This window comes from Carassius carassius, chromosome 48, assembly GCF_963082965.1.
Source record: "Carassius carassius chromosome 48, fCarCar2.1, whole genome shotgun sequence".
Taxonomy (NCBI): Eukaryota; Metazoa; Chordata; class Actinopteri; order Cypriniformes; family Cyprinidae; genus Carassius; species Carassius carassius.
This window is the reverse complement of record NC_081802.1, coordinates 2,062,148-2,206,326: the sequence shown is the minus strand read 5'-3', so window position 1 is coordinate 2,206,326 and position 144,179 is coordinate 2,062,148. Positions and strand designations below refer to the sequence as shown.

The 144,179-nt window shown below is 37.7% G+C and overlaps 7 protein-coding genes and 2 long non-coding RNA genes across 9 annotated transcripts in view; 7 read left to right on the top strand and 2 right to left on the bottom strand.

Annotated features, from left to right (window-relative positions):
• The first annotated feature begins 14,647 nt into the window (after nt 1-14,647).
• LOC132131082 (uncharacterized) lies at nt 14,648-16,394 on the top strand. The gene is made up of 3 exons (XR_009428846.1): nt 14,648-14,839; nt 14,931-14,989; nt 16,275-16,394. It is a non-coding gene; the product is annotated as an uncharacterized LOC132131082 (long non-coding RNA).
• Nucleotides 16,395-29,867: 13,473 nt separating this feature from the next.
• Nucleotides 29,868-40,709, top strand: LOC132131340 (carcinoembryonic antigen-related cell adhesion molecule 5-like). Its single transcript, XM_059543360.1, has 6 exons — nt 29,868-29,951; nt 30,338-30,652; nt 31,055-31,348; nt 31,540-31,857; nt 40,187-40,489; nt 40,579-40,709. Exons 1-6 carry the CDS (start codon nt 29,906-29,908, stop codon nt 40,707-40,709), a joined length of 1,407 nt encoding a protein of 468 aa, XP_059399343.1. The 5' UTR covers nt 29,868-29,905.
• Nucleotides 40,710-66,395: 25,686 nt separating this feature from the next.
• Nucleotides 66,396-67,138, bottom strand: LOC132131993 (uncharacterized). The gene is made up of 3 exons (XR_009428983.1): nt 66,967-67,138; nt 66,679-66,878; nt 66,396-66,560 (listed from the first exon to the last, which is right to left on the bottom strand). It is a non-coding gene; the product is annotated as an uncharacterized LOC132131993 (long non-coding RNA).
• A 19,883-nt stretch (nt 67,139-87,021) lies between these two features.
• On the top strand, nt 87,022-87,883 carry LOC132131213 (natural killer cell receptor 2B4-like). The gene is made up of 2 exons (XM_059543221.1): nt 87,022-87,374; nt 87,464-87,883. Exons 1-2 carry the CDS (start codon nt 87,077-87,079, stop codon nt 87,580-87,582), a joined length of 417 nt encoding a protein of 138 aa, XP_059399204.1. The 5' UTR covers nt 87,022-87,076; the 3' UTR covers nt 87,583-87,883.
• Nucleotides 87,884-88,369: 486 nt separating this feature from the next.
• calr3a (calreticulin 3a) lies at nt 88,370-94,184 on the top strand. Its single transcript, XM_059543220.1, has 9 exons — nt 88,370-88,560; nt 89,426-89,527; nt 89,660-89,863; nt 90,002-90,096; nt 90,180-90,389; nt 90,486-90,599; nt 92,080-92,223; nt 93,444-93,536; nt 93,681-94,184. Exons 1-9 carry the CDS (start codon nt 88,470-88,472, stop codon nt 93,894-93,896), a joined length of 1,269 nt encoding a protein of 422 aa, XP_059399203.1. The 5' UTR covers nt 88,370-88,469; the 3' UTR covers nt 93,897-94,184.
• Nucleotides 94,185-96,437: 2,253 nt separating this feature from the next.
• On the top strand, nt 96,438-109,446 carry LOC132131186 (UV excision repair protein RAD23 homolog B-like). Its single transcript, XM_059543179.1, has 10 exons — nt 96,438-96,788; nt 98,049-98,130; nt 98,939-99,018; nt 100,959-101,278; nt 101,370-101,416; nt 101,502-101,629; nt 102,897-103,008; nt 104,199-104,356; nt 104,430-104,570; nt 107,658-109,446. Exons 1-10 carry the CDS (start codon nt 96,720-96,722, stop codon nt 107,769-107,771), a joined length of 1,251 nt encoding a protein of 416 aa, XP_059399162.1. The 5' UTR covers nt 96,438-96,719; the 3' UTR covers nt 107,772-109,446.
• A 989-nt stretch (nt 109,447-110,435) lies between these two features.
• LOC132131803 (kelch-like protein 23) lies at nt 110,436-113,266 on the top strand. The gene is made up of 3 exons (XM_059543924.1): nt 110,436-111,387; nt 111,716-112,124; nt 112,582-113,266. The coding sequence occupies exons 1-3, from the start codon at nt 110,436-110,438 to the stop codon at nt 112,886-112,888; spliced, it is 1,668 nt and encodes a 555-aa protein (XP_059399907.1). The 3' UTR covers nt 112,889-113,266.
• A 638-nt stretch (nt 113,267-113,904) lies between these two features.
• Nucleotides 113,905-122,710, bottom strand: cers4a (ceramide synthase 4a). The gene is made up of 11 exons (XM_059543759.1): nt 122,350-122,710; nt 121,056-121,235; nt 119,210-119,327; nt 117,386-117,504; nt 117,239-117,296; nt 116,195-116,245; nt 115,848-115,940; nt 115,636-115,764; nt 114,579-114,685; nt 114,317-114,473; nt 113,905-114,241 (listed from the first exon to the last, which is right to left on the bottom strand). Exons 1-11 carry the CDS (start codon nt 122,355-122,357, stop codon nt 114,050-114,052), a joined length of 1,212 nt encoding a protein of 403 aa, XP_059399742.1. The 5' UTR covers nt 122,358-122,710; the 3' UTR covers nt 113,905-114,049.
• A 13,685-nt stretch (nt 122,711-136,395) lies between these two features.
• Nucleotides 136,396-144,179, top strand: part of LOC132131868 (fibrillin-2-like) — an 85,777-nt gene continuing 77,993 nt past the window's right edge. Inside the window, exons 1-2 of the mRNA XM_059543998.1 lie at nt 136,396-136,471; nt 138,149-138,443. Of these exons, the coding sequence (XP_059399981.1) occupies nt 138,268-138,443 (176 nt within the window). The 5' untranslated portion in view covers nt 136,396-136,471; nt 138,149-138,267. The remainder of the gene's footprint in view (nt 136,472-138,148; nt 138,444-144,179) is intronic.

The window sequence follows — 144,179 nt, the reverse complement described above, 5'->3', positions numbered from 1 at the left end:
TCACAAGTTCATCAAACAACCGCAGTAAGAATATTTCATCAAGCACGGTGAGTAATGGCTTCTCCCGTCATTGTTACTTGCACCTCTTGCCACATGTACAGTTTATCTATCTCTGTCGCTGATGAGGGATTCACATGTGATAAATGCAGGGAAATAGTTAGACTGACAGAGAAGATTTCAAAATTAGAGACACGCATCCAAACTTTAATTAAGGACAGTAAGAATGTTAGGGCTCTAGATACGGCTTTGGATGCGTCTAGCTCAGGGATTCCTGTACATTGTTCTGTTCCGGAAACAGAGCCCCAGCAGCAGGGCAACTGGGTGACGGTGAGGCAGCGTAGTCGTGGGTCAAAACACCGCTCTTTTGTTCCGATCAAAACATTAAACAGGTTCTCCCCACTCAGTGATGCACCCACTGAGAAACCTGATGAAAGTGCTCTAGTTATTGGTGATTCTATTGTACGGAACGTGAATATAGAGACACCAGCCACCATAGTCAAATGTTTACCGGGAGCCAGAGCGCCTGACATCTTGGCAAATTTAAAAGTGCTGGCTAATGCTAAACGTAAATACAGTAAGATTGTTATTCATGCCGGCGCTAATGATGTTCGACTTCACCAGTCGGAGATCACTAAAAATAACATTAAAGAGGTGTGTGAACTTGCAAGCACGATGTCAGACACTGTAATATGCTCTGGTCCCCTCCCTGCTTACCGTGGTGATGAGATGCATAGCAGATTGTCATCACTCAATGGCTGGATGTCTAAGTGGTGCCCACAGAATAACATAGGTTTCATAGACAATTGGACAAGCTTTTGGGGCAGACCTGACCTGTTTAAAAGAGATGGTCTTCATCCCTCCTGGGGTGGCGCCACTCTTCTCTCTAGAAATATGGCAAATAGTCTTAGTGTTTATACTTGACTAACCGGGGCCCAGGTCAGGAAGCAGACAGACTGGCTAAACCGACCGTTCTGCTAGCTGCCTCCCGTCACAGAGGTCAGTTAATTCTCAGCACATAGAGACTTTTTCACCTAGATATCACACTATAGAGACTGTGTCTGTTCCCCGAACTAGAAAAAACAAAAAATGTCCAAACCAAGTTAAGATTAACAATTTAATTGAGGTTCAACAAATAAAAAACAGAAGCAATATGGATAAACAAATGATAAAGCTTGGCTTATTGAATATCAGATCCCTTTCTACGAAAACACTTTTTGTAAATAATATGATCACTGATCATAATATAGATGTACTCTGTTTGACAGAAACCTGGCTAAAACCTGATGATTACATTATTTTAAATGAGTCCACCCCCCAAGATTACTGTTATAAACATGAGCCACGTCTAAAAGGCAAAGGTGGAGGTGTTGCTTCAATTTATAACAACGTTTTCAGGATTTCTCAGAGGGCAGGCTACAAGTATAACTCGTTTGAAGTAATGGTACTTCATATAACATTATCCAAAGAAACAAATGTTAATGATAAATCCCCTGTTATGTTTGTACTGGCTACTGTATACAGGCCACCAGGGCACCATACAGACTTTATTACAGAGTTTGGTAATTTTACATCCGAGTTAGTTCTGGCTGCAGATAAAGTTTTAATAGTTGGTGATTTTAATATCCATGTTGATAATGAAAACGATGCATTGGGATCAGCATTTATAGACATTCTGAACTCTATTGGTGTTAGACAACACGTTTCAGGACCTACTCATTGTCGAAATCATACTCTAGATTTAATACTGTCACATGGAATTGATGTTGATGGTGTTGAAATTATTCAGCTAAGTGATGATATCTCAGATCATTATTTAGTTCTTTGCAAAATTCATATAGCCAAAATTGTAAATTCTACTTCTTGTTACAAGTATGGAAGAACCATCACTTCTAACACAAAAGACTGCTTTTTAAGTTATCTTCCTGATGTATCCAAATTCCTTAGCATATCCAAAACCTCAGAACAACTTGATGATGTAACAGAAACTATGGACTCTCTCTTTTCTAGCACTTTAAATAAAGTTGCTCCTTTACGCTTAAGGAAGGTTAAGGAAAACAGTTTGACACCATGGTATAATGAGCATACTCGCACCCTAAAGAGAGAAGCCCGAAAAATGGAGCGCAGCTGGAGGAAAAAAAAACTAGAGGTATTTCGTATTGCTTGGCGGGAAAGTAACATATCCTACAGAAAAGCATTAAAAACTGCTAGATCCGATTACTTTTCTTCTCTTTTAGAAGAAAACGAACATAACCCCAGGTATTTATTCAATACAGTGGCTAAATTAACGAAAAATAAAGCCTCAACAAGTGTTGACATTTCCCAACACCACAGCAGTAATGACTTTAAGAACTACTTTACCTCTAAAATCGATACTATTAGAGATAAAATTGCAACCATTCAGCCGTCAGCTACAGTATCACATCAGACAGTGCACTATAGACCCCCTGAGGAACAGTTCCACTCATTCTCTACCATAGGAGAGGAAGAATTGTATAAACTTGTTAAATCATCTAAACCAACAACATGTATGTTAGACCCTATACCATCTAAGCTCCTAAAAGAGGTGCTTCCAGAAGTCATAGATCCTCTTCTGACTATTATTAATTCCTCATTGTCATTAGGATATGTCCCCAAAACCTTCAAACTGGCTGTTATTAAGCCTCTCATCAAAAAACCACAACTTGACCCCAAAGAACTGGTTAATTATAGACCAATCTCGAATCTCCCTTTTCTGTCCAAGATACTAGAAAAGGTGGTATCCACACAATTATATTCCTTCTTAGAGAAAAATGGTATATGTGAGGATTTCCAGTCAGGATTTAGACCGTATCATAGTACTGAGACTGCTCTCCTTAGAGTTACAAATGATCTGCTCTTATCATCTGATCGTGGGTGTATCTCTCTATTAGTTTTATTGGATCTTAGTGCTGCGTTTGACACAATTGACCACAACATTCTTTTGCATAGACTTGAACACTTTGTTGGCATCAGTGGAAGTGCATTAGCATGGTTTAAATCGTACTTATATGACCGCCATCAGTTCGTAGCAGTGAATGAAGATGTATCCTATCGATCACAAGTGCAGTATGGAGTACCTCAAGGCTCAGTACTAGGGCCGCTACTCTTCACGCTTTATATGTTACCCTTGGGAGATATCATCAGGAAACATGGTGTTAGCTTTCACTGTTATGCTGATGATACTCAGCTCTATATTTCTTTGCAGCCCGGTGAAACACACCAATTTGAAAAACTAATGGATTGCATAGTCGATATAAAAAACTGGATGACGAGTAATTTCATACTGCTAAATTCTGAAAAAACAGAGGTGTTTATTATAGGACCTAAAAACTCTGCTTGTAATAACCTAGAACATTGTCTAAGACTTGATGGTTGCTCTGTCAATTCTTCGTCATCAGTTAGGAACCTAGGTGTGTTATTTGATCGCAATCTTTCCTTAGAAAGCCACGTTTCTAGCATTTGTAAAACTGCATTTTTCCATCTCAAAAATATATCTAAATTACGGCCTATGCTCTCAATGTCAAATGCAGAAATGTTAATCCATGCATTTATGACCTCAAGGTTAGACTATTGTAATGCTTTATTGGGTGGTTGTTCTGCACGCTTAGTAAACAAACTACAGCTAGTCCAAAATGCAGCAGCAAGAGTTCTTACTAGAACCAGGAAGTATGACCATATTAGCCCGGTCCTGTCAACACTGCACTGGTTCCCTATCAAGCATCGCATAGATTTTAAAATATTGCTTATTACTTATAAAGCCCTGAATGGTTTAGCACCTCAGTATTTGAATGAGCTCCTTTTACATTATAATCCTCTACGTCCGCTACATTCTCAAAACTCAGGCAATTTGATAATACCTAGAATATCAAAATCAACTGCAGGCGGCAGATCCTTTTCCTATTTGGCGCCCAAACTCTGGAATAACCTACCTAACATTGTTTGGGAGGCAGACACACTCTTGCAGTTTAAATCTAGATTAAAGACCCATCTCTTTAACCTGGCATACACATAACATACTAATATGCTTTTATTATCCAAATCCGTTAAAGGATTTTTAGGCTGCATTAATTAGGTAAACCGGAACCGGAAACACTTCCCATAACACCCTATGTACTTGCTACATCATTAGAAGAATGGCATCTACGCTAATATTTGTCTGTTTCTCTCTTGTTCCGAGGTCACCGTGGCCACCAGATCCAGTCTGTGTCCAGATCAGAGGGTCACTGCAGTCACCCGGATCCAGTACGTATCCAGACCAGATGCTGGATCAGCACCTAGAAAGGACCTCTACATCCCTGAAAGACAGTGGAGACCAGGACAACTAGAGCCCCAGATACAGATACCTTGTCTCAGAGGAGCACCAGGACAAGACCACAGGAAACAGATGATTCTTCTGCACAATCTGACTTTGCTGCAGCCTGGAATTGAACTACTGGTTTCGTCTGGTCAGAGGAGAACTGGCCCCCCAACTGAGCCTGGTTTCTCCCAAGGTTTTTTTCTCCATTCTGTCACCGAATTTCGTCACCGGTGTTGTCGCCTCTGGCTTGCTTAGTTGGGGACACTTCATCTACAGCGATATCGTTGACTTGATTGCAAATAAATGCACAGACACTATTTAACTGAACAGAGATGACATAACTGAATCCAATGATGAACTGCCTTTTACTATAATTTTTGCATTATTGACACTGTTTTCCTAATGAATGTTGTTCAGTTGCTTTGACGCAATGTATTTTGTTTAAAGCGCTATATAAATAAAGGTGACACTGACACTGAAATGCTGGCAGTGGAGAACGCACTGACGCACTTTTGTCCCCGAATCAAGGGCCGCCACGTCTTAGTCCGTTCGGACAACATGTCTGTGGTGTCCTACATAAATCGCCAGGGCGGTCTCGGGTCCCAAACCTGTACAGGCTGACGGAACGCCTCCTGGTTTGGGCTCAGCGCAACTTGCGCTCGCTGAGGGCAGTTCATGTGCCTGGGCTATAGAATCTGGGTCCAGACAGGCTGTCCAGAAACAACATTCCCACGGGCGAATGGTCTCTACACCCGCAAACAGTCCGGCTGTTGTGGGAGAGATTTGGCAGGGCAGAGGTGGACCTCTTCACGTCCCACGAAAACGCTCACTGCCCTGCGTTCTTTTCCAAGAACGAAATCGCGCTGTCACGGAGATGGCCGTGCTGCCCGCTTTATGCTTTCCCTCCCGTCTCCCTCCTTCCGCAGGTGATAGAGCGGGTGAGAGAAACGAGATGTTCAATACTGCTTGTAGCACCTTTTTGGAAGAACCAACCATGGTTCCCAGATTTGATGCAGTTAGCAGACATCGCCCCGTGGCCAGTGCCGTTGAGGAGGGACCTCCTCTCGCAGGCCAGGGGCTCGATTTGGCGACCTCAACCGGAGTTGTGGTCCCTCAATGTGTGGGCGCTCAACGGTTACCCGCTGATCTCTCAGTGGGAGTGCTAAATACCATCACTCAGGCTAGAGCTCCGTCGACATGATGGCTGTATGCCTCGAAGTGGTCGGTGTTCTCCAGCTGGTGCACAGCTCGGGGATGTTCACATCTTAGTTGTGAGGTGACGGAGGTTCTCTCCTTCCTACAGGAGCTGTTGGATAAGGGCAGAGCCCCATCCACGCTCAAAGTTTATTTGGCGGCCATCGCAGCGTTTTCTGAAACAGCGCTCGGTCACTCAATAGGAAGGAACGATTTGGTCATCCGCTTCCTTAGAGGAGCTAGGAGGCTGAATCCTCCCAGACCTCCGTCAGTCCCTATATGGGACCTCGCGGCGGTTTTGGAGGCCATGAAGGGTCCCCCTTTTGAGCCTATCCAATCGATTAGCCTCCAGCATCTGTCGTTCAAGACAGTATTCTTGTTGGCTCTCGCTTCAGTGAAGCGTGTGGGTGACCTGCACACGCTCTCAGTGAGCCAGTCGTGCTTGGAGTTTGGGCCTATTGACTCAAGGGTCATACTCAAACCTAGGCACAGTTATGTGCCGAAGTCCCTCAACACGCCGTTTCGGGCTCAGGTTATTGCCCTGTCTGCCCTGTCGGTGTCAGGAGAGGATGGAGACTCGAGTCTTCTTTGCCCTGTTGGGGTTTTAAGAGCTTATGTGTCTCGCTCCGCTGTCTTTCGACAGACCGAGCAGCTGTTTGTCTCGTTCAGTGGACGTTCCAAGGGAATGGCTGTTTCGAGACAGACTCTATCCAGATGGATAGTTGACGCTATAGCGTTAGCTTACGCTTCCAGGGGCCTTCAGTGCCCACTGGGCGTCAGAGCACACTCCACAAGGGGCGTCGCCTCGTCGTGGGCGTGGTCTACTGGGATCTCCTTGCAGGCTATATGTATGGCGGCAGGTTGGGCAAGCAAGCAAGGCTGCTGTCGGTATAGTCGAATCAGGGCCCTGATGGGAATTCTGAGTTCGTGAGCATTATTCGCTGCCGACTGTTATATGGGCAGTATTGTGTAAGACCTGCATTGCCACATTGGTCAGGCCTTGCCTCGACTGTGTGATGTCATATTGCCGCATCTACGGGTGCTGCTAGATATGGGACGGAGGGCTCCCCCCCGCCTCCTGTCCTGGACTCTCTGTGAGTCCCTCGGGTGACTGTGCACTGTAAATCCTGGGCGTTGCTTCAGGTTTATTGGTGTGTGATCCCTGCGCGCACAGCGTTTTACATGGGGTTCCCGTAGCGTCTTAGCTAAGACGCAGTACGAGAGAACTCTCGTAAGAGAACGTACTCGGTTACCAGAGGTGGGTAGTAACGAGTTACATTTACTTCGTTACATTTACTTGAGTAATTTTTTGGGGTAACGAATACTTTTCGGAGTATATTTAAAGATGGGTACTTTATACTCTTACTTGAGTAAATTTTTTGGGGAAAATCTGTACTTTTACTTCGTTACTGTGGGCGACGCTCCTCTCGTTACTTTATCTTAATGCAATAAATGTTATAATGCTTCAGTTTATTCCAAACGCGCCGTCTACTTTTCTCTGGGCAATGAGCGATGCCCAATCGCAAATGATTCATTCTTTTGAGTCAATACTGTTCAAAGGCTTGATCAAACCAATTGGCAAACGAGTGAATTGGTTCATGAATCAGTTTGAATGAGTCGTTCAGTTCCCTGCCGCACGCGCTGAGCATCTGAAGTGGTTCACTCGGAGTTGTAACGTTTAAGAACAGAAAGAGCGTTGAAAACGTGGCTGGAACTGCACTGAATTGAAATCTGCAAAGGTTATTATTTGCTAGCGATGGAGATCCTTATTAGATGAACACCGCATGTGCTGTCTACTGTTTAACAGGTAATAACTTGGGCTACATTCGATTACAGTACACGATACCACTGTGACATTAGTTTGTTGTATGTGTGTGGCTTATAACAGAGGGGAGTCAAGTTGAATGAAGCTTCCAAAAGACAAAAAATAGCCGATTAAGATTTTATTAATTTTAATACAATCACACTGGTGCAAGTCAGCTGCTAAATTCAGATCTGTGATTGCTTGCTGGCGCTGAGCCAGAGATAGATGCGTTTATACAGCGCTGCGCATTATAACCAATCACACATGATTCTTTGGGGCTTATTAAAGCATTGGCCAATCAGAGGCGTTCAGATGAGTCATCGCTAAAATGCCGGTGCTTCCTTCACTCGCTCACTGACTGAATACCTCTTTCTGGCAAATTCTCTCATCAGAAACAACAAAGTGCAGATGTGTGTACGAATCTTTAATTAAGATATTGATTTCACAGTGTTAACAGTTTCAGTGATTTTAATGGGAGTTTCTGAGAGTGATTGAAATCTAGACTGTCAGTGAAAATTACCTTTAATAATGTAAATGTTATTTGCTCTCTTTCTGAACAATGAAAGATTAGTAGCAATATTTAAATCACATTAACTTTCAATGTTAAATTCACATTTAATATAAAGTCAGTCGTATTAAAAATATGTTATGGCATGATACCTATATCTGTTACTTAAGTAAACAGACAAGCTTTTATAATAAATTACATAAATTGGAGTAAAGGATGATGAAATATATACATTTATACACACACACATACATTACATACATTTTATCTGTATATCTAAATAAAAATAGGCTCAGTATATATGACCCAAAGTAACTAGTAACTAACTACTTGAGTAGATTTTTTATCCGATACTCTTTTACTCTTACTCAAGTAACTATTCAAGACTAGTACTTTTACTTTTACTTGAGTAAATATTTCTAGAAGTACTTTTACTTTTACTTGAGTACAGTTTTTGGGTACTCTACCCACCTCTGTCGGTTACTAACGTAACCTCGGTTCTCTCTAGAAGAGGGAACGAGTACTGCGTTCTCTGCCGTGCATACGATTCACTCTGGTTCGCTTCGGTGATTAAATAAATCAGGTGAGTCAGACTTTTCGAGCTCCTTTTCGAGCGATGCGCCCTTATTGGTCTGATGTTGCATCAGCCTGCGCTCGATAGGCTGTGCAGTTGCCGCAGAGCAGCCAATGAGCGAGCGAGCCGTCTCGCCTATGGCTGTGTACTGCTGCAAATGCGCTTTACAAAAATTCAAAATTAAGGATAATTTTTTGCTTCAGTATTTCGTGAAAAGAGACTTTTCCCATAGCGTCTTAGCTAAGACGCAGTACTCGTTCCCTCTTCTAGAGAGCATTTTCATGACATTTTTATCCTCCCCAACAATGCAATGTTATTAAACATCTTGAGAAATAAATTAAGATGAATTAAGCATTAAACACTGACTGATAAAACAGACCATTAATTACTGTTACATTTAATCTATTCTCTCATGTTTTCAGCTCGTCTGTCTGTTCCTGTCATCAGCAGAGACTCTTCACAATGTTCTTCATCATCCTCATCATCCTCAGAGCAGAATTGTTCATTGTTGTGTTTAGTGGTGAATGTGGGTCATGTGACTCTCTCCTGGTACAAAGGAAACAGTTTATTGTCCAGCATCAGTGTGTCTGATCCTTGCATTAGTCTCTCTCTACCTCTGGAGGTGGAATATCAGGATAAAAACAGCTACAGCTGTGTGCTCAACAATCCCATCAGCAACCAGACTCAACATCTGGACATCACTCAGCTCTGTCACACATCTGCAGGTACAGCAGCGCTGATATTAGTTGATGTCGGCGCTGATATTAATGTTTATTGACTGATCTGATCTCAGTTTGGTGTTTTTATTCCTCAGACTCTGTCCACTGCTGTGGTTCTACTGAAGCTGTGATCCGATTGGTCCTCTCTGCTCTGGTGGGCGTGGCTACTGTCCTTCTTCTGGTTTATGACATCAGATCCAGAAGAGCTGAACTAGAGGTGTGTTTGACTAGAAGTAGCGATGCAGAGACCGATGAGCGATCGAAGAGTGAACCGAAAGCATAAGAAGCCGTCTGCTCACTGCGACTCTCTCGGTACTTTGATGTCAAATCAAATAAAACACATCTAAGATCACGCACAGATCCACAGCTACATGAGTGATGAGGTAATTTCTCACAAAATACTGCATATATAAATATTTGTGAGATTAATTTATAGCTTTATTCTTTTGCAATCTAAAGCAGAACCCTGAACTTTCAAAGGTTCTTCTCGCATTTTTGTAATAATAAATATTTGATGATTATTTGAGCTTACACGGTCTATAGTGTCAAACTAAAATATAGACTATTGTTTGTATTTCCCTCAGATAGACTGCTGTTCAACATTTAGTTTGGATTATTTACTATATCTAGGTTTGTTTGATCATGTGATCTGTGTAATCATGCGGTTCCTTTATTAAGATGACTCCTGCGTTAGATTTGAAGCAGAGCTGCGCAGACGCATCGGTGTATGACATCAAAGTAAAAGTAAAAGAAAAAGTAAGTCATTGCATCACTGCAGCTGCTGTTAGAAGTCCCGGTTGCTATAGAAACAGTCAGCATTCGGAGACATGTTTGCTATTTGAGCAAAATAAACAACATTTATGACACAGTTGTTGTCAGATTTCATTGGTGATTTCAATTATGCAATTGCATCGTAAGCTTGGCGAACAGTTTTGGAGTGTTTGATGTAAAAGTAGAGATATAAAGATATAGAAGCTGTACTTCCCAGAGAGACGTTTCAAAGATGGCCGCCGAGTGAAATGACTTGTCTAAAGGGACTTTGACTTTAGACGAGAGTTACGGCTGCAGAGAGCAGAGGAGTGAAATAAGTGGCTCCCACTTTATATTAAGTGTCCATAATACTTGTAAACTTACACAATAACTAGATGTGTACACACTGCTACATCGTATCTACAGATGTAATGATTGTGTAACTACACTTACGTAACAACCCACTGAATGTTATGTGTAAGTATAAATGTGTAACAGGACATTGGTAACAACACTTTTTGGTAAAGAAAGTGTTACACTTTATATTAGCTTTATCATGTAATTACTCTGACGTTACACAGCAGTGGTCAGTAAGTTAGGCTTTACATATACATTGTGGTTGTTGTCCAGAATGTTACTCTTTATATTAAGTGGACAGTTCAGTTCCTGAGAAGTTAGTTACCTTGTAAGTACACTGGTATTACAGTCCAACTCCAACTCCTCCCACTTTACACATCACTAGCATCTCACCCCCTGGATCAAATGGCTCCAATTACTCTTATACATATTGTTGTTACGAAATGTAGTTATATATTTCCTGTTACACATTTGTACTTACGCAAACCATTCGGTGGTCTGTTACATGTGTGTAGTTACAGAAGTATTACAGCTGTAAATACTATGTACCAGTGTGTACTTACACTGTGTTACGTACTACACACACATAGTTACTGTGTAAGTACAGATATTAGGGACACAATATAAAGTGGGACCCATATTTATTCCTTGGACTCTTTATAATCCATTTTCACTTTAGCCTAATACAAACATGTATTTTAGAATTTTTTAGAAATCACTTATGCCAACAATCACATATTTCACACACAGATAGCACTGTCATAGTGTTTGGGAATATTCATGCATAATTGAAACACATAATCACGTGAAATCAGATAAAAATTATTAGTTTTAGAAGAGAAAGCAACATCACGGCTGTCTGAATCAGTGAGCAGTAAACTGTGTCGTCAGCGAGTGATATCAGAGCATCAGACTGAACTCGGACACATTTCTAACCAGCATGCATCTCACAGTGATCTCCGGTGATGAGTTCTGTGCAGATTGTGCTCATCTCAAATGTTGTTAGCTTGGCAGTGACAAAGGTCAGCGTTTGACCCTTTTTTCAGTAAAGTATTGCTCTTATCTCACACCTGATGATTTCTTTTTTAGTAGAGTGTGAAGACTTTCTTTAAGTGTTCTACCTTTTGATATGCTTTTTTTTTTACGCAGCTAGAGTTATGGTGAGTTCCTGACTATTCCTCAGATACGTAAAACACATTTATAAAGACTTTATTACTGCTGTCCATTTGTCATCTGTATTTGCTTGTCTTTATCAATAAAGTTTCTCACTCTGAGCTTCAAGAGTCTCTGCATGTTTTATTACACTTATTATTATGTATTAACAATATCACAAGGATACACATAAACAATAGAACAAGAACAAGTGAGGAATACGGTAAAAACTAATAAATACATAATTACGTGAAATTAAAACAAAATAAATAAATATTATAAAAGTTACCACTTATTCTTGATATTTTCCTATAAGACTGGATATTTTTTTTATCTTTTGCTGTTTAGTAAAAGTAAATCAGAAGTGAATATTTTATGATTGGGTTCAAAGTTAAGGCATCATGTTTTGTGAATGTGGTATTTTCCATCACACTAATAAAGTTAAGGACATCCTTAAGAGAACCTTAACTACAGAATGGTTACATCGATGAAACAATACAAGAAGTAAAGATGGCCTGAAGGTTAGAGATTTGGCTTGTAACCCAGAGGTTGTGGGTTCGAGTCTCAGGTCCAGCAGTGATTGTAGGTGGATGGAGTGAATGAACAGCACTCTTTACCACCCTAAACACCACGACTGAGGTGAGACCCTTGAGCACCGAACCCCCACTGCTCCTGGTGTGTGTGTGTGTGTGTGTGTGTGTGTTCACGTTCTCTGCTGTGTGTGTGCAGACTGGTGAAATGCAGAGCACAAGTTCCATACTTGGCCACACAGCACATACTTTTCTTTCCTATTTTATTATTAACCACATCAACTCTGGGGACCCACCGGTGGGTCCAATATTGCATATGCCTAATTCTCAAAAAATCAAAATAACGGCTGAAGTGGTTAAACAAAAAATAGTTTGTCACTGTCCATACCTTTTTTTATTTTTAAATTAACATATTTAACTTCTCTAACCTCTGATCATGTTATTGTCAGTTTTTTTCGGCTGTAAACGACAAGACTGGCCTGAAGAGGAAGCTGTGGTCTACTGGAGCTAAAAGTGTTCGCGGTGTTCAGAAAGTGTGAAATGATCATGAGAAAAGAGAGATGCACGGTCACGCACATCAACACAGAAAATATACTACGTAATACATGACTACGTATATGTGACCCTGGAGCACAAAACTTAATTATCACTATAATTGATATGAAGAATGGAATATTGACATATTAATGAGTAAAGTACAGTGCCTTGTAATGAGTTATTGATATATACAATTGACCTATTTTTCATCTTCAATAATTTTAATGTAACTGTCATATGAGATATATATATTAATCATATACCTGATTAATTATTAAAATTCCCTATATATCATTTGAGTTATTATAATGTACAACCCAGTGCGGCTACAAGATCAAACACTGCTTTAAGACACTCGCACCTTCTCTAGACTCTGATCATCTTATGATTCAGTTTATTTCTGTTGAAAACAACAAACCTGACCCGAAGAGGAAGCTGTGCTCTGCTGGAGCTAAAAGTGACAAAATTAACATGTTGTGAAATCAGCTAAAAAGAGCTGGATGTTCACACGGTTTAACACTTCTAGTTGTGCAGTTATTTCAGCTGACAGTAGAGTTTCTCATGACTTTACTACAGATCCGTCTCTCATCAGCTCATCTGTCATTTTATTACTGAACCAGTTCTGAAGAGTTTGTCTTCATATTTGTGGACTGAAACTGTTGAAGATGTTTGACAGATTCTGCTTCTGTTTGTGTTTGTGGCGTCTGGTTGGTGAGTTTGAAATGTGTTTTTATGAATTCAGTTTTTCTTCAGGTTCAGTGAAATGTCCTTTATATAAATGACTGAAGCTCAAACAGCAGCAGCTTTAGTTTCAGTGTGACGTGATTCTCATCTGCAGTAAAAGTGTTTTCTGTGTATGATGCGTGGAGCTCAAATGATTGTTTTGGATGTTATTGATTTCAAATGTAAATTTAAACAGTTTACTTTAGTAAATCAAAAGCACTTTTTTAAAGTCTTAATATTTTCTTTATGTTCTTCAGGTGTGTTTGGTGATACAGATGTAGTGAAGATGGTGACGGAAGGAGATTCAGTCTCTCTAGAATCTGGTGTTTCTGAACTAAAGGCACATGATCTGATAACATGGACATTTGGACGTCCAGAGACTCGTATAGCTTTATTTGATAAAGACACTGGAAGCTTCTCTACACCTGAGGAGAGATTCAGAGACAGACTGAAGCTGGATCATCAGACTGGATCTCTGACCATCACTAACACCAGAAGCACAGACTCTGGACTTTATAATGTAACCATCAAAGGCACGAACCCGAGCACAAACAGATTCAGAGTTACTGTCTATGGTGAGTCACAACTACTGAGTCATTTGTGCTGCAAGATGCATGAAAAATTATTTGATCACTCTTCTCTTCTTTTATTTTCTTAAACATCTTTAAAAACATTTATTCAGATACAATAAAAAAAAAGAAAAGACAAAATGTTTTTGACATCACGTCATCTTCAGTGTGAGATAAAGTATTTTTTCCACTTCCTGTATTGTTTCATAGCCGTCATTCAGCTGTGTGTGTCTTGTAGAGGTGTATACAGTGACGCTGTGAGTAATGGATCACACATCACTGAAGAAGCACGCAGGTTTATATCTGACCTCTAGACGACCAAACATTTACAGAGAGTTACTTTCAGAATTTTAACATGTTAAAGAAACAAAAGTTAATCACAGAAATTAATAAGTAAAAAACAAACAGCAGCAGCATTAGTTTCTGTTGTGATGTGATTCTCGTCTGAAGTAACAGTGTTTTTATTATCATCCTCAACAATGTAATGTTATTAAATATTAATCTGTTATAAATCTTGAGAAATAAATTAAGATGAATTTTGCATTAAACACTGACTGATGAAACAGACCATGAATTACTGTTACATTTAATCTATTCTCTCATGTTTTCAGCTCGTCTGCCTGTTCCTGTCATCAGCAGAAACTGTTCTTCATCATCCTCATCATCCTCACAGCAGAATTGTTCACTGCTGTGTTCAGTGGTGAATGTGAGTCATGTGACTCTCTCCTGGTACAAAGGAAACAGTTTATTGTCCAGCATCAGTGTGTCTGATCTCAGCATCAGTCTCTCTCTACCTCTGGAGGTGGAATATCAGGATAAAAACAGCTACAGCTGTGTGCTCAACAATCCCATCAGCAACCAGACTCAACATCTGGACATCACTCAGCTCTGTCACACATGTGCAGGTACAGCAGAGCTGATGTCTATCTTTTGTTGTAGATCAGACTGACTTATTCATTCACACTAATGACTGTCTGTGTTTAGCTGTGTCAACAGCACACTCAGGATCTCTGCTAATAGTGCTGATCTCTGCTGTTGCTGCTGGATCTCTGGTGATTGTAGCTGTGATTGTGTTGTTTTGTATCTGCAGGAAACGCAGAGACGCAGGTCAAGTGAATCTACAGCTCACACATCTGTAAAAATAATAGTGAATCACCAATATTCTTCATGTTTTGACTGAACGTGTCTGTCATTACAGTTCATGAAGACGAGACTCCAGCTGCTGCATTACTCTACAAACACACGGGACTAATGAGAGTAAGAGTCTTACATTTATAACCATTCAGAAATGTTATATATCACATAACAATAGTATATGTGACCCTGGAGCACAAAAGCAGTCTTGAGTCTCTGGGGTATGTTTGTAGCACTAGCCAAAAAAACATTGTATGGGTCAAAATGATAAATTTTTCTTTGATGCCAAAAATCATTAGGATATTAAGTAAAGATCACCTTCTGTAAAGATATTTAGAAAATGTCCTACTGTTAATATAGCAAAACGTAATTTTTGATGAGTAATATGCATTGCTAAGAATTCATTTGGACAACTTTAAAGATGATTTTCTCAATATTGTGATTTCTTTGCACCCTCAGATTCCAGATTTTCGAATAGTTGTATAATATTACAGTTATCATCCATAAAACAGCTGCTACTTTTGATTCCTCAACCGCTACTGATATGAAATCTAACAATCCAATAATTCCCAGATTTATTTTCTTAATTTGTTAGTAACATTTTAGAAGAACTTTATGTGGAAGAAACAAAATTTAAAGTGTTGTTTAAAGTCGTTTAGTGTTCTGTGTCTAAAGAATTAAGACCAGATCTTGCCAGTCCTCCTCACAAAGATCATTTTAGATACATTTTGTGACTGATGCTATACGTAAGTCTATTAATTTCATAAAAACTAATTATACAACAATCACAAACATGACTTTTCTAAATAAAATAACTTTATACACTTTAGTTATGTACTGGAGGAAGTATGATGAGGAAATACAGTGCCTTGAATAGGCTACATTTAAGTAAATATAATATGTGATAAAATGAAATTTAAAATATACACTAACAGTTTTGGGCGCTATTGTGAATGATTTTAGGTTATGTTGGCAGTGGGAACGTTCGTGATGGTGACAGAGACGTCACAGTTTTACTGTGTGTTTATTTTTCAATAGGATCAAAGAAAATAAGATTGAAATTACCTTGAATATTGATTAGTTAGGCTACAAGCCCCACTCACTTTTGCCCAGGCATGACCAAAAATATAATTCTGCCTACGCCTCTGATTCATACTGTAAAGAACAACTTTTTTTTTTTTTTTTTTGCCGTCATGAAGTAATAACTTATTCAGAAAGTACCAACTCCAGAGAGTCAGTGATTTTTACACATTACACACAAACACAAAACACTCATTCAGTGCAATAAACACAGACTTGTATCCCATAATATTCACTGATTCTGTAATACTCCATTTGACGCCTCTCATATGCATTGTATTTGTTTATTTAATATGAATAATCTTATCCATTTGCGTTTGTCTTACAGGAATCAGACGTGACGGAGGTGATTTACACGTGTTTCATTACAGAACACTCTCCCTGATTCTGTCTCCTCACAAATCATGTATTGATCACAAGAACTGTATCTGGCTTTTGCACTCTTACTGTTTCAAATAGAATTGGATTTGTTTTGTCATTAATATTTCCTCTTCTTTTTTTTTTATTGGAGACGGTTCCCTAAAATGTCAAGTGTATGTTTTTCTAACCATTGTTACACTTAATATGTGATGTGATGTGATTCTGCTATTATAATTATTCTGTATTCTGCTTATCATAACTTAAAACATTGATTTGAGCTTCTGCACTGCTCATTTTCTCCAGAAGAAAAGACCAAGGACCACTTACATGATTCAGCTTGAGTTTCAAAAGAGATCTTTTACTCAGATTCACTAAGAGAAACATTTCTCTATCATTTCTCATCACATTTACAGGGTTCTCTGTGTTCTCAATGACATTAACTTATGAAATGACTTGTTGGAATACAAGCAAACATCATAAATGTGCAATCATAAACACAAATCACAAACCTGATTCCCTCTTTTTTGTTTTGTTTTTAGTCCAAATGGACTCTGTGGTCTTTCCTTTTGTTTTCTCTTAATCATCATCAGTGCATCTGGATTGATCTGTAAGTGGAGAAACTGCTCAATGTTTGTGTGTGTGTGTGTGTGTGTGTGTGTGTGCGTGCATGTGTGTGTTTGTCAGTAGTTTGTGTGTGAAGCATTTCCTGATTTTTTTTGATCTGCTATTATGAACCCCACAAACTTCTGTTTCACACAAAACATCTTTACAGTTTATATGGCTTGTCATTGTTTTAGTGTGTGCTCTCTGGTCTTTGTTAACACATTCAACATCCAAAAGTGCATTAATCTTTGGCATGTTACATTCATTTAGTTGACTATTGCTGTGTGCTGTATTAACAAAAACATAAATGGCATTACTAAACACACTAACAATGACACGTGAATGCGATTCATCTAATGAGCGTGATATAACATAGCTTGTCACTGATCTATGGCTGGTTTATTAAATGCATCTGAATAATTTCCACCTGAAAGCATGTGCAGGAGATTTACCGGTACTATTAATCACAGAACCGGCTTTACTGACGAGACACATGTGATTTATCGTGCAGACCTTGTTTGTTGATCACAAAGTACAAAGTAGATGAGGAAAACTAGGATGGCGGGTGTATTCAAAGCACTGCCATTACTGTGTAGAGTGCATGGAATGGTGCACTGTGATTGGTTGTTACTGTATACAGTCTGTGGAATGGTGCCCTGTGATTGGTTGTTACTGTATACAGTCTGTGGAATGGTGCGCTGTGATTGGTTGAGCGGATATATCACATTCTGCAAAAAAGGGAGACTGGCGTTTGTAACGGTTTAGAAAATAAGGCAGTAAACATGACTTAATAGCATCAAATTAAAATGACTTTTCAATACCGACCAGATACAATACAGATTTTGCTAGATTTTTTTTTTTAATGGTGTTTATCGCATTTTGGAACCAAACTCTTCATTTGAACCCTGCTGTAAAGTTTTGCTTACAACAAATGCATGTCATAAGGCTGCAGTTTCATACACCTATCTACTTTATACATTTGACATGACACTTTCCAAAAAGACTTCCATTCTGTTCAAGTTATGCATTTTATCTGTTCATGCATTCCTTGAGAATTGAACCCATGACCTTGGTGTTGCTAGAACCATGTGCTGTTGAGATTACTCTGACATTTCTTCAATGGATTATTCCAAAGAGCAATTATTTCAATTGTTATCATTGAACTCTCTCGTTTGTATTTTCTTTTTGCCTGGGATGTATAAAAATTTAAACTGTCCAGCCAGGTGTTAAGCCAGCATTTCCATGTGTTAAGGGTGATTTCAGTCAGTTGACTGAGGAAACTGATGTACTGTGTGTCAGACTTTGTGTGTCTTTGCTCATAACTGTATTTTGTTAATTTTCTAGATCTGAGATGGGTGCAGGTGAGCAGTGCTGATAAAGCCTTAAAAGTGATTAAACTGGGCAAAAGGAACCAAAGCATCTCCAGCACTAAACTCAATCTTCTCTCCAGCAGGAGGTACACTCTGGAACTTCACCTTTATCTGTTTTATTGCAGTGGGTGCTATATGCATGCTATTCTGACTTCATGTCCTCTTTGTCTAATTTCTAGCCACAGTATTTTCCCTGTCCGGATCCTGATAAAGAAATGACTGATTCCTCTCAGGATCTTCCCACATCTTCCACCTTCAGGATCCAGACAGAGAAAATAGTCAGAATAACATGCATACAACACCAACTGCAAAAAGATGGATACATGTGGAGTTACAGAATTAGTGTAGTGTACCTCCTGCTGGAGAGAAGATTGAGTTTAGTTCTGGAGATGCTCTGGTTCCTTTAGCCCAGTTTCATCACTTTTAAGACTTCATCAGCACTGGTCACCTGCACCCATCTCAGATCTAGAAAATGAACAGACTCAGACACAAAAGACACAGCACATCAGTTTCCTCAGTCAACTGGCTGGAGAACACCATTCTGGATGATGAGGAAGAGGAGGAAGAGACTGCTGCTCGATAAGGAGGTTTGAGGTGAGATCTGGCACCCTACACTATAAGTCACTTGGTAATCTTAGTTTTTGTTTTATACATCCATAACTTTAAGTACACAATGTCCAGAAATTTTTTTTATCTTTTTCCTGTTTTTGACGGAAGTCTCTTATGCTCACAAAGGCCATATTTATTGATCAATCCTGTTAAATACGGTAATATTTTTACAATATTAAAATGTAAAGTCATTTTCATCTTTAATTGTTTCTGTGCAGTTGTGCTGGTTGATGATTTTTGTGGAAACTGATGCTTTCTTTGAATGGAAAGTTGAAAAATACTGTATTTGAATGGAAATTTTTTGTAACATTAGAAGTGCATAAGTGTATGATTATATTAAACTTACTGGCCCAAACTTTTGAAAAATACTGCAACAAATACAGTATTTATATTTGATTTGTGCCTCCATGTAACTAAATTCACATTTTTGGTTACCTGAATTATTATTATTTTTTTTACAGTGCTGTGTTGGCAAGAAATTCTATTACATAAAAAAAAACCTTTGGCTCTTTGTTATATGATATGAAGCAGATGTTGCCCATGAATTCCCTTTTTAAGGTCAATTATTAGGTTTATGATGCAGACTGAATCATTTAAAATGATAGAATAGAAAACCAACTGGAGCATTTTACTGAGATTTGTAAGTTAAATATTTTGAAAAAGGGAACGTGAGTTCTTGTACAGTATTCCAAGTAGAGTTTAGAGTAGAGTTACTACTACACCTGTGTGACTGTAAATATCTCTGAGTTTTGTTACCATTCTGTGCTCATCTGCTATTTCCACAACTTAATTGAGCCACCCTTTCAAACCCGATGAGGTTTTCTTTCACGTCATCACGTTTATGTTGGCTATTGTGTTTAGCCGTTTCATCCGCAACCATTAAAGTATTAGATTTCTACAGCAACTCATTTGGTGCACATCATTAGGTTTGTTCAAGAGGTTTTCTTATGAGAGGGTCTGGATTACTTACTATTGGAGAAAGCATAACGGCTAATTTGTATCACGTGTGCCTTAATAACCAATCACATTACAGCCTTGACGTCATTTAACTGCAGTCAGATTTGTGCAACAATAAATTGCTGTATATGGATACCATAGGAATGAATGAGAAATCCGTAAACAGAATCCCACCTGTCGCAAAAAGTCAGTGACTTCATGGTAATCTCTAAGGAATAATAATCCAAAAGTATTGTTTAGTGTAAAACATGTTGAAGATTAGCAGATAGGCTGTCGATTCATTAAATGATAAGCTGTTTTCTCTAAAAAGCTGTTTGTTCAGCATTGTGGGGCCTCTCCTCCAATGACAACGGCGTCTTGGTCTACTTTCCCATGTACTGGCAAACCGGAAGCACAAACAAATTGAAATCTTTGTCAAAAACATGTTTATTGCATGAATTTCAGGTGAGAAGAAAAAAAATGAGGTACTGTTTTACTTGCATCCACCGCTAAGTGTCAATGCAACCTACAAATGAGAGACCGTTTACTTCGCTTTCTTGGGTTGTCACTTTTGTGAAAAAAAATCCTGTTTGATTTGAGTGACAAGTGTTCATTGAATCGATTGTAAAATCAATTTTGCATGTCTAAATAAGTTTTATATGGCAAATAACACCAAATATAGGTAAATCCACGGACAACAGGCAGGAGGAATGCAAAGATTCAATATTTCTGATGATTTATTGGCGTGAAGTTACGTGCACAATGACAAACAGGAGTGCAACATTTTCGAAAAACAATAAGCAGAGTGGACTGCCATAATGCAAAACATTAACTGCAGGCTTCAACATGGCTGTGTTTACGATTAAATTTAAATAACAACAAATCGCATAGGCGATTTTCTAGGGCTGTCAAAAAAATTGTTTTTTCGAATATTCGTCGAATTTAAAATAAAAATCCACATTCGAATGCAAAAACGTCGAAGTATACTTGAGCTTTATCAGTGGCGCATGAGATGCGATGACGACGTATGTGGCATTGCATTATAAGGTTATGTTAGCCTATCCAGTTGAAGCCACTACAAAAAAAAAAAAAAAAAAAAGAGAGAGAGAGCGAGAAGATCAACGTGGAGAAGATCTTGTTTACATCAAAACTTAAACCAAGCCGTTCACATAGAACGCATATTTCACGCATTTTCCGGAGGGACACCGTTGGACTCGCGTCTCGCACAAGAGAGCCGCATGTTTAGAAAGACATGTAAAATTAATGTATTAATTTAATTTTCTAAAAATATATCTCGAGACTTTATGTTGGGTTTTTGTTCCCCATCCCACTGCATCTCATGTTTTTGAATGAAAAAATATATTCTGTGTGACTGGTTTTCCGCCCTTTTTATTTATTTAACAATGCATGCATGCATGACGCTGTTTTGTTTATAGTTCTTTAAGCAACTTAATTAATAATAATTGGTTCATAAACATTATTTTAAATATTGTTGTTTTTTCACAGTCATGTATTCTAATGCTTTGAATAAACGTGCAGTAATATTTTGCTCGATGCACGATCTTGAGGCCTCAGAAGAGAGGCAAATAGCTTTTCTTCACCCTAACTGAAATTATGCATTTTAAATTCGAATACAATTCGAATTTTGATCATATTTAAGTAAAAAAATTCGAATTTAGTTTTTCAGCTATTTTGACAGCCCTAGGCGATTCTAGCCCGAATCTGTATGAGACTGAATACCGGCTGAATTCATATTTCTGTTGTAAAAAGAGAAACATTGTGCAGAAGTATTATTTGCTGTTATGCTTGTGTCCTGGCTCACTAAAGGGTGCCCAAGCTGCAGTTGCTCTGTGACGCCTGTTCAAAAAAAAGAAGAAAAAAAAAGCGCTCCGAGAGAAGGTCGTTAAAATCTATTTCCTATTTTCGCTTTCGAAACTTGTGTTGGTTGATTCGTGCTTGATTCGTGCAATAGATTTTTCGAACATAAAGTGACAGTCGACACGGTCACGGATTTAGACTAGATGGGAGAAGGGATGGGAAAAGATCTAGGCACAGTTTTTCCTGAACTTCGTGCCAAGTTAAAGCGGTGTCGAGCTGTTTTAATGATTTTTTTTTAGATGTATTATGGTGCCCGAACCCGTATGACTTTGAACAGAGACCGGGAACATTTTGTTTACTGCAGCCGCAGTCATAGAATAGAATAGAATAGAATAGAAGAATACCTAGCGCGAACCGTTGACTCTGACAATGAATGAGAGTATGAGATGAAGCACAGGCCACAGTGTGACATCCGTTAACCAATAGTGTAAACATAGATTTCTTTTTATTAAAGAAGATAGCCTTCGTTTGTATGTAGGCCTAGGCAATTTATATATTCACAATACTTAAATATAATTAATAGTATTTTATTGCTTTTGTATTAGTTGTTTGAAGAGTAAAAAAAAATTGGTCGGTCTTAACGCAAATTTACAATCGGCAAGTCGGTCGGACTAAAAGCAAAAAAAAACTGAGTCGGTGCTAAATTGACAGGGTCAGTCGGGTTACAACAAACAAGAATATCTTTAAGGATGGCCTAAATGAGATTTCGGCTCGATTTCTCACGTTTTGTTTGTGGTTTACAATCGGTATATAGTTTAGATTTTAAATTTGCACACGTGGGTGACATTAAATTAGCTCCTTCATTCAAAGCCCCCAAGCGAATGTTTCCTTCTACCATCAGAAATGCTTCAACTTTGGGACTCTTTTCAAAAAGCTGATTAAGACACATTTGTGTAAGGTTTTTAATTAACTGTTTTGTTCTTGTTGTTTTTGTTTTAATTGTTGCCCTTTGGTTTAAAAAAAAGCACATTACAGATTAAATGCATTGTTATTATGACAGTCCTGCTGACAGCTACAAGAACCAAATCAGCCCATTGCTGAAGATATGGTGCTGTATTTCCACGCTCAGGAGAGTTCTAACAGTTCAGACATTGCGTAAATCAGAGGTAAAAAAAAAACAATATAAATTAAAGCTTTAGCCTAAGTTCTGCCAGGAAGACTCAATTACTTCGTCACTAATTACCTTCATCATTATCCAATCAAGTCGTTATACTTCGGTATAAAAGATCAGTACTTACACATGTTTCAGTTCGCAGATGCCGACGCGATAACAACCGCAGATGCCGACACGATTGTTCCTTGCTCAAGCTGTCGCGTTTATTGATTTACTTGCTATAGTTAAGTTTGTGTCTTGCAAACTATCACAAGTTTGACGTTCCTCTCAAGATGCACACGGGATCGTTGGCATTGCTCAGTGTCGCGTTGACTACCTGGGTCATTCGTGTCGGATGATATACAGGCTTTTGGCTTTTCTCGGCAGAGGATGTGAAACATTGGCGGAGTTCCGTGTGCTTTCCAGGGTTGCCAGGTTTTCTCAAAACCGCCAATTACTACTAAAAACTAGCCCAATCGCGTTCAAAAGTGGTTCCCAGTAGAATTCACATTCTAGGGGCTAAATATGACATTATTGGGGTCACCTCAAACCCTGGACAGGAAAAGCAACTCGCAGCAACAACAACAAAAAAACCCCCCGGTCATTGCAACGCCGGTGCTTTCCGAAATGTCGCGTCAGCGCTGCTTGGGTCTCAATCAACAAATATTTCATCTGTACGCTCACGTGAACCTGCACGAATGAAGTCTCTCTGGACCAGCAGACAGAATCAAGGCTGCCGGTCTCTTTCGGCATCTCGCCTCCATCACTTCATCAGTCTACAGCATTATAAGTATCAATTTGTTCTATGCACTTGTGGCGCTTGGGCATTAATTTTTCTCTGCAAGGTTTTATACTCCCACGTTCAAGATAAAGCACTGGGCGTTCCGTGCTTGTTTATCTATCAGACTCACACTGCATAATTAAGATGTTGATCATATTGCATGCAATGTTTTGAACACTTTCGTAATGAGGCATTTTAAGGCTCGTAATAAAGCTACAATCTTTTATACTGATCAAGATTGTTGTTCGCATTATTAATTTCTGTAAAAAAATATGCTTTGTCTAGCACACTTAAGATATTTGTTGTCTTAATCCTATGCTTTAATCTTTGTTTATTCAGTCATTGTTCATTTGCGTCTATTCCTGAATGCTTCGTACTGAAATGGGATTCTATGGCTGCAGATGCAGAGAACCGTTGCTCTCACCTCATCTTTACACGGCTTACTCTTGGACTGGAACTATTATGAACACTGGATTCATCAAGCTGACGTATATATGGACCCTTTCATTTGAGTTGTAGGTAAGATTCGGCTCAATGCTCAGCAGGCATCTTAAAGTCCACGTGACACGTAAGTTGCTGCTGACTTTATTTCAGAGTAGTGACATATCTCCAGTTTTAACCGAATATTAATTAGCGGCATTAGTTTTGTTTGCGCTCCTGGTCTCCGTCTCACTCCTAGCAAACTAACGGCTGGAGGGGTGTGCTTAAGGATGACAACAATGATTAATTGTATACATCAAGATTATAGTCTTGATAATCAAAACAGTTTGGGTTGATCTAGCACAGAACTAAAACTTTAATGAAATATTTCCCCCAATTATAAAATGATTTTATCATTAGCTAGCTCCACACTGGAGAGCTGCTTTATAACAAGAAATCAAGTTATAATTCTAGTGACACTGACAATGTATTTTCATGTTTAATATCGAAAAGCTATCTGTTGCATAAAGGACTGTTATATAAATAAACGTGACTGGACTTTTCTTTACTGGAGTGCCTGGAGAACCTCAGAGTTCGTGCAAACATCCACATCGCTGTAATCAAATGTGTTCTTAAGAGCTGCTTTTATGTCGCGGTCAGTTTTTGTTGTGTTTATGCATTTATTGAGAGGAAGGCGTGCCGTGCAGTATATATTTACATATTCATCAAAGGTTCGGATCGGCTCGGTTTCCTCAAACTGAAGTGCTATCTTCTTTTGAATTGAATCAGGAGAGTGTATTACAATCTAGTGCTACAGCGCCACACTGGTCAAACTGCATTATTGCAGGCTTTCACATTAGGCAGATACGACATCAAACCACTAACGTTACTAAAAACGTTTGCCGACAATTTTTTTTTATCGTCGATGTTGTCGAAAATGTCGACTAATTGTTTCAGCCCTAGTGTATATATATATATATATACTAAAGTCAATACGTTACAGAGAGTTGTGCGCTTTCACATCTCCCAACCGCTCAAAATCATCTATTAACGGTGCTATAAACCGATTACACAATACTAGACTGCAAAACAAAAGCACCCCAAAACAGAAACTCTAAGAGAAATTAAAGACTTTTACTTAACACAAGAAAAACTTTAGATTTTCTTACCTGACTGGTACCTCTTGCTCTCCTCCGTGCCGTCATCAAATGCGTTGTAAATCGGCACTTCCGTGTTTTCACTTCCGGGGCCGTTTCCCACTGTTGCCCACCGGGGCCGTTTTCCACTGTGGCCCGCCGGGGCCATTCCCACTGTGGGGTGCCTATCGTGGCCCCTATCACTGCTCTGGCCTATCGTGGCCCCTATCACTGCTCTGGCCTATCGTGGCCCCTATCACTGCTCTGGCCTATCGTGGCCCCTATCACTGCTCTGGCCTATCGTGGCCCCTATCACTGCTCTGGCCTATCGTGGCCCCTATCACTGCTCTGGCCTATCGTGGCCCCTATCACTGCTCTGGCCTATCGTGGCCCCTATCACTGCTCTGGCCTATCGTGGCCCCTATCACTGCTCTGGCCTATCGTGGCCCCTATCACTGCTCTGGCCTGTCGTGGCCCCTATCACTGCTCTGGCCTGTCGTGGCCCCTATCACTGCTCTGGCCTGTCGTGGCCCCTATCACTGCTCTGGCCTGTCGTGGCCCCTATCACTGCTCTGGCCTATCGTGGCCCCTATCACTGCTCTGGCCTATCGTGGCCCCTATCACTGCTCTGGCCTATCGTGGCCCCTATCACTGCTCTGGCCTATCGTGGCCCCTATCACTGCTCTGGCCTATCGTGGCCCCTATCACTGCTCTGGCCTGTCGTGGCCCCTATCACTGCTCTGGCCTGTCGTGGCCCCTATCACTGCTCTGGCCTATGGTGGCCCCTCTCCTCTACTCTGGCCTTTCGTGGCCCATCTCCTCTACTCTATAAGCTAAATCCTTTTAAGTTATAATCTGATATAAAAACGTGCCGCTCTTTATTTTACCTAATGGAGCACCCCTTTCCAAGGCTTGTTTTAGAACACACTTAACCACTGTTATCAAAAGCTGCAGTCTATCCTCCTCTCTCTATACCGGCCATTCATTCAGAATTGGGGCAGCTACTACAGCAGCTGAACGAGGAATCTCTACGTCAGCTATTAAGATCATAGGCAGATGGTCTTCCTCAGTATTTGAATCATACATCAGACCTGATTCAAAAAAAAAAAAAAATTCTCGAAGCTCCGCAAGCTCTCCAGTAACAAATCAGGTAAATATTCATTCAATGATTGGTGGTGGTGTTACTGGCGGTATATTTATATAAAAAAAATAATAATAAAAAAAAAAAATTATATCCGTATGGTCTATCAAGGCCTGTATATGTCTGGCCTATTGTGGCTATTCCTGCATGATCTATTGAGGTTGCTTATGTTTGGCTAATGTGGCTAATTCTAAAATAAATAAAAAATATTCAATTAAATATCGGCATATGAGGTTTAATCTAACATTTATCATACTGATTGTTAACTTTCTTTATATCTTCCAGGAACCTTAGGATTCACAACCGGTGTGTATACCTCCATCTACTTATTTTGGGGGAAAGGCTGGCCCCGTCCGGTGGTTTTACAATCCACCTATTTTTGGGGGTCGGCTGCGCCCCTGCCTTCGTCTTCAGGCAGGAAATGCTGGTCCGCTACCCTCGGATTACGAACTATGGACGGGGCCTTCCGCCAAAGAAATTTATAATAATGCTTGCTGAGTTGTCAATAAATGTATGCTTCATACATTTTATCTCCCGAGTCTTTCTGGTAGAAATGAAAGCTTTAGCCTAAGTTCCTGCCAGGAAGACTCAATTACTTCGTCACTAATTACCTTCATCATTATCCAATCACGTCTTTATACTTCGGTATAAGAGATCGGTACTTACACGTTTCAGTTCGCAGATGCCGACGCGATAGCAACCTCCACCCTCCCCACCACCACCAGGATGGTCCTGTCCTTACCTTCCAGGGGGGTCGGCTGCGCCCCTGCCTTCGTCTTCAGGCAGGAAATGCTGGTCCCCTACCCTCGGATTACGAACTATGGACGGGGCCTTTCCCCAAATAAATTTATAATAATGTCAATAAATGTATGCTTTCGTACATTTTATCTCCCGAGTCTTTCTGGTAGAAATACTGTTCAGTTTCTTGCACAGACTGATCATTTTGTGTCTTTACACATCAATGTATCGTCACTAGCCACAGGGTTTAATTTTTTTGTTAGTGTATTTTTTATTTTTTTTTTGTTTTATCCGTGATTCCCATCCACTTACATTATAAGAGTGATAGACTGCAACAGTTTGAGATAAAAATCTCAGTCTGTGTTCTACTGAAGAAACAAAGTCACCTAGATCTTGGATGCCCTTGGGGTAAGCAGATAAACATCAACTTTTCATTTTTGGGTGAACTATCCCTTTAAAACATTGATTTGAGCTCTGCTCAGTTTCTCCAGAAGAAAAGACCAAGGTACACTTAGATGATTCAACTTGAGTTTCAAAAGCTATATTTTTTATATCAACTGAGATATTCTCAATGACATTAACTTATGAAATGAGTTGTTGCAACACAAGCAAACCTCATAAAAGTGCAATCATAAACACAAATCACAAATGTGATTTCCCCTTTTTTTTCTTTTTTTTTTTTAATCGACTCTGTGATATCCTTTCCTTTTTGTTTTATTTTAATCATCATCAGTAAATCTGGATTGATCAGTAGGTGAAGAAACTGCTCAATGATTGTGGTCTGTGTGTACGTGTGTGTGTGTGTGTGTGTGTGTGTGTGTGTGCCTGTAGTTTGTGTGTGAAGCATTTCTTGAATTTTTCATTTTTTTCCTGCTTTAATGAGTTTTCACACAGGGACAGAATTCATTTGAAAATGTAAGATCAGCAGAAGTTTGTTGATCTTTGTGATGTTAATTAAAGGAGACAGACATATCAAGAGAAACTGAGGTCGAGGAAGGATTCAGTCAGATACATAAATATCACACTTCAGTCATGAGGGTTTTCAGACATTTTAACCTGCACTATCATGAGCTTTTCAGTGAACTGATGAAGAAAATGTTCCTCAAATCAGTTCAGTTTGGTTCTGTTTGTGTTTCTGGCGTCTGGATGGTGAGTTTGAGATGTGTTTTTATGATTTCAGTTGCAACTGTTCTTCAGGTATGTTTGGTGATGAAGTGAAGTCAGTGAACGAGGGAGATTCAGTCACTCTCAAATTTGACATTACTGAAATACATGATGATCTGTTTCAGTGGGGGTTTGGAAATGAAACTTTATTAGTTAAAATCAATGAACTGTTTATTCAGCATTGTCTTCTCTTCCGGGTCTGTTGTGAGCGTGACAGTATACCATACACACACTTTCAATGGTGGGACAGAAAGTCAAGAGATTGAAGTTGCGTTGTGCAGAAGACTAGAGTTTATGGTTATGGCTATTCCTCTTCTAAAGGGGCGATCACACTGCACTTTTCATTCCATTCACTTCCATTCATATGCATTTGAATGTTTCAGACTGGAAACACAAGCTCATGCGAAAAAGTTCAAGTTTGGTGAACTCTTCAAAAAGAAATTCAAAAAGTAAGGAAGAGCTAATTTTAGCCCTAGTGCACTTTCCTATTTTGTAAAATAAAATAAAAAAGCTGCATTGTTTACAGTGTCAATGGAAACAGAAGGTATATTTGAATGCGGAATGCATTTTATCATTTTTTATTGCTTAGTGTGTATATATTTCTATATATATATATATATATATAGAGAGAGAGAGAGAGAGAGAAAGAGAGAACACTATAATAAATATAATAATATTCAGCCTGAGTGACATTTCTAGCTGGATGAATAACCATCACCTTCAGCTTAACCTTACGAAGACAGAACTCCTGGTGATTCCAGCTAACCCATTGCTTCATCACAACTTCTCTACACGGAAGTGCAATTTGCAACTACGTTGCAGTATGGACTTTCTTTCTAAATGCTGTATTGCAATATGATTTATCTTATCATAAGAGAAATAATGCTATGCAGTTTGGTTTAGAAATAGTTATTTGCTTGGCCTACACTTTTAAGATGTTGTAACGGGTTAAGATTAAAACTAGAGATGGATTAATTTGCTTTAATGAAAGAAAAACAGCAGAAATTACTTTATGTGAATGTGTTCTAAGAGAGGTTGCTACGAAAGTGAAATATCATACTTCCTGTATCCATAGCAACCTGTCTATGAGTGTGTGTATGCGGGTGTGTGAGTGTGTTCACCGCAAAAAATCATGAAAAAAGGATGTGTTGTTTTTGTGAATATATAATGTTATGGTTTGAACACATTCATTGCCGAAATTCGGCTGAAGACTTTATGCTATTTACTTTTAGTTATTATTTTCTTATGAGTTATTGTTTGAATAAAGCGAAACCATTTCATATGGTGATGTGTTTAACATCTTTTAAACAAGTCTCTGAGTAATTTATTAAGAGTAAAGATATTATTTTATTTTGTTCCTGATCCTGTATTATGAACTGGACTCTGGTGGGAAGAAGTAAAGAAATCTCTCCTGCATCTGATTAATAACAGAGGTAAGAGCAATAGATATTATCTTCTCTAGTCTCTGACCATGTCATGATTCAGTTTATTTCTGTTTAAACTAACACCATTGACCAACAGGAAGTTGTGGGAGACTAGAGCTAAACGCAACAAAGAAAGTGTGACTAAATAAGGAAGAATTGAGCTGGAGGACGCGGTTTAACACTTCTAGTTGTGCGGTTATTTCAGCTGACAGTAGAGTTTCTCGTGACTTTACTACAGATCAGTCTGTCATCAGCTCATCTGTCTGAAGAGTTTGTCTTCATATTTGTGGACTGAAACCGTTGAAGATGTTTGACAGATTCTGGTTCTGTTTGTGTTTCTGGCGTCTGGTTGGTGAGTTTAAATTATTTTTTATGGCTTCAGTTGCTACTGTTCTGGTAGCATGTAATAAAACACTGGATAATTTAGTTTGAGAGGTTTAATATTCACTATTATTGTCATATAGAAATAAGTGCACTGTGGTTTTACAGTGAGATCAAGTTTGAATTCAGATCTAAATTCAGGTCTATTATGAAATGATAAAATAAAATAAATATGAAGCTTAAATACCCAACAGTGTTAGTTTGACATTAAAGATTAAAATAAAAGTGTGACCAAAAGTGATGTCTGGAGGAAATTGGTTTGAGGAATTGTTTTTAATGACTCTACAAGTTTGATTAAACCAACAATAATTTGAGGAAAGTATTATATATCTTTTAAAACAAATCTCTGTTCTTCAGGTGTGTTTGGGGAAATGAAGTACGTGAAAATCGGACATTCAGTCACTCTAAACTCTGGTCTTTCTGAAATGATGGATGAGGATCTGATTCAGTGGAGATCTGAAAACAGATTAATAGCTGAAATCAATGTGACGGCTGGCAGATTCTCTGTATATGAGGATGTTCATAAAGGGATATTCAGAGACAGACTGAAGCTGGATGATAAAACTGGATCTCTGACCATCACTAACATCACAACTGAACATGCTGGAGTTTATAGATTATATACAGTAGAGACCAACACTGTGATCGAGAGTTTCCTGCTCCGTGTCTATGGTGGGTTAAATTATTGTTTCAGCTGTTTTATATTTATATCTCACGACCATTGCATAAGTATTTTACGAAGTGGCTAATTCGTACGAATTTGTAAAACCTCACACTGGGGTTTAGAAAAATCTAGAAAAAGTAAGTCATTCGTACAAATTCAAATGAATTATGTAACTCGTAAAACATGTACGAATTGCCGTGAGATCAGGCTGGATGTTTCTGATTCTGATGATCCTTACAGAATCAGCAAAAAGATACAGTTATTAATCCAAACACCATTTCTGTTCTTTTATGATGTCATTCATTTCAAATTTAAACTTCAAACTATTTACTTTAGTAAACCATTAAATAACACTCTCAATCTGTGATGAACCCTGTTTCTGTTTGTTCTCTGTGTGTTTGGTGATACAGATGAAATATCAGTGAAGGAGGGAGATTCAGTCACTCTGAACTCTGATCTTACTGAAATAGATTATGATCGGATTCAGTGGGAGTTTGAAAACAGTTTAATAGCTGAAATCAATGTGACGGCCGGCAGATTCTCTGTAAATGATGATGCTCTTGACGGGAGATTCAGAGACAGACTGAAGCTGGACGATCAAACTGGATCTCTGATCATCACTAACATCACAACTGAACATGCTGGACGTTATGAACTCGTGATCGACCGTATGAGGAAATCGTTCTTTCTCAATGCTGTCAATGGTGAATTAAATATTTGTTACACCTTTTTTATTTTATCACCAGATACAATATTATTTTTTGTCTGTTCTTTTGTTTTAAATTATTATTTAAAAATTACATTCTAAACTAATTTCTTACATAAACAGTTATAAAGTATTTTAACTTGTGACAAACCCTCTTTCTGTTTGTTCTCTGTGTGTTTGGTGATACAGAAGAAATATCAGTGAAGAAGGGAGATTCAGTCACTCTGAACTCTGATCGTATTGAAATAATGAATGGTGTTTTGATAGAGTGGAGGTTTGGAGCTGAATTAACTTTATTAGCTGAGATCAGTAAAAGGGGTGATGGATTCTCTGTATATAAGGATGTTCTTGATGAGAGATTCAGAGACAGACTGAAGCTGGACAATCAAACTGGATCTCTGACCATCACTAACATCACAACTGAACATGCTGGACGTTATTTACATATAAGACCAAAACATTTGAATCTAAACCAGTCATTAAAAGCTTTCCGTGTTTCTGTCTATGGTGAGTAGAGATTATGTGTCCTGTTCTTCAAATATTCTTGATATTAATGTTTATTGACTGATCTGATCTCAGTTTGGTGTTTTTATTCCTCAGACTCTGTCCACTGCTGTGGTTCTACTGAAGCTGTGATCCGATTGGTCCTCTCTGCTCTGGTGGGCGTGGCTACTGTCCTTCTTCTGGTTTATGACATCAGAAGAACTGAACAAAATCAAGCACAGATTCACACATCAAGTGCATGTTCTTGACAGGAATTGAAATCTGAAGGAGTAAGGAGTAACTTTAAAACTTCTTCAAGTGTGTTTTGTGTGGTTTGTCATATTAATATAGATAACTAAAAGTTGCTTTGCTTGTAATATTCATTATATTAGGCTTTCCTTTTTTAATATAAACTTCAAATTTGATTCAGGGTTTAAGGGCTTTTAAAATGTAATTGTCTAATAATGTTTTTATTGTACAGATGCAGTTTAAAAGCTTGTTGTTTATATTTCTCTCAGTTAAGACTCTGATCTCACTGTACTATTCATTTGTCTTCTGTATTTGCTTGTCTTTATCAATCAAGTTTTCTCACTCAGAGCTTCAAGAGTCTGTTTATGTTTTGTAGCATTTATAATATCGACCGCCGTCTGGAGGAATACAGAAGTTCAGAGCGCAGTGTGATGATATCAAGTGATTGTGAATGTTACTCTAGGAAGACACTAGATGACACTGTGTTAAGTGAATATATGTTGGATACATGGCAATTAAGAAAGAAGAAAAGACAAACTGATGTTGTGTTGATAAGATGAATAAAGACAGAGTTTTATTTCCTATTTGGGTTTAAGCATATGCTTTAAGACCAACTGTTTTTTCCTCCCAAGGCATTGTTAGATGCCAGTGTTTCCTGTCATAGCTGTGGAAATATTTGATTTTAAAAACAGTATCATAGCTATCAAACGATCAGAATTGAATCAGAATCAGATCTCAAAGTAAATGATAAATGATTATAATCTTAATTTAAGAGATGGAGGCTTTTGAAAGTCTGCCAATAATCAGTGTTGAGTTCAACTGTAAGCTTAACCCTGCCTGCTTTACATTTTTGAATAATGAATAACAGTTGAAAATATTTTACATTTCGAAATGTAATAAAATGGAATCTGTTACATTACTTTAATAAACCATTTGAAATAGTTACACTACTTATTACATTTTAAACAGAGTAACCTGTAAACTGCAAATCAATGGTGAAATAATTGTCAAAGATTCATGTATTCACTTACAGTGTCCACTCCCTTGTGTGTATATTTATTTTCACCTTATGCTGTTGGATTTATAATTAGACATTAGAAAATCACTATTAAGACATTTTTTTAAATACTTTGTCAAAGTCCAGCACTGATTTGTCTTGAAGTATGAAGAGTATGAAGAGTTTAATTTTCTGCAATATGTGAGTTGAGCAGCCCTCATTTTAATGCATTAACGGTCTACAACAATAATGATCTGATAAGACCAAATGAATGAATAGTAATAATAATAATGATGATGATAAAAAAAATGAATGTGTTATTTTCTTTTCTTTAAGTAGGCATGAAATGATTCAACGTTTATCAGAATTAAAAGTTAAATCGGTCACTGCAGCTTTTTTGAAGAGCAAATTTAGTTTGGAAGGATGAAATAATAGTAGACTACATTTCAACCAGTTATTTTATCGGTTATTAAATCAGATACAGAGATTTAGAGTAAAATGACATTAATTTGAATGCATTAGTGAGATGCAGATGCCTGTGCAGCGTATCTCTATAGTGAAGCTGTGGATTTTGACTACTTCAAAACACAAAGAAATTTTGGCTATAACTTTTCTGTTTCTAAGCATTTTTATTGACAAATCATGGGGCAGCGTTGACAATATTTTTGTTTTTGTGTGTGTGAGTGATCCGTTATGTGTCTGTACGTGTGTGTGTGTGTGTGTGTGTGCGTGTGTGCAGTACAATCCTTGTAGGCAGAACTAGTTTAGAACGGCCGTAGTTACAGCATTAATTGTGCCAGTGATTGAGTGTTAATGGAGCACCCTGAGAGCAAGGGAAATCCAGAATCCGATCTTCAGTCAAAATCACGCTGTTCCGATCTCAATGCACTTTGATCCCATATGCTGCTTTGGGGTGGCAAAGCTCATTTTTAGGTGCCACTGCATTTACCTCTGAACCCGTATTACAATTCTTTGATCCAACAAAGAAAACCAAAGAGTCCACAGATGCCTCCAAGAATGGTCTAGGCCATGACTTACTCTGAGTGTCGATATGCACAAATTGAGAAAGAGTGCTTGGAATTAGTCTTCGGCCTGGAGAAATTTCATAACTGTGTATATGGCCTTCCTACCTTACCTCAGAAACTGATCATCGTCCATTAATTGTAATAATAAAGAATCTGAATGAAATGATACCAAGAGTTCAAAGACTGATGATGAAATGTCAGAGATACGATTTCAATTTGGTGTACATGCCTTGCAAATACTTAGTGTTTGCAGATACCCTCTCATGAGCACCCACAAGAAATAATGAGAGTACAACAGAAGGAGTTGTTGAGATTCATGTGAGAATGGTGCACACTGAGTTTCCTGTGTCAGATGAAAAGTCAAAGCAAATAGCTGAAGAAACCAAAAAAGATGCTGAGTTGTCATGGACAACATACTGGAAGGCCGACGAGTTCATCTCCAAGATTTCAGGACATCAGAGGTGATCTGTGTGTGGTGGATGGAATCCTTCTGAAACAAAACAGAATCATCATTCCTCAAAGCTTGAGACAAGACATGCTTCATACTGTAGGATTCACAAAGGTCATCTCGTGTAGAAAATGCAAGAGGAGAGTGAGAGAAATGGTCTTTTGGCCTCGAATAAACAAAGACATCGAAAAAAGATGGTGAAACCGTGTGACACGTCAATAATTTAGAAAAAAATCTACATTTTAGATCTATAAACCATGTATAATTATAATCACTTTTTGCGAGACATGGTATACCACAGACTGTCATCAGTGACTGGCCCAAGCTTCAGCAGCAAGGAGTGAAAAGAGTTTTCAGTGCAATATGACTTCAAGCATGTCAAGCAGAGCGGCAAAGCATCTACAGCCATTGGTGAGGAATGATGTTGTCAGAATGTCATAGCATTTGAGGAGAATGACTTACAGTCATAAAAACAACTGTAATTGTTCATCTAGGTGTTAGCTATAATGCACAATTGAATTGAATGTTTGAAATTTATTAAAATAAACTTTAAATCATATGTAAGTTATGCTACTTTTTCACATGGGCTCAAAGCAAATTTGAAGCTCAATAGCATTTGAGGAGAAAGGCTTGCAGTCATAAAATAATTGTAATGTGTTCATTTAGGTGTCAGCTACAATGCACACTTTATACATTTTTAATATATATTAAAATAAATTATAAATCATTTAGGAAAATCAAGGCTCGTTTATCACTTTCAGGCACATTCCTGTGAAAGTTTTTTCAGGTTCCCTTATGAAAATTACCTATGGTTTTAACAATAAGACCACAAATCATTGTTCTTGTAGCCATGGTAACTGCAAATTAACCATGGTTCTGTTACATAAAATAATAATTTACAAAGTAGTATAAATATACTGTAATATTTTTGTTGTTGCTATAAAAACAGACCTAAGTCATCAATAGCCTTTAAAATGACTTAAAATGCATTATAAAAAAAAACAATGAGGCAATAATGATTGGTTAATAATAACACTGTTAAAATACATAATGTAGGCAAAAACAAAATAAACAATTTATGTACATTTTATTAGAAATGCCTGCAAAGAGAGCCAAATGACATGTGATTGCTGCTTTTACACTTACAGGATGATCAGATCCTTGTTTAGGCTACTGACCAAACATTTAATTCAAATATTCACTTAATCTTTCATATTTGGCCACCTTTTTGCTATAGATGACACAGCCTTTATAATTTCTTCAACAAAAAAATGTGCATATCACAACCCTTACCAAAATAAACCATGGTTTTATCATAGTAAAACAGCTTAATTTCCTTTTGCATGATTTCTGAATGCTTGGGACTATAAAATTAATTACAGTCATAATAAAGTTATAGCCGTAGGTAAATGTCGAGAGCTACAATTGTAACTTGTAAATAATACAATTTATTCATTTAACTTATTTTATTTGATTAAAGTTCTATTTTCACCCCTATAGTAGTTTTTTTTTTTCATCATCAAATTTGAGGAAGGGGGGCACAACAATACAATTCTGCTTAGGGCACCCATTTGGCCAGCAGTGGCCCTGCTGGTGAGACTTCTTGGCCAGGCTGGAGGTGTTTGTGGTCCAGGACAGGTCCTCCGAGATGGTTAACTTGAAGCTGGAGACACGTTCAACAACCATCCCATTAATGTGGATGGGGTCATGCGTGCTTCCTTTCTTCTTCCTAAAGTCCCCAATGAGCTCCTTTGTCTTATTGGTGTCAAGGGGCAGGTTATTGTCAGTGCACCATGTGACCAGGTGCTGTACCTCTTCCCTGTAGGCAGTCTCATCGTTATCACTGATGAGGCCAATCACTGTGGTGTCATCTGCAAACTTAATGATGGAGTTGGATCCATGCATAGGCTTGCAGTCGTGGGTGTAAAGGGAGTAAAGGAATGGGCTCAGCACACAGCCCTGTGGTACACCAGTGTTGGGTGTGATGGTGGTGTAGTGGGTGTGGCCTGGCCTAACATGCTGAGACCTGTTGGTCAGAAAGCCCATAATCCAATAGCAGAGGGAGGTGTTAATGTCCAGGTCTCCAAGTTTTGTGGTCAGCTTGGAGAGAATGACGGTCTTAAATGCTGCACTGAAGTTAACAAACAATATCCTAACATACGTGTTGTTATTGTCCAGGTGTGTGAGTGCAGAGTGTAGCACTGTGCATACTGCATCCTCTGTGATCCTATTTTTGCGTTAGGCAAATTGGTGTGGGTCCAGTGTGGGTGGGAGGCAGTCTTTGAGGTGTGCTAGGACCAGTCGCTCAAAGCGCTTCACAATGATGTGTGTGAGTGCTACGGGGCAATAGTCATTCAGGCACATTGGGGAGGAGTGTTTCGGCACTGGCACAATAGATGTGGACTTGAAACATGTTGGCACAGTTGCTTGGGTGAGGGACAGGTTGAAAATGTCTGTGAAGACTACTGCAAGCTGCTCTACACATGTCCTAAGCACACGTCCAGGAATGCCGTCCGGGCCAGCAGCCTTGTGTGCGTTGATCCGGCTCAATGCAGTGTGGACATCTGTGGAGGTGAGTTTGAGAGGTTGGTGGTCTGCTGAGTGTGTAATTTTGGTGGCCGTCTCCTTGCTGTAGCTGTTGAAGTGAGCATAAAAGTCCTTTAGCTCGTTAAGGATGGAGATCTCCGTGACCATTGGAGTGGAGTTGCTTGACTTGTAGTCAATGATGTTCTGGATGCCCTGCCACATGCGTCAGGAGCCACAGGCAGCCTAAGAAAAACATAATGTTGAAATCTGTCCTGAAGTAAGGAGTCTGCTCCAGTTGACCATACTTTGATGGTCCTCACTGATGGCTTCACACGGTTGATGAGGGGTGAATACTTAGGAGTGAGAAACAAAGAAAGATGATCAGACTGTCTGAGGGGGGTCGCGATGTAAGCTCCATCAATGTTTGTGTAAACATGATCCAAAGTTTTGTCTCCTCTGGTGTGGCAGGAAACATAGGTTTGGAAACTCTAGGTTAGCTGAGCAGTGTCTCCACACAATGACAGTGTTCGTACGCCAAGCTTTGTTGACATAAATGCACAATCCACCACCTCTTGTCTTGCCGGAGTCATCTGCTGTTCTATCTGCCCGGAACATGTAGCATCCGGCTAGCTTAATAGCATTATCGGGTACGTCACTGTGAAGCCATGTTTCTGCGAAAACCATGACATTGCAGTCCAAAAGTCTCTTACTGTGGGTGATGCGAAGTCGTAACTCATCAATTTTGTTCACCAGTGAGCGCACATTGGCAAGGAAAATGCTGGGTAAAGAGAGACGGAGTGGTGTTAGCTTTAGCTTAGCTCTTAGACCTCCGCGCTTCCCCGGCCTTTGTTTACGATCTCGACGCCACTTACGAGCATTTCCGCCCACCCGGGTAGAGTGCGTAGCCTTGGGTGTTCTGGTGATCTCAGGGATGTGTCGAAGATTGGTGATAAAACTGTTGGAAAAGTCCTCACCGATATCCAAAAGCTCCTGTTGGGTGTAGGATGTTAAAGCAAAGCTGTTCAGTATGAACAGACCCGAGATGATTAGGAATAATACTGCAAAACTGCAAAAACTGGAGAGATGCTGAGCCTCGTGTGTTCGCGCCGCCATCTTGGTCAACAAAAAATTAAATATATGAAAGAATCAAACTCTCTCGTTTGCCTGAGGCTCTGCATTATATGTAATAGTGTTAATATTATTCAAATTATTGTCCGATCATTTTGATTAATTAAACCCCAATATATTGGTTATTAATTTTGTGGCACCTCATATGCTTTTAACTTGCATTTTATTCAACATAAAGAACTGGTTTCAGCTAAAAATGCTCTACTGAAGAACAAAAAGTCTGAGAGGCCTGAGAGTAAATTACCAGCAAATTTTTATTTTTGGGTGAACGCTCCCTTCAAATGGAAAAGAAGTGGTTTTACAAGTGCCAAAAATGTGGCTTTCTGAAGAAAAATCACTATCAAAGAGCATCTCTGATAGCACTTCTATATTTTGGTAGCAAATCTACTCGTCTCAGTTTTTTTTTTTCAGAATAAAAAACCAAGCTAAACCGTATGTTTTCTTTAATTTATACTGATTATTTTGCTGTAACAACACAGACAAACATTATTAATGTAATTCACTGGACTTCGAGTCAAAATTGGTCCTGTGAGAATTTTTCTCTTTTGTTTTATCAGTGCAAACATTAGTGACATTGGTTTGATCTGTCAGTCGATTAACAGCTTCTGCTGGATGTTTTGGTTGCTGTCTGTGTGTGTGTGTGTGTGTGTGTGTGCAGTTTGTGTGTGAAGTGTTTCTTCATTTTCTCTCCTGCAGATATGACCCTCATAATCTTCTCGACACAAAACATATTTACGATGAAATTAGGTGAATTCATCAGTGGTCAATTACAATTCAGAGCTTGCAATGCTAAATAACATGATACAGATATATAATACAATATTTCACCGTTTTAAAAGTTTTGCACACAATGACAGAATTCATTTGAAAATGTAAGAGCAGAAGCTTGTTGATTTTCGTGATGATAAAGGAGACGGACGTGTGAGCGGAAACTATCTGACGTTTGGGGAGGATTCAACCAGATAAGTATCACAGTTCAGTTGTTTCAGATCAATCTTGAGTGTTTTCAGATATTTTAAGGGTTGCTGTCATGGGGTTTTTATTTGAGAAGATGTCTCTGAAATTAGTTTGGTTCTGTTTGTGTTTCTGGCGTCTGGATGGTGAGTTTGAAATGAGTTTTTATGATTTCAGTTGCTTCTGTTCTGGTAGCATGTAACAAAATACTAGTTAAATTAGTCAAAGAGGATAAACATTCACTGATATTGTCATACAGATATAATTAAAGTGTGATTTAACTCAGATCTCAGATCTGAACTGAATCTTAAATACTCAAGAGCATTATTTTCAGTGTGCCATTGCTCAAAGAAAGTCTTTCTTTTTTATTTAGTTATTGATCTATATGAAATGTTTTAAGTACTTTTCCATACATTCCAAATATGTTTGTAGTTTTGATGAATATTTTTCACTTCACATTCAAATTAATAAATGTTAGTGAAACTTCATTAAACCAACATCACGTGACTTGAACTTTAATCTGTGGAAAAACTCTGTTCTTCAGGTGTGTTTGGTGATGAAGTGAAGTCAGTGAGCGAGGGAGATTCAGTCACTCTCAACTTTGATCTTAGTGAAATACATGATGAAGATCAGTTTCAGTGGGGGTTTGGAAATGAAACTTTATTAGTTGAAATCAATGAACAGACCGATAGATTCTCTGTAAATGATGATGTTCTTGACGGGAGATTCAGAGACAGACTGAAGCTGGACAATCAAACTGGATCTCTGATCATCACTAACATCACAACTGAACATGCTGGACGTTATTTACTACTGAAATGTGGAGCAAACCCATCGTCAAAAGCATTCAGAGTTTCTGTCTATGGTGAGTAGAGATCATTTTTGCCCCTTTACTCTTCTTGTTAACAATGTACATATTCATTATTGAATCGTTTTATAGTTTCAGATGACAGACTAAAACACTAACAACACTGAACCAAAATTAAGATATTTCATATATTTATCTTCATTCTCACATGTTTTCAGCTCGTCTGCCTGTTCCTGTCATCAGCAGTAACTCTTCACAATGTTCTTCATCCTCATCATCATCCTCAGAGCAGAATTGTTCATTGGTGTGTTCAGTGGTGAATGTGGGTCATGTGACTCTCTCCTGGTACAAAGGAAACAGTTTATTGTCCAGCATCAGTGTGTCTGATCTCAGCATCAGTCTCTCTCTACCTCTGGAGGTGGAATATCAGGATAAAAACAGCTACAGCTGTGTGCTCAACAATCCCATCAGCAACCAGACTCAACATCTGGACATCACTCAGCTCTGTCACACATCTGCAGGTACAGCAGAGATGATATTAGTTGATGTCGGCGCTGATATTAATGTTTATTGACTGATCTGATCTCAGTTTGGTGTTTTTATTCCTCAGACTCTGTCCACTGCTGTGGTTCTACTGAAGCTGTGATCCGATTGGTCCTCTCTGCTCTGGTGGGCGTGGCTACTGTCATTTTTCTGGTTTATGATATCAGATCCAGAAGAGCTGAACAAGATCAAACATAAACAACAAACAACTGATTTTGCATGTATAGAAATATTTGTGTGTTTTATTAATTTGCATATTCATCTTTTTCAGGAAGTATTGAAATCTAAAGCAGAAAGCTGAACTTTAAAGGCTCTTGAAGTGTTTTCTGTTCATAATAAAAAAAAAAATCCTTTATTGTTTATATTTCCCTCCTATACATAAAATGAATGAATAAAGATCTCTCTTTACAGCTGCTGTCTATTTGTCATCTGTATTTGCTTGCCTTTATCAATAAAGTTCTTATTCACTCTGAGCTTCAAGTCTCTGCATGTTTTATTACAGTAATTATGTTGAGGGCTTCCTGGAGGATAACTCCTCCTCTGACAGGCAAAGATTAAGTCTTTAGATCTCTGTAGTCTGATTTGTGTCTGTGTTTCATCAGTGGCTCAGTCTGAATCAGTATGTTATCAGGGGTGATCGGCTCAGTTTCCTCTGACTCCACTAGTTCTCTCTGATTGCTTTGCTGTTCAGCTGGAAGTAATTTGCATTGGCACCAAAGTCTTTCTTTACAAACGAGGTACTACTTTTCTACTAAGCTACTTGCTATAGCTCAATAAACTCCCCACTGGAATGGTTTCAGGACAAGCACGGCGGATACATCTCGAGCCACATTTTGAGCATTTATTTAGTACACATAACTTACACAGCTAGTTATATGTGATGTTTAGCTCGTCAGTTAGCTAATCAGTTAGATCGCTAGGTTGTAAATGAAAACACAAAAACAAACATCAGAATGAACTAATGAAATTACACAATCATGAGATATAATTTTTTTTATCTGAATTGCTAGCAATGGCAGTTTACAGACACTCACTGGCAAGAATACCAGTCCTGATCAACAACAGAATGAAAATGAACTACTAAAGGCGGCGCCTGTGCAGTCACTAAATACGCATATACAGATACACAATCTGGTGAATAGGAACAATAATAAAACAAAATAATAAATAATAAATCTGTAACCAAGTAAGATTATGACATATATGAAATATATCATAAACATGCCTGAATTTAGAATAAGATGGTAAATATCCACTTATTTCTTCAACCCAAGAACATAAAAATAACAGCTATCACTTGTAATGTACATACGTCAACAGTAGTGACACCCGCTGGAAAGTTATACATTTATACCGTGAACACAGCATTGATCTTTTTGGACATATTAGTGTCTGTATCTTGGGAGAATGGAGTTGCAGTTTGCTGATCTTTTCTTTTCTTGCCAGAATTTTGCTTTCAAGCTGTGAATCCCTTGCATTTTTATACTCAGAATAACAGCTGTAATAACCAACTACAACTAATACAAACTCTAATGTTGGTAAGAGCTTGTTCATATTGAATTATATTGAGTGTTAGTCCTCCACAAAACTGCATGTAGTCTCGGATCATGTGTATCTTAAGCCCTGTTCGCACGGATTAGTAGTATCTGGGGGACCTTGTGTGATTTTGAAATTACTGGTGTTTATAAATTACAAACATGGCCGATTTGCACGGGATTAAGATCACAGACAACCTCCGCAATTATTACAAATGACTGGAGGTACCGAGGCGGCCCACAGACTCTCTGATCTCCACCAAGGCAAGCTTTCAGTTTCTGACTACATGATACAATTTCGCACCCTGGCTGCCGAGTGCGACTGGAACGAGGAGGTGCAGTGGGACAGATTCCTGCATGGGCTGGCTGACCGTGTCCAATGTGAAATTTACACCTTGAAACTTCCCAAAAATTTGAATGGGCTGATGGAGTTAGCGTTACGGGTCGACTCGAGGTTGGAACAGCAATCTCAATTGGAACAGTGCTCCCAAGCCAGAAGACAAGTCGAGCCATTGGGCCTTCTAGCCAAAGACACAGTCAGCCCATCCAGCGATCCCGAGCCCATGCAGGTGGGTAGAGCTCGGCTTTCCCGGGAGGAGAGAGAGCGTTGACGAACTGAGGGACTATGTCTTTATATGTCTTTCTTTTGAATATTTGGTCATGCCTTTCGGGCTGTCCTACTCCCCTGCTGTCTTCCAAGCACTAGTAAATGACATGTTGAAAGACATGGTAGATCAGTTCATTTTTGTCTACCTGGATGACATACTGATATTTTCTTCTCTCCAGGAACACGTTCGGCACGTCAGACTAGTGCTCCAGAGGTTGCGAGCGAATGGGCTTTTTGTCAAGGTGGAGAAATGCATTTTTCACGCACAGTCAGTTCCATTTTTGGGGTACATTGTGTTGTCCGAGGGAGTGCGCATGGACCCCAACAAGGTTAAGGCTGTGGTGGATTGGCCAAGCCCAGATTCCCGCAAGGCCCTGCAGAGGTTTCTGGGGTTCCCAATTTTTATAGACATTTCATTCGTAATTTCAGCCAACTAGCCGCGCCTCTGACAGCATTGACCTCCCCGAGAACGACGTTCCGGTGGTCTGGTGTAGCCGAATCTACATTTTCCAAACTGAAGAGCTGCTTTGTTTCAGCTCCCATTCTTGTGGCCCCTGATCCATCAAGTCACTTCGTGGTGGAGGTGGATGCGTCAGAGGTGGGGGTATGTGCAGTTCTCTCCCAGTGCTCTTCTTCGGACGACAAAATGAATCCAATGCGCGTTTTATTCCCATCGCTTATCACCAGCCGAACGCAATTACAACATTGGCAACAGGGAATTGTTGGCGGTCACGCTTGCATTGGAAGAATGGCGTCACTGGTTAGAAGGCGTCGGGGGGTTCCTTTTATAGTATGGACCAATCATAAGAATCTGGAATACATCAGATCGGCTAAAAGACTCAATTCTAGGCAGACTCGGTGGGCCCTTTTTTTCGGACATTTAGTTTTTTTTCTGTTGTACCACCCGGGTTAGAACACCAAACCCGATGCTTTATCACATGTTTTTGACTGTTCTGAACGCCCGTCTACTCCTGAGTGTATTTTTCCTGAGAGACTAGTCATCTCCACACTCAGTTGGGAGATCGAATTAAAGGTCATGATAGCCTTAGAAGGGGTAACGACTATTCTAAGTCCACCGGGTCAATTATTTGTGCCTGAGTGAGTTTGATCCGACGTTATTAGATGGGGCCATGGTTCCAATGTAGCTTGTCATCCAGGAGTTAATAGAACTAAGTTTTTGGTTAAGCAACGGTTCTGGTGGCCTGGTATGGCTTGCAACATCCGGGAGTTTGTTTTGGCGTGTTCGGTTTGTGCCATGGGTAAGAATTCCAATCGCTCCCCAGATGGGTTACTCCAGCCGCTGTCTGTTCCTTCGAGACCCTGGTAACATATCGCTCTAGATTTTATTACCGCCCTCCCAGGGCAAGACGGTCGTTTTGCGGTGGCTGTCGTAGATCACGTCTTTCGTTTACATGGCCTTCGAATGGACGTGGTCTCCGAATAGGGGCCCCAATTTGTATCCAAATTTTGGCGATAATTTTGTAAATTAGTAGGGGGTTTGGTTAGTCTGTCCTCGGGTTTCCATCCCCAGAGCAATGACCAAACCGAGCGGGTCAACCAGGATCTTGAGAGAGTGTTGCGATGTTTAGTCTCTAAGAACCCTTTCTCCTGGAGTCAGCAAATTTCTTGGGTTGAGTACGCAGATAACTTGTTGCCAGTGTTACCAGCCACCAATTTTTCCCAGTCTAGAATCCGAGGTCGCAGGCCCCTCCGCTCACGCCTTTGTCCATAGGTGTCATCACACATGGAGCAGAGCCCACGAGACTCTGCTCCAGGTGGGAAGACGCACCAAGGCCCAAGCCGATCGCCACCGGTCTAAGCCTTCTGTATACATCGTGGGTAAAAAATGTGGCTTTCATCCAAGAACATTCCTCTGCATTCCGTGAGTAATAAACTGGCTCCCAAATTTATTGGTCCATTCACTGTCACCAAAATCATTAGTCCGGTGACGGTCCGCCTCAAACTACCTCCTGCGTACAGGAGGGTTCACCCCGCATTCCATGTCTCCAAATTGAAACCTATTTTTCACTCCCATATTAACCCACCTGTCCCAGTTCAGCCCCCCCACCCCCGCCGCATCTCGTAGATGGGTAGCCTACTTATACGGTCAATCGTATTCTGGACTCGAGGCGGAGGGGACGCGGATTTCAGTACTTGGTGGACTGGGATGGTTACGGTCCGGAGGAGAGAAGTTGGGTTCCTGCTAGGGACATACTGGACCTCTCCCTTATTGATGATTACAATCTACAGGTAGGTCCTCCTGGAAGCTCCAGGAGGTGCTCCTAGGGGGAGGGGTACTGTCACGGTTCATGAATTCACTGTCTCAACTTTTCTGTGCGTGCGGTTGTGTTGGAGGCGTGGTTACTGATTACCCATCACTCTGATCACCACAACCTGCTGCACTCATTACCGGGGCTATATTAACCTGTCTCTCACCCAGCCATGTTGCCTGCCTCAGAGCCCGTCTTCACTAGTCTGTGCTTTGTCCAGCGAAACTGACATTATCTTTTCACGAGTGCCTGAGTATAATAAACCTCTGTCATTTAACTCGCTATTGGATTCTTTGCCTTCTTTCCACCCCAGATGTAACAAATAGTCCACTGATGAAGTTGAAAGTTAGGTCCGACATGACCTGAGCCCGACAGATTTCGGCCCGAGCCCGACAAGTACATTTTGATTGACAGCCATTATCAATATCAATGCCAATATTAGCCTATATACTCTGTCTACATTATGCATTTAAGAATCAAATAATATTTAGTTATAATTTGAGGAAAATGATTGAATCCACTGTAGATGGTTTCAGCGTGTTGCAGGGTTCTCTGATGGTGCATCCAGCAACATTACTGGCTCATAATTCTCATTATAAACATGGTCAAAACTTTTAACACTTTGCTTTAGTTGCTGGTGTAACTAAAACGTAATCGCCAGAGGCAAGCCTCCATTTCACCTACTCAGCATCCATTTTCGGATCTTTTTCTCGCTAATCGAAATGAAATCACATGACTGCTCATTAACCTCGCAAACCGAAGTGCAAGCCCGAGCCTAGACAAGAGACCGTGTAAAATTATATAATTCAAGCCCAAACCTGTTCAGGCAAAGATATTCAGCTCTTCTCAAAGATATGATTGATGTATGACTGAAACCAAGAAGCACTGTTAACAATGTCAAAGGGCACCACAAGAACATTCATTGTGCCCTGTACAGGTAGAGAAAGCTGTCTTCCATCCATCTCCCTCTTTGATGTGGATGAGATTGTATGCTATTTGGAGATCAACTTCCTCCTTGATATATTTCTACTTAGCTTCAGATTCTGGTAGTGATGAAGTGAAGACACGGCCCTTGGGAGGTGTTGTACATGGTAGGAGATCAATATACAAGTTGCACAGATACCTCAGAAGGAGACGAAGAAGTGCTTGCAACAGCATGACTGATGCAACAGGAATCTCTCTAGTAAGGCGATGAGATTGAATGAGGTTGTCAATTTGAATAGCCAGTTCAATCAATTGGTTAAGAAATCTTCCCTCGTCCCTGAACACCAGTTTGGATTGAAGTTCAAGACTAAGTCCTTTGAGGAAAAGCAGTTTTAGCATGCTTTCACAGGCAATCCATAAGAGAGAGATAGTCCAAGGTAATGCACAGTGGTATTCCAGATGTGTGTGTGTGTGTGTGTGTGTGTGTAGACCAGATTGTAGTTCAAAACTCAAGTGAGAGTGCCCTCTGGTGGTGAGCAAGAGGAACAGCGAGAGTCTCCTTCATGACAATATTAGGGCTTTAGTTTGGAGAAAGTTCTAAAAATGTTCTTCAGGCATGAGTGATGTTGGGAGATTCATTCAATTTTCATTTATTTGTAAAGAGTTTTTCACAATATATTTAGTTGCAAAGCAGCTTTGGAGAGGATGCTTGTTTATCCATTAAAGTTAAGAATAAAGTTTTATCAGAGAGATTCCAAATAATATCAATGTAGATGCAGGTAATCATGCAATTAGTTCATGACAGCAGAAATGATGAACAAGATTAAGGCAATGATTACATGTTATGGTCATAATGATTAAAATTTGTCAGTTTTGCATACTGATTCAGAGTTGGCATCCTCTGATGTCTTCATAAGAGGCTGGATCTTGAATAATATCTAGTTACATGGCGCATGTCCACAGAAGAAATCCCCCATTTCTTTTATGGCATCCACTTCAAACATTAAATTGCACATGATAACTTTCATTAACTCTACAATAAGTAAATTCACTTCAGCAGCTCATTACTCTTCAACAGTGATGTTAGAGATACCGCAAATCTAGAAGTTCAAAGACAGAACTGTAAATATGGCTTATTTCTCTGATGCATACATTTTAAATGATTACATTTTCTGTTCAAAAATACAATTTTTTTTTAAAGAAATAAAACAGGATTTTTACAAGCAACTGCAAGCATTACTGAGCTCTCTTGATTGTAATATCAGTACTAAACCGAAAATGTTTAACTTATAAATATATCTGCTTTAATCAAATGCATTTAATTTAATTGATATTTTATATAAAAAAGTGCTATATTTTTAACTTTAACTATTTTTTTTCTATTAGCAAAGTCTTTTGAAAGAGTTCAAATGGTTCTTAATAAATTGATATAATGTAAAGGTGGTCTTGCTGATCTTTTTGTGTGTGTTGTAGTAAGATTTTGTCGTAGCACAGTGTGATTGGGTGGGGTAGGATTAATGGCAATGAATAGTTTTTTCTTTTCAATTAAAGTAAAACTGAACATAAATATATATAGGAGCCTGAGAAAATAACCATAACAACCACAAACCTAGAACTTTTTAGCATGTTTATTTGCTTATTTAATTGCTTTATAATTATTGTTATTATTATTATTATTAAGGAGTAGATCTTACAATTTCTGAGCATTTTCTGCTGCTGTCAGTGTTTTTTTTTGGAAGTTGCATTAAAAAAATGCTATTAGCTCAAAAAGCTGTTTGACCTAATTCTGGCACAAATCTTCGACAGTAATTGATGCCTCCTATTCCGAATCTTGGAAACATGCATTGTATACGATGAAAGTGAAACCCAAAAAAAAAACACAATGCATAAGAAAGCGATTGCATTCTTTTGCGAAGTTCAACAAATGTACGCGATCACAGATTGCAAACTTAACTCACTCAGCCCAAACAACCCCCCACGTTAAACTGAAATAAAAACCCGTCATATAAGATTTTGCCCGTTTTACCCATTTAAGTCATTCATCTCACAATATTAACAAGCTTGTCATGTAGGCTATACTTTTTTTGTACTTCGTTTGGGCACCACAAACGGTCACTGTGGCCTCAAAGCTTACCCATCACCTACTCTGGCTCGATTGCTATTCCTGAGGTAATGAATAATGAAACCTGAAGAATCTGAAGCTAGTTGGAAAAGAGACCATTTTTCATTTTAATTTAGTTTAACTTGATGTACTAAAACAACTAAAACTGACAAATATATATAAAAATAATGTAATAAAATAAATCTACTAAAAAAAATAAATCAAAAAAAAAAATCAAAAAAAAAATCACAAAAACACAAAATGAAATTACTTAAAAATATCTGAAATTAAAATAAAAAAAAGGAAAATATACAAATATATAATAGTATTTCAATTATATTTTTGAATCTCACAGTATCACAGTTTAAAACTCACTGAAGTAACATTTTTATCTTATGAGAACTTCACAGGAGACATTTGAAAATAACACCATCGAACAGGATCTACAGGAATCTGAAGCCTGGTCCTTAAAGTGACACTTCAGAGTGTAAAAAGCGCTGCAAAAAGCAATCACACATTCGCCCAGTGGTCACAAACACCAGCACTGTGCAGTTATTTCAGCCGACAGTAGAGTTTCTCATGTCTTTACTACAGATCAGTCTCTCATCAGCTCATCTGTCATTTTATTACTGAACCAGATCTGAAGAGTTTGTCTTCATATTTGTGAACTCAAACCATTGAGGATGTTTGACAGATTTTTGTTCTTTTTGTGTTTGTGGCGTCTGGTTGGTGAGTTTAATTTTTTATGGCTTCTGTTGCTTCTGTTCTGAAACCATGTAATAAATGGCTGATTCAATTTAGAGATTTATACATATAGCTGAACTATTATTTCACTGTGAGAGCACATTTGAATTCAGGTCTGTTTTAGGTTTTAGGAACTGATGAAAATATATATGAAAGTGAAATATCTAACAGCATTAGTTTTAAGGGTTAGTTCATCGAAAAATGAAAATTATGTCATTAATAACCAGTGTTGTGCTTGTTACTAAGAAATAGTAACTAGTTACAGTTACTAGTTACTTAATTAAAAAAGTAACTCAATTACTTTGTTGATTACTTACACCAAAAAGTAATGCATTACTGTTAAAAGTAACTTTTTGGTTATTTTTTAAAGAGCTTTCTTTAATGTCCCCATTAATGCGCTTTTATGCGTTATGGTCTATACCAACACAAAGTAAAACAGAAAGTAATTTTGAAACACTATTTTGATTAAGTCAGACCAGCACAAACTGAATATTGTATATCACAATGATTTCTGAAATAAATAACAAAACACCTGAATAATATATTCAGAATCAAAAACTAAAGTGGCTTCTGCATCATAAAAGCTGTTGTGTTGAGCCCTTAAAAATGTTCTTTTCACAGCTTAAGTATGAAAACTATCAACAATGGACAACATAACACAAAACATTTTGAAATAAATAAATGAAAGCAATCTGAATTATTCAGAATCAATTTCGAGAAACATACATACGTGTGTGTGTGTGTGTATATATATATATATATATATATATATATATATATATATATATATAAGGGCTGGACGATTAATCGAAAAATAATCAAAACCGAAATTCATAAAACTTCACCCTTAAAAGCATACTAGCGCGTGTGTAGCCACATGACTCTGCTCCGTCCAGTCAGTGGCATAAAAGCAAAACACGGAGGTGAACGCCGGTTCAACACATAGTGATGGTGCGTGAGCGGTGAGCCTTGCGTCTTCACTAAACTTTGTCAGTTGTATTTGTTTTATGGTTTGGACATTCAAGTGATTAGATGAACGGATGTGTATTCTTATATCGAGCTTCCATGTTCGCGCAGCTGCATTGTGGCACGAACACTCATATAAACAGGAGCTATGAAGATCGCGCGAACAGAGGAAGACAGAAACTAGTTGTTAGCGCTGTCCTGTGATTTATCACTAAAGCTCCAGAATATACTCCAGAATGTTATGAAGAGTGATCAGATGAATTGCATAGTCCTTCTTTGCCATGAAAATTAACTTAATCCCCAAAAAACCTTTCCACTGCATTTCATTGCTGTCATTAAAAGACCTGCTGAGATCATTTCAGTAATCGTCTTGTTAACTCAGGTGAGAATGTTGACGAGCACATGGCTGGAGATCATTATGTCAGGCTGATTGGGTTAGAATGGCAGACTTGACATGTTAAAAGGAGGGTGATGCTTGAAATCATTGTTCTTCCATTGTTAACCATGGTGACCTGCAAAGAAACGCGTGCAGCCATCATTGCGTTGCATAAAAATGGCTTCACAGGCAAGGATATTGTGGCTACTAGGATTGCACCTTAATCAACAAGTTATAGGATCATCAAGAACTTCAAGGAAAGAGGTTCAATTCTTGTAAAGAAGGCTTCAGGGCGTCCAAGAAAGTCCAGCAAGTGCCAGGATGGTCTCCTAAAGAGGATTGAGCTGCGGGATCGGAGTGCCACCAGTGCAGAGCTTGCTCAGGAATGGCAGCAGGCAGGTGTGAGCGCATCTGCACGCACAGTGAGGACAAGACTTCTGGAAGATGGCCTGGTGTCAAGAAGGGCAGCAAAGAAGCCACTTCTCTCCAAAAAAACATCAGGGACAGATTGATCTTCTGCAGAAAGTATAGTGAATGGACTGCTGAGGACTGGGGCAAAGACATATTCTCAGATGAAGCCCCTTTCCGATTGTTTGGGGCATCTGGAAAAAGGCTTGTCCGGAGAAGAAAAGGTGAGCGCTACCATCAGTCCTGTGTCATGCCAACAGTAAAGCATCCTGACACCATTCATGTGTGGGGTTGCTTCTCATCCAAGGGAGTGGGCTCACTCACAATTCTGCCCAAAAACACACCCATTAATAAAGAATGGTACCAAAACACCCTCCAACAGCAACTTCTTCCAACAATCCAACAACAGTTTGGTGAAGAACAATGCATTTTCCAGCACGATGGAGCACCGTGCCATAAGGCAAAAGTGATAACTAAGTGGCTCGGGGACCAGAATGTTGAAATTTTGGGTCCATGGCCTGGAAACTCCCCAGATCTTAATCCCATTGAGAACTTGTGGTCAATCCTCAAGAGGCGGGTGGACAAACAAAAACCCACTAATTCTGACAAACTCCAAGAAGTGATTATGAAAGAATGGGTTGCTATCAGTTAGGATTTGGCCCAGAAGGTGATTGAGAGCATGCCCAGTCGAATTGCAGAGGTCCTGAAAAAGAAGGGCCAACACTGCAAATACTGACTCTTTGCATAAATGTCATGTAATTGTCGATAAAAGCCTTTGAAACGTATGAAGTGCTTGTAATTATATTTCAGTACATCACAGAAACAACTGAAACAAAGATCTAAAAGCAGTTTAGCAGCAAACTTTTTGAAAACTAATATTTATGTAATTCTCAAAACTTTGGGCCACGACTGTATGTGTGCAGCCCACATGAAGCACAAGCGCGTGCACAGAGAGCAGCGGTCGGCGGACACGCTGCGGGTCCCGGTTTGAGTCCGTTCTCAGACTGTTCGGTGTATTTTAACTGTAGAAAAGATTGTTCCGAGTCAAAACTACGATACAGAAAACTACATCAGTATATCATCATAAACGCAGCCGTTTTTGTCTTACGTGAACGTAAACAGATGACAAAGAAAACACAAATGTACAGTATTTTTGCTTAAAAAGACAACAGCCTAATAAATGCGCTGCCTGTCACTGCCTACTGGCTTAAATGTACTCAAAAATACTCATATGCCCTCTAGTGTCACAAACACAAATTACAATGAGATGGCTCCAACACATACATACATACACACACATATATATAAATGCTGTTTAAAAATGAAATCTATGTTATCATGCTAAGGAGCTGACTGAAAGCCGGCGACTCCACAGTAGAGACAGGCTGCATGTTTTCAACAATGTTTCACCTGAATGAGAAAACATACAGAGAATCACTTAAGACACTTTGCTGTAGACCCATTCCACATAATAATATTCATTAAAACTGTATGTTAACACGTAGGAGCTTGCTGCATGAATCCGTGAGTAGGCTACAGTTTACAAATCCACGGGAACGGATTGCGAAAGTGTGCGCGCAGATTATGAATTCGTGGGTACAGATTCAAAAACTGAGGGTAGGGTTTACAAAATCTGAGCGCACGGATTGGAAATTCGTGGGCTAGGATAGGACATTAGAACCAGAAAGACACAGCTTACATTTGACTAAAAGGTTTTTGTCTTTATGCTCAACTAAAGTGAAATACTTGACATACTTGAATAAACGGAAACACGCCCACAGTGCTTACACTGTGTTTACAGTGGTTGGCATCCACCAATCCTACAATGCGTCGCTGCTGCAAACAGGTTAGGCTGCACTTCAGTCAAAATTAATAAATATTTTAAAAAGCAATGGACAATGCACCATATGGTAACGGTAACGGAGTTAATTTATTTAAAAATTAATGCATTACAGTATTAGTTACTGTCAAAAGTAACTGCGTTACAGTAAGGCATTACGCGTTACTGCCCAACACTGTTAATAACTCACTCGCATGTCGTTCCAAACCAGTAAGACCTCCATTTATCTTCAGAACACAGTTTAAGATATTTTAGGTTTAGTCCGAGAGCTCTCAGTCCCTCCATTGAAGCTGTGTGTACGGTCTACTGTCCATGTCCAGAAAGGTAAGAAAAACATCATCAAAGTAGTCCATGTGACATCAGAGGGTCAGTTAGAATTTGTTGAAGCATCGAAAATACACTTTGGTCCAAAAATAGCAAAAACTACGACTTTATTCAGCATTGTCTTCTCTTCCGTGTCTGTTGTGAGAGAGTTCAAAACAAAGCAGTTTGTGATATCCGGTTCGAGAACGAATCATTCGCTGTAACCGGATCTTTTTAAACCAGTTCACCAAATCGAACTGAATCGTTTTGAACGGTTCGCGTCTCCACAATCCACAAATGACTTAAGGTGTTAACTTTTTTAATGTGACTGACTCTCCCTCTGAGTTAAAACAAACCAATATCCCGGAGTAATTCATTTACTCAAACAGTACACTGACTGAACTGCTGTGAAGAGAGAACTGAAGATGAACACTGAGCCGAGCCAGATAATGAACAAATCACTGACTCATTCACGAGTCAAGAACCGGTTGCATCGGTTTTCGGATCACCAGTAGTTATTCCGGACAGTTCGATTCAATAAACCGGTTGAAGAAAACGGTTCATCGGTTCATTTGCGCTTGACTTAATAACTCAATTGGCCTTGATTCAAGACTTCGGTTTACCTGGGCTCATAACATTAGCACAGGATCAGTTCAGAATCAATCACCAAAAGAATCAGTTCGGTTCAGACGCTCTGTGTGTCAGTCTGCTTCACGCTGAATCACACATGCGCAGTATCATCAGCTCCTCGGTTCTCGAATCGGACGCGTCTGACAGAAACGGTTCTTGACTCGTGAACGAGTCATTATCCGGCTCGGCTCGGTGTTCATCTTCAGTTCTCTCTTCACAGCAGTTCAGTCAGTGTACTGTTTGAGTAAATGAATTTCTCCGGGATATTGGTTTGTTTTAACTCAGAGGGAGTGTCAGCCACATTAAAAAAGTTAACACCTTAAGTCATTTGTGGATTAATGCGTATTGGAGACGCGAACAGTTTAAAACGATTCAGTTCGATTTGGTGAACTGGTTCAAAAAGATCCGGTTACAGCGAATGATTCGTTCTCAAACCGGATATCACAAACTGCTTTGTTTTGAACTGTCTTACAACAGACACGGAAGAGAAGACAATGCTGAATAACGTCGTATTTTTTTGCTATTTTTGGACCAAAATGTATTTTTGATTCTTCAACAAATTCTAACTGACCCTCTGATGTCACATGGACTACTTTGATGATGTTTTTCTTCCTTTCTGGACATGGACAGTATACCGTACACACAGCTTCAATGGAGGGACTGAGAGCTCTCGGACTAAATCTAAAATATCTTAAACTGTGTTCCCAAGATAAACGGAGGTCTTACGGGTTTGGAACGACATGAGGGTGAGTTATTAATGACATTTCAGTGAACTAACCCTTTAAGTTAGATTCTTTAATCTCTGTGTAACTGTGTTTTCTGTGTGTTTTGTTAAACAGAAGTGGATGATGTGTCAGTGAAGAATGGAGATTCTGTCACTCTACACAATGAGCTTGCAAAAATTATGTATATTAAATTGATTCGGTGGAGTTTTGAACATAGACATGTAATAGCTGAGATCAATGTAACGGCCGACAGATTCTCAGTATATGAGGATGTTCTTGATGAGAGATTCAGAGACAGACTGAAGCTGAACGATCAAACTGGATCTCTGACCATCACTAACATCACAACTGAGCATACTGGACGTTATGAACTATTGATGAACTGTTTAACTAAGGTTTTCCGTCTCCATCTCAGTGTCTATGGTAAATATCAGTTTCACCTGTTTTATGTTTTAATGTAAAGACAAAATTATTAATCCACACACAATTTTTCTTGCTTTCTGTCTGTTCTTTTGTCACATGATTTTATTCATTTGAACTCACTCTGTGTGTTTGGTGATACAGAAGAAATATCAGTGAAGAAGGGAGATTCAATCACTCTGAACTCTGATCTTACTGGAATAATGAATTATTATTGGATTTGGTGGATGTATATGATTGAAGACAGTTTAATAGTTGAAATCTATAAACCAACCAACAGTTTCTCTGTATATGATGATGTTCTTGACGGGAGATTCAGAGACAGACTGAAGCTGGACAAACAAACAGGATCTCTGACCATCACAGACATCACAACTGAACATGCTGGACGTTATTATCTACAGACCAATATTATGAGCAAGAGTTTCAATCTCACTGTCTGTGGTCAGTTAAATATTTGTTTCACTTCATTTACTTCATCTTTATGTTTATATTTTAATAAGCACAAAGACGCAATTATTAATGCTTTTGTTGTGTAATGTTATTCAGTTTTAAACTTAAAACTATTAACTTTAGTAAACCATCAAATTCTTTTTATACGTGTCGAACGCTGTTTCTGTTTGTTCTCTGTGTGTCTGCTGATACAGGACAGAAGTCAGTGTCAGTGATAGAGGGAGAGTCCGTCTCTCTAAACTCTGGTCGTACTGAAATAATGGACGATGATGTGATTCGATGGATGTTTGGAAGTGAAAACACTTTAATAGCTGAAATCAATAAACAGACTGGCAGCATGACTGTAAATGATGATGTTCTTGACGGGAGATTCAGAGACAGACTGAAGCTGGACGATAAAACTGGATCTCTGACCATCACTAACATCACAACCACAGACTCTGATGATTATCGACTACAGAGCAAATTAATGGAGATGCTTTTCCGTCTCAGTGTCTATGGTGATTTAAATATCAGTTGTAACTGTTTTATATTATAATGATGAATGATGCATTTATTCATCCACACAACATTTTCTGTCTGTTCTGTTGTTTTATTATATTATTATTATTCTCTTGAAAATTAAACTGCAAACTGTTTGCTTTAGTAAACCATCAAGTTATTTAAAATTCTTAATGTGTGACAATCCCTGTTTCGGCTTTTTCTCTGTGTGTTTGTTGATACAGATGTACTGAAGCCAGTGTCAGTGAACGAGGGAGATTCAGTCACTCTAGACTCTGATCTTACTGAAATAGATTATGATGATCTGATTCAGTGCATGTTTGGAAATGAAAACACTTTAATAGCTGAAATCGTTAAACAGAGGGACAGATTGCAGCATTAAAGTTAGTCTGAAGAAGTGTCTTATCATGGCTAATTAGTTAAAATGACTAATTAGACTAATTTTATATTTATAGAATCCATTTTTTTATTTTGTAAAACACATTTGAGCAGTCTTGGTTCCTCTCAGTGTTTCTTCCTCTTCTACTTGTTTTCAGCTGATAAATTCATCCCATATTCTCTCATATTTGCAGCTCGTCTGCCTGTTCCTGTCATCAGCAGAAACTGTTCTTCATCCTCATCCTCACAGCAGAATTGTTCATTGCTGTGTTCAGTGGTGAATGTGGGTCATGTGACTCTCTCCTGGTACAAAGGAAACAGTTTATTGTCCAGCATCAGCGTGTCTGATCTCAGCATCAGTCTCTCTCTACCTCTGGAGGTGGAATATCAGGATAAAAACAGCTACAGCTGTGTGCTCAACAATCCCATCAGCAACCAGACTCAACATCTGGACATCACTCAGCTCTGTCACACATCTGCAGGTACAGCAGCGCTGATATTAGTTGATGTCGGCGCTGATATTAATGTTTATTGACTGATCTGATCTCAGTTTGGTGTTTTTATTCCTCAGACTCTGTCCACTGCTGTGGTTCTACTGAAGCTGTGATCCGATTGGTCCTCTCTGCTCTGGTGGGCGTGGCTACTGTCATTCTTCTGGTTTATGACATCAGATCCAGAAGAGCTGAATAAGATCAAGCACAGATTCACACATCAGGTACATGACTGATGATGCAATTTCTCACAAAATATTTCATGTATAAATATTTGTGAAATTTATCCATTTATGGCTTTGCATGTTAATTTTTTTAGGATGTATTGCATTATTATTACTGATGATTACTTGAGCTTACACTCTCTTTCAGTGTATTTTTTAAAATCCAATTTGAAAAGCTTTTTTGTTTATATTTCTCTCATTTGCGACACAGAACTCTCTTTTTTACTTCTATATATTTGTCATCTGTATTTGCTTGCCTTTATCAATAAAGTTCTTATTCATTCTGAGCTTCAAGAATCTCTCTATGTTTTATTATATTTATTATGTTGAGCGCCTGTGTTTAATAGTCTCAGCAGTGCATCACATAAAGCTTTACATTATTAAAGCATTGTAAAATATGTAAAAGTCTACAATTTGGTAAGCTCATTAGATTTTATAAAAGTTTTTTTTTTTTTTTATCCACAATAAACAAACAACTAGCACCTCATTTAAATCTCTCTAGTCTGATTTGTGTCATTGGCTGTGTTCGAAATCGCATACTAACATATTGCCTACTGCCCAGTATACAGTATATACTGCTTACTATTTTTTAAAGAATAGTGTGTTAAACAGTATACAATAAGCAACAAAATGTTTCAGAGTAGTATGCTACAGTGCTGACAATGACAAAACATGACAAAAACAGTATGTAATAACATATTGGGACCTATTTTAATGATCTAAATGCAACGTGTATAGATAATTGTGTGTCATCTGCAAAACAATTAAAAGAAACACCATGTTTCCTTAAAAAAAGAACCCAACGGAAGCATGTAAAAAGAAAATAGTACAGGACCTAAAATAGACCCCTGAGGGACACCAAACTTGAGGGGAGCAGAAGAAAATTCTCCAAGACTAACTGAAAAACTTTTGACAGATAAGAGAAACTACTGTATTTCCGTGCATTTCCTTTAATCCCGCCACAATGTTCTAGATGGGGAAAATAAGGATATTATGGTCAACAGTGTCAAATGCGGCACTCATATCTTGTTATCACTCTGACTGCAACTCTGTCTATTTCTGTACAGCTGGATCAGGTTTCTTAAAAATGCATCATAATCAGGGCCGGCTCTAGGTTATTTGGTGCCCAAGGCGAGAGAACACCCCACCCCCCCACCCCACCCCCAGGGGGGAAAAGAAACTCCTCAGTTATTCCATAGTTATTCCTTTTTCATTTTAAATGTTAACACAACAACTCTTTAAAAGCAACAACCTGAAGGATACAGTAGAAAACAATAGAGAAGCATTAAGATCTCACCTCAAGAAAAAGCAGTTAGTGTTTTCATTTTATTACGTGTTTTCATTTACCCCATCATAGCGCTCATAGCGCTAAAACCAGCTGTCAGATGTTTTCGCGCCACTCCCGGTTGCTGAGCAGCTGAGTTTGACAGCTTCCTGTCAGAGTGACTCAGCCGTTTTTTAGGATTGTAAATCTAAATGGTCAAATCTAAATGGACAAGTAAAAGAAATGGACAAATACAAGCAGTGTGTGGACAGTGCACAGTAAAAGTGTACAGCGTGTGCGCAGCTTTCATAATACGATACATACATTTAATTAATTCTGCAATTTTGCGCCCCGTCCAGCAGATGTGTTGCCTGTCGGCAAAGCCGGCCCTGATCACAATACACATTTAACCACATTGTATCTACACACTCATAAGGGTAGCAACCACTTTATGCCTACTTTATTAAATCCATGTATGATGAGTGCTTAACAGACTTCTTAATATACCAGTTGTAGTGGCGATCGTACCACAAAAAAAAACATTTGAGGGAATTTGAAGTCGTCTCCAACGCGTAATGGTGCAAGTTATCAGGTCTGCCACGGCACTCGATTAACACTTTATTTTATGAGGAGTAGAATTACTTACAAACACTGCTGCTTGTATTACTGATGTTATTGAGCTCATATGCAAGCAACATTAAACATGGTGCTAGTAGCTGAACATGACAAACATCCACACCTGCATGCATGCACGGTTGAAAAACTATGTGGCTTCTCCTGATCGTAATTCCCCTGGCTACTGGTTCACCTGTGTCTTACTCATATAGCCTCCACAACCATAATGCCCTTCCTATGCCCCCTAGTGTGCAGGTGGAAGAACGTCACCCCCATGCAACTTACCACCAACAAAAAACATAACACATATAAAAATTGGCTACAACACCAGTGAAACATCAGTCAATGCAAAACAAAACAAATATCTTTGTTGCGCTTATAATCACATTGTTACCAACCTAGTTCTCATCTGTGCCCCTGCCCCTCCACCTGCCTCTCTTCCTGAGCTACAGCCTGTTTCTGTCACCTCAGCTGACAAAATAACACATTGATGCATATCAAATGAACAGTGAGGGAAAGCATGTATGTTTAATTAGATCCTGGTGTTTTTTTTTTAAGCTGCTATCCTGACTCGGTTCACCAACAAATTAGCCTAATTGATAAACAAATTTTTTTCCCTTGCTATATTAATAAGGTTAATGTGTTTCAGACTTCTACTTTTTGTATTAGGTTCATGATTCATATTTTATATATGGCCTAAACCAAGCCCCATAGCATAACCCTTTTGGAAACCTGTGCAAAAGGTCATGCTGTTCTCAAGACAAATAGAGCCTGGCTGTCCAGCATGGTCTTTTTCTTGTGAAAGTGGTTGACCAAGATGGTCTTGCTTGGTTTGGTGTGAGTAGGCCTGTGTCTGTGAATGCAAACACTGTTATGGAGAAGTATTGTTTCTGCTTTTTTATTTTTATATTTAACACTTCACTGATGTAAAAGCCATATAAAATTGTGATATATATAAATAATGTATTCATTTCTTTTGCTTCCTTTTTTAAAAGTAGAATTTAAAAGTTTAATATTTTGTTATGATTATATTATTAATCAATGTTATCTGAAGTGTTGAATAGCAAAGAAAAACATTCAAACTGGTAAAATATGAATCAACTTATTTATGAGACAAAACATCAGTTATTTGGTTTGTTTGATCTTATAAAAAGATTCTTATTCTTCATAGAACAGCTGGCAACTGCATAATTCAGTGATGCATTTCACACACACAGTGTTTTGCACATAAAAATGTCAAAATGATCAAATCAGTTAAAATCAGCGTTCCCTCAATGTACTAAAACATGCACACGATTACTATAGCGCTCCCTCAATTTACTATTGCATTCCCTCGATTTATAAACTGATTTAGCAAATCGAGCGAACGCAATAGTAAACTCTTAGAAGAAAAGGTTCTATATAGAACCTTAAAAGGTTCTATCAGGCTCTACGTACTTGGAAACCCTAAAAGGTTCTATATAGAACCCTTTTTAAGGGTTCAATCAACCAGGAAAAAGGTTTTATATGGAACCTTTTAGGGGTTCATTCATGATTATTTCTTTTGTCCTTTCCGGATTAAATATTTCATATAATTGAAAAACATCAAGACCCTAAAATGTAAAAATGTAATTCACATAAAAAAGTCACCCATGAATACTAAAAAAAAGACACACCCAAAGTGCATAGAACTAGTCATTTATTTATATTAACTTATATTAAAAAGAATTACTATTACTGAAAGAATGCTACTGTAATTTCAAATATTCAAGGCTTTAAATGTACAAATCAACCTTAAAACACCAACCATTTAAAAAATCTCATAAATAATGAAAATAGAGTTTCACCTACATCTACATATTACAAAATAAGTCCAATATAAAATTACATTAATATATCACTAATAAATAATGCAAATATACAGATTCATCTAAATTCCCATCAGGGTTAGAACAACATCAAGTACCTCAAAACTACAAATCCATATTGATATAACTCACAATGGTAATATACAGATATAGAAGTTTAGATACAACCCGAATTCCGGAAAAGTTGGGACGTTTTTTAAATTTTAATAAAATGAAAACTAAAAGACTTTCAAATCACATGAGCCAATATTTTATTCACAATAGAACATAGATAACATAGAAAATGTTTAAACTGAGAAAGTTTACAATTTTATGCACAAAATGAGCTCATTTCAATTTTGATTTCTGCTACAGGTCTCAAAATAGTTGGGACGGGGCATGTTTACCATGGTGTAGCATCTCCTTTTCTTTTCAAAACAGTTTGAAGACGTCTGGGCATTGAGGCTATGAGTTGCTGGAGTTTTGCTGTTGGAATTTGGTCCCATTCTTGCCTTATATAGATTTCCAGCTGCAGAAGAGTTCGTGGTCGTCTTTGACGTATTTTTCGTTTAATGATGCGCCAAATGTTCTCTATAGGTGAAAGATCTGGACTGCAGGCAGGCCAGGTTAGCACCCGGACTCTTCTACGACGAAGTCATGCTGTTGTTATAGCTGCAGTATGTGGTTTTGCATTGTCCTGCTGAAATAAACAAGGCCTTCCCTGAAATAGACGTTGTTTGGAGGGAAGCATATGTTGCTCTAAAACCTTTATATACCTTTCAGCATTCACAGAGCCTTCCAAAACATGCAAGCTGCCCATACCGTATGCACTTATGCACCCCCATACCATCAGAGATGCTGGCTTTTGAACTGAACGCTGATAACATGCTGGAAGGTCTCCCTCCTCTTTAGCCCGGAGGACACGGCATCCGTGATTTCCAACAAGAATGTCAAATTTGGACTCGTCTGACCATAAAACACTATTTCACTTTGAAATAGTCCATTTTAAATGAGCCTTGGCCCACAGGACACGACGACGCTTCTGGACCATGTTCACATATGGCTTCCTTTTTGCATGATAGAGCTTTAATTGGCATCTGCTGATGGCACGGCGGATTGTGTTTACAGACAGTGGTTTCTGAAAGTATTCCTGGGCCCATTTAGTAATGTCATTGACACAATCATGCCGATGAGTGATGCAGTGTCGTCTGAGAGCCCGAAGACCACGGGCATCCAATAAAGGTCTCCGGCCTTGTCCCTTACGCACAGAGATTTCTCCAGTTTCTCTGAATCTTTTGATGATGTTATGCACTGTAGATGATGAGATTTGCAAAGCCTTTGCAATTTGACGTTGAGGAACATTGTTTTTAAAGTTTTCCACAATTTTTTTACGCAGTCTTTCACAGATTGGAGAGCATCTGCCCATCTTTACTTCTGAGAGACTCTGCTTCTCTAAGACAAAGCTTTTATAGCTAATCATGTTACAGACCTGATATCAATTAACTTAATTAATCACTAGATGTTCTCCCAGCTGAATCTTTTCAAAACTGCTTGCTTTTTTAGCCATTTGTTGCCCCCGTGCCAACTTTTTTGAGACCTGTAGCAGGCATTAAATTTTAAATGAGCTAATTAAGTGGATAAAAGTGTAAAATTTCTCAGCTTAAACATTTGCTACGTTATCTATGTTCTATTGTGAATAAAATATTGGCTCATGTGATTTGAAATTCCTTTAGTTTTCATTTTATTAAAATTTAAAAAACGTCCCAACTTTTCCGGAATTCGGGTTGTAATTAAAGCATTCATTCACCCCCCCAAAAAAAATTCTGTCACCATTTCCTTTACTTTGTTGTTCCAAACCCACATGAATTATTTTCATGGATGTCAAGAATAATCAAAAACTTGCTTTGGCCATATGTCTCATACTGCAGATTGTATGGCTGTTCTGTTCTGTTCTGTAGGGCTGTTCTTCATTACCATTTGAGTGTGCGATCAAAAACTAGTTTAGAGCACTATCTGCAGTTAAAAACTAAGCTTAGGATCAGAAAACACAAAATTTAACAGTTTGCAACAAGCACAACTTACCGATGTAAGGCAACTTGTGACACTGTCGCGGTTCAGGCTCTTTCGTGTTTTAGTGTAAATCCGCTGTAGAAACATTGACAACTTAATTACTAATGGGTTTAAAGCTTATAAAAAGTAAATTACTTTTTTAAAAAATGTATGTAAAAATTCGTTTTTTCAAATGTAGGCGCACCGTATGCACGCTTATAAAGGAAGCGATGCGCGCTAATTTTTCTAGAATCATTTGAGTCAGTTTGGGGATTGCGAATCATTTGAATCAGTTCGGTAGTTCAGAGCGGGTTCGAGAATCATTTGAGTCAGTTCGGGAGCTCAAAGCGGGTTTGCGAATCATTTGAGTCAGTTTGGGAGTTTGGAGCATGAATCATTTGAGTCAGTTCGGAGTGCGGAGCTGGTTCGTGAATCATTTGAGTCAATTTGGAAGTTTGGAACAGGTTGCCGAATCATTTGAGTCAGTTTGGGTTTCGCGAATCATTTGAGTCAGTTTGGGTATCGCAAATCATTTGAGTCAGTTTGGGAGTTCAAAGCGGGTTCGCGAATCATTTGAGTCAGTTTGGGGATCGCAAATCATTTGAATCAGTTCGGGCGTTCGGAGCGGGTTCGCGAATCATTTGAGTCAGTTTGGGAGTTCAAAGCGGAATCGCGAATCATTTGAGTCAGTTTGGGGATCGCGAATCATTTGAATCAGTTCGGGAGTTCAAAGCGGGTTCGCGAATCATTTGAGTCAGTTCGGGAGTTCAAAGCAGAATCGCGAATCATTTGAGTCAGTTTGGGGATCGCGAATCATTTGAATCAGTTCGGGAGTTCGGGGCGGGATCGCGAATCATTTGAATCAGTTCGGGAGTTCAAAGCGGGTTTGCGAATCATTTGAGTCAGTTCGGGAGTTCAAAGCGGGTTCGCGAATCATTTGAGTCAGTTTGGGGATCGCGAATCATTTGAATCAGTTCGGGAGTTCAAAGCGGGTTCGCGAATCATTTGAGTCAGTTCGGGAGTTCATAGCGGGTTCAAGAATCATTTGAGTCAGTTCGGGAGTTCAAAGCGGGTTCGCGAATCATTTGAGTCAGTTTGGGGATCGCGAATCATTTGGATCAGTTCGGAAGTTCAAAGCGGGTTCGCGAATCATTTGAGTCAGTTCGGGAGTTCACAGCGGGTTCGCGATTCATTTGAGTCAGTTGGCGAACACAAAGACATGACATATCAAAACTAACATTGTCCAGACAGAACAGAAACTGTATGTTTTCTGTGAATAAAGATGGTAAGATTAGCAGTGCTGCATTTTTCTCCAGATCTGCAATATCTGTTTACACAAAAACAACAAAACAGGTTATTGGTACACATTCTATTTTAGCGGTGATGGTGTTTTTGGAAACCCTGTAAATTTGAACAAATAACAACATCTAAATAATAACATTATTATTTTGTTTATTTTTTTATTCAATTATTAATATATAAAGACTGAAATATTACTGTAATTACTTAGTCAAATAAAATATTTATATAATTTATTTTACACTTCACTTTCAAACATGAATCATTAATTAGGCCTAGAATGTGAGCAGAGCAGCATCCAAAATCAAAGTACTTCTGCTGAGATTCTGAAGTTTGCTTACAATGGACACTTTACTACTCCATGAGAACACCGGAGAGGATTTATGAATGGCAGTGAAGCAATGCAACTGAGGTTGTAAAAAATTAAATGCAAACTGTCTCAGTTCACATTACTTTAATCTCCGATCTCTGTGTGCAAGTGTTTTGTTTGCATGTATGTCATTGCAGCAGCACATTAAACTTTAATTGTAATTAAACTGACTGGAACTACCTGTGAATCAAATTATTTTAATGCACACCTTTTAGCCAATCAGAATCAAATATTCAGACAAACCATGGTATAAATAGATTTATTAGAGTAACCATTCAACAAACCAAGCAACTAATGGTTGTGTTAAGGAAAAAAAGAACACTTTTTGTGTTTGTGTCAATTTGTTAAAGTAAACAGTAGTGTTCCTGTAGCTCAATTGGTAGAGCATTGTGCTATCAAGTGTAAGGTTGGGGGTTCGATTCCCCAGGAACACATGATAGGTAAAAAAATGATAGCCTGAATGCACTATAAGTCTCGTCTGCTAAATGCATAAAATTAACAGAGGTGGGTAGAGTACCCAAAAACTGTACTCAAGTAAAAGTAAAAGTACTTATAGAAATATTTACTCAAGTACAAGTACTAGTCTGAATAGTTACTTGAGTAAGAGTAAAAGAGTATCGGATAAAAAATCTACTCAAGTAGTTAGTTACTTTGGGTCATATATACTGAGCCTATTTTTATTTAGATATATAGATAAAATGTATGTGCGTGTATAAATATATATATTTCATCAGCCTTTACTCAAGTCTGCAATGTCACATAATCCTTTAGATATCATTCCAATATGTTGATTTACTATCAATGATGTTCTTTTTATCATAATCCTAAACAAAATGTCACAGGTTCCAAAAAAATATTAAGCAGCAAAACTGTTTCCAGCACTGGTAATAAATCAATATATTAGAATTATATTTTGAAGGATCATAACTCTGAAAACTGGAGTAACAGCTGATGAAAATTCGGATTTGCATCACAAAATAAATTATATTTTAAAGTATGTATTATATATGTATAAATAACCTCTGACACAGAGAAGAGAGAAAACTCCTCACATGACCGATAAGTTACAGAACATCTGTCTGTTTACTTAAATAAGAGATATAGGTGTCATGCCATAACATTTTAATACGACTGACTTTATATTAAATGTGAATTTAACATTGAAAGTCAATGTGATATAAAAACAGCTACTAATCTTTCATTGTTCATAAAGAGAGACATTTACATTATCAAAAATCATTTTCACTGAGAGTCTAGAGTTCAATCACTCTCAGAAACTCCCATTAAAATCACTGAAACTGTTAACACTGTGAAATCAATATCTTAATTAAAGATTCGTACACACATCTGCACTTTGTTGTTTCTGACGAGAGAATTTGCCAGAAAGAGGTCTCCAGTCAGTGAGCGAGTGAAGGAAGCACCGGGATTTTAGTGATGACTCATCGGAACACCTCTGATTGGCCAATGCTTTAATAAGCCCCAAAGAATCATGTGTGATTGGTTATAATGCGCAGCGCTGTAAAAACACATCTATCTCTGGCTCAGCGCCAGCAAGCGATCACAGATCTGAATTTAGCAGCTGATGATATGACTTGCTGAACGTACTCGCACCGGTGTGATTGTATTAATATTAATAAAATATAATCTGCTATTTTTTGTCTTTTGGAAGCTGCATTCAACTTGACTCCCCTCTGTTATAAGCCACACGTACAACAAACTAATGTCACAGTGGTATCGTGTACTGTAATCGAATGTAGCCTAAGTTATTACCTGTTAAACAGTAGACAGCGCACGTGGTGTTCATCTAATAAGGATCTCCATCGCTAGCAAATAGACTTTGCAGATTTGCTTTCAGTTCAATGGAGTTTCATAGCCACGTTTTCAACGCTGCTGATGTTAAACGTTACAACTCCGAGTGAACCACTTCAGACGCTCAGCGCGTGCAGCAGGGAACTGAACGAATCATTCAAACTGATTCATGAACCAATTCACTCGTTTGCCAATTGGTTTGATCAAGCCTTTGAACAGAGTTGACTCAAAAGAATGAATCATTCGCGAATGGGCATCGCTCATTGTCCAGAGAAAAGCAGACGGCGCGTTTGGAATAAACTGAAGCATTTATAACATTTATTGCATTAAGATAAAGTAACGAGAGGAGCGTCGCCCACAGTAACGAAGTAAAAGTAAAAAAATGTACTCAAGTAAAAGTACCCAACTTTAAATATACTCAAAAAAGTATTAGTTACCCAAAAAATTTACTCAAGTAAATGTAAAGAAGTAAATGTAACTCATTAATACCCACCTCTTAAATTTAATTTAATTTCATTTAACTTGAAGAGCAGTCTCTAGCTTAAGATGAAGGTCCTTCCCAAACCGTATCTTCACTTCATGCAGCAGCTACCAAAAAAAGAAAGAAAATTCATTAAAACAATTTTGACTTTTTATTCATACAAAAAAATTTTTTTAAATGCAGTGTAAATACTAAACTCAGAGGAAACAACACTAAAAACAAATACTCACAAGATGTGGAAACCGAAGAAATGGGGACATGTCCATGACCTCATGTTGATTTTGTCATTAAATCAACTCTTTTAAAAAGAGCGCATCTCATTAGATTTTTGATATGTTGATGGAGTCAGGTTGTCTTTTACATAGTTCAGCATTTATCACAGTAATGTGCTCCTGAAAACTTAATTGATCTTCTCCAATATTTTCCAGGTTTAATATAATCTGAATAAAAGTAGTAAATAACAAAATTCATATCCTATATCTACAATCTCCTAGCATTACTGGTCAATAACCAAGCAATTTTAAGACATTTTAGTGAAGAAGGATAAAACAGACAAACCTCCTGGGACTGGGTGGAAAGCGGATTATCAGTACACAGGAGTACTGGAAAGTTTGCAGTCTTGCATCTTTTTTTTCTAAGCTTAGGATCAGAAAACACAAAATGTAACAGTTTGCAACAAGCACAACAAAACTTACCGATGTAAGGCAACTTGTGACACTGTCGCGGTTCAGGCTCTTTCGTGTTTTAGTGTAAATCCGCTGTAGAAACATTGACAACTTAATTACTAATGGGTTTAAAGCTTATAAAAAGTAAATTACTTTAAAAAGATGTATTTCTCTGACTTACCACAACAATATTTCCGTCAGACCATCAATTTAAATCAGCAGACGGGGATCAATCTCTTCTCGACCGTTGGAATTCAAAAACGTGCAGTGCACTCGCGAGACAGCGCTGCGTGAATATGCTCGCGCAAATGCAAACAAATTGTTTACTTTGTAAAATTAATGAAAATAATGAGTTTATTACTTCTTTCTGTTTATGTTTGTAGTTCAACCATAGACTGTATAAAAACATGGACGTAGTGTCCGTGACGTCACCCGTAGACTCCTGAAGTGTGTTTTTGAAGCCTAAAGTGTGTAGAGCAGGCCGTCGCCATAGAGGTATTGATAAAGACCATTCTCCCGGTTCAGTATCTTTTGATGTTACTAAATCTTATGTTGGTAAAATTTGGTTTTCATCATACCTCAAGAGTAATAATAGAGCTATTCGTACTCTTTTCCAAAAAGAAATTGTTACTGTGCCTTATATCTTGTCTCGCTGGGCCTCCTCATTAAATGGAAATTGTATTTACTGGAGGAAAGTGTGGTTATTACCACAAAGGTATCATCTTAGAAATAAGATTAAAGAAATTTCTTATAAACTTATTCACAGATTTTATCCAGCAAGTCATTACTTACAAAAATTTAAAAAAGGTATAAATGTAAATTGTACTTTTTGTAATGAATATGAGGAAACTGCCTTGCACTTATTTTGGCACTGTGCATATTCAGTTACACTAAGGGGTAAGGTCCAAAAGTTTATTAGGGAGAATATTCAGTGTTTAAAATATTTTTCTCTCTTATGGGAAAATATACTTTTTGGTTTAACTGACTATCCTGACGAAAAAGAACAGTGCTTTTATTTAATTAATTTACTTATTCTGTTGACCAAATTTCACATACATAAATGTAAATTTAGCAATAAAAAAACCCAATTTTATGGTTTTGTTAACTGAAATATGTATTTATATTGACAGTATCAGAGACTCTGTGAACAAAAAAGCTGTAAGAACTTTGAAAACTTGTAAATTTTACAATTGGTTTATTTGATTTTATAAATGCGTGTATAATACTTTCCTCCCCCTGGCAATTGTTTTGTTTGTTGTAATTTGTATTTCCATCTTTTTCTGTTTCTTTTTTAACTTTTTTGTTTCTTGATAACATGTTTGTATGTTATAATTTTTTCGAAAAAAAAAAAAAAAAAAAAAAAAAAAAAAAAAGCAGGCCGTCGCCATCTTGGCAGCCCGTCACCGCGCGACTCTCCCGGACAATCAAAAATGGGCAAAAAGGCGGGAGCTAGTTGCTGAAGCCACACCCACCCAGCACCACGGCAGTGTCAGCAGCGGCAATCCACCTGTCACTCAAGTGGCTAAGCCCTTAATTATGCAGAACTTTAAGTCTTAATATAATTTAAACGGATGAGTTATAAAAAAATTCACCCCCCTCACAGTTGTCATGAAGGGCAAAATTAGCTATTTAGACCAAAAACATTTTTTGAACCAGGCTGTAAACATGTTTTTTCCTGCTGTAAAGTTGGGCATTTTAACATGGGGAGTCTATGGAACTGACTCCCTTTTGCAGCCAGCCTCAAGCGGCCAGTCCATGAATTGCAGTTTTAGTCACTTCCTTATTGGCCTCACGAGAGAGAGCGGGAGGTTGGCGCTCGTGTTCAACAGATAAAAAAATTTAATCCATAAAGCAAAACTGTTAAGTTGTGGTACATAATTTCACATAAATGACAAAGAATGAAATTAAAGAGCAGCAAACAAGGCTATAAGTAAGGGGCCGTTCACATATCGCGTCTTTTGCGCTCTCAAGTTTGTTATTTCAAATGTAGGCGCACTGTATGCGCGCTCATTTGTCCAGAATCATTTGAGTCAGTGCGGGGATCGCGAATCATTTGATTCAGTTTGGGAGTTCGGAGCGTGAATCATTTTAGTCAGTTCGGGAGTTCGGAGATGGTTCGCGAATCATTGGAGTCAGTTCGGGAGTTCAAAGCGGGTTCGCGAATCATTTGAGTCAGTTTGGGAGTTCGGAGCGTGAATAGTTTGAGTCAGTTCGGGAGTTCGGAGATGGTTCGCGAATCATTTGAGTCAGTTTGTCAGTTTGGTGCATGTTGGTGAATCATTTGAGTCAATTTGGGGTTCGCGGATCATTTGAGTCAGTTTGGGAGTTCAAAGCGGGTTTGGGAATCATTTGAATCAGTTCGGGAATTCAAAGCGGGTTCGCGAATCATTTGAATCAGTTTGCGGATCGCAAATCATTTGAATCAGTTCGGGAGTTCGGAGCGGGTTCGCGAATCATTTGAGTCAGTTCGGGGGTTCAAAGCATAGACATATAAATACTTATATGTCTCACAATACTTATATGTCTATGGTTCAAAGCGGGTTCGCGAATCATTTGAGTCAGTTTGGGGCTCACGAATCATTTGAATCAGTTCGGGAGTTCGGAGCGGGTAGGCGAATCATTTGAGTCATCTGTCTGTTTACTTAAGTAAGAGATATAGGTGTCATGCCATAACATATTTTTAATACGACTGACTTTATATTAAAATAATATATAAAATAATATATGTGTTTTGTGTAGTTTCTATAATAATATATATGAATTTGCTTTGTATTATTCATTATATCAGGCTTTCTTTTTTTTCTTTTTTTATATAAACGTCATATTTGATTCAGGGTTTAAGGGCTTTTAAAATGTAATTTTCTAATAATATTTTTATTGTACAGATGCAGTTTAAAAGCTTGTTGTTTACATTTTTCTCAGATAAGACTCTGATCTCACTGTACTATTCATTTGTCTTCTGTATTTGCTTGCCTTTATCAAAAAAGTTTTCTCACTCAGAGCTTCAAGAGTCTGTTTATGTCTGGAGGAATACAGAAGTTCAGAGCGCAGCATCTACAGTCCTACCTTATCAAAACATTATTTTTAGTGCTGGGCAACGATTTTTTTTTAATGTTATTAATCTCATTATTGTATGTGACCAATTGCAATTAATCGCATGGTAATTCACAAAACTAATAATGCATTAAAAAGTAGTGTATTGTGAAAAAAAAATTATTTTAAAAGTAAGCCTAATGCCATATGAGCAAAAGTGTAATTTGGTTTGCAAACACTTTAAACAAATACGGTGCTGTTACATAGTAGCAGTTAAAATATTTATTGCAGCCTAAATAAATGTATAACATTAATTAAATTAAATTAAATATAAAACAAGCTATTTGTCACCGCCAGGACATTAAAGTTTTTATTGAAAATATTTTATAGTTTGTTATAGAAAAACAAGTTATGCTTGTATCATGCTGGAGTGCAGATCTCCTGATACGTGCTGCATGATTGCATGAATATTTCTGAGCGGCAAAAGCGATAGATCTGTCAAGCATTAAATTGTGAGAGGGACTTGTGTTAACGTGTCCCATATGAGTCAAAATAATAAACCACAAAGTAAAGAAAACACTGCACTCCACTGTGCTGTGCAAGGGCTTCTCCACTGTCAGAAACTTCCTATTTCCAACTTATACAGTCATTATTATGAGCTTGTTGCATTCTTTTCTGTTAAAAATAACAGTGGACATTGGTTTGTGAATGTTGATGCTTAGCCTAAATAATTTGATCTGGAGCATCCCCTCCTGTGACCCCTGATTGTCTATTTATGTATTCAGAGCCAGTGAGCAACAGACTTTCATAACAATAATAAAAAATGTGTTTAAAGCGCGATAAAATAATTGTCGGTGTTAATCAATTCATATTTGAACGCTATAATAATGCTAACTTGCCCAACCCTAATTATTTTTAATATTTTTTTTGTAAATGTTTACATAATTAAGTTTCTTTTTATACTGATAAAAAGTTTTGTTTTTGTTATTATGAAAACCATGTACGTACACATGTACATCTAAAAAGTTTTTTTATTACAGTACTGAATAAACACTGAACAAAGTTATAAAAGCAACACTTTTGTTTTTGCCCCCATTATTCATGAGCTGAACTCAAAGATCTAAGACTTTTTCTATGTACACAAAAGGCCTATTTCTCTCAAATATTGTTTACAAATCTGTCTAAATCTGTGTTCGTGAGCACTTCTCCTTTGCCAAGATAATCCATCCACCTCACAGGTGTGACATATCAAGATGCTGATTAGACAGCATGATTATTTCAAAGATGTTTTTTTCCCTTGTTAAAAAAAAAAAATCCCTACAACATGGCATCGTATCAAGAAATATCTGCCTCCACACAAAACCATTGAAACTGACTGAAAACTATGTAGTATACATGCCAGATCAGTATGTGGCGCTGTAATTTTGCCACAGAGATACGGATGGCCACTGCGTTTTCACCATCCAAAAACGCAGAATCCGTGTGGACAGGGCCTAAAATGTGCAGTAACAGCATGTGTTGTTACACAGTCATTAGCTCCAATGATCAAACTCTTACATAGCGAATACAAAATCATGAAATGTCAGCCTTCTAGGTACTGGTGAAACTTTCTATCAGTGAAAACAACCACAAATGCTTCCTTATCAATCTGGGCATATTCGTTCCGTGGTAGTCATTATTCTGGAGGTGAAGCAAATAGGCTTTTCCTGGCCATCACGCTCCAAGTGAAACAATGAAGCCCCAACCACATAGGACAAGGCATCACAAACCACTGCCAGGGGTTTCTTTTCATCGTTATGCATCAGCACGTTATCCGTTTACAGCAAATGTTTCGCCTGAATGTATGCCATCTCATAATTTGCTCCCCACTGTCAAGTAGCATACTGGTCAAGGAGGTGATGCAGGGGCTCCAGGTCAAAGGTTTTGTTAGGAGGAAAGTAATTGTAAAAGTTAAGAAGCCTAAAGAGTGGCTGGAGCTTTGTCTTGTTCCGTGGAGGTAGGGCCTTTTTGAAAAACCTCACTTGGGTAGCGGCAAAAATGGTTTTCGCAAACCAGCTTCAGCAAAGCATTTCAGTACAGCCCTTAGACATGCATTGTGTTCCTCCATGGTTTTACCTGAAATTACACAAAAATAAACTAGGAAATTAGGATGTCATCCTGGTATGGCTAGACACCTGGGATTCCTGCAAGCAGGGTGTCCATAAATCTTTGAAATATTGAAACGGTTGTTGACACTCCAAACTGCAATCTGTGGTGAGAGTTAATAGTCAGTAAGTCGGCTGGTTTGTCATCCAACGGAAGCTGCTGATAATCAAGTTATATTCACTTGTAGCTGCAACTTTGTGTGCTTATGAATGCGTTTACATAAGTCACAGCAGAGGGCTGTGTTGGGGTTTTTGCACCACAAACACTAAGCAGCACAGAACGTATCTTTGCGACATCCTTAACTCGAGCATTCATCAAACTCTTCGAAACGGCTGAGCACAGTCATGAGTATTTCATTCACTTTTACAGATTCTTTATTGATTTATCTGCACACAGTCTCTTCGAATCTGCTCATCGCCAGTCTAGTATACTTGAATGACAGGAGGAGGCTGTTGTAATCTGTGAACATTAACTGAATTATTTGCAATGCAGAACAGAACATACATCTTCAACCAGCATTTAGAACAGTTCCCCTCTGTATTCTGAGTCAAAATTGGTCCTGCTATGTTTTTTCATCTTTACTGTATTTGTTCAAACATCAGTGTGTCTGGTTTTAATCTATCAGGGGATAAACAGCTTCTGCTGGATGTTTACGGTTTCTGTGTGTGTGTAGTTTTTATGTGAAGCATTTCTTAATTTCCTCTCCTGAAAATATGAACCTCATAATCTTCTTCTCGACACAAAACATCTTTACGATGAAATGAAGTGAATTCATCAACAGTCAATTACGAGTCAGAGCTTACAACGCTTAATAACACGATACAGATAAATAATACAATATTTCACACTTTTATTAGTTTTCACACAGGGACAGAATTCATTTGAAACTGTAAGATCAGCAGAAGCTTGTTGATTTTCGTGATGATAAAGGAGACGGACGTGTGAGCGGAAACTATCTGACGTTTGGGGAGGATTCAACCAGATAAGTATCACAGTTCAGTCGTGTTCAGTTCAGTGTTTTCAGATATTTTAAGGGTTGCTGTCATGGGGTTTTTATTTGAGAAGATGTCTCTGAAATTAGTTTGGTTCTGTTTGTGTTTCTGGCGTCTGGATGGTGAGTTTGAAATGAGTTTTTATGATTTCAGTTGCTTCTGTTCTGGTAGCATGTAACAAAATACTAGTTAAATTAGTCAAAGAGGATAAACATTCACTGATATTCTCATACAGAAATAATTAAACTGTGATTTAACTGTGACATCAAGATTGAACTCAGATCTGAACTGATACTCAAAAGAATTCGTTTCAGTGTGCCATTGCTCTTATTTGTGGTGCAAGTTTTTCCTTTTTATTTAGTTATTGATCTATATGAAATAATTTAACTACTTTTCCATTCATTCCAGATGTTTTTTTTTTTTTTTGCGGAATATTATTCACTTCACATTCAAATTAATAAATGCTTGTGAGACCTCATTAAACCAACATCAAGTGACTTGAACTTTAATATGTAAAAAACTGTTCTTCAGGTGTGTTTGGTGTTGAAATGAAGTCAGTGAACAAGGGGGATTCAGTCACTCTCAACTCTGATCTTACTGAAATAATGGATGATGATCTGGTTCAGTGGAATTATGGACCTGTAAAAACTTTAATAGCTGGAATCTATAAACCGACCAACAGATTCACTGTATTTGATGATGCTCTTGACGGGAGATTCAGAGGCAGACTGAAGCTGGACGATCAAACTGGATCTCTGATCATCACTAACATCACAACTGAACACGCTGGAAATTATCAACTAGAGACCAAATTTAAGAGGATTTCTTTCTTTCTCACTGTCTATGGTCAGTTAAAAAAAAAGTTTATTTATGAAAACATTTAAATTAATTATTATTATTACTATTATTTTTTTTACATTTACAGGTTTGTATTTTATCTTCTATATCAGATTGTTTTTTTAAATGCTCTTGTTTTTGAATACCTTTGATCATATGGTTCTTCTCGATCTTTCTTTCATTGTCACTGCACGTTAAAATATCACACTCTTGACAAACTGTGCATCAGTAAAAAGGTTAAAGACTCTAGCTTCGATATTTGACCACTGTTTTGGAAAAACATATTGTTGCAGTGACAGTAGTTTAGTAATTTATGTTGTGCAAAATAATAAATCCTCATGTGTCATATTTGGTATAGAAATTCTATCTATATATAGATATTTTTACACATGTTTACTTCACATTTCTTCAGACAGAATCATAATTTCTATTATTTTCCACTGATTTACAAGATCTGATGAAAATTGCCATGGCCTCGATGTGCTGCCTTCACGTGCTATCAGTAAAATAAAATTGCAAATATGAGTTTCCTAAATGGAAATTAGATGTGAACGCCTCTATAATTATATTTATTATGGGGAAATTCAGAAATAATTTTGATACCAGAGTTTTCAAGTTGGGTGGGTCATAATCTTTAAACAGGGTGGAGGGGACAACCATCAGTGCTGTTCTCACAACAACTAGATTAGATTAGATTCAACTTTATTGTCAAGTCCAGTCCAGTCAAGTCACCTTTATTTATATAGCGCTTTAAACAAAAAAGACTGTGTCAAAGCAACTGAACTACATTCATTAGGAAAACAGTGTCAATAATGCAAAATGACAGTTAAAGGCAGTTCATCATTGAATTCAGTTATGTCATCTCTGTTCAGTTAAATAGTATCTGTGCAATAATTCGCAATCAAGTCAATGATATCGCTCTAAATGAAGTGACCCCAACTAAGCAAGCCAGAGGCGACAGCGGTGACAGAATGGAGAAAAAAAACCTTGGGAGAAACCAGGCTCAGTTGGGGGGCCAGTTCTCCTCTGACCAGACGAAACCAGTAGTTCAATTCCAGGTTGCAGCAAAGTCAGATTGTGCAGAAGAATCATCTGTTTCCTGTGGTCTTGTCCTGGTGGTCCTCTGAGACAAGGTCTTTACAGGGGATCTGTATCTGGGGCTCTAGTTGTCCTGGTCTCCGCTGTCTTTCAGGGCAGTAGAGGTCCTTTCTAGGTGCTGATCCAGCATCTGGTCTGGATACGTACTGGATCCGGGTGACTGCAGTGACCCTCTGATCTGGATACAGACTGGATCTGGTGGCCACGGTGACCTCGGAACAAGAGAGAAACAGACAAATATTAGCGTAGATGCCATTCTTCTAATGATGTAGCAAGTACATTATGTTATGGGAATTGTTTCCGGTTCCGGTTTACCTAATTAATGCAGCCTAAAAATCCTTTAACGGATTTGGATAATAAAAGCATATTAGTATGTTATGTGTATGCCAGGTTAAAGAGATGGGTCTTTAATCTAGATTTAAACTGCAAGAGTGTGTCTGCCTCCCGAACAATGTTAGGTAGGAGTTTAGGCGCTAAATAGGAAAAGGATCTGCTTGATTTTGATATTCTAGGTATTATCAAATTGCCTGAGTTTTGAGAACGCCGCGGATGTGGAGGACTATAATGTAACAACATCTTGTTCAAATACTAAGGTGCTAAACCATTTAGGGCTTTATAAGTAATAAGAAAGATTTTAAAATCTATACGATTTTTGATAGGGAGCCAGTGCAGTGTTGACAGAAAAGAGCATACTTCATCGTTCTGGTAAGAACTCTTGCTGCTGCATTTTGGACTAACTGGAGTTGGTTTATTAAGCGTGCAGAACAACCACCCAATAAAGCATTACAATAATCTAACCTTGAGGTCAAAAAACACATGGATTAACATTTATGCAATTGACATTGAAAGCATAGGCCATAATTTCTATATATTTTTGAGATGGAAAAATTTAGTTTTACAAATGCTAGAAACGTGGCTTTCTAAGGAAAGATTGCGATCAAATAACACACCTAGGTTCCTAACTGATGACGAAGAATTGACAGAGCAACCATCAAGTCTTAGACAGTGTTCTAGGTTATTACAAGCAGAGTTTTTAGGTCCTATAATTAACGCCTCTGTTTTTTCAGAATTTAGCAGTAAGAAATGACTTGCCATCCAGTTTTTATATCGACTATGCAATCCATTTGTTTTTCAAATTAGTATGTTTCACCGGGCCGCGAAGAAATATAGAGCTGAGTATCATCAGCATAACAGTGAAAGCTAACACCATGTTTCCTGATGATATCTCCCAAGGGTAACATATAAAGTGTGAAGAGTGATGGCCCTAGCACTGAGCCTTGAGGTACTGCATACTGCACTTGTGATCGATATGATACCTCTTCATTCACTGATGAAACCACGATCAGATGATAAGAGCAGATCATTTGTAACTCTAAGGAGAGCAGTCTCAATACTATGATACGGTCTAAATCCTGACTGAAAATCCTCACAGATAAAATTTTTCTCTAAGAAGGAATATAATTGTGAGGATACTACCTTTTCTAGTATCTTGGACAGAAAAGGGAGATTCTAGTTCTTTGGGGTCAAGTTGTGGTTTTTAGATGAGAGGCTTAATAACAGCCAGTTTGAAGGTTTTGGGGACATATCCTAATGACAATGAGGAATTAATAATAGTCAGAAGAGGATCTATTACTTCTGGAAGCACCTCTTTTAGGAGCTTAGATGGAATAGGGTCTAACATACATTGTTGTTTGTTTAGATGATTTAACAAGTTTATACAATTCTTCCACTCCTATGGTAGAGAATGAGTGGAACTGTTCCTCAGGGGATCTATAGTGCACTGTCTGATGCAATACTGTAGCTGACGGCTGAATGGTTACAATATTATGTCTAATAGTATCAATTTTAGAAGTAAAGTAGTTCATACAGTCATTACTGCTGTTAATTTAGCCACTGTATTGAATAAATACCTGGGGTTATGTTTTTTTTCTTCTAAAAGATATGAAAAGTAATCAGATCTAGCAGGTTTTAATGCTTTTCTGTAGGATATTATATCATAGTGTGAGACTGTTTTCCTTAACCTTCCTTAAGCGTAAAGGAGCAACTGTATTTAAAATGCTAGAAAAGAGAGAGTCCATAGTTCCCTTTCGAGGGAACTTCGAACGGCATCCTCTAGGGGCCGCTTTGGGGAACACCTCATCGTGACCTGTGTCTGAAGCATACATTGAAAAAACACCAAATTGTTAGCCGGCGACAGCCTCCGACGTCACTACCGGCATGACTATAAATAAGCACCGGGAGAGCACGTCATTATCTTCTTCCTCTTCACTGACTGTTTTGTTTGAAGCGTGCATCTGAAAGAACCGGTAAGGGCGATCTTTCTCTGTTTATCATGGCGACAACTAGCAAGCGTTTAAACGATGTGTGCATCTGTGTTGCCGTTATTTGACACCCGCGATCTTTGCGTCATTTGTTTGGGTGAAGAGCACGCACGCGATGTCTTTGAGGAGGCAATCTGCATGCATTGTGAGCGTTTTTTCAATGGAAATGTTATATCTTGGATGTATGGATGTTATATCTTTAACACTTTCTGATACTGAGGTTAGTGCTCTGCTGGGTTGTTACCCAGTAAAAGCAGGAGATATTTGAGGATGGTGAAAAAGGTGAGGCTGAGCCTTCTCAATTCTCCTGCCCTGCGTATGTAGAGCTGTTAGAGGTTATTGAGCGAAAATTACCTTTTGACCATAACCCTCCAGCTCAGGTGAGCCTTTTATTTCTGCATGATCTCCATACAGAGATTAAAAAGAAATGAAAGATGCCGTTTTCTTCTCGCATCCATCGGTTTCGGCATGAAAGTAATCTGCCGACATCGAGGTGATGCGCGAAAGCGGCTATGAGGGAATGCCCCCTGTAAAAAGAGCAAATTTTTTTAAAAATAATTTATAAATTTTTATCTGTGAAATTTTTTTCTTTCTGCAGGGGAAACATCCTCTCTTAATCTCCCTTCTTGCCATTTAAGCCCCTTCAGAAAATCATCTCGCTTAAATGGCAAGGCATACGCAGTAGCAGGTCAGGCTGTGGCTTTATTACACACAATGCTGGTGCTTCAAGCATATTAGACTGATCTTCTAAGAGACCTGGATAGAGGCAGGGGCCTTTTTCTGATCAGGTAGCTGAGCTGCGCCGCACCACGGATCTCTCTCCGTGCTACCAAGCAGGCCGCCTCTGCCATGGGCAGGACCATCGGGAGGAAAGAAAATGCTTTTTTCTCGATGCTCAGGTTTTCGCCTTCTGAGCTTTTCGGTATTTCCATTGAGACGGCGATTTGAGAAGTTCAGGGAGACGAAGGCGCTTTCTCTGCTGCTTTCAGATCCTTCGTTCCACGAAGGTCCAGGTCTGAGCCCGAACAACATAGGGGTCCTGGTCTGTCTCGATCTGAGGATCAAAGATGGGCACAGAAGGCTAGTGTCGCAACTCGCGCTCCTCCCCCACCTGCGGGAAGGGGTTAGAGGAATCGTGGGTCACGAGGAGGTAAGCAGAACCTAAGGGGTATGATCTACAACCCCAATTCCGGAAAAGTTGGGACATTTTTTAAATTTTAATAAAATGAAAACTAAAAGACTTTCAAATCACATGAGCCAATATTTTATTCACAATAGAACATAGATAACATAGCAAATGTTTAAACTGAGAAAGTTTACAATTTTATGCACAAAATGAGCTCATTTCAATTTTGATTTCTGCTACAGGTCTCAAAATAGTTGGGACGGGGCATGTTTACCATGGTGTAGCATCTCCTTTTCTTTTCAAAACAGTTTGAAGACGTCTGGGCATTGAGGCTATGAGTTGCTGGAGTTTTGCTGTTGGAATTTGGTCCCATTCTTGCCTTATATAGATTTCCAGCTGCTGAAGAGTTTGTGGTCGTCTTTGACGTATTTTTCGTTTAATGATGCGCCAAATGTTCTCTATAGGTGAAAGATCTGGACTGCAGGCAGGCCAGGTTAGCACCCGGACTCTTCTACGACGAAGCCATGCTGTTGTTATAGCTGCAGTATATGGTTTTGCATTGTCCTGCTGAAATAAACAAGGCCTTCCCTGAAATAGACGTTGTTTGGAGGGAAGCATATGTTGGTCTAAAACCTTTTATATACCTTTCAGCATTCACAGAGCCTTCCAAAACATGCAAGCTGCCCATACCGTATGCACTTTTGCACCCCTATACCATCAGAGATTCTGGCTTTTGAACTGAACGCTGATAACATGCTGGAAGGTCTCCCTCCTCTTTAGCCCGGAGGACACGGCGTCTGTGATTTCCAACAAGAATGTCAAATTTGGACTTGTCTGACCATAAAACACTATTCCACTTTGAAATAGTCCATTTTAAATGAGCCTTGGCACACAGGACACGACGGCGCTTCTGGACCATGTTCACATATGGCTTCCTTTTTGCATGATAGAGCTTTAGTTAGCATCTGCTGATGGCACGGCGGATTGTGTTTACCGACAGTGGTTTCTGAAAGTATTCCTGGGCCCATTTAGTAATGTCATTGACACAATCATGCCGATGAGTGATGCAGTGTTGTCTGAGAACCCGAAGACCACGGGCATCCAATAAAGGTTTCCGGCCTTGTCCCTTACGCACAGAGATTTCTCCAGTTTCTCTGAATCTTTTGATGATGTTATGCACTGTAGATGATGAGATTTGCAAAGCCTTTGCAATTTGACGTTGAGGAACATTGTTTTTAAAGTTTTCCACAATTTTTTTACGCAGTCTTTTGACAGATTGGAGAGCCTCTGCCCATCTTTACTTCTGAGAGACTCTGCTTCTCTAAGACAAAGCTTTTATAGCTAATCATGTTACAGAACTGATATCAATTAACTTAATTAATCACTAGATGTTCTCCCAGCTGAATCTTTTCAAAACGGTTTGCTTTTTTAGCCATTTATTGCCCCCGTGCCAACTTTTTTGAGACCTGTAGCAGGCATTCAATTTTAAATGAGCTAATTAAGTGGATAAAAGTGTAAAATTTCTCAGTTTAAACATTTGCTACGTTATCTATGTTATCTATGTATCTATGGCTCATGTGATTTGAAATTCCTTTAGTTTTCATTTTATTAAAATTTAAAAAACGTCCCAACTTTTCCGGAATTCGGGTTGTAGATGAGGCAATGTTCTCGTCCGAATCAGAGTGATACCGAGGTATCTACTCGTTCCCTTTGGGGATTTTTAACCCTCTGAAGTCCAAGAGGTTATCAGGAAAAAATAGCCTCATAACACTTACATGCGTTAATCGACTTCAGAAGGTTAACTTCTGCTTTTATCCTCCCCTTCCTAATTCCCCTGTAACCACCAGCTCTCCACCTGATCGAGGTTAGGTGGAAACCTCTCGCATAACAGTCTCCTATGCTGGACCTATAATGTTTTTATGGTTCTATATTCATAGCAACCACCTGACTGATGGTCCAGACTAAAAGGAGGCGCCCCTTGAGCGGAGCTCCAGCGCAGGAAGGTGGGTGAGTAAATGTAACCCTCTCTGTATATACTTATGTGTATTTAATTGCTGGTGGTTACGTGTCTACTAATAAACTCTGTGAGTTTCCTTTTGCAGTGCTCAGTTACAGTGTTTACTAAACACTCGCCAGCACCAGCCATCCGGCTTCATGTTCCGGTATTAGGCGGCTGAGATCACAGATTTCTGATGGAGCCTCCTTGATCATCAATCCTGGCACAGCACTGCAGGGATTTTCATGGATGTCCGGCCAGGTCACCCCGAAGGGTCTCCAGGTCCCTTAGGGGTGCTGTCGCATCTAGCGGGAAGTGGAGGTGGCAGTTACAGAAGTCTTCTTGTATATGCTGCCTCAGGTGATGCTCCCCTCGCCCGAGGTTTGTAAAATTGAGCTTGCCTCTCCCTTGAGATTCAGCACCTCTGCGATGCTTAGGAACATTTAAGTACACACGCTAAGCTTTGTGTACTTTCTCAAAACCACATGGTGGTCAGTGTGCACGTGAACACTTTGCACATTTTCTAAAAATCCACAAGTGGTAAGTTTGCACACAAGACTCTGCAAACTTTCTGAAATCTTGTACGATAAGGGTTACGCGCTCCATTTTGTTCCCTTTCTTGAGATGATTAGACCTTGGTTCCTTGGGCTCCATTCAGCCAGTGTGTATTTGTTCATACACCTCAAGCATTGCTTCCCTCAACATGAGGGGCTATTTGGGTGATTCTCGTGGTAACTTAGCAGCGCTCCCCTTTTTCCAAAAAAGGGTCGCCTAAGAGCGCGCTACTCTGAGCTCGGAGTTCTCCTCTCATATGAGACTGAGTTCTCGGTTTCTTTCCCCAGAGCGCTCCAGTATTGTTTCCATAGATCGAGTTGATGACTCTCAAACATACTGTTTTGAGATGCAACATTCCATCTATGAGCTGCTCTATCAGAGTGCCACGAGAGCCCCTCCTTAGAACAGTATTTGAAAATCCATGCTATGGTAAGTGTGCACTTGAAGTCTTTGCACACTTTCTGAAATCCACAATGTGGTAAGTTCGCACGCTAGTATTCTGCGTTCTTTCTAAAATCCTATATGGTGAGGGCTTCGCGCGGTTGATTCGTGCCCTTTTTTGAGTTGGTAAAAGCCCCGTTCATCTTGGGCGCCACTCCACATATGTATCCTCGGATACCTATCTAAACAGGGTGTTGCTACTAGAGAACTGTCGAGACAGCTCTTTCAGCAAGCTTATGCGTAAGCCAGCGGTAGCCCCTGTGTGACAGGCAAGACTTGGTAGAAATGCTAGGTTATTAGCCATATCCCTTTAAAGGAATCTTTCCTGATTCCAAGCCTTCAGCTCTACCCTGGGCCGAGGCCCTAACAATTAAGTTGGGTATGTAGCTTAGGCCTTTTGGCCGTAAGGTGTACTGTCACAGACAGCCGTCTAACATCCCAGGGGCAACTTCCATGGAAATGGTAGAGTTGGTACTTAGTGCTCGCCATGATTCTGGCCTGCACCCCCCTCAGCATGGCGGCGTGGGTATACTGGCCCCTAGAGGATGCAGTTCGAAGTTCCATCGAAAGGGAACTGTCTCAGCTTACGTATGTAACCATAGTTCCCTGAATAGGGAATGAGACACTGCGTCCTCTAGCTCCCTGCCATGCTGCGGACGCAAGCTTCAGACGAATAAGATAATGACGTGCTCTCCCGGTGCTTGTAACCTGAGACAGTTTTTGTTACATCATCAAGTTGTTCTGATATTTTGGATATGCTAAGGAATTGGGATACATCAGGAAGATTACTTACAAAGCAGTCTTTTGTGGTAGAAGTGATGGTTCTACCATACTTGTAACAAGAAGCAGAATTTACAGTTTTAGCTATAAGAAGCACATGTAAGGTACAAGGCAACAAAATGCAGTAGCATCTAACCAGAAGTGCGATAAGCAGTAAGTACAGGATATACAGTGTCTACAGTATGTTACAACTACTGTACAGGTGCATTTCAATAAATTAGAATGTCGTGGAAAAGTTTATTTATTGTTAATTGTGATGTTTTTGGCTCACATTTAACAATAAAACACAAATTCACTATCTCAACAAATTATAATATGGTGACATGCCAATCAGCTAATCAACTCAAAACACCTGCAAAGGTTTTCTAAACCTTCAAAATGGTCTCTCAGTTTGGTTCAGTAGGCTACACAAAGAAACGTCAGAGGCGTCTTACCTGGGCTAAGGAGAAGAAGAACTAGACTGTTGTCCAGTAGTCCAAAGTCCTCTTCTCAGTTGAGAGCAAGTTTTTTATTTCATTTGGAAACCAAGGTCCTAGAGTCTAGAGGAAAGGTGGAGAAGCTCATAACCCAAGTTGCTTGAAGTCCAGTGTTAGGTTTTCACAGTCTGTGATGATTTGGGGTGCAATGTCATCTGCTGGTGTTGGTCCATTGTGTTTTTTTGAAAACCAAAGTCACTGCACCTGTTTACCAAGACATTTTGGAGCACTTCATGCTTCCTTCTGCTGACCAGCTTTTTGAAGATGCTGATTTCATTTTCCAGCAGGATTTGGCACCTGCCCACACTGCCAAATGCACCACAAATTGGTTAAATGACCATGGTGTTGGTGGGCTTGACCGGCCAGCAAACTCACCAGACCTGAACCCCATAGAGAAACTATGGGCTATTGTCAAGAGGAAAATAAGAAACAAGTGACCAAACAATGCAGATGAGCTGAAGGCCACTGTCAACGAAACCTAGGCTTCCATACCACATCAGCAGTGCCACAAACTGATCACCTCCATGCCACGCCGAATTGAGGCAGTAATAAATCAAAAGGAGACACTACCAAGTATTGAGCACATGTACAGTAAATGAACATACTTTCCAGAAGGCCAGCAATTCATGAAAAAAAATGGGGGGTGGGGGGGTCTTATGAAGTATTCTAATTTGTCATGATAGTGAATTGGTGGGTTTTTGTTAAATGAAATGCATCACAATTAAAATAGCTAAAGACTTAAACTTCTTCAGTCTGTGTGCATTGAATTTATTTAATACATGGTTTCACAATTTGAGTTGAATTACTGAAATTAACTTTTCTATGACATTTTAATTTATTGAGATGCACCTGTATATGCACCTTTGTCTTGTCGCTAAAGTAGTGTATTCATAAAGTAGATAGGAACGATCATTTGAAGCATATTGTATGTTTTATAAATTCAAGAATTTGTCAGCACAGTAAATGTTTATGATAGGATGCTATGTTTTGTTCTTTCCAACGTTAAAGCACTTGAATACAACATGCTTGTAATCACGACTTCAAAAGTGGGAAAAATACATTTCTGATAGCAAAACTGAAGGCAGCATTACTCTTCCATGCTCGCGCTTTGACTCAGAGGATCCCTGATTCGACAATCGTTGTGTCAGTCATAAATGTGCATTATATCCCGCCCTCATCTCATCCTTTGATGCACTTCTGCTCTTCTACTTCTCTAAAAACACACATGACATGGTCTCACAAAATGTTTAATAAAACACACAGTTTTAGAGATAATGTCCTTGGATTTGAAATAAAGCATGAGTAGACTTGTGGCTTTAGCTTCATTGTGTTTCTAAAAACATTTACCACAGCAACATAATTTTTTATGCATTTAAAGGGATAGTTCACCCAAAAATGAAAACTGTCATTAATGACTCACCCTCATGTCGTTTCAAATCCGTAAGACCTCCATTCATCTTCGTGACACAGCTTAAGATATTTTATATTTAGTCCGAGAACTTTCTGTCCCTCCATTGAAAACCTATGTATGGTCTACTGTCCATGTCCAGAAAGGTAATAAAAACATCATCAAAGTAGTCCATGTGACATCAGAGGGTCAGTAAGAATTTGTTGAAGCATCGAAAATACATTTTGGTCCAAAAATAACAAAAACTACGACTTTATTCAGCATTGTCTTCTCTTCTGTGTCTGTTGTGAGAGAGTTCAAAACAAAGCGGTTTGTGATATCCGGTTCACGAACGAATCATTTGATTTAACCGGTTCTTCTTGAACCAGTTCACCAAATCGAACTGAATCGTTTGAAACTGTTCGCATCTCCAATACGCATTAATCCACAAATGTCTTAAACTGTGAACTTTTTTAACATAGCTGACACTCCCTCTGAGTTAAAACAAACCAATATCCCGGAGTAATTCATTTACTCAAACAGTACACTGACTGAACTGCTGTGAAGAGAGAACTGAAGATGAACACCGAGCCGAGCCAGATAACGAACAAAAGATTGACTCGTTCTCGAGTCAAGAACCGGTTGCATCGGTTTTCAGATCGCCAGTAGTGATGGGAAGTTCGGTACTTTCGGACAGTTCGATTCAATAAACCGGTTGAAGAAAACGGTTCACCGGTTCTTTTGAGCTCGATGTAATGACATCATTTGCGATGATTGGCCTTGATTCAAGCCTTCGGTTTACCTGGGCTCATAACATTAGCACAGAATCAGTTCAAAATCAATCACCAAAAGAATCAGTTCGGTTCAGACGCTCTGTGTGTCAGTCTGCTTCACGCTGGATCACACATGCGCAGTATCATCAGCTCCTCGGTTCTCGAATTGGACGTGTCTGACAGAAACGGTTCTTGACTCGAGAGTGTATTTTTGATGCTTTAACAAATTCTAACTGACCCTCTGATGTCACATGGACTACTTTGATGATGTTTTTATTACCTTTCTGAACATGGACAGTATACCGTACATAGGTTTTCAATGGAGGGACTGAGAGATCTCTGACTAAATCTAAAATATCTTAAACTGTGTTCTGAAGATGAACGGAGGTCTCACGGGTTTGGAACGACATGAGGGTGAGTTATTAATGACATAATTTTCATTTTTGGGTGAACTATCCCTTTAAATATATTTATATATTCTTAATATTTTGGTTTTTATGTTTGAGCTTACATATCTCTATTATCTGAACAGTCTGATTAATCCTAATTCTTGAAGAGTAATCTTTGTAGTGTCAGTTTTGTGAACATATGTTGATCATGTATCTAGTCAGAAAGACTCATGAGCAGCAATCTTTTTATTTGGGTTATGTCACTTGTGTCTCCATGCTACAACCCGAATTCCGGAAAAGTTGGGACGTTTTTTAAATTTTAATAAAATGAAAACTAAAAGACTTTCAAATCACATGAGCCAATATTTTATTCACAATAGAACATAGATAACATAGCAAATGTTTAAACTGAGAAAGTTTACAATTTTATGCACAAAATGAGCTCATTTCAATTTTGATTTCTGCTACAGGTCTCAAAATAGTTGGGACGGGGCATGTTTACCATGGTGTAGCATCTCCTTTTCTTTTCAAAACAGTTTGAAGACGTCTGGGCATTGAGGCTATGAGTTGCTGGAGTTTTGCTGTTGGAATTTGGTCCCATTCAGCCTTATGTAGATTTCCAGCTGCTGAAGAGTTCGTGGTCGTCTTTGACGTATTTTTCTTTAATGATGCGCCAAATGTTCTCTATTGGTGAAAGATCTGGACTGCAGGCAGGCCAGGTTAGCACCCGGACTCTTCTACGACGAAGCCATGCTGTTGTTATAGCTGCAGTATATGGTTTTGCATTGTCCTGCTGAAATAAACAAGGCCTTCCCTGAAATAGACGTTGTTTGGAGGGAAGCATATGTTGCTCTAAAACCTTTATATACCTTTCAGCATTCACAGAGCCTTCCAAAACATGCAAGCTGCCCATACCGTATGCACTTATGCACCCCATACCATCAGAGATGCTGGCTTTTGAACTGAACGCTGATAACATGCTGGAAGGTCTCCCTCCTCTTTAGCCCGGAGGACACGGCGTCTGTGATTTCCAACAAGAATGTCAAATTTGGACTCGTCTGACCATAAAACACTATTCCACTTTGAAATAGTCCATTTTAAATGAGCCTTGGCCCACAGGACACGACGGCGCTTCTGGACCATGTTCACATATGGCTTCCTTTTTGCATGATAGAGCTTTAGTTGGCATCTGCTGATGGCACGGCGGATTGTGTTTACCGACAGTGGTTTCTGAAAGTATTCCTGGGCCCATTTATTAATGTCATTGACACAATCATGCCGATGAGTGATGCAGTGTTGTCTGAGAGCCCGAAGACCACGGGCATCCAATAAAGGTCTCCGGCCTTGTCCCTTACGCACAGAGATTTCTCCAGTTTCTCTGAATCTTTTGATGATGTTATGCACTGTAGATGATGAGATTTGCAAAGCCTTTGCAATTTGACGTTGAGGAACATTGTTTTTAAAGTTTTCCACAAATTTTTTACGCAGTCTTTCACAGATTGAAGAGCCTCTGCCCATCTTTACTTCTGAGAGACTCTGCTTCTCTAAGACAAAGCTTTTATAGCTAATCATGTTACAGACCTGATATCAATTAACTTAATTAATCACTAGATGTTCTCCCAGCTGAATCTTTTCAAAACTGCTTGCTTTTTTAGCCATTTGTTGCCCCCGTGCCAACTTTTTTGAGACCTGTAGCAGGCATTAAATTTTAAATGAGCTAATTAAGTGGATAAAAGTGTAAAATTTCTCAGTTTAAACATTTGCTACGTTATCTATGTTCTATTGTGAATAAAATATTGGCTCATGTGATTTGAAATTCCTTTAGTTTTCATTTTATTAAAATTTCAAAAACGTCACAACTTTTCCAGAATTCGGGTTGTAAAAATGGGGGGTGAAAGCAAAGGGGATATCTTCATTCACCCTCATTTTTCTTTATTCTTTCATGTTTTCAGCTCGTCTGCCTGTTCCTGTCATCAGCAGAAACTGTTCTTCATCCTCATCCTCAGAGCAGAATTGTTCATTGGTGTGTTCAGTGGTGAATGTGGGTCATGTGACTCTCTCCTGGTACAAAGGAAACAGTTTATTGTCCAGCATCAGTGTGTCTGATCTCAGCATTAGTCTCTCTCTACCTCTGGAGGTGGAATATCAGGATAAAAACAGCTACAGCTGTGTGCTCAACAATCCCATCAGCAACCAGACTCAACATCTGGACATCACTCAGCTCTGTCACACATCTGCAGGTACAGCAGCGCTGATATTAGTTGATGACGGCGCTGATATTAATGTTTATTGACTGATCTGATCTCAGTTTGGTGTTTTTATTCCTCAGACTCTGTCCACTGCTGTGGTTCTACTGAAGCTGTGATCCGATTGGTCCTCTCTGCTCTGGTGGGCGTGGCTACTGTCATTTTTCTGGTTTATGACATCAGATCCAGAAGAGCTGAATAAGATCAAGCACAGATTCACACATCAGGTGCATGATTAATGAAAAAATTTCTCACCATATACAGTATAAATATTAGTGAGATTAATTAAATTATGCCTTTATATGTTCATACTTTACTGTTGCTGTCAATATGGCATCTGTATTTGCTTGTCTTTATTAATAATAAAGTTTTCTTTCTCTGAGGTTCAAGAGTCTCTCCATATTTTATTACATTCACTGTAACAAACTCCTGTAAAAATTACAGCAATACTTTACAGCAGCTGGATGTTTTCCTAATATTACAGCATATTGCTGTAAACTACAATGCTGTGTAATTCATTTATTCATCTTAATTTATTTTAAATGGCTTTATATAACAATCTGCTGCATTGATGCAAATAAAAATCACTTTCCTCGCATTAGATTTAGTATGACAATGATTTTTCCTATCATTATTCTTTTTTTTATGTTATTCAAATTTGACTCAGGGCTTTAAAGGATTATAAAAAAATACCTGTTGTATCCACCTCATTTTAACCAATTTGAAAAACTAGATATTATTTTCCTCTGATATTTGATATTGCTGGTATTTCCTGTCTCTTGATGACTACAATATTCATTAGTTTTTGCATTCGCACCATTGTCAATAAAAAACATTTAATGTTTATTTTTCTTGTTTACTGTCTCACACACTTCCTTCGCGGTCAAGTCACCTACTTCGCAGAAGCTCCGCCCACGGCGCTGACTCCTCACTCGTGGTCTCCTCTGATTGGCTGCGAGTCCAGCCAATGGTTCTCAGCCATCTGTGCAGGAACACAACCGGGCCATATTTCACGGACTGCCTCACCTCGAGCGCAATTCATTATAAATCGGGATCTTCATCTATTAAAGGTCCTTTAACAGTGCAGAGATGCGGATCGCTGCGGTAGTGTGTTTCATATCTGCACTGACTTTGATTGCACATGCAGATGTGTATTTTAAAGAACAATTTCTGGACGGAGGTAAATAGCACTTCTTCGGTCGATAATGACATCAAATACATTGTCACTGTTATGCTGAGATGAAAGTGTTTCTTGAAAATGACAAAATAATGTCTTTAATATCTTTTAAACGTGTATTGAGCAAGTTTACTTTCATGCAATTCTGTGATCAGAGCTTGTTGTATGTCACTTTCATTTACTGTATTTGCATACTAAAACGTGTTATAAGATTTACAAGTCATGCTAAGAATACACTATTTGTGAAAATGATTCAATTTTTTTTTCTAAATGCGTATTTACTTAATGCGTGATTATGGCAAACGGGAAATATTGATGAATTCAAAATGTGTTAGGTTTTGGTTTCAGTTCACTTTTTTTTATACTACTAAACAGTTTTTGTCGTGTAAAAGCAAATTTAATATTTAAAACACTAGTTTCGTATCATTTGTTTTAAACTTACAATTGATTGTATAATTTAAATGTACCAATATGTTACAGCCTGGAAATACTTTCGAGTTATGGCTGAAACAATATATAACCAATATAAAAAAATACGCCTACTATTTTGTTTGAACACACACACACACACACACACACACATACATATATATATATTATTACATATAAATGTGTGTATATATATATATATATATATATATATATATGTTGGAAATATGGCTAAAAATAATGCAAATTTAAACGAAAAGCATTCTAATAAAAGTAGAGATTATTTAAAAATAGTTTTCTATTCACTGTAATAGGTAATTGTTGCTAGATGACTGCAAAACATCATTTAAAAATAAGAAGGAATAAGCACCCACAATTGAATGTTCCAATATCCAAAATTGATATGATGGTTTTTAACAGCTAAACTTCATCTTTCCAGATGGTTGGAAAAGCCGATGGGTCGAATCCAAACACAAATCCGACTACGGCCAATGGAAACTGACCTCAGGGAAATTCTATGGCGATGCCGAGCTTGATAAAGGTCAGAGGTCACGGCGTCTTTCACCAGCACTCAATTGCTTATGCAAATGTCTACATCTGAAAAGCAAATAAGTACAAGTCGATGTGAGATGACTTTTAAAAGAAAATGCAATGGTTTTTTTTCCCCTTCAAGGTTTGCAGACAAGTCAAGACGCCCGGTTTTATGCTCTGTCCAGTCGCTTTGACTCGTTTAGTAATGAGGGTAAAACGGTTGTCGTCCAGTTCACTGTGAAACATGAGCAGAAGATCGACTGCGGCGGTGGGTATGTGAAAATATTTCCCGCCGACTTGGACCAGACCGAAATGCACGGCGATTCACAGTACTACATCATGTTCGGTAAGTTACAGTTGGTGGCTTTAAAATGTGCACAAAGTCGCTTTCTTCAACCAAGAAAGCCAGTAAAACATCAACCGCATTGACACAATGCAACGTGAAATACACTATCTTTCACTTTCATTGTGAACTTCCTTGTAGGACCCGACATTTGTGGCTACAGTACCAAGAAAGTTCACGTCATTTTCAACTACAAAGGACAGAACCACTTAATCAAGAAGGACATCAAATGCAAAGTATGTTTTTTTAATTAAATTAAAATTATCTCGAGATTCAATTGCAGCCGTTGCAATTCAGTTCTTCCGCTTGTGCTCATCAGGACGATGAACTCACGCATGTGTATACGCTAATCTTGCGGCCAGACCAGACGTATGAAGTGAAAATTGACAACGAAAAAGTGGAGTCAGGTTCTCTGGAGGAAGATTGGGATTTCCTTCCTCCAAAAAAGATCAAGGATCCAGAGGCCAAGAAGCCAGAGGATTGGGATGACCGGGCGAAAATTGACGATCCTGATGATACGAAACCTGAGGTAAATTTTCAATCGACAAAGCTGTAGTGTGTAGAAATCTTTGATATTTAAAAAAGTTGTTCTTAGACATGAATCCAATGGTGCTTTTATGTTTAGGATTGGGACAAACCTGAGAACATTCCCGACCCTGATGCCAAGAAACCAGACGATTGGGATGAAGACATGGACGGAGAATGGGAACCTGCCATGATCCCGAACCCTGAGTACAAGGTACAAAATATCAGTCCTCACGTAGAAGATCCTAATATTTTAAGATCTACCAAACATGAAGCCATAAAGTGCTTCAAAGTGGTTGGATTGTTTTAGTGGACTAGTTTGATGGTTTTAGACTTAAGAACATTTTAGATTGGTTTTTTCTGCAGGATAGGCTGCCAGAAGAAGGTTTTGGTTTCAATACCATGTAAGTTTGGAATTTACAGGTGTTTTTGAAAGCGAGTAATGTTATCTCATTATCAGAGATGTTCTCAAGTAGAAGATCAAAATACAGTAAGATCTACCAGCCATAAAGTGCTTTGGAGTAATCAGATTGGTCTAGTTTGATAGTTTTAGTCCAGTTTTGGGCAAATGGGAGACCATCTAAAAACAACTTTATACTGGCCTTTTCTGCATAGTAGGCTGCCAGAAGAAGGTTTTGGTTTCAATACGAAGTAGATTTGGACTTTCCAGGAGTTTTTGAAAGCTAGTAATGTTTATCCTCACATTATCAGAGATGTTCTCAAGTAGAATATCCAAACATTAAGTGCTTCGGAGTGGTCGGATTGATGGTTTTAGACCAGTTTTGGGCACTTGGGAGACTATCTAAAACCACTTTAGACTGACCTCTTTTCCAGGATAGACTGCCAGAAGAAGGTTTAGGGTCAAATACCAAATAGGTTTGGACTTTCCAAGTGTTTTTGAAAGTGAGTAATGTTATCGGAGATGTTCTCAAGTAGAAGATCCTAATAATAAGATCTACCAAACATAAAGCTGAAAAGTGCTACATATTGCTGGGCTTGGTCTAGCTTGATGGTCTCCCAAGTGCCCAAAACTGACCTAAAACCAATTAAAAACACTTTAGAGTAGTCTTTTATGCAGGGTAATCTGCCAGAAAGTTTATAATCAATACCAAGTAAGTTAGGATTTTATGAGAGTTTTTGAGAGCGATTAATGCTACCACTGTATTATCAGAGTTGTTTTCATGTAAGAGACCTACCAAACATATAGCCATTAAGTGCTTCAGAGTAGTCCGAATGGTCTAGTTTGATGGTTTTAGACTTAAGACCACTTTAAAGTGGCATTTTCTGCAGGATATGCTGCCAGAAGGAGGTTTCATTTTCAATACCAAGTAGGTTTGGACTTTCCAAGTGTTTTTGAAAGCGAGTAATGTTATCATCTCATTATCAGACATGTTCTCAAGTAGAAGATCCAAATACATAAAGATCTACCAAACATAAAGCCATAAAGTTCTTCAAACTGGTCCGATTGGTCTAGTTTTGGATCTTGGGAGACTAGCTAAAACCACTTCAGACTGGTTTCATTCACAAATAGGTTTGGGCCTTTTAGGAGTTATTGAGAGAGATTAATACTCAAGGTTGTTTCACATGGGCCATTTCTACTGTTTTCAAAACCAACTGATCTTTTCAATCAGAGTGATTGTTCATTATGCAGGAACCAGCTTTATCAACCAGCTAACAAAGTTCTGTTTATGTAGGGTGAGTGGAAACCAAAACAGATTGACAACCCCAACTACAAAGGCACCTGGATTCACCCTGAAATCGACAACCCTGAATACACCCCAGACGACACCATTTACAAATTTGACAACATTGGCATTCTGGGACTGGATCTTTGGCAGGTATGGCTTAGATTGGCGTACCGTTAAATTAACATTGTAATTAAATGTCATTTGTAGGTTTTAAAAACTATTTGGTTAGGTTATATCTGGTGAAATTAACCAGTCCATCAGGATTACATGATTATTTTTTGTCATTTTTGTGTGTAATCTTTGCAGTCAAAATGACTTTAGATTTTTGTGGTGGAAATTTCCAGAACTTTGTGGAACATTTACCATATTAGGGTATGATGTTAATTGTACAATAGTCATACATTGTAGAGAAAAAAAAATGCAGAAAGCCTGCTTATTTTTGTGTTTTACCAAGTTCTTACAATATAATTATTTTCTTCTTTTTGTGGTAGGGATGTAACGATTCACTCAACTCACGATTCACGTGTTTTTCTTTTTGTTTGTTTTTTTTTGCTGGACAAAATGCTGCACATTTCTTTGGGTAAATGAAATGACGCTATAATAATATAGCACTTGCATATCATTGCTCTTTTGTTGGTTCTGATCACTTCTATTGTCCACATTTGTAAGTCACTTTGGATAAAAGCATCTGCTAAATAACCAAATTTAAATATAATGTAAATAACAAAACTAACTTAATTTTAAAACAAGGCACAAATCAAATAATACATATAAAATAAATCTGTTCATATAAACAAAATTAAGGCTTTGTGTGCTCTTTGCATTTAACATTAGAGGCAACCACTCCATTTCAATCATGATTCAAATAAAGATGCCGCTTACATGCAACTTGAGCAGTTTTTAATCTAATCTATCTTTGGAAATCTTTCGAAATTTGATGCAAAAACAGAATGGTTTGACTTAAATTTTGTAAAACTATACATAAAAAAATATCTGCATGAGATGCAGATTTACTCTCTCCCTTCAGGTGGCGCTTAAAGTATTTCCTTGGTTACTGCTGTAAACAAAGCAGCGCTTCAGTTATAAACTTTAATATATATTATACAGAGGCTAAATTAAAATAAAAAATACCATTTAAACTTTTCTATGGACAATAAATTCCCCTAAGACGAACATTCATATAAAATCCTACCCCTAATTGAATCGCGATTTCGTTTTGCATCTCAAAAGATTTGAATTGTCAGATTTTGATATCTTTTTTTTTTTTTTTATTATTATTATTTTTTGGTTAAAGGCCGATTTATGCATAATTGCACAATTTTGTTGATTTTTACGTTGTGTTTAGCGATCTGTTGAACTTTTTCTTACAGGTGAAATCTGGAACGATCTTTGATAACTTCCTGATCACTGATAATGTTGAGGAAGCTGAAAAATTTGGTACAGAAACGTGGGGTGCAACAAAGGTAAAAATGTCTGGAGTGTCACGACTGACAACATATTAGTATTAATAAATTACATTTATTAGATATCTGTGATCAGTTCTTCCATTTGTTTCCACAACATTATTATTTAATTATAAATGCTGATGCCACGATGTTATGTATCAGGGACCAGAAAAGAAAATGAAGGACCAGCAGGAAGAGGAAGAACGGAAGAAGCGTGAAGAGGAGGAAAAGAGCAAGAAGGATGATGATAATGAGGAAGATGAAGAGGAGGAAGATGATGAAAATGAGCCAGAGGAGGAAGAGCACACAGAAGAACCTTCTGAGGAGGAGGAGGAAGAGGAGGGTGAGGATGATAAGATCCCTAAAGATGAGTTGTGAAGAGGAGTTCCCTTCTGAATGAGCAGATCTGCTGCGTTTCTGACGTCTTTTTCTTTGTGGTGTGAATTTTTGGCCCCGCCCCTTTCTAGTCACATGTTGCATCCCTAAACTCTGATTTCTTTCGTTTTTGCTGCTAGATGCCCCTCAAAATGTTCATAGTATGGCCCGATAAACTATAGATTAATTAATGTTTGGGTTTTCTGTTCTGTCTTGAGTCGCGCAAGGGGAAAATTCGAATGCATCATTTGTTGGATTTGCACTTTTTTAAAATAAATGATTTATTTTTAACTGCTCGTCCGTCTCGTTTTTCATCGATGTTAAATTGTCCTCATTTTTGGTTCAAAATAAATGTTTACTTATTCGTTTTTTTATTAATATTTTAAATTAGATATTTTTATTTTAACTTTTGTTAACTATAATAAATATAGAATTGTCCTACTGCAAGTTTAACTTTTTTATCTGTAAAACCTTTTGTATTGTAAACGCACATAATATTGTATTTTGATTTAAGAAAGACACCACACATAATATTGTATTTGATTTATTAAGAAAGACACCACACAGGTCATTGTTTTAAGCATTTATTAAGAAAACATTTATGGCATATATTAATAAGAGTATAGCTAGGACTGAAACATGTATTAGTAAGAGCTTTAAAGAAAGAAGGACATTACCGTAGAATGCTGTGTGAAGGAGAACTCAAAGAAAGAAAATCCCGGAGGAGAAATATCTGAAAATAGAAGAGCTTCTTAGGGAATTTCCAGACCTCATGACATCCCCAGACATTGGAATCCACCTGCTGTCTATAAGGGACTGAAGTGCAATGAGGAAAGCAGATGCTGATTCTGTGGAACAGCTTTTCTGGAGCCGACGGCTGTCATTGATGCCTCTAAACAACTTTGATTGCAAATTATATGCTTTTGTTTTTATATAAGTGTTTTGTTTGTAATGTATTTAACCTATATAATATCAAAAAAAAAATTATAGCTAAGAAGCTCGCCTGTCAGAAGACTGATTCTAGATTTGAGCACAACAGACCACAGAGGAGTCTTCGGTGATCCATTTTGTAAGTATGAAAATTCAAATGCTTTTGTACTAGGACAGGTTTGAAATGATGTACTTAACCTGATAATAATAAGGTAGAATGTGTAGGAAATTTAGCACCATAAAACAATATTTTATATATATATATATATATATATATATATAAATTTAATTTATTTGAGAACATGACAAAAATCCCATTAAAAAAAATAAAAACACAATAAAATAAAGTTTTAAAATATTATAAAATTAAAATAAACAACAATGTAAAAAAATAATAATAAACGAGACAATTGTATCACACGTCATTAGGGCTGTTCGAATCTGAATTTTTTGGAATAGAGTCCGATTCTGATTCCCGGTTTCTGAAATCGAATCCAAGAATCGATTCCTCACTGTTGTTTTCGATTCTTTTTTTTTTTTTTTTTTTAATTGAAGGAACCTAATCTCACCATGACTGCAGGATAAATGTCGTAAAAAGTATCCTTCTCATAATATGAAGCTTTATTTGTAGAAAATTACAATACATGTTTATTTTGTTTGCTTTGCCTGTGAAATTGGCAGGGACATGAGTTAAATTTATGCATTTAGCAGACGCTAAGCGACTTGCACTGCATTCAGGCTATCAATTTTTACCTATCGTGTTCCCGGGGAATCGAACCCCCAACCTTGCGCTTGATAGCGTAATGCTCTACAAATTGAGCTACAGGAACACTTATATATGTTTATAGCATGAATTGAACAAGACATGAAATGTCCAAAATAAATGTGGACAGTTCAGCTGAATGATTAAGTTTACTTTGATTATATATGCTTTGCACAAAACTAACAAACTTTACACTGAAACAAAATAACCAGAAAATTATCAATAACTGATAGAGCACGTTTATCGGTCAATCAGATGCGCTCTCGGCCACTGATCTATACTGATCTATTACCATTGTCTGAATGTTTGAAAAAAAAAAAAGGTTTTTAGATGGAAATAATATTAAGTAATTAAAACTAATCGGACTTCTGATCACTTTTAGCGAGCATTGGGGGAGGCGAATTGTTAAAAATAAAATAATATTTTATCTTTTGTTATTGTGGCGAGCATAAGGGAGGTGGCATCCTAAAATTAAGATGATCTCAGTACCGACTCGTTTTCTTTCCGTTTATTTTCGTGAATTTAAATGTTACCAACCTTGATGCCGTATTCCGATTGATAAGATGTTATGTTGAACTGATAAAAGGCTCTTAATGAGGAGTAGATTCACTTTTGGAATCGACTCTCGATTCCCAACGCCTCAGAATCGATTCTTTTTGGAATCGACTCACAGCCCTATTTGTTCAAACACACGCACACAAAACACATTCTTCTGATTTACGATAATCAATTAATTGTTCTCACTACTTGAGTCAATTAAATTAAGACTTTTGTCGAAAATGGTGTAAATGTTTTTCAAAACAAACATGTATATAAAAATGATAATTCTATGGAAACATAGAATTGCTTTTTTGGTGGTCTCCATCAGTTTGTCACTGACAGTAAAGCTAGTTCTGAGGAAAGCTCGAGAAACTTTTGTTGCTTTGGTATTTTACCTCATATAATGCGAGTCGGATCATAAGACTCTCAGGGGTCACTGTACGTCCATGTGTCCATGTGTCTTGTCCAATTCAGCAAGTAGATGGCGTCTTCCCTTACCACAGGCGCCTCATCCTTCCAGAAGATAGCTGAGTCACATCTCCACGCGCGCTCACCAAGGACACTTGCGAGGCTGTATTTCGCGCTCAAACACAATGCTGACGATCACTCTGAAGACCCTCCAGCAGCAGACGTTCAAAGTGGAGATAGATGAGGAGCTGACGGTGAGTGTGCGTGTCTGTGCCCGTGTAAACATGGCAGGGCGTGGGCACAACGCGCTGGGAAACGCCGCGGCCTCCAGCGGCCGCTGTTTGTGGAACGCGCGCGCGGACAGTCGCTGTCATTGTATAATATTGCATTATAACAGGTGACGTCACAGAGCCGCACATTCCAACAGTTGTTGATTTGAAAATAACGGTCGTGTGATTCACTTTAACGGTCTGTTTACACTCTGGTCTTGTGGCAAGCCGTGTTAACACATATTCGTTTAAACTAATTAGTGTTACTTATTACTTTTATTAATTACACTAATAGTGATTAGTACATGCTGTCTATTTCACTGATATTGACTATTAATTATATACTAGAAGGCTATAGTTAGTCACTAAGGCTTATTCATTAGACACTAGTCTACTTGTCACTATTCCACTATTGACTTGTATTGCGTAAAAAATTGCTAATTTTTGCCACTAAATTATGGGGGTTTGTTAACTATACACTACCAAGTTATTTCTTGTACCTTTTCTAGTTTTACTATTTATTCAAACCAAATATGTATGTTATTCCAGTAGTTACTAGTGTCTATCCCAGCTTTACTAATTTATAATCAATAAATACTAGTATTTATAAATGAAACATTGGTGTGTATGCCAACTGTGACTAGTAGAATTTATTTCCTCAGAGGGCTTTTTCTCATCTTTTTTTTAAATTATAAATAGTAAGAATGGGCACTTCGGTCTTTCAGTAAATCTTACTAATTAAAAATGCTACTGACACTTGGAATACACCGTGTATTTGCTAGTTATTAATATTATTTTTTTCTATGAATGAATATTTAAACAGCTTGCCATGTTTCTTATTTTCCTAGAATGACAATGCATTACTGATATAGATTGTATTTATGTTAGGAACTATTATTATTTAAAACTTTTTGTGCAGTCAGATTCATGTGTCTTGGTTATTTAAATGGATAGTGTCTATAAATGGGTTATTTTGTAATGAGTATTTTAATTCATTTAGGATTTGTTAAAAGAAGTTTAGTTCAGATAATGCAATATCATTCTGACTGTGTTTGAGCAAAGCAATAAGATGAAATGACTTCATAATTCAAAATGTGCCCATATGAATCCATTTGAATCTATTTCTCTTGAAGATAGTTTGGGAAGCACATGACCATTAGTTGCCTGCTTTCATAATCATACAGTTTATGAGTTTTATTTTGTCCTTGAAATGTTTCTGATTAAATTCTGTCCTTGTAAATACAGGTAAAAGCTCTTAAAGAGAAGATAGAGGAAGAAAAGGGGCAAGATGCTTTTCCAGCTGTCGGTCAAAAACTAATCTATTCAGGTCTGTATATGTTTCATGTTTTTGTTTATGTTTATTGTTCTATGTTTCTTCTGACATTTTTTTTATTTCTGCCATTCCAAAGCTCAGGGGTAAACATACCTATTAAGCTCACCAAAATCTACATTGAGAAATTTTTAGTGCACAAGATACTGGTTTCAGTACAATAAGTTAAAATAAAAATATCTCTCACACAATTATATTTAATTTTTGTTCTCTTAAAGCTTACTCCTGTTCTCAATAAGCTCATGTTTTATTAAAACATTCTTGTTGATTTTAAACAACCTTTTTAAAGAATAATTATAAAATGTCAATCACGAAAATGAACAACTATTATTGACATTATCTACGAAATTATACTTGTTCTTATTGATGCCACACTGAAGCTCTGTGATTTTCATAGAAGTGCACCAATAATATGAAGTCTTTAAATATTACAGCAGTGTAAAACCACAGGACAGCAATAAACTGTAAATGTATAATATTATGGCTAAAAAAATACAAGCCAGTAATGTCTGTGAAGTAGTATATTGGCATAGCACACAATCTTATACAGCTAGTCAGCTAACTGTGTTCTATAACATCTGCGCTGTAATAACAAACACATCAATTGGTTAAAACATCAAGTAGGATAATACATTTTTTTATATATTTTTTTATAATCTGAGCTCAAAATGGTAGTGAACCTAATAGATACGTTTACCTATATAATTACTGTCAAATTAAACTTTTTGCATGCACCATATCCTTCTTTGGTTTTAAAAAGATGCTTTTTGATTTATAAAAGTTAGTTTTTCTCTGTAAAACACAGGCAAAATTTTGAATGACGATATACCTCTAAAAGAATACAAGATAGATGAAAAGAACTTTGTCGTGGTGATGGTTACAAAGGTAAGGCTGTTTCCTTTTCCTCACGATTCTCTCATTGCCTTCTTCAGAAGCTGATTTATGCAAGTTTCAATCACACTAATGCCCTTAAAAAATATTGTCCTTCCATAAATTTTCTTTCAAATTTTGGGATGTCACATTAATAACGCTGGATGGGAATGCCAAGATGTGCATAAAATCTTAAAATGCACTTAAAACAATAAAAAAAATTTTTTGAGGTGGATAATTTTTTTAATCTGATAAGAAAATGTTTGCATAAACATCTTTGGAATCTGATTTAAGGGGTGTATACACTAAAAACTAAACTTTTTAACGCGTTTTGAACATTCATTTGGGGGCCTGAGTATGCAAATTTACGGAATCATCTCTGTGTAAATTCCAAAAATGATCATTTATGAAAACGGTGACTTGCATTTGAATTACATGTTCAATGTATGTTTAGGCATGCATATGTGTGCAGGTGTGTTTCTTTACTAAGTGACACTGCCAACTATTGGCCTGGTATGCATATTACTGTGTATTATAAAACGAATAGTTCCAGTCCTTGATTCCGTTTTATTCTGTAAACCTTATTACGTATATGGAATAACCTTTTTATAAAAGCAATAAGCGCCATTAAGCCGTGGTTTACAGTGAATTCATAACAGCTAAGCTAAACGTCGTGCCTAACAACGGCCCTTAGCTGTTATAAATTCACTGTAAACCACGACTTCTTAAGGTTATTTCTTTATTAAGTCGTTTTAGAGGATCTACGTATGTAAACAAGAATCGTTTTGACAATCGTTGTTGTGTAAACATACCCTTAATTAATAAATTCCACGATATGCAACAAAAAACTGATTTGGTTTCCCAGGAAGTGATGTTTTTGTTCTCTCAAACACGTTTCTTTATTCACATACAGTACAGACCAAAAGTTTTTACACACCTTCTCATTCAAAGAGTTTTCTTTATTTTCATGACTATGAAAATTGTAGATTCACACAGAAGGCATCAAAACTATGAATTAACACATGTGGAATTATATACATAACAAAAAAGTGTGAAACAACTGAAAATATGTCATATTGTAGGTTCTTCAAAGTAGCCACCTTTTGCTTTGATTACTGCTTTGCACACTCTTGGCATTCTCTTGATGAGCTTCAAGAGGTAGTCACCTGAAATGGTCTTCCAACAGTCTTGAAGGAGTTCCCCGAGAGATGCTTAGCACTTGTTGGCCCTTTTGCCTTCTGTCTGCGGTCCAGCTCACCCCTAAACCATCTGGATTGGGTTCAGGTCCGGTGACTGTGGAGGCCAGGTCATCTGGCGCAGCACCCCATCACTCTCCTTCTTGGTCAAATAGCCCTTGATGCCTTCAGTGTGACTCGACAATTTTCATAGTCATGAAAATAAAGAAAACTCTTTGAATGAGAAGGTGTGTCCAAACTTTTGGTCTGTAGTGTATGTTAGGGCTGGGAAAGTAAATCCATGCATCATGTTTCGTGGATCGATTCTGAGATTATCAGAATGCTTCGTGATTCTCGCTCGAATCGTTTCTGAGGTTAGTTTTTAACAGCAGATGTTACTAGTTATTAACCACACACTCAAAAATGCTCATGAAGAAGAGCACGTGTGCATTTGATTGAGCAATGTAAGCGGTTAAATGTACTTACACTTCGGTTTTTATGATGCAAGATTATGTAAATTAATGTTAATCTAAAGCACGCAGGAAGCTGTTAAAAACTAAGCTCAGAACCGGCTTATTTCCGATTATCTCGGAATCGATCCTGAATTATTTCTCTATTCGCGATGCATCGATTCATTGTCCCAATCCTAAAAAAAAAATGTGTGTGCAAAATTTCAATATTTCACACAAGTTTTATTTGCAACTTTGGATCGAAAACAGAGTTAAAGTTCATTGGCAGGTTTCTATACTTCTCTGTGCAGTTGTGTTTCTCTTTCTACAGCCCAAATCTGCAGCACCACCACAGGCTCCTGCTCCCGCACCAGCAGCTGCCACTACAGTTAGCGCAACCATCGCCGAAACCCCTGCACATCCACCCTCAACTCCTGCTTCCTCCATAGTGCCTGTATCGACCCCTCCTTCAGCTCCTGTAGAATCAGCAGAGTCAGCAGATCTGCCCGTGACACCCGTCACAGCGCCTCCTGCTGCCTCGGAGGATGCTGCAGAAAGGCCTGAGCCATTTAGTGGCACTCCCACTCCGATTTCAGAAGAAGAGAACCAGGCAGCGCAAGAAGGGCAGGCCGTCGCCCAATCAGAGGCTAGGTATGGCCACGCCCACAAACAAAACCATGCCCAAAAAACAGAATTGCTTAACGAATAGAAAAACACTCAATTTGTTGTGTACTTTGTTCAGCATTACAGATGAGTTGGGTCTTTTAGAAGCAGCTGCGTCCATATTAGGTACATTTGGTTAACGGTTTTGTTGTAAACCATGTAAAAGAGAGAAGAACTTGATGTTAACATTTGTCACTTTGCGTTTCTTTAGTTACAGGTCAAGCGTATGAGAATTTGGTGACGGAAATCATGTTGATGGGTTATGAGAGAGAACAGGTGATCGCCGCCTTGCGAGCAAGTTTCAACAATCCAGACAGAGCCGTGGAGTACCTGCTTATGGTGAGAGTTAGTAATGTACTTACTATAGTAAAGCTGCAGATGTTTTATTCACAGAAAATACCGGGAGAACTAATATAACTAGTCTTGGTCGAAGTCAGCATGAAGTGAAATTTTTAACCCATTTTGTTTCATAATGTGACGCATAATTTCTGAGTGATACAGGACCAGGGACTTTTATTGATATTTGCACATTGCAACTCTTTAATGTTTAATGTTTTGTTTGGTAAAATAGCTTATTATAATTGCATCCATTTAAATCATCAAAAAATTTACATAAACATATGCAAATAATTAATGTGTTTTATGTGTGTGTGTGTTTGCTTATTTTTCTCTAATGGTATAAATAACAACAATAGTAATGATAATTATGATGATTGATATTTATACTAATACAAAAATAAATTGTTATATATATATATATATATATATAACTATATATATATATAACTATATATATATATATATATAACTATATATATATATAACTATATATATATATATATATATAACTATATATATATATATAACTATATATATATATATAACTATATATATATATATATATATAACTATAACTATATATATATATATATAACTATAACTATATATATATATATAACTATAACTATATATAACTATATAACTATAACTATATATATATATATAACTATATATATAGTTATATATATATATATATAGTTATATATATATATATATATATAGTTATATATATATATATATATATAGTTATATATATATATATATATATAGTTATATATATATATATATATATATAGTTATATATATATATATATATATAGTTATATATATATATATATATATAGTTATATATATATATAGTTATATATATATATATATATATATATATATATATATATATATATATACCGGCTGTAGACGGTAATGTTTTCTATAGGTTCATTTCTCTCGGTTCATGTCAAATTAATTTTGATAAATAAGTCGCACCTGACTATAAGTCGCAGGACCAGCCAAACTATGAAAAAAGTGCGACTTATAGTCAGGAAAATACTGTATTTATTATTATAACTATAATTATTAATTAAATCTAAATTGATGGTAATTACAATTTTAATTAACAGAAATGTATAACTTTTTTTTTTTATAAAATATATTGCACCAATTAATTGCTTTCCTAATTAATGTGTATTAATAAAGAAGAAAGGACCTGGAATAGTACCTGGTTTAAACCACACAATTGATCAGTCTGTTAATGTCCAATGCTCAGGGTATTCCCACAGAATCAGAGCAGCCTCCACAAGAAGTAGTGCAGCCCCCACCAGCGTCGAACCCCACCCCTCCAGAACCACAGCGACCTCAACCACCGCCCGCCACCACCGGTGAGTGACCATGTGTTCACCACGTGTGGAAATAGACGCCCATTTACCCTGCAGCTGCCACATTCTTGCTAATTCATTGAAACATTATTTCGGCAGCACAGCTGATTGAGGAGTCTTGAATATTTAAGCTAAGGGGTGCCGCTGGCATTCTGTACATTAGGCCAGTGAGGAAGCAAAGAGGTCAATATCTCTATAAAGCATGCCCCCAAATTAGCATTAATTTGATTTTTAAATGGTTCGAAACACTGGTTAAACTGTTTATTACTTCTTGAAATTTGGTGGGGTTTTCTCATTTTGTGTTATGAATGTGCGTGCAAAGTCTCAACACATAGATGTGTTTTGGAAAGGCTGTACACATTTTGGTGGTGTTGGGGTCCTATTGACCCTCATTGGTTTTTCCATGCAATTCAACAAAAATAAAAAAAACAGCAGAGTTGGGTGAAAAACAGAAAACCTTTTATTGTAGCTTGTCAAAGACTAAAATATAAGATACATGAAAACTTTTTTATATTTATTAATTGGTGGCTAAAACAAAAAGGAAGTGTGAGAAACCCATTTTACCCTCAGAAGGGTTTGAGAAACAGACTGAAAAAAAAGAATTTATACATAAAAAAAATAAATAATACAAATTACAAAACACAACCAAATTATTGAAACTAAAATTTAATGAACTTTTTTTTTTTTTGAGTTTTGACGAATTTCCTGGAAACCATAGACAGCATAAACAGACTAATAATAGTAAAAAAACAAAACAACAAAATTACTAAAACTTTGACCTAAAGTAAAAATGGACATCTACGGTAGTTTATCAATGATGTTAAAATAACACTGCCAAAGTTATTATTAATATAAAAAAATGTAAATATAAAAAAAAAATAAACTGGTATTCGAATTGTTTACAAATATATATTAATTAGGACTATTTAAATTAATATTTTGATATATATTAAATTGTTAACATTAATACTATATGCATAATTAATATATTTATTATGTTGGTATTTGGCCAAATTTTGTGAGGATCAACACCAACAGCATAAACAAAAAGTAAACACTTCGAAAACGTTGGCATTATTTTTACTTTCTCATTTGGAGGCACAGAAAATGGTTTTCTTTTCTCTCTCCCTCGATGTCGGTGTAGCACTGTCCCGGGGCAGACTCCTCTACAGCTCTTTCTGTTCTGTGAACAGGTGTGGAGTCGGGAGCACCGCAGACCTCTGCAAACCCGCTGGAGTTCCTCAGGAGCCAGCCACAGTTCCAGCAAATGCGTCAGATCATCCAGCAGAACCCCGCACTCCTGCCAGCGCTCCTGCAGCAGTTGGGACGTGACAACCCTCAGCTCCTGCAGGTGGGTGGAGCTCAGCACTGGGCCGCTGCGGTCAGACGCGCGCCACTGAACGTGCCTTTATTATTCTGTGCAGCAAATCACGCAGCATCAGGAGCGGTTCGTGCAGATGTTGAACGAGCCACAAGCAGGAGAGGCTGGAGCCGCTGAAGCTCCCAGCGCACCACAGACCAACTACATCCAGGTCACGCCGCAGGAGAAGGAGGCCATCGAGAGGGTACGCTAACAATGCTGTTTCTAATGTAAAATTTAGTTGTACTAGTTATACATTTGGTCAGGCTAGAATCACAGAAATTACAAAAAAAAATATTGAATAATTTTTCAGTTAATGTTAAGCAAATTTTTAAAGCTCCAAATGTGTTAAAGTAAAATAAAATACTAATAAACTTATCTACTTTTACTTAAGTTAGCATGAAATGACATTTACAATCAATTTTATTTTACAATTTGACATAATTCAAAGTAAACAGTATATATATATATATATATATATATATAGGCAATAGTAAATTATTTTATATAAATAAAATAAACTATAAAAAAAGATTTATTTAAATTAACATTTCTTTTTTTTTTGTTCTACTTGAAATACTGTAGTAAAATAATAAAAACTAAATAAGCAACCTAATCAATAAAAAGTAATAAAAATATATTGACGTATTTTAAAAATGGAAAAAGTATTACTAAAACTTTAACAGAAAGTAAAAATCAATGTAAAAAAAATGTTTCAACTATAATATAAAAATCTAAAACAACTCATTCAAAATATGAACTATAATAGTATATCTATGATAAAATAACAAAAAAATTACACTGCCAGTATTAAACATGGACGTAGTGTCCGTGACGTCACCCGTAGTCTCCTGAAGTGTGTTTTTGAAGCCTAAAGTGTGTAGAGCGGGCCGTCGCCATCTTGGCAGCGTGTCACCGCGCGACTCTCCCGGACAATCAAAAATGGGCAAAAAGGCGGGAGCTAGTTGCTGAAGCCACACCCACCTAGCACGACGGCAGTGTCAGCAGCGGCAATCCACCTGTCACTCAAGTGGCTAAGCCCTTAATTATGCAGAACTTTAAGTCTTAATATAATTTAAACGGATGAGTTATAAAAAAATTCACCCCCCTCACAGTTGTCATGAAGGGCACAATTAGCTATTTAGACCAAAATCATTTTTTTGAACCAGGGTGTAAACATGTTTTTTCCTGCTGTAAAGTTGGGCATTTTAACATGGGGAGTCTATGGAACTGACTCCCTTTTGCAGCCAGCCTCAAGCGGCCAGTCCATGAATTGCAGTTTTAGTCACTTCCTTATTGGCCTCACGAGAGAGAGCGGGAGGTTGGCGCTCGGTATATACACACCAGAATCGTGCCTGACGCGGCGCTGACGTGCTGCTGCTACTGTAGGTGACATAGTGGGAGACCGCCGAGGCACCAACAGAACAGGATCTTGTCTTCACGACAACAATATCTATACTTCATGTTGAGCATAAATATAAAGCCTACTGATAAAGGACACCGTCAACAGTATTGACTGTGTTTGACAGGTGCAATATGCCAGTGTGTCACCGGCCTAATGTTTTCAAAAGGCATCATGCGAGTGTGAACATCACTACAACTAGGAAAAAAATTATTGTAATTCAAACGCAGCTCCCGTCTGCATTTAAACAGACCTTTGCTCTTAATTCAGATCGGTCTGTTGAACTGTTGATGCTGCACTTTACACTTTGGAAAAGTTATATATATATTTTTTAAATATGAGCAAGCTGGGATTGGTAATGCTGCACTGTAATCATAGTTATTTATTTATATTTTTAATTATATTTTATTATATGATATTGGTTGGAGACTGAGAGTATTTTATTTAGTGGAGAACTTTGCAGCAGTATTTTATTTCTTATTCTTTTTTTATTTTATATATATTTTATTAAAAAGTATTTAAAAAGTGTAAACAAATTGTTAAAAAAAAGTTTATAGTAATAAACAACCTGCAGTTTAATGTTTGCATTTTTTTCCCTTACTGTACCTAAAATGAACCGAACCGTTACTTTAAAACCGAGGTACGTACCGAACCGTGATTTTTTTGCGTATCGTTACACCCCTAATATATATATATATATATTCAGTTGTTAATAATCTTAAAGTTTTTGTTAAAAATGTTTGTATTGAGTTAAATATTTAAATAAATATTATTATATTATTAGTTTCTAAACTAAAATATGTATAATTCACTTCTTTTTTTGTTGCATTGTAATGGTTTTGTAATTTATGCAGAGTTAACATAAAATAATCAAATCTCCATATGGACCAGTATCTGTAAATGTTAAGCCGCAAAAGTTGGTTGAAATATGAATCCTGGATGTTTTGCACGTCTCTTGCAGCGCGTGACGCTTGCAGTAATTTCAGCATCTGCCATCTCAATGAGGACATAAATACATAAACAACATCAGCAGAACTGAGTCACTTCACAAGCGTTTTACCATTTCATTTCATTTACCGTTTCATGGTAGCCCGACAAAATAAAAGTTAATTTTTACATAAAGGCATTGTGCTAGAAATATTACTATTATTTAGTAGAATGTATTTGATACTGGTACTACTGTTGAAAAAATTAATAAAACTTTATTTTTGAAAGAAATAAATCATACAATATTTCTTCCATGTTTTAATTTTAATAGCAAATCCCATTTATTTACCAAAAAATTTGTTTAAATTTAATTACCGTATTTTTCGGACTATAAGTCGCACCTGAGTAGAAGTCGCATCAGTCCAAAAATATGTCATGACGAGGAAAAAAACATATATAAGTCGCACTGGACTATAAATCGCATTTATTTAGAACCAAGAGAAAACATTACCTCTACAGCCGCGAGAGGGCGCTCTATGCTGCTCAGTGTAGACTACAGGAGCAATGTTCAGCATAGAGCGCTCTCACGGCTGTAGACAGTAATGTTTTCTCTTGGTTCATTTCTCTCAGTTCATGACAAATTAATTTTGATAAATAAGTCGCACCTGACTATAAGTCATAGGACCAGCAAAACTATGAGAAAAAAGTACGAATTATAGTCCTGAAAATATGGTAAGTATAAAGAATGTCATTGGTTTAATTTTTATTTTTTAATTAGCATATTTTTGTGTTTTGCTTTGGTACCGAAATTGGTACCGAGAACCGTGGATTTTCACTGGTATAGGTACCGAATACTGAAATTTTGGTACCGTGACAACACTAGCTTAATTGATTTACAATAATTAAACAGTCATTCCACACAAAGTGTTTTAACATTTTATAAAATTGTGTTTTGTTTTCTAGTTAAAAGCTCTGGGGTTTCCAGAGGGACTCGTCATCCAAGCCTACTTCGCCTGCGAGAAAAACGAGAACCTCGCCGCAAACTTCCTGCTCCAGCAGAACTTTGATGATGAGTGAACGTTAACCATTTAGACGCGATGACACTCAGGGGACAGCGACGGAGAGAATGCAAGCGCTAGGCCACACGTTGCGCATGTGTGTGTGAATGTGTATTACAGCGAATAGGACGTCGACTGGTCTTCCATGATGATTTTCATGGAGTTTAAACTGAAGCCATGATGTGATTTTTTTTTTTTTAAATATATATATATATATGTTTATATATATATATGTATATATAAATGGCCGATCCTCCTCAACGAGGTGTCTGTCTGGTTTCTGCTGCTATCTCTGCTGTGTGCGTCGAGTGAAGTTTTATCACGGTAATATACCTGCCAAAAAACTCTCAAGGTCATCATTCATTTCTCGCCATTGTTTTTCAGTATTGATGAGACGTCAAGATGGATGCCAAATTTAATTTGTCGCCACTGAAAACAAGCCTTTGATGGATTGACGTACATATTTTGAATACGTAGTACCATTTTTGTTGCTGAAAAGATTTTGGGAGACACCGTTGCGTCAAATTAATTATGGTATCTACTTATACCGTTACATAATTTTTAGTGCTTACTTTTCTTTCCATGCGAGCCTCTACTGTGTAAAATACATGTTTATGCAGTGGACGTCACCAAACTACTACTTTATAACTCCTCTGTTCCCTTAAGCTAAACCATTAATATTATAAATAAACCAAATGTTGTGTATGTTGGTATCTTTAATATAAAGTCGATATTTAAAGTCTACAATTATGAGTTATTGGTACAAAACAGCATTGACAGTTAGCTGCCTAACTAGAATTTATTTCCAAGTTTATTTCTGTTATGAAATATGGTAATTTCAACCCAACATTTAAATTCTGTCATCATTTACTCACCCTCCATGTCTTTCTTCTGTTGAACAAAAAAGGAGATATTTTGAAAAATGTTGGTAACCAAACATTTAATGGTAGCCATTAACTTCCATAGTATGGGAAAAAAATACTATTAAAGTCAATGGCTTTAACATCAACTGTTTGGTTATCAACATTCTTAATTTTCGTTTTTTTGTGAATTATCACTTTTAACTTTAAAGTTCCCACTAGAACCAGTTCAGTATGCAGTAGAAGCCGAATGAGCATTGGTTTTGAATGGAGCCCGAAATGCTGCAACAATCGTAGGTATTTAATGTGGTGAAGCAACTGAATGCATTTGAGTGTCTCATCGGGACTTGAAAACATCATTAAAATATGCATTGTAATTTGAATATTTGTACATATTCGAGTGAAGGAGAAAACAGTGTTGTCTTGGTTTCTGTTGCACACTTAAGACAGTGCCAAACATAATTAGAAACTGGAAACAGATAAGTGGGCTGCAATGCTTAAAGTGGATGCAGAATCTATATATTTTTATATAGGTGATTTGTCCTGCTCCTATAGTTTTGAGTTAAAATATGCTTTTATTGAGGACACTGAAAAATCTATAGGTGTTCTGACAGGTACAGGCAAAACTAAGCGCCCTGTTTACACTAGTTGATGCAGTTTTGGATTTTCATTTCAGCATTTTATATTGTTTTATCGTCTTGGGGGATTTGATGTGTGGAGAAAGTAAACATGGAGGAGTTTGGTCTTAAATGCATCAGCACAAAAGGGTTTGCTGAGTGGTTTATGAATGTATTGTTTCAGTGGTGTGTGAAATAAATTGCTTTTAAAAAGCTTCATTGAAATCTTCAATAATGGATCTGGTTTCATTCATTAGTAGTACTCGCTCCATAATCAGACAGCCCATATGCTTCTAACACCCAAAATTACGAGATTCCTATATATTTTCCACAGTATTTGCATTGTTCTTGAATTGTAATTACCACAAAAACCATGATAACCCAATTTAAAAAATATTGTGTAGTAAGTAAGTGTAATAATTATGTACAATTATGTATGTTTAATAATAACAGTTATTAAAAATTTGAGTTTTCAAATCTGAGCAAGGAAAAATAACAATGCAAGTCAATAAAATTAACTCGTAAAACACTAAAATATAATTTAAACAAGACCAATACTTCTGGTATTTTAATGAACAAATGGAAATTAATGAAAATATTTACATTTGTATATTCAACAACAATAATAACGACTGATACAATCTAAAGATTTGGAGTTGTGGTTAAAGGAAATTATTATATACAGAGTTTAATAGTAACCGTTATTTACATATAGTGTTTGCAAATCTGAGCAAGATAAAATAGCAATGCAAGTTAATAAAATAAAATAAAAACACTGAAATACACAGTGGATTATCTTAATTATTGTATCCCTTATGCTATATAGATATATGCCACAAAAAAGCTCATTAGCATTTCTAAAAATAATATACTGTTTACATGGGTGAAGATGTTCAGCTGTCCAACTTGTGGTATTGACTTGTTAAATCTTAGGTATATACATAATACACATTACAAGCCTTGATGTTTCCATAGATGCCAGCATTTAAGTATATAACTCAACTATCCTAGTAAGAAATATTTACCAAAGCCTTCTGTGTGCTTTTTGAAATTGGGTCTCTCTAGAACTTTAACTGGGATATTTTTAGCTATTTGCTCACCGACCCCATTCCCATGGAGAGTGAGGGACAGGCTAGAGCAAGGATATAATTGTCACATAACACCCTTCAGCAGAGAAGTGAGTGTTGGGAGGGGGAGTGCACAATCATGGCTTGTGCAAAGCAAGACATAGTTACCTATGACAAGAGCTCAGGAGCTGAGAAAAACGTAGCTGAGGAGGATCAGGATACTATCAATGTCGCTCCTGACACAGTACTCCAGGTGGAGGGGGAGATGTTCTTTGTGAACCGCGAGTATTTGGCCCAGCTGAGTCCCTACTTCCGAGCCTTGTTTTTTGGCGGTGGTCGTGAGAGCACTAAGAACCACATTGAGATTAAAGGAGTTGGACTGCGGCAGTTTCAGGCTCTAATGGAGTTCACAAAGAACTTGAAGCTGAAATTAGACTGCAAGAATGTCCTTGAAATTCTGGAGGCTGCTGACTTCCTCCAGCTGGACAGGGCTCGGTTACTCTGCTGCAAGTTCTTGGAAAGGCAATTGCATCTTAGTAACTGCTTGGGAATGATGGCCTATGCTTGGCAGCTTGGCTGTCTGGACCTCTACGCGGCAGCAAGGGATGTCGTCTTGACCCACCTACCTGCCTTAGCCTCTGAGCAAGACTTTATGTTCCTTCCGAAGGAAAGCATTGCTGACCTCCTTGCTAGTGACAACTTAAGCATTCCCAAAGAAGACCTAGCTCTTGATGTGGCCCTTCGCTGGGCAACATTTGACCCAAGTCGGGAAGAGGACTTCATGGAACTGGTGGGTCTGGTCAGACCAGAGTGCTTAAGTCTTCCCTACATTACAGATCTTCTGTCCAAGAAAAACAGTTCAGACCCACATGCCAAGCTCATTTGTAGATTGAACGATAACTTGCCAAGCAGTTGGACTATGGGCAGGTCCATGCCTAGAGCCCGCTCAAGAGAAACTCTGTTTGTTCTTGGGGGACCGCATGAGCAAGAAACACAGTTGCTGTATCAGTTTCACCCCTACAGTGGAAGGTGGCAATCCCATCCTCCGTTGCAAAAGAAGTGTCTCACACAGTACTCTGTGGCTGCACTAGGTAACGACCTCAGCTGATCCTAAATATTTTAACCCAACCACAAGTTGTTAGCATAATAACCTACCTGGATCATGCTGGATCAGGTGTTGCATGCCCTTTCCAAAATTAAACTTTTAAGTCAGGAGTGCCGAATCCTGTTTCTGGAGATCTACCTTCAGTTCTCCAATATATCAAATTTTCAGAAAATCTTAATGAGCTAGTTCAGGTGTGTTTGATAAGGATTGGAGCTGAACCTTGCATGAAAGTAGATTTCAAGAATCAGAATTGGGCATTTTGCTTTCGTTGTCTTACTGTCCACACCATCTAAAATATTATTTCTTGCTCTAAGGGGAAAACATAGTAGTGACTGGAGGCTATTTCCGGGACGTGTTATGGTATAGTGTGGACTGGGTGAGCATTTACGAGCATGGAGACAAGCTATGGGTGGACGGCCCAGCGATGAAGAGGTCCAGGCACAGCCACTGCTCAGCATCTCTGGAGTTCCAGGTGTATGTGTTTGGCGGTAGTATGGATGAGGGACCTGTGGCCGACGTAGAAAGGCTGGTTTTGGGAGCCAAGGAATGGGACACCGTCAGTCCCATGGTGCGGGCTGTGGAAAGGGCAGCCACTGTTACTTTGGGGACTCGTATTTATGTGGCCTGTGGTCTAGATGAGAATGGCGATGTTTACAGTGGGATTCAGAGGTACAAGCCAGAGGTTGATCAATGGGACGTGGTATCCTATTCTCCGTTTCCACGGTGAGTAAACTCAATTGTGTCCAACTTGTTAGAGATGGTCCTCATGGCAGAACACAAGATTCTGGGGGAATGATTGGATCCAAATCCAACTCCTCCCACATTGTGCATACCTAAACCTACCTGCCTCCACCCTCTGATCCCTAAACCCACCCATCTCAACCTCCAAACCTACCAAACTCCTCTCCCTAGATGCAGATCCAACCACGCCCCTAGATCTTGTGTTCTGCATTTAGGGGATACTGACTTGTTATGAGCCAGGTTTGATCAACTCTGGCCCTCAAGGTTCACTGCCCTGCAGATTTCAGCTCCCACCTCAATCAAATACATAAAAAAGTCTAAGCACAGATTGTAGGCAATTCTCTCCACAGATGCCACCACAAATAGTCTTGTATCAGTTTTGCACACTTTGGAAAACCAAAGTAAGGTCTTGTTGGATACATGTGTACTTCTTTTCCAGTTACGACCTTCTTGCAACTGAACTCAATGGTGCCCTCTATCTGCTGGGAGGACAGGCTCTACGTTTAGACATCGACACAGACGAGTGGACCGTCCTTCACGAGGACTGTCTGGACAACAAATTCTTCACAGGCTGTGCCACAGTGAATGGGCAGATTTACATACTGAGTGAGAGGAAGATAAACAAAACATACCCAAACATGATTTTACTAGACCCTTACACTGACACTTGCTTGGAAATTAATGATAAAATACCCTGTCCTGTCCCCATAAGAGGTTGTGTCACAATGCATGTCAGTCCTTTTTAAAGCCATAATGCCAACACTATTCTTTCAAAGTAGTAAACCAATGCAAAAACATTTTGTTGAGCAAAGTTGAGTTTAATCATATTCTAAAACACTTTTATTGTTATTCAAAAGGTCACAGAAAAAAATAGCGGACGAGAAGCATTTATGCAACATTACCAGTACTGAAGATTACAAGAATATATTCCTCTTCTGTCATTGTTACAAGATATATAACAACTACAAAATGTTGCATTAACAAACTCAGAACATGGTAAATCCCAATAAAAAGAGGAAAATTCATACAAAAACAATCACAGGTCTTTTATAAGTTAAACAGTGTAAGACGGACGCACAGCTTTTGAATGAAAGGTCAGTTATGGCTATTGTACAAATAAACTTTCCAGCTTCATCTAAAACAACAAAAAACTCTGCCTTTAGCCCTTGGAGCAGAGTCAGTATTGAAGAAATCAAGGGGCTTACAAAGTTGCCCTCAAATTTAATTACCCCCTTTGACTTTAAAGATTTCGAGGCACATGCTCCAGTGAGAAATCATCGGAATCCTCATTTGGTAAGGCAATGCGCCACAAAAAGTGCCATCTTATAAAACACAAGCTCCAAAAGCTTCTTGCAACAAAATCTTTCATTAGCAGAATCACAAAAACAAGTGGACATATCACTACCAGATGGCGCAGTAAGTTTCTCCTAAAGGTCAACCAATGCACATTTTGATACCAATAGCCACTGCAGAAAATTCATAATTTTCACACACAACTATCTATTTTTTTTTTTTCTACAGAGGATTTAAAAAAAAAATGCATCTAAATGTTGCAGCAAATTAGTAAATTACCTTTCACAACACTTCAACAATTAATACTTAAAATGTCTGTTTTATGAAAAAATTGTATGTACGTAAAGTAAATAGAGCTTCTCAACCAATGCACTATAATTAATTAGACTAACTTAAAAAAAATTAAAGTTTAACCTATTTAAGTATTACTCAAATGGTAATGTAATAATACAAACAAGTATTATGTTCAGTTTTACGCAATATACTGACTACGCATTATGTTTTCACGCAACCAAAACACCAGCGGTCTGAAATTACAGTAGGACCTTGGCAAACAAGGTAAGCCAAGAAAGTTGGAGATGATTTAACACGTTTAAATACATAAAGTAGCATTACTATCTGGCTTTCAGAGTTTTACTATTCATTTTTCGCCTCTGATTTGTTAAATTGTTCAGAACACAGTTATTGGCTAACGATGCCAATTTTGTGTTAAAAGCACCCTTTTTCTGCTCCCAGGTGTGTTCTCCTTCTCCACCTTCTTCTTCATCAGCTTCACTCTCTTCATCGCTCCGTTCATCCCGTTCCACCTTAAAAACACGTTTTTTAGTTTTTTTTTACTTAGAAAATAGCGGATAACCTCATAAATAACGTAAGATACTCACTTTGCCTAAAAAGATAAATTTGTGAACCATTCGAAGAATCAACCAAGCCCAGAAGACATGCAGAGCTTGCAAAACCAGCAAAAGGCCATTTAAGAAATAATAACCAGGGTACGGATGAAAGACGTCCAACGAATCCACCACAGCTGTGTAGACGATTCTGGAAATGAACCAAAATACAGTTCGTAAATCTTCACCTGAATGTCTTAGATTTGAAAAGAACATTGATAAATCACTTGAAATCAGCATTATATGAAGTTATTACCTGTATGGAAAAACCACGAGGCGAGTTACTAGGAATACAGCGGCGAAAACGACAAACAAGGCATCGCAGGTCTTTCTCCATCCAGCATAATTGAACATCTTGGCAGACTGCAAATCAAGCAAAAACAAAACATTAGTCATTCTTTATATATTGACGAACATGAGACAACTTCCAAAATAAATTCCACAAGAAACTGACATTTTTCAGCATTTATGTTAAAAACTTCTGCAATGAAAACTGTATATCTTTGCGTGGACTTTGCGAATGAACAAATATAGCAAACAGCACTATTAAATTGTTTTATTAGTATTAAAACTATTTATTAAAGGAATAATCACCATTTTTCTTTCATGTTTTAATTTTAACAATAATACTCTACTGTGCTGCACTTTGTTTGCCAAAAAAAGTTTAAATAAAATTTTATCAAAGGTTAAATTAAATTAATATTTTATGCCATCATTCACCAGAAAAATAAATAATAATACATTTAAATAAAACTACATTTTAAATGGAAAACACAAAATTTGGTAAAAAAATATATATATATTTCTGTATATTTTATTATAAAACACAGTATTTGAGAAAAACAATTACGTATTTCATAGGGCCCTAAAAATGTAGTTAAACTGTTCTTAAATTGTTCTTAAATTATGTATTGTTTTTTCATTACAAAAATTTTATTTAACCATTAAAACATAGTCCAAAAATATTAAAATAAAACATTTAAATTGAGTAATTTTGTCAATGCTTTTATACAAAGCGACTTAAGAGTCTTAAGAGCCAGACACAGAAAGTGCTTGTAATACCAAGTTCTAGTTATTGTTTTAATAAGTACAAGGTAGAAAGAGAATTAATAAATAAAGAGAAAGACAACATTTTTATTAAAAAATTTTTTTTTATTGTAATTTATAAATAAATTAAAAAAGAAAGATTTTTAAGGGAAATAAGGAAAATAAATCAAAATTTTAAGTCATAAGGCCCTACATCAGTGTGTATCCCGATGTCATGATGTCATAACAGAAGCTCACCAAGTGGCCAATCAGATTCTGAGATTTACCTCCAACAGGAAGTCAGCAGAGTCGTGGACGAGCATCACCAGGGTTCCCACTCGCACATAGTTCGCACAGTACGAGAAAGCAATGAGGAAAATGGTGGCGATGTGGTGAATGATTTGCTCTTTGAAGTCCTACACAACCGAAACAAACACACAAGCACAGTTTATGAATGAAAAGACCTTTCAAAGGAAATATTATGTTGAAGGAAACTTACTTTGCGCTTTATGTCCACCGATATGCAGAGCAGAAGCGAGAGATAGAAGGCTAACTCCACGATGTAATACCAGAACTGAGCTTCTGTTACGGCCTGCAGATCAAATCACACATAACTAGATCTACAAAAGCACATTTTGTGTCTCTTATTAATATTCACCCAAGTGAAAGGTTAAAAGGTTTAAATGTGTAGTATGTTTCTGGCTCTTGTGAGATGAGTCCGGGCTGTTTTGATCGGATCATGGGGTGCAGTGCTCACTAGTTCCTCTGATTTCTGCCTAATCTCAAGTTCCTGGGATTGTTCAGCAGTTCAGGAAGTCAATGTGTGGAGAGCCGTTTGTTACGGACCTGTCTTGGGTATCCGCGCCAGCATTCCCGATGATCCCAAAACCACGGAGTCTGAAAAACAAAAATGACATGTAAAAAAAAAATTATAATAATAATTTATTACAGGTGAATGTGGAGTAACTTGCACCAATTTTTTTTAAGCATTATATGATTATAAATTTTTATGTATTCAGTGTATAAGATATTAAATAAATAAAAAAATATTATCAAATACTTAGGTTTTTTTTTGGAGTAACATGCACCATTTTTTTAAATACAGGAATCCTTATTTTGGTGCATGCAGAAAAAAATCTATTTTTTTAATTTTTCTATTCATTTTAATATATATCTAAATGTTTTACCTAAAATAAAATAAACATTTAAGCAAAAAAAAAAAATATATATATATATATATTACTTTGGAGTAACAGGCAAAGTATAAATATAGGACTGCAAAATGTATTAGATTTTAAGAATTAAATCAAATCTACTTTTATTGAATTATTTTATCTCTATAAATATTTGATTAGAAAAAACACAAACAGAAAAAAAAATATATATATATATATTTAACTTAATGCAATATAATGCACATTACAGAACTGCTCACTTTTATTATTATTATTATTATTATTATACATTTTATTATTATCTATTATTTCCAATATATATATATTTGTTTAAGTAACAAGTACCAATTTTTTTGTTTATAAAAAGACAATATTTTTATGTGTATTAAATATATTAGATAATATAAAATATATTAATATTAAATATTAAAATATATTTTATAATGTATAAAAATATTTTAATTATAATTTCATTATTTTTTATTATGTTTTATTATGTTGTAAATGTTTTATATAAAATAAATATTCAAGCCAAAAATTATATCAAACAAATATTATTATTATTAAAATAATATTAAATGAAATTCTAAAACCCTTTTCTGAAATTGTCATGCACAAATAGCATTATTTTTCTGAGAGCGTCTCAGTCTTTGATGACATTTACTTCTAATGTGAGCCTGATGCTGAGGAGAGGATTGAGTCTGGAGATACTCACATGAATGAGTGAGACGAGAGCAGCTGAGAAGGCCACCAGATAAAACACAAACCTCCACCTGAGGAGCCACACAGAGGAGCCCGTGTTCAACACACACAGATGCTTTATTTTGAGCAGACTTCAGAAGCAGAAGACGTGTCAGCTTACGAGGCCTCACAGAACTTCCGGGTGCTGCTGGGACGGTCCTGGTGTCGACGGTGACGCAGCCAGCTCTGGATCTGACGCTGAGAGAGTCCACAGAGCTTCTCCAGAACCAGCAGATCGTTCTGAACACACACACACACACACACACACAGACACACAGACACACACACACACACAGACACACACACACACACAGACACAGACACACACAGACACAGACACACACACACACACACACACACACAGACACAGACACACACAGACAGACACACACACACAGACACACACACACACAGACACACACACACACACAGACACAGACACAGACAGACACACACACACACACACACACACACACACACACACAGACACAGACACACACAGACACAGACACACACACACACACACACACACACACAGACACAGACACACACAGACAGACACACACACACAGACACACACACACACACACACACAGACACACACACACACAGACACACACACACACACAGACACACACACACACACAGACACACACACACACAGACACAGACACACACACACAGACACACACACACACACACACACAGACACACACACACACACACAGACACACACACAGACACACACACAGACACACACACAGACACACACACACACAGACACACACAGACACACACAGACACACACACACACACAGAGACACACAAACACACACACACACACACACACACACAGAGAGACACACACACACACACACACACAGACACACACACACACAGACACACACACACACACACAGACACACACACACACACACACACACACACACAGACACACACACACACACACACACACACACAGACAGACACACGAACACACGCACATTAATTAATTAATAAATATTTATTAATTGATAACCGTAACCCTGAAAATGAAATATTAAATGATTGTTGCTTAATATATATATATATATATATATATATATATATATATATATATATTTATATATATATAAATATATATATATTAATAGTATATGTAATGTTATTTAATAGTCATTTGACCCTCTATAGTATCTTCATACACAAAAAAATATATTATGTTCTATAATGTAAAAACATCAAAACATTATATGCATGTATATGAAATATATTGAAATAATGTAAATATAAATTATAAAAAAAACATTTAAAATATTAAGATAATATTAATACGCAATGGTAGTATTAGATGTATTAAAATATAATAAATAATCAAATATTAATAATTATGTTAATTATTAAATAATAAATATTAATTATATTTATAAACAAATAATATAGTAACAATTATTTTAAAACTATAATAAATGATTATTATTATTTTATAAATGTTGAATTTAATAATGATAATGATGATGATGTCTGTTTTTTTTTCATTATAGGATCACTAATTGTTATTATTATTATTATTATTATTATTATGTAATATTAGCAGATTATTATTAATATTATTTTTTGAAATAACAAGTACCAATTATTGTTGATAAAAAGACTACTCTTTGTGTATTAAATATATTAGATAATATTAAATATTTAGAAAATATTAAAATACATTTTAAAAAGTATAATAAAATAAACCAATAATACAATTTAGAATAAAAAATACAATTATTTTAAAACTATAATAAATTATTATTATTTTTATTATTATTATTATTTTATAATAATGTGCCATGATTTTACTTTTTTTTGTTGAATACTGAAAAGAGCAGATAAAAACAGTCCCATTTCAGTATTTCCAGTATTTGTGCTCAGCAGCTGTACATGATGTTGTGTCTCTCACCTGAGACGGCTGCTGCTTCTTCTGCAGGTAAAACACCTCCAGCTTCGGGACGGGTGTGACCCGCAGACGAACCCTGTCCCGGACGCCCAACCACCGGCTGAGCGGCAGTGCCACAACCCTGCCACACACACACACACACACACACACACACACACAGACTTCTGTTATGACTGTGACACTCCAGGGCGTGACACACAAGCATCTGACCGAAACCTGATGCCGTCTGTAACACACAATCTTTAATCAGGCGTGGCATGCTGTAGAGCGAGATGTGGGCGGCATCTGATGAGCAAACATCAAGAAAGAGCGGGATCTCGCCTCAGGAGCGACGGGACAAACAGCTGGCGTTGTGAGTCGCACCCTTTCTGTCTTATACTGTATATACAGCAGGTCTGCACTTGACTCACTCGTCCGGACCGGCAAAACAACCTCACAACTCTGAGATATAAATGTGAATGATCTGTTAAGATCACATTCCCAACAGAAGTAAGAAAGGAATCGATATAATAAGTGACGGGAGGTGTGTTGATACACATAATGCTGAAGAGCTCCGCCCACAGTCAATCTCATTGGCCCAAAATAGTGCTTGTCATAACTGTGCATTAAATAATAATCATCCTTATGTCATTGTGTCATGTTACACAGACATTTTCAGTCTATTGCATTACACTGCGCCTGCTTAAAAAAAATAATTCTCATTACTTTAATGCAAAAAAAGTTTTTTAAACAATTATTTTATTTATTGTCTTAATACTAAGAATAATAAAAATACTTTTTAAAATATTAATAATATTATCAAATCTGTTAAGATTATATTTTTATATTGTAATATACTGTAATAAATTATAATATAATAAACAGAGCACTGGGAAAAAAAATACAAAAAACAATAATTAAATAAATCACAAGCTTGTGCTTAAATGAGAATTCAATCAAAAATGCTAAATTTAAATGTATTCATTTGTTTGGTGACTTAATGATTATTAAAATGTTTTTTTTTTTCATAATTAGCTATTTAGGTTTAAAGTTAATAACATTTATAAAAGTTATTTGATTACTTAATATATTTAAATATAACATTCAATATAAAATTTTTACTACTATATACTATTAGGCTACTTTATATTATTATTATATTTATATATGATCATCTTATAAAAAAAATACATATATCTTGAAAAATATAAATGTAAATACATTTATTTTAAAATTGTATATATATATATACACACACACACACACACACACACACATAATATAATATAATATAATAATAATAATATAATAATGTTCTAAATTGCATTTATTTTGTTTCCTTTTTTTAGAAAGAACGTGGGTTATTTTGAGAAAATATAAATTAAATGAACAATTTCGATTTCGATTTGAAACAAATACTTCTTAGTGGTATTTGCCCATGAAAAATAAACACAAAAAAACAAACAGTTCTTTAGTAGAAAAAATAAACAAGTGCAATGAGTATCTTAGTCGCTGCAAAAAGATAATGGCGACGGTGTAAAAATAGCAGCCTGCACCTGTGGTTTTGGTTACATGGAAATATTGACAACGAAACCACGAGAAAACAATACTCCACTTTCATTCGGTCCGAACTGACACACTAAACTTCAGCCTGATGTCCTTATTTCAATCATTCAAAGATAAACTGTTGAATAATACATCCTAGTTAATGTTAGAAAGCATTCTAAGTGCACTAGAGAGAAACCAAACCGCGCATTAGTTACCCAATCCGCTAGTGTTTACGGTAATGATACACTACTGATCAGAGTTTGCACCTGTTTGTTTTAAAATTCACTTACAATATGAATATAGATGTAGTATTGATATGTACCTTTCAAAAACAAACCGCAGTGCGATGAAACCCAGGGCCAAGGGCAGGGAGATGAGCAAGTCGCGGGGTACGGGATAACGACTTCCATCTGTCGTCCCTTCAGCAATGTCTTTCCATGTAACGCCAGGAGGAAGCCAGAAATCCTGCCGCCAAATCCACTGGTTCACAAGTTCCTCTAATCTAGACACCAAAGGAGAGAGTTAGAGAAAGCTATACTAGATTATCACAGCATACAAACCATCTACAGATACAATTCGGTCCGCAGTAGATGGAACAACAAATATTCCAGAATTTTCCATTTTGGCTGAACTACTGCTTTAAAATAACACAAAGCACTCTGACAGGTGAGTTAAAATAAAATAAAAATAACAAATATTTATAGAAATGTGTCTTCTAGACAGTGGTATAAGCAGCGAAGGGGTTAAAAGTCTACAACGTTTTGACTCCGCAGCGATTAGCGATCGTTTTCAAGCTAATGTTTACAACAAATCTAATAAATCCAACTAAAATCTGACTAAAAGTATTGTACATTTGAGTACTTCCTACGTTAGAAACACAGCACTCTGACAGGTGAGTTTATTTAGAACATAAAATAGACAATATTATCAGAAACGTGTTTTCTTACAGGGTTAAACGGCCTTCGTGACGTCATGACTCCTCATGATTACCGTTCGTGTGTCTTCAGAACGAATATTTAACGAGCTGGCAATAAAACTATGCATAGACGCCACATATTAGTCGTAAAAAATGTAACCAAACAAATTCCTTCATTAATCTAGATAAAGACGTAAACATTAAAAAAATTATATGTATTAAATTAAAACTTAATAATCAGATTTGTCCATTTTGATAATATAACTGCTGCTTTAAAATATACATTTTGAGCTCTTGCTATGTGAGAAAGACAGCACTCTGTCAGGTGAGTTTAACTAAACTAAACTAAACCGATATTGTCATAAAGTGTTTTTTTTAAAACATTTAGGACAGTTAGAAAGGGTTAACAGGCCTGACGTCGATTGTTTTCAGGCAGAATACAACAAACCTGACTAAATCGCAATAAAATGATGAATAGATGCCGTACATCAAACCCAGCTCTATGAAGACGTCAGAAATAGACAAAATCATTACTGTGATTTAATAAGAACCATAATAATGTTCAATACATTACATTATAAGGGAAAAAAATACGAAAAAACACCATCCACCTCCAAAATTATTGAGTAATTACCAAATTATGTCAGCGATACAGTAATATATTTACATACACGATTGGTTGTTTTTATAATGTAATTACCTGTCCATGCTTCAGTGATGGAGAAGCGGTGGTGGATATCGATTAAAGCAGGACACAGGGCCTCTTCTTCCCGTCTTTCCGTGTTTTAGTCCCGTTCTTTGCTATAAACAGCATCCAGCATCACGACCGCTCGAAATCAGAATGAAACAAACGCGAATGTTCGAAGGAATGCAATGACGACATCAACTCGATCACATCCACCACATCAGCCTCAGGTTTCGAGTGTTTCATGTGCTGCATTCATGAAACTATCCCAGAGAAACGTACGCTTTCATCAGCATCTCTTCCGTTTTCTCTCCATCAGGAAACATGTTGTAAGGTGCTTTTCCACAAACCTCTATAGACGCCCCCTATTGACCATGAACATACCTCTATCTATCTATCTATCTATCTATCTATCTATCTATCTATCTATCTATCTATCTATCTATCTATCTATCTATCTATATCAAACATTAAGAATTCGATTTATGCGTTTGAAAAACACAACCGGTATTATGCACTCATTACTTTGAAATCAAAAGTCTCAGTGCACATATTACTTTCCCCTTTTCCTGATGTATGTTTTTGCCAAGAAAAATGCCTGACAGGTGTTTGAAAGTTCTGCCAAGGAGAGGGTTGTATGTCGTCGTCAGTCCTGTCTTTCTGGCTCCTCACAACGAATCTACTGTTTGTTTTCCAATCAACTGGGATTTTAAATGGAAGAACACAACCCTTATGTTTATTGATTGTTTTTCACCATCTCATCTCTTGACTTGTTTGGCAGATTGTGAACAGCACACAAAAACACAATTTGCACGGACCATTTCTTCTTGTCTATCTAAAGACAGTGCTGAAAATGCATTGAATGTGTTTTATTTGGCTTTTAACGTGTGTTTTCCCAGACTGCAGTGCATTTAATCTAAATGCAATGTGGCTAAAAGTCAAAGTATGCATTACAAATGTTGAGGACCCATAGACATAGCCATAATGCCAATCACTGCATGTTCTCTCTGCTGTTCTAAACTTATATATCTGATTGGTCCATGTAATATTTAAATAAACCAGCCATAAACACTCTTGCAACTGCCTAGCAACCAGTCAAAACAGCCAAGAAATTACTTAGAACGTAGCAACCAGCCAAAGCTCTTTAGGAACACCTTAGCAACAGGCTAAAACACTCTAGCGACTGCCTTGCAACCAGCCCAAGCAAACAAGGAACCACCTAGAACAACCTAGAAACCAGCCAAATCACTCTAGCATCTGCCTAGTGACCAATTCAAAACACCTATAGAATAAGTCAAGAAATCACCTATAGAGCAACTATCAACCATCCAAACCATGTTACCAACTGCCCAGCAATATGGCTGGTTATTAGGCTGTTCAAAGTGGTTTCTATGATTCTTTGTTTGGCTGTCTCTGGATTGTTTAACTACACTCTCTTGAGTGTTTTGGTTGTTGGGCAGTTACTTGAGTGTTTTGGCTGGTTGCTGGGGGGTTAAAATGGTTTCTGGGGTGTCCTGGCTGGTTGCTAGGGTATTGCTAGGTTGTTGTAGGCAGCTTTATCATTTTTAGCTGCTTATATCTCACTTCATCATTGGACATTTGATTATTTCAGTATGCTGTGCTTTATCGGTTTCATAAATAAATTTGCTACTTTGCACAGTAAATGAATGAGTAGTATGGTAAGGTGAGTGTGATTTCACCAAGTACAACATGTTCCTTGAACAATATTCCAATCAACCAATCAGAATTGAGAGATAACTTCGGGAAATATCTGTTTTAGCCTTACAATCAGGGTTATGTGCTTCTACACCCTTGTCAATCTTGTATCGTTTCCCACTGATTTTAGGAATAAATTATGAGTAGGGTTAGGTTTAGAGGTAGGGATTGGGTTAAGGCTTCACTTTTGGACAATTGTTGATCCAGGAACATGTCTTTAATCAGGGCGACCAGTATAGTAGCATGCTTTTTTGAACAAAGCCAGAGGTGAATTTTTAAGGACTGCAGGTCTGCTTTAGTGTCAGCAGAGGGTGCAGTGTCACATCTGTTAAGTCATGGTTCTTTGTTGGCTGTTGCAATCATGGCATGAAGGGTTTGAAAATTAATTTATGATGTTGGTGTATAGTGCAAATACAAACAATCTTATGGCGGTGAGTATTTGTAATGTCATCCCAAAGTGAAGTCTCTGATTGTAAGACTTATTTTTGGTTTGTAGAAAACAAAAAAAGAGACCAAAGATGAGATATCAATTTCATATTTTTGGACTTTTATTCAACAAGGAATTAATTTGGATACAATTTAAATTTAAATGACCCAGTCCATCTTGAATAAAAGGTCTTTCAGACTGCTCCACCCTTTCAAGTTTCCAGGAATTAAAGCAAATATTTCCATGTGTTATCCTCTCTACAGAGGCACCAAATGTCTTGTGGAGGTGGTGAAGGAAACAGGGACAGGGAGGTGAAGTTCATGTCCCAAGTTCTGCCTAACAACCAGCCAGAACAACCTAGCAACCGGGCAAAACATTATAGCAACTGCCAAGTAGCCATCCAAACACTAGTAAATGCCAACTATCTTTAACGTTACAATTATATAGACCAAATAACAAATAGATTGTTATCAGCTCACTCTGAAAGTTTTTACAGACAACAGAGATCCATTTATTTAAAAATAATAATAATAATAATAATAAATAATTGGTAATAAATAGAAAATGTATTTATTTTGTTGTAGCATCACTCCTAGTCGACCCCACATAGTGACTCAGAAACACCCAGTCAGAACCAGAAACATCAGGTTTTTTCATAAACGTTAACTGGTCTGCGCTTAGCATTTATCCATCAAACAGAGCAGAGAGACGTAACACCATGCGGTTTCCCAAGTCTCTCATTGTCCTCAGATGATCTCAGGTCTTCTCTGCGTGAGATCATTGCTAGTTGTCATTTCATGAATGATTATCATTATCAAAGGGCGGTAATTCTGTTCCAACTGCATCATGTACAAGGACACACGAGCCTGTGGATAATAGCCACCATGTGTGGAAACACATTCGTGATGTGATGATGATGATGATATGGAGAAGAATGATTGCAATCATGCAGAGGCTTTCTGGCATGTTTTTTGGTCAATATTCAATGTATTTTTTAATTAATATATTGAATGATAAAATTAATTACATTTTAACGCATTTAGCAGACACTTTTATCCAAAGCGACTTACAGTGCATACATTCAGGCTAACAGTTTCTACCTAACATGTAAAATAACACATTTGTACAATTTAGCAGGGGTTTCGAATTTAAATCTTAAATATATTTCACATCACTAAATTTTTTAAGTATCTGCGAATAATTTAAATTAAACATGTAATCATGTTTCACAGTTTGTTCTATGAACAGCTGCACTATATTCTAGTAGGGGAATCCCTTCTGTATGGGGTGGGATGTGGGTAAAGTGACTCAATATTAAGAAATCGTATTTGTTAGTTTATTGCGCTAAGTTTATTTTGCTGTCCTTGGCTTTCCACAGGGGGTGGATTACCTCAGCTGTTATTGAAGGTGCTAATTATTTCCTCATTAGCAGCCACACAAGACATTAAGATGCTGCCCTGCAACAAAAGGTCCAGTTGTCAACTCCCTAGCTAACAGGCAAACCCCAAATTAACCACATATCAGTGTGATGCAGCATCTATATCCTGTTTTTTGGCAGGTTGTTAGGGTTTCCGGTAGTTTCCAGAACGTACCTGGTTCACAGTCAGGAATTCACCTCACTTCACTTCAGGAGGGCCAAAACTGAAACGAAGAGACAGCCATAAAACTAACCAACTGATGTAAGTTTCAGATTTTGTATATAATTATCAGACTTTGAAATTCATTTTCACATATATATCAATTTCTATCTATCTATCTATCTATCTATCTATCTATCTATCTATCTATCTATCTATCTATTTGTCTATATATATATATATATATATATATATATATGGCCATGTTGTCTGATACAATTGTCTGATTGATTTTAAAGTCTCAAGCATTCAGAAATATACCAAAAGAAAATTAAGCAGTTTTACAATGAAACCATGCAAATTTTTTGTAAGGATTTTGATTTTTTTTTTTTTTTTTTTTTTTTAGAAATTATAGAGGCCATATCATCTATAGCAAAACGGTGGCCAAAATTAAAGATTAAGTGGATATTTTAATTCAATGTTTGGTCAATAGCCTGTTAAACAGCATTTTAAGTAATTAAAACACGCCATTATCGTCAACAGCCCAAACAGTTTCAAAGGATTATGATGTACCTGAAAGTTATACATGGGCTTCGTATTAGATAGAAATAAAGTTGCTATTATGAGAAATAATAACAATGGTGAGATATAAGTTGTGCTTTTTTTAAATATTACATCAGGTCAAAAAAAATCGAAGATTTACAAGAAATAAAAGTTGCAATTGTAAAAATTTAATCAGAATTAGTCACATTGTGAGATGAAAAACTTGCAATTAGCAATAACGAGAAATAAAAGTCACAATTGTGAGAGATATAAAGATGCAACTATAGTTAGTACAATTACAAGAATTTTACACAAAATGCATCTAGAATCACCCTCATTTATTTATCTTAGTGACAAACAGTAAAGTTTAACAACGTATTTTGCTACCAACATGGTGGCACCACTATACAGTTTTCCACGTCAGCCACCCAAACTCATCCGATTTTCCAAACTCATTCAATAGCACATCTTGCTTTGGAATTCGGTCATTTGAGCGCAAGCCACACTTAACAGAGCGAGAAGTCTGTTTAGGCATCTGATGAAAAATCGCCTCTCTGTGTCACTTAAGAGTGAATTTCACTGAGGAAGAGTGCATTCCACTCCCATCTTAAGTAGCCATGCCCTGCTAAATGTATCCCATGGTGCACTGGGTGTGCTGTGGCTTCCAGAGCTAGCAGAGTGCAATCAAAAGCCAAACTTCAACAACTACCAGATGGCCGAGAGCATGTTTGAATGAGACCACACACCTTCTAAAACAATGGTTGTTTTCTTAATGCTGCTAATATTAATGTCGGGAACATGACGGAGATCTCCCAGAAGAACATGCCACTATTGAGAAGTTGCTCAGGAGACTTGAATGGAGGTCTCGGTAATGTTTCAACTTAAACCCAGTGTATTCAACCCAAACATACCAAGATCAAAAACACTGAGGAAGCAGATTCTTTTACGCTTCAAATTCGTCTACGATGTTTCTCCTACAATTACCTTTTAGGAGACGGAATAGACAGAAATGAGAAAACTTGACACAGTAAGAATGTACAGAAATAATATTAACATGGATAGCAGCTCAGATCAGTTGGCCTTGAGAGAATTTGATGAGAAATTCATATTGTTCCTATTGAGATTTATGACGATTGACTGCAGACTTCAGACTTCTATCTCTAGACAAGACGCATTTGGGGCATCTCACTTCCATCAGAATTACTTAATATACAAACATGAACATAAACATAATATCCCCCAAAACAATACAAATGACCTGTCAATGTGAATATATGATGCTATAACAATGGCCTAGCATACAATGGAAGGTGATGAACTTCAAAATGATCCCAGCGTGAAGCATCGAACAGCTGGTTGGCTTTACCCGTCAGTAGAGGAATGGATCCACCCCCATCTGCAAACTCCCAAACGTTGACTTCAAAGCAGCAGTCTGGGAGTCCCACAGAGGTGCCATTCCTCCATGGTCCTGCCTGACAGGATCACACTTGCTAATGCTAAGCAAACAGACTTTGTCTTTGAGAGGCGTCGCAAAAGACTGGAGAGCTCACTTCTCAGATGTTCCTCGTAAAGACTCACACTTCTTCTTTAGCATTTCGTAAGATAATGTATTAAGCTGCATTCAATATGATGAGCTCAAAACATTCCCCCAACTACTCTGGCAAGTTTTGACTCATTTTTGTCACCAAACTGAAATTCATTAAGTCTTCCGAGTGACAAACCTTTCCTATAGGAGCCAGTGATTCTTTCCAAACAAAGGACTATGTACTGTATGTGAACTATGTAGAATTAGTTGAATTTTCCAGGTTATTTGCACACTTTATTTTATTTAATTCTCTCAAGCACATCCAAGTGAAAAAGTACAGTATCCCTCAATAAAGTACTTAAATCGTGGATCCACAATGAGTGCTGACCTTTCATTCCTGTGCTGTGAGGCATGTTGAGTTAAAAACAGCTGCAGAAAACGCCGTAGACTGTGGGTACAGGTACAGTAGGATATTCTGGTTACCGAGCCATCACACATCTGTTCTTCCCATCCGTAATGATATTCCAGGCTTTCCATCCATTTGTCCAGGGTACACCTGCTTTACTTGATTTTCAGACCCATAAAAGAGGCTGTTTGGTGCTGTTTCCAGGGTGCTATTACAAACTGTTGAGTTTAAGGTTTATGCAATTGTTACTTAAGGTACTGGGATGCAGTATCTAAACCAAGCAAACCAATAGACAGTATTTCCCCTAAAAATTCATCCTTGAGGTTTTGTTAACTTGATGTACATACATGAAAAAAACTGTGACAGTGAGGCACAACTGACTCAACCACAGATGGCAATAAACAGGCCGAAGTTCTACAGTGCATATTTAAAAAATAACACTGGATGGGAAATGTATGAAATTAAGTACTTTTCATTGCGAACTTTGGTATCTTAGAAATCTAAACACAGTTTGAGACGTTGTTAAGATCTCTTCTGAAACTCTAGAGGTACGTCACTAGATTAGTGGGGTATTTTCTTCCCAGCAGGAGAATATCTCCATTTTATCTCACTACAATCTAGGCAAAACATACTCTTTCCTATAGGAGGTTCATTCTTTCAGAGCCCAACAACAGAGCTCCCATTAAGGACATTCCTCCAGTGGAATTATATAACCCACTTAGTTTGCAGTATCTCACAAGCTTTGGCCTCATGCATTGGAAAAGAAATGTCTTCATGTTTGCTTATAACGTCTCTTTGCATGAATTGTGATGCTATTTTCACCTAAGCCATAAGGGGGCCACTGGCTGGGCCATATTTTATGGGTCATTTTCAATATAAACCAGTGCTGGAGTGACTGAGATGGGAAACTACTGTGCAAATAATCTGAGATCTGGAGCACATCCAGGTTTATTATTGCTGAGACGAAGGACTCCATGGCTCTGTCTTTCTCAAAGTCTCAACACCACCCTAATAAGCAAGAATGAGATGTATCGCAGGCAAATGAAAGGTAGACATAGTTGATAGGCCACTAATATCAAGGAGAGAACACATAATTGTGCTCCCAAATGCTGAAGCCTTTGACAAAAGCATCAGTTAACATTTGCGTAAAGGACATACAGGACACTTACACACAATCACACAGGACTTCAGAGAGGGAATGAGTAAGGATTAGATCCTCAGCAGGACGCTATGCATGGAAAGAGTCACCGTCTGCGGCAAACCATAGTCAAAATATATCAGGGTTCTTCTGTTACACGACTGAAAACCAAAAAAGGCCTTCCAAAACCTTACCTGAAACCTGATATCCACTTTTACACACAAGTTCGCCCAAGTTTAGGGACTGCACACTGAGGGTTCTTCTTACCACAGCGGGACACATGCTGACAAAACCATTTCACAAATGGAACCAGGTGTTTTAGGGCCGAAACGTTGCAAAAACATTGCAGACATTGCTAAATGATCACTGGAACAAACTTACATGACAAGTTCACAGTCAGGTTAAACCAAAAATGAAGACAAGTTGGTTCCCAGGAGCACAAATCAATGTTTTAACAAGCCCCCCTGTTCACTTGCGTTAGGGCATGGATTTGTGTTATCAAGACGAAGCCAAAGAGATCGGCGTTCCCCACTCTTCGTAATTAACCGCAGATGCGAAAGTTTCATCCGAACATGGAAGTGCACATCAGATCTGTAAAAGATTAATGACCAATTTAAGTAAGGAGTCAAAGATGTTTTTCATTCTCTGCATGAATGACGTTTATCTGAATGAGTCTGCCGTTTTTTCCAAGGGTGTGGGGTGAAAAATGATGCGTTTGCTCTGGGGTGGAGATCTGTTTAGACATGGGATGGACTGTGAAAAACTGCTGTATTTCTAATCAGGACCGGATATTTAGTAAACTCATCATTACCCTCCACTGATGTTTCCGAAACAGAAGGAAGCTTTCGATGGTTAAGCAAGGTGCGTCTTAAGAAAACTGCCTGACTGTCTTCCAAGATGTCATTACATCACATCTGTTGATCTACAACAAATTCAAATCATCATATACTCACCAGCATGTTAAATATATATATATATATATATATATATACATATATATATATATGTATTTTGATGTCCAATTTGCTCTTTTGCATACAATGAAAGGCAAAAATCATTTAAGTAATTTTAAGTCAAGAAAATCTTCAATGAAAATATTCCCCTCTGACGTTAGATTTCTCATTTGTCTGCATTCCATTGTGGCAGAAGACCTAATGCACCAAGTTTGTCATCAACAACTAATGATGTCTTATTTTGGAGATTCATAACCTAATGTAGCTAATAATCTTGGCAGGTCATTTTTGAATACACTTGTGCGGCCGAAGTACCAAAGTATCATTTTAGAAAAAACTCATCATCTTGAGGCTTCTTATTAGAAAAGTTGTCCAAATGTTTATTATAGTGTTGCCAGGATTCTTTTCTGCTCTCAAGTACTGCGTGATTTGAACACTGTTTACATCTCTTTCAATGTGCAAAGTACACAACGGAAAAGAGAGCACCATTTAGAATAAGTGTCAGAACGTTCACATCTTTAAGTTTCGTGTGCAGTAAATTCCTGTCGTTTCTTAGATTCCCATACGAAAGAATGTTTTATGCGCTCTTGAGAGTGCAAGACACGGTACATCTGAAATCCATTAGCACGGGATGCAGTTCATAAGTAGACGCTCCATGCAGCTCTATTGGAATTCCTTCTCATTGCCAGTTCCCTTCTCTTCCTTTACTCGTCATTTCTAGCTTTGAGGAGTTGCTTTCTGGGAACTTTCTACATGTCCCAGTGATTCTGAAACTCACTCTTTTCTCTCGCTTACTCACCTTCTCTTGGTGTTTTAAGGAAGCAATGAATAAACATTACATTTAAAGTGCTATCAATGCAGGAGCCATTCTCACGTGTGCAGTTCCCACTTTAATGTCTCAAAGGCACGTGATGGTGTTGGTCATGGGTGCACATTTTTATTTCCCATTTTACAGGATGACGCAGGTTCAAAAACAGCTTACATTTGTCCTTTTATCCGCCTTTGAAGTGCATTCTTACCTCACTACATCACTGGAGGCCTACAGCTGCGTCGGAGGAAGGTGAGCTTAGCGTTACTGAAATATATTTATATATCTAAAAAAAAAGAACAAGGTGTTTGAGAGAACAAAGAGCTCTCGAGGTGTAAAAGCACCAGAAATTAGAGTGACCTAAGATCCGCTTCCCAAAACAGTTTAGCACTCCTCTGACGTTTAGGGAAATGAAGAGATTAAAACTCAAGGACTTTATGAGAGATTTAATGGTGGAGTCTTCAACCGATGGCCACAAATTTCCTCAGTTCTTCATTTATTCGCTCTTGTGTCGCTCCAAACCCGTATGCGTCGGTCTTTTATATACAAGTAAAACGTATACTTAAAGATGCATTAATTTCTACTGTCAAGCCAGCTCTTTCACAATCATTTTCACGCCAGACCACAGGAGTGCAAACAGAACAGGGAGCATCTCAAAACTATCACGCTCCTCCCTGACCCATGTGGGTCACCACCACAAACCCAGATCTGAACCCCATCCAAACCTCATTGAGTGACTCAATACTTTACAACATAGGGCATTTTATACATCCGTTCCTTGCGTCAAGGCTACGATGTCAAATTGCAAGGCATTCATTACCCAACACATAAGGAGCGTTCGCATTTTCTTGACCTCGCTATATATGTCCATCAAAGAAGAAAATCTCAGAAACCTGACTATATGTGCATGCTTTTAGTTTGCACAGAACTAATATGCATAATGCTTCGCATGTGGCTTGAATCAAGCGTCTTTCCAAAATAAATGACGGGTGTCTCGCTACGGCATCCTCTGAGATGCACCGATAAGAATTTTATCTATAGAAATATCTAGTTTCCTAAAGCACGGGGGAACTTCTGATATGTGAGCTTTACAAGATTTCTAGTTTCTCATTTATGATTAATTCATGTTAACTGTAAAAAAAGTCAACTGTTGGTAAACTACGTGGAAAAAGTCTCATTAAAATCAAAAGCAAAATATCTTTTCAGCAAATGAGCAAATAGCAATACAAGACAAATACAATGTATCATGATTTCCTCAAAAATATGAAGCAGCACACCTGTTTTCGACATTGGTAATAATCAGAAATGTTTCTTGAGCAGTAAATCATCATATTATTCTGATTCCTGAAGATCATGTTACACTGAAGACTGGAGGAATGATGCTGAAAATACAGCTGTGCATCACAGGAATAAATTACACTTTACTACTGTAAAAAATTCTAATAATATTTCACAACATTAATGTATTTTTAATAAAATAAACACAGCCTTGGTGAGCGGAAGAGACTTCTATCAAAACATGTTAAAATGCAACTGAAATCTTGTGAACAAACTGTAGCACACAAACCTCGATATCAGTGACAAATAACACAAAACACAACAAGAGAAAACTAATAGGACAACGACAGCATAAATAAAGTGAGCAAACAACAAACCAATGTTCCTATAGCAATAACCACATCATTTATCACACAGCAATGCATGTTGGAGATAACAAAACCCTAACAGACTGCCTGTTTAGGCAACACATTTATTGTTTTGTGTGTGTGTGTGTGTGTGTTTTATGACTCAAATGACTTGTATTAAATGCAATTCCTGTTTTCAAAATGCTTTTGCCGAAACAAAGAAGACAGGGATGCAGAGCCAAAGCCATTCGAAGCAGCATTGTCAGAACTAATGAAGGAGTCAAACAGAGGATCCTTGATGGGACCAGAACCATGTTAAAAACAACTGGATCATCATCTGGTTTACGCAGGATTTTTCATCGCTCATAAACAGACCTTCTCTATGACGAAGTCCAGCCGTAGAACAACACCATCTCAAATCCTGCCTGCAATTATTGCCTTTCTAACAAACAAGCCGGCAAAACATGCTAAGTGTACTTTATAGTATATTGAGAATATTTACTGACAGATATTTTGTATGTTTTTTAGATATTCTGGCCTCTAAATATGGATTGTCTGTCAATCAATCAAAAACAAAACAAAAAAAGTAACTTTGATTACTGATAAAAGCAACAAGGCACATCATTAAAGGAACAGATCACCCAAAATGAAAATTTGCTGAACATTTATTCACCCTGAGGGCATCCAAGATTAGGATGAGTTTGTTTCTTCATCAGATTTGGAGAAATGTAGCATTGCATCACTTGATCAGCAATGGATGCTCTACAGTGAATGGGTGCCGTCAGAATGAGAGTCCAGACAGCTGATAAAAACATTGTAATGATCCACAAGTTATCCACACCACTTCAGTCCATCAGTTAATGTCTTGAGAAGCCAAAAGATGAATGTTTGTAAGAAACAAATCCATCATTATGACATTTTAACTTCAATCTGTTGCTTCCAGCTGAAATATGTTTCCAAAGTCCATAATAACACTTCCTCCAGCAGTGAAAAATGTTGTCTGGTCTGAATCTGCACAGATCAAACACTGTTTACAAGCAAAAACAGTCCAAAACAGTTCTAAACAAATATGTGGGTGGATTTTGATGTGAAAGAAGAAAACGGGACTTTTTCACCGGAGGAAGCATTATTATGGATTACAGCCAGAAACAACGGTTTTAAATTAAACCTTTCTTAATGATTTACATTTACATTTAATCATTTAGCAGACGCTTTTATCCAAAGCGACTTACAAATGAGAACAATAGAAGCAGTCAGGTCAACAAGAGAACAACAACAGTATACAAGTGCCATGACAAGTCTCAGTTAGTCTTGTACAGAACGCATAGGTAGGTTTTTTTTTTTTTTTTTTTTTAATTAAAAGACAAGAAAAGGAAAAGTGCTAGTGTTAGTTGGTTAAGTGCAGGCAAAAAAAAAGATGAGTCTTTAGCTGTTTCTTGAAAATGAGTAAAGACTCAGCTGTACGAATTGAGATTGGGAGGTCATTCCACCAGCTGGGCACAGTCCAGGAAAAGGTCCATGAGAGTGATGCATTTGTTTCTTACAAACATGCAGATTTTGTCTTCTCCAGATGTTAACTGATGGACTGAAGTGGTGTGGATTATTGTGATGTTTTTATCAGCTGTTTGGACTCTCATTCTGACGGCACCCATTCACTGCACATTGGTAAGCAAGTAATGCAATGCTCCATTTCCCCAAGTCTGATGAAGAAACAAACTCAGCCACATCTTTAATGGCTGTGGGTTAGGAAACTTGCAGTAAATTAACTATTCCCTTAATGTCTAGAGCACAAGATGTTCTTTTTCAAACACTATGAGTAAAAAGTAATAGTGATGCTTGCTAAGCAAATGCCGCAAATAGGGAAAGAATTACATTAATCGAAAGCAGAGAGTGTTTACAATCCACTGTCTTGGAGCAATTCAAGACAGTCACGAGATTAGTCAGAAAACCGTCTTTATCATCTTCCTGGAAAGTCTCTGGATGTCGCATCCTCTTTGGGCGCAAACATACTGTTCAACACAACCTTTTCAGATGTGGAGGGAGAGTCGAATGGAAAGGGAAAGGGAAAGGGGACCCGGTGCATAATGTGGTTTTGTTTAAGAGTGAGCCGTGTGGGTCTCGGAGAAAGACGACTTTGCCAAGAACATTGGTCCTATCTCATTCCATTGCGTTCGCTCCAAGGACGAGGGGGATCGGAAAACACGCCACAAATAACTTCTAACACTGATTTTGCTCAAACATGGTTGCACACTCAAACAGTTGCATGCAGATTTCTTCAATTAAGTAATTTTTATGACATTGGGAACAAATTGTAACCAAATCTCCCATGTCTTTTGACTTACTGAGGGATAAAACGAGCACAATAAATGCGAGGGTGATGGAGGCCGTTGTTGAAATTGCTCAGGCAACAAAGGCATCTATGTTTTTTAAACCTGCTGACTCAGTTTAGCAGTTTCAACAATGTTGTTGCTCGCATTTGGGTTGCGCTCAGCTGTTTGACCACCCAAGTGGCGCGTCGTCCCTAACAGCCAATTAAAATCAGGCAAGTTAGGTAGCATTATAGAAAACAAACAAACAAACCATTTTATCTTGCTTGGCTAACACTGGATTATTCACCCTTTCAGTATGATGACATCATGCTGAGCCTGACCTTCCATTGGCTTTATTCTGACTTTTGTAGTACATTTACTCTACTTACAAGTCATCGTTTATTATCATTATTATTATTATTTGCATGTGCTATGAATATAAAGTCTGTATGAATCATACAGATCAAGATAAATCACACCAAGACAATTTGAAATGTTTGGTTCAACGTTTCTCTCAAATAGGTTGACAATATAAATGGTCATGAGAATTTTTTGTGCACAAAAACATGCAAAATAAAATAAGCATATAGTAAGACAATGTAATACTTTCAGTATAGTTCAACGTTTCACTTAAATTGTTGAGACAGTATAAATTGCAAAGAAAATGTATTTTCTTCATAAAAATGCAACAAAAAGGCTACATAACAGAATAATTGGCAACAATTTGAGTTAATCGTTTAGTCTCAGTAAATACTGACTACAGATGCATTTACAAATACCATTGTTTGTAAAATGTTTCCTTATGATTGCTATCATGTGTAGGCCTACCTGTCTTTTCGAACAAAAACATCAATAAGTGGTTACAAAGAATAACTGTTTCTACTGGTGGAGAAATTTATGGAAAATAATAGTTGGTTGCATTGCAGGGGGACAGTCAGTGGGTTCAAAACCCCCTCCTCTATGGTTCTCCAACCAAAGCACCTCCCCTCGACCTATCTGGATAATTCACTCGTTTCTCTTTCTCACAAGGGCTAACAGTGCAGTTTTCCATTCAGGGGAACATATCCCGTGACAATAACGGACTCCTAAAGGCACTCCGAGACACCTGAGGTATTTCTGCTTCAATATCCTTATTATTCACGCATGGTTTATATGCATCAGTTTCAACGATGCGCATTTAATATGCAACGCGATTTAAATATTACATGTAGGAGGCAAAGAATTTAAGGGCGATTGTGAAGTTGGCTACTTTGCAAATTTTAATTTGAAGGAAACATTCCTTTGTGACGTAACCCGGCGTTTCTCTCCTTACAGTTTGCTTACCGGCTATCTCATTTAAAACGCAAATAAAACTATTATCCTGGTACATGACTGCATAGAAATACATTTTAAAGACTAGAAACGCTGTAAAGTTTAGAAACATGAAAAAGTAACTTTAAACAGTTGGTTAAATACACTTTACGCGTCACTTCTTTAAGTATCCATTTGGTATTCCTTAAAATAGACTAAACGCAACAAATACACTGATTATCAGCGGAATATTGGACGCCAGTCAATGTAATCGCGAAATCTCTCGTAAAGTAGGCTACAAACGCTTACATTTTTTTCTACCTACTGTTTTCTTCTTTTCTTCACAAAGGATGTGCTCACGTGCTGCAATTTTAAACGTCATAATTAAAGTAAAAAAAACGGGTTCCCTGTGTCTGACGTCAAGCGGGCGATGTAATTCATAATAATAATAATAAAGAAGACTGTTGTCTTTTTTTTCTTTGTTCGCGCCGCGTTTAGCGCCGCCCACATAAAAACTCCTCAAATTTTTCCTCTCAGATTTGCCAGACCTATTAAAATCAGATGAACTGTGAATTAACTGAATGAATCTATTATCATACTCATAATTTTATTAAACTGAAGACAAACAGAAGTCGTTCTGATGATAAATAATTTTTTATAAGCAAATGCCTTTATCAAGGCTACTCAAAATGCATTAGCAGTGTAATAGAAATATATAAATGTATCTGTGTATCTAGACTGAGTTTCCTCATTGATGTTTTTTTCCGTTCACATCGCAATTAGACACGCCCACTTGAAAACTCCTCAAACTTTCCTTCTGAGAACTAGACCTGTCATCTTGGATGGTGTACTGTAATTTATTATCACAATCTTCTCATTAAGCCAACAAAGCCTTTCATGTTAAACGGTGTTCATTTTGTGAAATTACATTTTGTGTTTTTATCAAAAAGCGGCTCACAGTAAAATAAAGTTATATATTATAATCAGCATAATAAAAGTCTGTGGAGGCATATCCAGTTTACGTTTGTTAAAGAATGTATTTATTAAGCAGTATGCCCACTTTGCAGAGGTTTAACACAAATATATAATGCTGAAAAGAAAACTATGTTGTTTTGCCACCCCCCTGAAGTTGAAACCAATTCCTGCCGTGGTTTTAAGTCTTCTGAGGCCCATTATTTACCCTAAAATCTTATTTTTAATGAGCCAGTTGAGGACAAAACCAGGAGACCAGTCTTGGCCAAGGGTTGGTTATTTCTACAGGGAATACACACTAAGACAGTCTAAGTGGGCCTGTAAAAGGATGCATGCTCGCGCTTAAATAGCCACACGGATTGCCTGGAATAATACTAGACTTTATAAAAAACTCCATCATCGACCGTGGGCGATTTAATGGCTAAATTTATGAGGGGGCACATTTGTTCATATGTTCACTGTATAACCCAAATAGGCTAAGCAGTAAATGAAAGTAATGGTATGCATTTGTCTTCTATTTTTTAGCCTTCAGCCTGGAGTGCTCTTGGATCACAAGCTTGAAGTTTTGCATCTGAAGAGCTCATTGGAAAGGAAGAGTTTTATTGCGGGTGAGGCACGTTTAAAGAGTCGCACAGCAGAGGCCAATGGGAGTGTGGAAGCTGGCCAAGGTGTTGCTCGGATGGGCTGCGATCTGGTGGGCCACGGTCCATTCGGCGCAGGCGCAAGGAGATGGAGACATCCAGGCCAGTCGTTTCACTGGAAAACCTGAGGGGGAGGCACAACTGAGGGTCCGTCGGAGAGGCCAGGAGTCCCTCAGGGGGTAAGATTTTTTTTTTTAGTTACGTCTTGCTCCTGTTCTCTGTCAGTTTCATTCTTGAAGTGGACATTCTAATGATTTAACCATATGAGGCGGAGGGTTTAACTCAACTTTTATTACCCAAAGTACAGTATATTCATTTGGGGGTTGGTATATCTCATTTTTTTTTAAAACTTGAATTCAAAGCTAGCATCATCTTTTTTAAATGCAGTAGATTATTTATCTTGCAACCTGTTTGGGTTAAAGCCAAACTGGGTTGAAAGCACAATTGGTCCCGTTTGTGATAGAGCCAGCTGCAGAAGTGTTGTGAATCTACTGTGAAGGAATTTTAAGTACTGAAATGCCTCAGTATGTTGGTCATGACAACAGGAATGTCATTTCCTGCTGATAATTTAAGTCGTTGACAGATATTATTGTTTGGTTATCGTAAATTTTATGTCTATATATCTTCTAGACGAATACATGGTGTTTTAGGTCTCTAGTTGAAAACTTAGGTAAACACACTTAAATGAGAGGAGTTATTGATATTATATGACATGATAGATATTTTTCCAAGCCTTCCAGTGCCTCAGCATCTGCATTCTTCTCCACAAAGCCAAAGCTGTGTATTTTTCAAATATTTGGGAAAACAATGGCTGTTTTGTGTTGTGCGGTCCTCATACGTTCAAAAAAGTTATTCCAATTATCCTCTCAACTGTACTTGCTTATAATTTCTGAAATTCTTGGATCCTTATTTAATCAGGAAAGGGTCTTCTCAGCTAAGGTCTGAAACAAATCTAGCAATGTCAAACAGACACTTTGAGTCCATTAGATTAGGAATGTGGCCCAGTTGAAACTGAAATTCAGAAACAAAAGCACAATTCTGTATGTGTACCCCACTACCAGAAGTGGGACCAATAGTAGTTGACCTGTACTGTACTCAAAAATTAGTTAACGGAACACTTTGGCCAATTTTCCAGGTAAACTAATAGGGAGTGTCTGATCCGGTCAGTGGAGCAGAACCATGTGGCACCGAGTCAATTGAGAAATGTGCCACTGTACCCGTTTGAGAGCCCATGCTAAACACAAACTAGCCCAAAGGGATGTAGGAACTGGCACGGTTTCCAGATTGTTTCTCCTCCAACAGTTCCCTTTGTAAAGGCGAAGTAAACGTAAAGACCCTTCTCACAAATTTTATAGTCTTAAAGAAAGGTCTTAGCACCATACCAAGCACCATTTGTAATCAAATTTAACATACAAACACAGTGTAAGAATAGCCCTTAACAACGCTGATTATAATGATGTTGCACGAAAAAGCACATTTGATCTACTGTCGACCAATTAAGCCAAGTTATCCTGGGTCAGATGGTTTAAGAGAGCTGCATTAGGATTTGGAGCTGACTGGCTCTCCTTGCTAAGCATAATTTGGCCGTCAGATTGGAGGAGTCTGATCACATTGCATTTTGGGGCCTCTTAAATGAAGGTAAAGTCTGGGAGACTGCTGTAAAAGCAATGGTCTTGGGGTGAGAATATGATTATGTGGTTCTCGATGCCAACCCTGATGAGTTTCACTCAGTACAAAGCCAGTAGCATGGGGTAGATGTTTTTAGAAGTCTTGAAGGCTTGGCAAGGGTTTTTCTTCATTTGCTTTAGATGTCTCAGAGGCAATGTCAGCCCCACAAGACTCCAAAGATGGGCTCCAGTTCTCCCATAACGCTTGATGTTTGTATCCCCAGAGAGACTGATTTCTTAGTATTGGATTTATAGTCTTTTAACAGCTAAAAGTACATGCCAGTCAAAAGGGAAACAATCATTCTTAAAGAGCTTGCTACATTACATTTTGTTGTGGAAATGTTCTTTGTGGATATATATTTTTAAGTTTAAGAACAGAAAATTTACCTCTAGGCCAACTTAGTTTTAAAGGACTCCACAAAAAACAACAACAGCAAAAACCCAAGAAGGAGTATGTTTATTGTCTTTTCATTTGGGTTTGTCATCTAACCAGCGGAAAGGAAGACAAATATCTGATAAGTGTATCCTTATGTGTGCATAATAGCATGCCCAGAAATTCTTATCATCTTATCAAATGCACTCATTGTATTGTGCCAAAAAAAAGAAAAAAACATAATTAACTACTTTCTGTTGTTTATTCCCAATATCATCCATCAATCCAGAACTCAGAAGGGTCTTGTGGAGCAGCTAGTACAAGAAAGTGACAACATCCACACATGGGACTTATGCAAAGGCATGAAATAATACGGAGTTACCCTACCTCTTTTGTTGCATCAAAAGTGTGTATGTGTATAGTCTAGATGGCAGTGTGATTTGAATTCATTAGGGTCAGGGGCTTGAAACGGGCCCAGTTGGACAAGGAAAAGGCCAAAGTAATCCAGAGGCTTTACACATGGGATATTTTTAATGTTAAAACAACCGTGCCATTAGCTCATTGGCTTTGGATTGGAGTTAGCAGCAATCCGGAGGGTTGGGAGCAGATGCCTCTAAATTGACCTTTAACCTCTTTAGGAGTGGTTGTGCTATCTTTCTCTACTCCCTCTATCCTTCATGAGAGCTTCTGTTAGGTTTTTATGACCTCACTGAAAACTGGCCAGAGGCCGTCCAAGCATCCCTATCTCACTCTTGTCCTGACCTTTTGCCTTACTGGAATTCAGTATGCAATGGGTTTTCAGGGCTTAAACATCATAAGTAAAGTGGACCCATTTTATCTGGAGATCTCTGGCAAAGAATTGCTTGCAAATCTCTGGCCCAAGGGCTGGTAGACCCTGTAAATGAAAAAGAATTTGACCTGGAGAAGTAAAATGGATCGGTCCATCCAGCTGAAGGAGTCACAAGGTCATTCCAGGTATTTGCCTTGAGCAAATAACCCGTTACCAATTTATATCTCCTTTGAGGTGCTGGTTCATATTTGAGATGTTGGGTTTTGCAAATGTTCTTCACTTAGTACTGGTGAACACACCGTACTGCAACTAATACATTTACTAGTTTGCACATGGATTGTGTGTTTGAAATACTACTTTGTAGTATTCTCCAAAGATACTTCATGACCACCCAAAGCAGTATTCCAGCTTAAAGAAGTGTGAACACACTGAAAAGTGTAGTATTTAAGAAAGGAGAGACTGGTTTACATCTAGGGATAACCTCCTTGGCATTAATCTGCACGAGTTTCAGACTTAATTTTTGATAAATAAGACTCTTTGGTCCCACTCTGCTGATAATTCATCATCTTGTGGCCTAATTTCCGCTGCTGCTTTTGTTTTCAGCAGCCCACCTCTCAACTCCCCAAACTTTTCACTTCCACTTGTTTTCTTTACCTCCCACTGATTCTTGCCCTTTCCCCAGCATTTTCCGTTTTCGTGTTCCAACATCTAGCCTTCCATTAGCCTCTACTCTTTCTGGTCCTCCACATCTCTTTTGATTTTAGCTGTTAGCAATTGTGTCGTCTGGCAATGCAGCTCAAAATCCATCAAAAGATTCAAACTACAGCTGGTCGTCCCCAGGTGACTGACATTTGTAAACATCTTGACTTGTAGAGGAAAGGAATGTATGTGTTTGTGCATAGAAAGACAATTTAACTTGTGTTTTAAAGGTCCATTTACGACAGGCTTAACTTGGTGCTGATAGAAATAAAACTGTTTTCGCAGTGAGGGTCCAGGTTTGATGGAGATCCTAAGGGCTTGTTGGAAAGAAACTGGCAAAATGACATGTCCTAAGGCGATTCGCCTCCAGGCTGTTAGTTACGAGTTGGTTTTCTTGGATAAAGTCAAATACACAACACAGAGTCCCAAAACATGTTGCTGGGTTTGTTCACATTTAAGCAGAGAAATAATGAACTTTGGGCTTGTTCTTGTCATTAATCACATATGTCATGACCAGGGTTCTAAATTAACACCCGCCAACCCGCCAAATGCGGGTTAAAATTAATTTTGGCGGGTGTTAATTAAAACTTACTAGCCAGTTTGGCTGGTGATCCATGGCATGAGGCTCTGTTCTCGGTCATTTATCCCCCTGGCAGCACTTCCTACATCTCCCATGAACACTGTGCTGTAATGCTACGTGATGATGTTTCATACGCCCATTGGCTGCACGCAGTTTGCAGTTAAACCAGCTCGAAAAAACATGGAAACGAATAGAGCGTCCATCAGAAAACACAAGGAAGAAGAACGAATGGAGCCAGAGCAGGGAACATAGACTTAAAGAGGAGGGAGTTAGCTATTAAAGAAAAAAATTAAGATTAAACTAAATGCGGCGGTGGTTGGGACAGATTTCTGGGGGCGAAAAGAGGAACGAGGCAGGGGATGAGGATATTACGGAGCCCCGCACGTCAATTGTAGGAGAAAAACAATCAATCCATGGCGACGGTTTTGCAATCCGTCCCCTCAGTTTATAAATCGTACTCACGAATTCATAAACTGTTCCTTCAGTTTAACAAACCGTGCCCACGAATTTCCAATCTGTGCGCTCAGATTTTGTAAACCGCACCCTCGGTTTTTTAATCTGTACCCACGAATTCATAACCTGCGCGCGCACTTTCGCAATCCGTTCCCATGGATTTGTAAACCGTGTTAACGTGTTAACATACAGTTTTAATGAATATTATTATGTGGAATGGGTCTACAGCAAAGTGTCTTAAGTGATTCTCTATCAAGTGTAGTACGAGGTGGAATACAAAGATTTAATAAGAAAGATGTGCATCAAAATCTTGTTAAATTTGTGATAATCTTATAATAGCACTTGATTATTATTGTACAATAAACCTGCCATTGTGACTGACTCTGGAGTAATTATTTTTCCTCTTTTGTAAGTTGTTTTGGATAAAAGATTCTTATGCATAACCTGTATAATAATATATAATAATGATAAAAATAAAAATAAAGTTATTTTTTATAATTTTAATTTGTAGGCTAAATAAATGATTACAAGACAGTAAAAATGTTTGTCATAAAATAATTCATGAATTGCTTTATTTCTAAATAACCTTTGACAGTTTTGGAAATGCTTGTGTACAATCATAGGCGTCGATTTCGGGGGGGACTGGGGGGACGCGTCCCCCCCAGATTTCGTCATGAGTCATTTTGTACCCACCACTTTTTTTTTTTTTTTTTTTTGAAAACCTCGAGTTCAATTTAGCCGTTCTGCTGCTGCGCTGGCTACACGCTTTTCTGTTCATTAAAACTGCAACAACTGTAACATTATTTTCTCTATATGACTATCGCGCTTCTTTTTTTTAAAGAATGTTTTTCAAATGAGTTGACAGTTTGGAATGGACAGTGAACGAGCGGGAACGAGGCTACCTAGTCTTTGCTGGGATTGGCCAGAATTTCTGGCGAATGTATCATAGACGAGCAAGTCATTTAGCCTTCATACAATATCACAAGGTTGCATCCTAGTGCCATGGACTATAACATATCAAAGTGATAACCTGTAGAACAAATGGATGTTGTTGTACACACAGCATGGGTCTGCAGACCACTGACACAAAGGTAAGACGCGATAACTTATGTTTATTAAGATTTGCTGGTATTATGGCTAGGTCTTGTGCATTTGCACAAAAGGGATCGGCTGTTTTAATTCTTCTCTTGCAATTAATGTTACGTTAGACTTCCTTAGCCACCAACTTAATTAGCTAGTTACGGTTTGCGTTCATACAGCAAGTATTGGGGGAGATGATTGTTGAGTAGTCAGTATCTTGTTTAATTATTGCTTGAATCTATTGCTGAATTCTGGAATAGTTGTGATGATGAT

Bases quoted from the DNA above. Each gene is read 5' to 3' on its own strand.
- LOC132131340 (XM_059543360.1), top strand. From the start codon at position 29,906: ATGTTTGACAGATTCTGGTTCTGTTTGTGTTTCTGGCGTCTGGTTG. The intron at 31,349-31,539 runs GTGAATTAAATA...TTGGTGATACAG, and splicing joins CTTTCTCAATGCTGTCAATG to AAGAAATATCAGTGAAGAAG. The intron at 31,858-40,186 runs GTGAGTAGAGAT...ACATGTTTTCAG, and splicing joins TTTCCGTGTTTCTGTCTATG to CTCGTCTGCCTGTTCCTGTC.
- LOC132131213 (XM_059543221.1), top strand. From the start codon at position 87,077: ATGTTTTCAGCTCGTCTGCCTGTTCCTGTCATCAGCAGAAACTGTTCT. The intron at 87,375-87,463 runs GTACAGCAGCGC...TTTATTCCTCAG, and splicing joins GCTCTGTCACACATCTGCAG to ACTCTGTCCACTGCTGTGGT.
- calr3a (XM_059543220.1), top strand. From the start codon at position 88,470: ATGCGGATCGCTGCGGTAGTGTGTTTCATATCTGCACTGACTTTGATT. The intron at 88,561-89,425 runs GTAAATAGCACT...TCATCTTTCCAG, and splicing joins AGAACAATTTCTGGACGGAG to ATGGTTGGAAAAGCCGATGG. The intron at 90,600-92,079 runs GTACAAAATATC...CTGTTTATGTAG, and splicing joins TCCCGAACCCTGAGTACAAG to GGTGAGTGGAAACCAAAACA.
- LOC132131186 (XM_059543179.1), top strand. From the start codon at position 96,720: ATGCTGACGATCACTCTGAAGACCCTCCAGCAGCAGACGTTCAAAGTG. The intron at 98,131-98,938 runs GTCTGTATATGT...TGTAAAACACAG, and splicing joins TCAAAAACTAATCTATTCAG to GCAAAATTTTGAATGACGAT. The intron at 101,630-102,896 runs GTGAGAGTTAGT...TCCAATGCTCAG, and splicing joins CCGTGGAGTACCTGCTTATG to GGTATTCCCACAGAATCAGA.
- LOC132131803 (XM_059543924.1), top strand. From the start codon at position 110,436: ATGGCTTGTGCAAAGCAAGACATAGTTACCTATGACAAGAGCTCAGGA. The intron at 111,388-111,715 runs GTAACGACCTCA...TCTTGCTCTAAG, and splicing joins GTACTCTGTGGCTGCACTAG to GGGAAAACATAGTAGTGACT. The intron at 112,125-112,581 runs GTGAGTAAACTC...CTTCTTTTCCAG, and splicing joins TCCTATTCTCCGTTTCCACG to TTACGACCTTCTTGCAACTG.
- cers4a (XM_059543759.1), bottom strand. The intron at 117,505-119,209 runs GTGAGAGACACA...GTGTGTGTTCAG, and splicing joins AGAAGCAGCAGCCGTCTCAG to AACGATCTGCTGGTTCTGGA. The intron at 115,941-116,194 runs GTCCGTAACAAA...TTTGATCTGCAG, and splicing joins GGCGCGGATACCCAAGACAG to GCCGTAACAGAAGCTCAGTT.